This window comes from Uranotaenia lowii, chromosome 2 (genome assembly GCF_029784155.1).
Source record: "Uranotaenia lowii strain MFRU-FL chromosome 2, ASM2978415v1, whole genome shotgun sequence".
Lineage (NCBI taxonomy): Eukaryota > Metazoa > Arthropoda > Insecta > Diptera > Culicidae > Uranotaenia > Uranotaenia lowii.
In genome coordinates, this window is record NC_073692.1 from 400,131,779 (window position 1) to 400,275,957 (window position 144,179).

The window sequence follows — 144,179 nt, forward strand, 5'->3', positions numbered from 1 at the left end:
TTCTGAATCTGAATTCTGAATCTGAATTCTGAATCTGAATTCTGAATCTGAATTCTGAATCTGAATTCTGAATCTGAATATGAATTCTGAATCTGAATAATCTGAATTCTGAATCTCAATTCTGAATTGAAATTCTTAATCTGAATTCTGAATCTTAATTGAATTCTAGAATGGGAATTGAAATTCCGTATTCGGAAACTGAATCTGAGCTAAAATTTTAATTTGAATATATACTAAAAATGATTTTATTCTTCTTTTTGATCTGGTGCTTTTTTAAATTTAATTTTTGTTTAAATTTTGCATGACCTAACCTTGGAAATGAATTTTCAAATGGATTTTCCATTTTCTTGACATTTATAATAAAATTTTATTCAGTCACTGTTTTTTTATCGTTTTTAATTGAAATCCAAAAAGTAAATTTGGAATTATCGTGGGTATTTTTTCATGAAATCTGTTGCTTTAATGATCTTTTTAGGTTCCTAATTTATCAAAGATAGTGCAGTGTTCAGTAAGAAAGTAAGATTTTTAAAACATGTAATTCTTTTTTTTTTCAACAAACTCGACAGAATGAAACTAACACGGGACATTTGTGAAAAATTTCCGCGTTCCCCGCAGCGTTTATTATTGCCTGACCACAAAACGAGACTCCAATAATAATTATAACAACGTTAAGGCTAAAACTTATCAACAATAGCTAGTGGGTAGTTAGTATAAATGTATGACAATAAATAAGAGATAAAATAATTAAAACTTAAAATAAAGTCTCGCATCTGTTTTCGTCCTATCATCGGGTAAATGGTTATAAATCGTATAACTAAACATGTTTGTTTAACACTGCTGTTTTGTTCCTTTTTTATTTTTTTTTATTTAAAACAAGTCAGCACGTGTAAGGTGATTTTTTTTTTGCATTTGTGAGCTACAAATTTTTGGTCTCATCTTTGCGAATGTTGCTGTTTGCCTTCGACTTGGAACTTTTCAATGGATTTTTTTGTTTTGAATGAAATTGGTATGTTTTGTCCTAGACTTTTTTTTCAGTACCATTTTTGCTTGGTTCAGCTAAAATTTAGACTAATTGGCTTACTCCAGATGTTTTGTTTCCTCTATTTTTTCGTTATTTGCTTCCATAACTTCTAGTACAATGGAGATATTTCTATGAATTTTGATATATTTACATTCAATGAGACTAGTATCTGACATTTTGTTTTATCTTCCTTTATCGAATAAGCTTTTTCAGCTTAGATTTTGCTATCAACTATAACAATTGAAGTTTTTGATTTATGATCTTTTTCGTTTTTCGTGTTTTTTGTTTTGTTTGTTTTGCTTAAATGACACAATATATCGTAAGATATCATTTAACTTTCATGATTCAACAAAAAGTGCTTTATACAATTGCAGTTTTTATTTGCTTCTTCTACGTCTCCATTTTTTGATTGCATATTTCAACAAAATTTATTGCTTCCGATTTTATCCATTTCCAAAATGACTTTCATTTCTCATACCCTTTTTCGTTTTTGTTCTCGGCTGGATTGAAACACTTTCGGGGAAGGGGGATCCGTTACAATGTTGTTGTTGCTGATTTTACTGGCTTAGCAGAGCAATACGCTGCTCTCTGTATTAATCAGATGGGTAATTTTATGAATCAATCGATCCATTTAGAGCTCGCTTTTCCAGTAAAAAAAAACAGTTGGTCGTGTCGAAAGACTGTGTGGCAGAAGCACGAGGGAGAGGGTGGCTGAAATGGAATTCCAATTAACGGTTAATGACCAATCAAACGCCCGCACGACTTAAGATTGTAGTTGGTATTGTTCTTGTTTGTGTTAGTAACGAGATCAATTTTATTCAGCAGAAGCACAAAAACTGTTCAGAGCGGGAAATGTTGAAAAGGTTGAAGTATCAAATGGGGTATGAATATTTTTTTTTAATTTCTGAACTCAAAATTCAGTGTAAAAAATTTAAGTTTTCCCCACTTATAACCTGACGGCACTGCATTATATATACAGCAGCGCTCCTGGTGGCCGGATTTAGAAACTTTTGACAGCTGAAGTGATTAACAATTCGCGTTCTTTTATCAACATGCTGTAGTTATTCTTACGATTAATGATGTTGTTGAATATAAACAAGCACAGGATATCTATACTTATCCAATGAAAAATCCTTATTTCTTCGCACTTGGTACAAAATGTCTATAAAAGTGGTCCCAACAGAGAAGCAATCGATGGTCTTGAGAAAAGTCTGAAGCTCGTCATAATGATTAGAGATGGAACTTTTCCAAAAAAATATTGTGTGATTGATCATTATAAAATTGACTTTCTATTCCAATAAACACTTACACGCTTCTTTTTTCAAACTCAAAATTAAGTCGTTTTGGTTCAAAACAACACTTCAGTGGCAGCCTTCAACTTTGAGTTCGACTGGGCAATCGCAAAACTAAGTTCTGATAGGTATACTCAAAACGAAGTTCGGTAGCCGCACTCAAATTTATCCTTTTTATTCAGGGAATTAGAGGATGGTTAAAGAATCACAGAGCGGTGGAAAGTTTTAACACTCCCGGCCGAAACAACAAAGGAAACTTCCAGATGTAAATAACATCCATAAGTTTCCAGACATTCCAAACCGCTTACCATATGGTGACAATGACGGACAGAATTTTACGCTGACAAGGCGGACATTCCATTATGAAGTTCCTTCATAGTCTTCCGATAATTGTTCCGGAACGACAAAATTTTGCGACGTATCGTTGATTGCTGGTCCGGTTGGAAGTGAACCGCTAAGTGTTTTCAGTCCAACAAAGAGAGTTGATTCGTTAGTTCATAAGGTCGAACTCAGCTTTGCTCCCTCGCCGAAGGAAAAAGGGATCAGTTTTGAGTCAGAAGTTCGAACTCTGTTTTGAACCATCATCGCAAGGAGGAAAAAAGGAGCTTAACTTTAAGTTTATTGAATTGAACTATGTTTTGAGTTTAAAAAAAGGAGCGTGTACGAATGAGCAGACACTCAAAGATCTGCTAACGAAAGTGATAATTGAGACATTTTTTTTATATTCCTCATTATAGTCGTTTTACCATCTTCACTCGCCATTTTTTTGGTACTCAAAATTGAGTTTGACCGAAATTCAAAACATAGTTTGATTCTATGAACTTAAAGTTGAGTTCCATTTTTCCTTCTTGCGATGGTTCAAAACGGAGTTCGAACTGCGAACTCAAAGTTTAGGAATGCCACGGAAGGGCTGTTTTGAACCAAAACAACCTAATTTTGAGTTTGGCAAACGGAGCGTGTTTAAAGGGTGATACGGTCAAAATTTGGTCAATGTCAACTTGACGTATTTCTTTCAATTTTGCATTTAAAAAACCTGAACACCCCTCATTTTGAAGGTGTGTGTGTAGAATGTTGCTCCTATTTTGATTTTGGAATTCACTCTTCAGTTGTCAAAATGCCGTCCAAGGAAGAAGAGCAGCATATTCTCGCACGCAAAGCTGGCAAAATCGCTTAAAGTTGCCAAATCAACCGTTACAAATGTAATTAAAGTGTTTGAGGAATGTTTGTCGACGGCCAGGAAGTCTGGATCGGGGGGAAATCGAAAACCGGAAGCCGCTGAGACGACAAAGAGAGTTGCCGGTAGTTTCAAGAGAAACCCTAACCTCTCTCTCCGAGATGCCGCAAATAAGCTGGGTGTATCGTCTACAACCGTGCATCGAGCCAAAAAAACGAGCCAGACTATCGACTTACAAGAAGGTAGTGACTCCAAATCGCGATGAGTAACAAAATACGACGGCCAAAGCGCGATCCCGGAGGCTGTACACGACGAGGCTGACGAAGTTTGACTGCGTGGCAATGGACGACGAAACCTACGTCAAAGCCGACTACAAGCAGCTTCCGGGACAGGAGTTTTATACGGCAAAAGGAAGGGGAAAGGTAGCAGATATTTTCAAGCACATGAAACTGTCAAAGTTCGCGAAGAAATATCTGGTTTGGCAAGCCAACTGTACCTGTGGCTTGAAAAGCAGCATTTTCATAGCTTCCGGAACTGTCAACCAAGAAATTTACGTGAAAGAGTGTTTGAATAAACGTCTGCTGCCTTTCCTGAAGAAACACGGTTGTTCCGTACTGTTTTGGCCGGATTTGGCATCTTGCCATTACGGTAAAAAGGCCATGGAGTGGTACGCCGCCAATAACGTGCAGGTTGTTCCCAAGGACAAGAACCCTCCCAACACGCCAGAGCTCCGCCCAATTGAGAAATACTGGGATATTGTCAAGCGGAACCTAAAGAAGACCAAAAAAACTGTCAAGGACGAGCAGCAGTTCAAGGCAAACTGGCTTTCTGCGGCGAAGAAGGTGGACAAGGTGGCTGTACAAAATCTGATGGCAGGGGCTAAGCGTAAGGCCTGGCAATTCGGATTCGGAAAAGCGGAGGCCTAACTGAATATTTTTCCTGAATTTTATACTAACTAAACTTGAAAAAGAAATTTAATTTGATTTTTTAAATAAACGATTTCACCGATTTACACGCGTTTTCCCTTGACCAAATTTTGATCGTATCATCCTTTATGGTACTGCGGTGAAATTAATATCCGTCAAATGCCGTTTGGTTCTTAAAACGCGCCTGCAGTTTTTTGAAAAAAAAATTGAAGCTAACTATGAAGCACATGCGTATGCAGTTCGGTTTCGAAAACTCCCTCGCTATCTTCCAGCGTGTTTATGGTACTCGCGACTTTATATCAACGTTCTAGTTTGCGGACAGTTATTTTGAATTTTAATATTATTTTTAGAAATGTCGCTGATGACCTGACAGCTGAACACAGACTTCCGACAATCTAGTACTTCATCTTCCTTTGTCGAAAGTCGGAAGTCCGAACTTCCGAAGTAAAATTTAGTGCTGGCGCGATAATATTGAAAAACAGATCCGCTCCGGTACAACTGTGCTCGATGTTTACTCTTGAGTTCGAAATCGCGGAAATCGGCTCAGGAGGCAACTGACTTGCCCTATGTTGATGAATCGATGGAGCTTTAACTCTCCGATAAACACTTGGATAACTGTGAATCCAGCTTTTCTCTTCACGAAAAGGGGGATGGTTGCGAGAATGACAAGAATAATTATGTTCTGTTGAGTTATTATATCACTGGTAAGTTGAAAAAGTATCATTTTGAATTTTATATAACATGTTCCGTCAGAAATGTTATTCAAAGACCAATGCTATATCTGAGTTCAACGGAATTGAACGCGATTTCAACTGTGAGCAAAGATGCCAACTTTTTTCCAGAAAAATGTGGAATATTTTGAAAAAAATGTCTGGGAATATTTTGATGGCAACCTTTATAGTTGGTGACCTTTTGTTGGTCGTCAGGTCCCAATAGTGCAGATGCGAATTACTAATCATACTTTTTAATTACCATTGCAATTGTACTAGTATCAACAATACTACGTTCTATGCTCAATTCACTGGTTTACATCCATCACATTCTACACTTTTCAATATCCAATTCCAGTCATTCCATGCCATTATACCACAAAAATTTTGAATTTTGATTGATTTGTAACAAAAATCATGTTAAATCTCAATGGTCTGAAAATGTCTGGAAGAAATGTCAAAAGTCTGGAAACTCAAAAAAAAGTCCGACGAAAGTCCAAAAAATCTGGAAAGTTGACATCACTGTCTGAGAGTATATTTCCAGAAGCCTACATCTGTTGCTAAGGCGAGTAAACCCACTCAAAGCCGAAATAAAATCCCAAAAATTGAACCCTTCAATTATCTAACGCAAATCCCTAACAACACAACACATCTAATTGTGTGAAGGAGGGAAAGAGAGCGAGCTTTTCTAACCCATTCCACAAAACGCACGCACATGCACATACACTTGCTGCAGCACCGGAAACAGCAAACGAAGCAAAAGGACATCATCATCATCCTCGGGACCGGTAGCAGCCCTCGTGTACTACTTCCCCATGTCCCAGTGTTTAGTTTCTAAGCATCGAACAGCGCCAAACACCATTCCAAACTAATGATATGTAAACAAAGAACCACCGAGCTCGGTTCTGTCGACAACAACGGTAGCGCAGCAGAACTCGTTACGCATTTGATTTTTTTTTTGGTTTTTGTTCCAAGAAATTTCTAGAGTATAGATAATAAGGTAGAAGTAGCGATTGAGAATGTAGTTTTGAAATTGGAAAACAATTTTTCAAATTCAAAATTTCAAAATAACAACACGTTGTGACAGTAAATTCAATCAGGGAGATTGGTATTCTAACCCCATTTCAAAGATTTTTTTTTTGTATTGAAAATTGCCCTACCCTATGGTGATGGGTGAAAAGTTCCATCAATCCGGGAAACGAACGTTCATCGGATGGATCCGTTTTCTGCGTCGAGTGTAATCAATCCCCATCAACCATCATCCGGCAAGTAGGAAGTACCTAAACGCGCGTAGGAACAGCACCGTATGGATGGGTACCGCAGAGAAAAATCCTAGTCGAGACCGACTTGTTGTTTTTGTTTTGCAAAGCTTGTCCCGTCGTTGCCTTTCCCAGGACTCCCTCCCTACCAACGAGAGTGTAGGTGGGTGTTGTTATCCTTCCCAATACTTCCTCGATGACTGCGTTATCACAGACAAATGGGAATAATTTTTGCTGAATTATAACTTTTAAAGGAATTAGAATTTATTAGTATCTGAAAATGTCGTTTGGTTTCAAAAAAGCGCCCGATATGTTTCAAAGAGGGATCAAAGAGATTCCCTGTTACAGGGTGAGTAACAAAAACTGTCAGCATTTTTTTAAATGTATCAGCATTTTTTTAAACGACATATATAATAAGACATACACCGTCTGAGAGGATTCAGGCTTTGCAGGCTGAAAACACGTGTACAACTTAAGATTAACTTTAAACACCTTGTACCGAGATTGAAATCGAACCTATGCCATCAGTGGACCGGCGATTACCATCTCACGACATTAACCGCTCTGCCACCGATACGTACATTGATTAAAGACGAGTTAATTAGAGATCTTCAGCACACTTTTCGTTTACCAGATTGTATTGGACAGCTACTGTAAAAGAATACTTTTTGCAGTGAAAGTGATAACTGTCAAATGACGTTTGGTTCAAAAAACGCGCCTGCCGTTTTTCAAAGAATTTCGATTGAAGTCAATTATGAAGCGCATGCGTATGCAGTGCGATTTCTAAAACTCCCTCGGTATCTTCCAGCGTGTTATGGGAGAAATTATGAGATTCGCTCATTTTTTTTAATTCTATAACCGAATTCTAATTCGAAAATCAAATCCGTTTGTCTCCGCTTGTCCGCTGCCGCGGAAACACCCAGCAAACTTCGATTTCCAAACCAAACAGCACACATCCACCTTCCTTGCTGCCGCACATCTGCCTGTCTAGCGCCATGCCGAAATTGTCTCCGCGATGTACGCGAACCCTGTATCGCACTGAAGTGTGCTTTCTGTTGTTTTGCTCCCTTTGCTTCGTGTGATTCGACGTTTGTTGGCGATCTATATCTTCGGAAGAACGCGGGTTTGGTATGCGCATGCGAAGAACTTCTTGTCCTCCTTGTTTTCGTTCCACACGTGTCTGCCTTCATCTTTCCAATCGGTTCCGCCGAATTTCTTCGAAAACGCGAGATTCCGCGAAAAAAATATTTATTTTGCTTCGACACTCTCTTTCAGTGTCTCTTGCACCGGGGTTTGTTGTTTTTTCTTCGCTCATCCTCGGCGGCGTTTGATGGTGGTTTTCCCTTCCCGCGGAGTAGAGTCTCGCGGTTCTCCGTTAACGCGCGCCGCACGGGATGTATGGATTTCAATCGATGATATGCACTTTTGGCCTAGCTTCTTCTGTGTTCAGTGAGAGGCCACCGGAGGTAGTGTGGCTTCGCGCTTTCCCCGCGCTAGGAGTCACGGAAACCGACCAAAGAAGGGGGTGAGTGAGAGCACCCGCGATTACGATTGAAGAATTTGTTTTTCGCTCGGTATGGCGTAATTTATTGGTTATTTATTATGCAGAGATATGCAAAAGGCGCTGCTAGGCTAGGCTAGCGTTTGCTCGCGGTTTTCTGCAATCAGGTTTCTCTTGCTACTTGCTGACGATGATGAGGAGGCTGCTGGCTGGCTGTCGATGATAATCGCGCGGTTTGTCGGTGTGAGAAACTCCAGGGGGATGCGGATGTTGCCAATGGCTCGAGAAGGCCATTCCGAATGAGGCGATGAGATTTCCCGTACCCGGTACATATCGAGTTTCTCTTGTATTTGCGATTGGATCGATAATGCGCCTCCCGTGTGCACCTGTGTTGTATAGGGGGCACAGCAATTGAATTTAGCGATACATTTGTATCGCCCTGCTGCGCCATCCATTACTTATGAAGCAGTTTTAGTTGAGAACTGGGCAAAATATTTGTTTTGCAAATTAGTAATTACTTTTGCTGATGTTTAGCTTTTACTTGCGCTGCGTTTTTAGCGGCTAGTTTCATTAAAATCTTGATCGAAAGGAAGGTTTACGATCATAAATGATTCGGAATATTATTCCCAATTAAATTCATACAATTGACCATAACAACCAACATTGGGGAATAACATTTTCCTCTTCAAGCGTATCTACGCTAAAGTTTTTAATCCATCATGAAATTTAAATTTATGTTAATTTTAATATACTGTTGAATTTGTCGGCTGATTATATTTCTCCGAAGATGAGGGAAAAGTGACGATTTTTACCCTCAATCAAATTTATTATTTTATGAAAAAAAAATCTAAGTATATCTAGTTTTTTTTTCATTGATCTTGCAGAGGCTAAGAACTTCCGTTTTAATTGAAATCTTTTACATAACTCCATAGAACTAACTGCAAAACTTTGTTATGGCCTTGTAAACACTTTCTACATAAATATGAACCACATCCCTGCATTCAAATGAATGGAATAGAATGAATCAAGTGGACAGTGTAATGTGGGGGTTTCTAATATTTTCAAGGAAATATTTTCATATTGGAAAACAAAATTTACAATCTCCCGCAGATTTATACCTTAGTAAATATTTTCCTCTTTGATGATTTCAACTTAAGTTTCCTTGCTTGAAATGTTAGAAAATTGAAAAAGAAACAGTGCTGTAAAAAAATAAAGGGTGATACGGTCAAAATTTGGTCAATATCAACTTGACGTATTTCTTTAAATTTTGCATTTAAAAAACCTGAACACCCCTCATTTTGAAGGTGTGTATGTAGAATGTTGCTCCTATTTTGATTTTGGAATTCACTCTTCAGTTGTCAAAATGCCGTCCAAGGAAGAAGAGCAGCGTATCAAAATTTTGCTCGCGCATCGCGAAAATCCGAGCTACTCGCACACAAAGCTGGCAAAATCGCTAAAAGTTGCCAAATCAACCGTTACAAATGTAATTAAAGTGTTTGTGGACCGATTGTCGACAGCCAGGAAGTCTGGATCGGGGGAAATCGAAAACCAGAAGCCGCTGAGACGACAAAGAGAGTTGCCGGTAGTTTCAAGCGAAACCCTAACCTCTCTCTTCTGAGATGCCGCAAATAAGCTGGGTGTATCGTCTACAATCGCGATGATAAACAAAATACGACGGGCAAAGCGCGATCCCGGAGGCTGTACACGAAGTTTGACTGCGTGGTAATGGACGACGAAACCTACGTCAAAGCCGACTACAAGCAGCTTCCGGGACAGGAGTTTTATACGGCAAAAGGAAGGGGAAAGGTAGCAGATATTTTCAAACACATGAAATTGTCAAAGTTCGCGAAGAAATATCTGGTTTAGCAAGCCATCTGTACCTGTGGCTTAAAAAGCAGCATTTTCATAGCTTCCGGGACTGTCAACCAAGAAATTTACGTGAAAGAGTGTTTGAATAAACATCTGCTGCCTTTCCTGAAGAAACACGGTTGTTCCGTACTGTTTTGGCCGGATTTGGCATCTTGCCATTACGGTAAAAAGGCCATGGAGTGGTACGCCGCCAACAACGTGCAGGTGGTTCCCAAGGACAAGAACCCTCCCAACACGCCAGAGCTCCGCCCAATTGAGAAATACTGGACTATTGTCAAGCGGAACCTAAAGAAGACCAAAAAACTGCTAAGGACGAGCAGCAGTTCAAGGCAACCTGACTTTCTGCGGCGAAGAAGGTAGACAAGGTGGCTGTACAAAATCTGAAGGCAGGGGTTAAGCGTAAGGCCCGGTAATTCGGATATGGAAAAGCGGAAGTCTAACTGAATATTTTTCCTGAATTTGATACTAATTAAACTTGAAAAAGAAATTTAATTTGATTTTTTAAATAAACGATTTCTACCCCTTTTTTCCAACACCAGTGAACTTGTTCTTACATAATAAAATAATAAAAAAAGCTGTCATGTTTGTTCAGTTGGAGAAAATGGACAGAGTAGGCGTCGCCTGAAATTGCAACACGCGTTTTTTCGTGGCTGCAAAATTTCGATCATAAACAATCAACAAAGTAAAGTGAAAAATCGTTGTTTTGATGTCCATTAAGTGTACTATTTAATAACTTAATGTAGCAATGAATAATTTTTTTTTTTTAATTCGTGAATGTTCAACCAGTTTACACTGTGAAGAAAATGGCTTTCGAGCACCGCGCCCTCTGGATGGAAAAGATTTTCATTTCTCAATTTGCATGATGGGATTTACAGTCTCAGAGAATTTTAAACAGAGGAATGCTTTTGGGTTATTTTCCAGTTTGGTCAAAAATGTGATTAGAAAATGAGGAATTTTTGTATACTCCAGATCGTACTTCCAATGTGAGAAAAGTGTGTTTTGGATTGAAAAAGAGGTGTATTGGTTTCAGTGGTGTTATAGATACACATCCAAAAATGTTAATCAAACGGTAGATAACGATTTGGAAAAAAATGTTATTTTAACCATGAAAAATGTATTAAGTTGTCAGAAGTTTTGGGCCCAAGGGCATCGTGCCAAAAAAATCTATTTCGCTCGATTGCTACCATTGAGTGTAAATTCATTGAAGTAAACCAATGTTTATACATACATATTTGGTCAATCCTATTTGCTATGTAGAATTTTTTTTTTTGATTTGCTGGTGGGGTATTATTTCACCCACAAAGGCTAAAACCAGTTAGGTCCAACTTGCCATATGTAGGATTTCTCACTTAAACATCCCTTCCAAAACCTTAATGAAACAGCTTTATGACTCAAATGAGTTCTCTGCACCTAGAGTTTTTTTTTTGGCTGTTTCGGATAATCTCTTCTATGATTACATTGCATTATGGTACCACACTGATCTTCAAGAGCATCATTTGATGTGAATATTTATTGAATCCACCCAACAAACAAAACATCGCATTAGAAATGATAACTCAAGTCGTTAATAACGTTACTGCGAATCGCAATTCCTACAAAATAAGTAAAAGGTCGTAAAAATGGTTACTTGAAGTCGGTTTAAATCGGATATGATAAACAGGCCGCCATGATTGCAGATATTGAGACGATTTTGCTCAATTTGTTCTCACCAGTGCTGCAATTTTCTGAAAGCCCAAAATGAGAATGACTTTGAATTTCTATCAGTGTAGAAAGCTCAAGCTGACATGAATTGGGCTTGGGCCTGCTAAAAAGAATAAAGCATGCTCTTTACTCTTACACAGTTTTCCATAAGAATGACAGATAATCGGAGTGAAATTGGCGTTAAGGCTATTGCTTTCTCTGTTTAGGGGCCGTTCACTAATTACGTAAGCACATAGGGGGGGTGGGGGGGTTTCACATTTGCTTACGATCTCTTACTAGGGGGGTAGGGGGGGTTTCCGAAAATCTTACGTAAGAAATGTTACATTGATAATTCGTCACAAGCCATACGAAACCATATTACTTAGGTTTTATTTTTATTTCTCACTACCTATTTGTTGGTAATTTTTGATGTTATGTTATTAATCTTTTAATCTGTTTTAATAATTTAAAAAAGTTGCTGGTTCTAAAAAATTAATAGAGAACCAATTCAAACCAACATGTCACCAGAAACACTGAATCACATTATCGTCGCGTTCGCGTTTCTTCATAAAATATATAGAAACAAAAAGAGAAATGATGCGTTCTGACACCACGATTTGAAAACATTTTATTTCGAAAATGACTTCATCAATTAAAAGTCTTTAAAAATCGATATGGGGACTTTAAGATAATAAATTTGTAGACACTTTTTTCAGTGATACCAACCAAGTCACTAACAACTCTAAATTTTACAAACTATTTACCGATAAAAAAATCGTAAAACTTTATAGCTTATAGCTCAAGTGAATCACATCTTTTAGGTTAATTAACAACGTAATTGTCGTCAAACATTTTCGCACCGATTCTAGTAGCATAGAATAATATTTTTTAAAGGTTTTTTATGATTTTAGTTGAAAAAAAAACCTTTTTTATCGTATCTTGTGCTAGCCTGATCTCTCCCTTGTTTTTAAATCGGAATTTAGATTTTATATTGTTCATTCGATTGTGGAAATTTATTGAGGATTATCGTAACCCCGAAAATGCTATGCCCTTAAAACTTAATCTTTTCTATAATCGTTTAATACATTTCATCTGCTGTGCTTTTCAAATGCAGTTATTAAGTTTTACTTAAAAAGTGCTCTGCTTTGAAGCATGCATGACACAGTTTTAATATTTTCAAGCTGGTTTTTGAAAAACCGTGTCAATTTCTTATAGAATTAAAAACGTAAGATCTTACTAGGGGGGGAGGGGGGGTTTCGAAAAATCTTACTTTGTCTTACCAGGGGGGGAGGGAGGGTTGAAAATTTCCAAAATCGTGCTTACGTAATTAGTGAACGACCCCTTAACACACGAGAAATCGTATACCGAGATTGCGAGCGCGCCCATCGCCCATGGAGCTGAGACGTCGACAAATTCAAAAGCTTTTGATCGGCTAAGTCATTTTCATGCTTTCGTAAAGCTTTGTCGATATAGCTGTCAGTCAGTTGAAAGCTCATTCGTGAATCAGAACAAACTTGTTTCGCTCGGCTGCTACGATAGCGATTTTCGCTCTTTGTATTCGATCAGTGAATGCAGCTTTAGCATTCAATCAGTGTCAACAAAAGTTGCTGATAATTTCGGTAGACATTTGTTTTTGCCATTTTTGCAATTGGAATTTGAAATAAAAACACGATTTTTAAACCGCTATGACTAAACGATTTTTCAGGAGAGGGACGGGTGGCTTCGTAGGTTAGAAATTTCTTACTAATGTATAATTTACTAGAACTTTCTCAAGGGTAGTATTTTAGCGACAATGACTTGAATGACAAAATATATTGTCTATTTATATGACGAATTATCGGCATATAGTGTTTGTTACTAACCTTCTTTTAGTTTTTCTCAGATCATCCTTGTTATAAACAAAATGACCACCCCATGAATTAATCAAGTTTATTGCATTCGGGATATTTTACTAGCAAATTCATAAGTATTCCATTTTATTAACTTGCAACCGTAATTGGCTTTGATAAGTTTCAGGATAAAAATTTAAAAACAAAATGTTGAGAAGTTCAACAAAATTCAATATAAAAAACTGATATCGGATGCAAGTGACCGACTACTCAAATAAAAACGCAATTTTGAAAGGTTTTTTAATAATTAATTTCATCGTTTATTGTCGTGGACATAGTTTCTTCCGCAAGCCCAGCGAGTCGATTCACCCAAGCTTTGTCACCATTCGACTAAACTTAATGATATTGAAATGAAGCTTTCATCACTATCAGCATTGTTTGCCTGAAACTGAAAATGAAGATTTGCTAATCTCATGAACCTGCAAAGAGCCTGAATGTATACTAACAATCAAAGTCTCCGATTGGTGAATGAGTGTGCAGAGTGCTTTCGGGATTGAGCTTTCTGTTCATTCTCGTATGAATCCAGTTGGAATTGAACTGACTAATACACTGCAATAAATTCAATTGAATAGTGAATGCTGACACTGAAAATTTGCAGCACTGGTTCTCACGCGTGGGCTTCAAGTGAGAGAACAGAATTTTGTTCTCTCTTCTAAAAATCAGATGACGTTTAAGAAGAATTTTCCAATGAGAGAAGCAGCTGATATTGTATTTGACAACGGTTCGCATGCATTGAGAGCAAAAACTTGTGCTCTCTTGCATTTTTTCAATATGTACGAATAAGGTGTAGAATAAGGTTAATAAACAGAATAGATCTTATTCAAACTTAACACTGAGGCGTACATATTTCAAGGACATGATGGCTAACATCTTACAAATACTAAAACCTTCAGTCAAAATAAAGAGTACCTACCATATATGCCGTGACCGAGATTCGATCTCATGACCTATGGCTTAGAAGACTTGATCGCTATCCTCTAGGCCACGGTCGGCGGCAATTCGTATAGTTCAATTCGAATAGTTCTTATCTCTCTAGCCAGAACTTGAAAATATGTATTTATATTGCCTCCACTTTGGTAGGTAAACGCTGTTTTTTTTTAGTTTTATACGATCATTCTATGACGTTTTTGAAACGTATAACAAATTGATTGAGAAATATACTGCCCCTACTTTCATAACAGTCCCATATGCAAAAACAAGCAAGCGAGAAAATCAGCTTTTTCTGTTTTGGAATATATTTTTTAACTATGACCATTACATTCAGCATAAACGAAAATCGTTTGATGGAATGTGTTCTAGGTTGTCAAAATAAATCGTTCGACCTGAAATTTTAGAAATTGGGCCATCGGTAACGTCGGGAGCACCATTTTATTCGTTATGGGACTGTTATGTGAGCATATTTGAGACCTTTTTCAAATCTACTCGCATAACAGTCCCATCCAGAATATGTTTTGCTAACCAAGCTACTTTCTAAAACCTAAATTTGATCATTTTTTAACTTCTAAATGCAGTTATCAGAAAAAGAAACACACTTTTGGAAAAATATCGTGAATTCTATATTGTAAATTGAATCTTTTTACGATTTTGATTGCATCTGCATCTTTTTTGCTCAGGAAGACATTCCTTCCTTCTTACTGACCTGCCTTCGAGAACTAGTGTGCATAATTCGACATCAAGTGAGTTTAAATCTTTTTTAAATGATTCGAAGCAATAAATCAAAGACTATTTCGCCGAAAGAAGCATTGAAAAGTAACCAAATCCGTGATATTTCACATATGGGACTGTTATGCGGGTATATTTCATATGGGACAGCCACGAGTTGATATTTTTTTCAAAATTTCTAGAACAAAATCTCTTTTTTTATTGTTTTATATTGAAGCCTTATGTTCAAAATGACGAACTGTCAGGTTAGATGAAAAATGACGAAAATTCATATGGGACTGTTATGCGAGTAGGGGCAGTATACCTACAAATATATTTGCTGGGCAGATACTCATTTCGGCATCTTGATAATCAGTTGTACCTCGTGTATTAGCCGATGCAAGATGTGTGTAGTCACCCTATGATATGCTTTGTTTCTTTAGTTGGAGAAAATGTTCTAAATATTTCTAAGATTTATTCTTCTTGTCCTAGAGCCAAGAAATTATTTAATTCTTCACAAATAAATTGAAAAGAATAGAATATTTCCTTTAAAACAACTGCACCCGGAATTCACACGACATTATTATTGCACCTTCTGTACAAGTGTTCAAACAATGCATCGTTATTTTTTTTTGCTATTGAAAACGTTCGTTTCAGAATAAGTACACACATCTTAAACATGTGCTGCGCGATAGTCAGTTGATGGAGTCGTTTTGTATATATTTATTTTATTCGCTTTTTTGTCATTTGTTTCCCCCATGTGGATGTTCCATCGACATATGCTGCAAATTGGAAAACAGCAATCAATCTTTGCCGTGATCGGGTTCCAGATGGGTTTGGTAGCAAAAAAAAATCGATTGGTAATATTGTGAGAAAAAAATGAAAACCGGCAAAAGAACTGAGAGCTTCCCGTAAGTATTTGAATAATTTCTTTGGTCTACGTAAAAAGGAAATTGATCAGTTAGAAGTATTTTCGAAACTTTCTGAAAGAAGTTTAGAAGATGTTGAAATCTGTCGTTGCTTTTTTGTATCAATACATTTTTGATTTCGATGAGCTGTCCAGTTCAAAAAAGTTCAACGACTGAATTCAAATTTACATATCTCCAAATAGCATTTTCACTAGTCACTCGATGGAATAGTTAACGAGTGTCAATCATTCACTCGGATTCATGACTTGGCTATGTAAAAATATGCACGTGGTCAATTAAATTACCCACTGACACAGACAAAGCCAACAACCGGTAAAGTACCGTCCGTCTTATAAAATCAAAGGAATGAAAAATAAAAATCTTAGATACAACTAATTAAAGGAGGTCACTGGTACAGGGCTAAAGAAACCATTCGCTCACGATTCTGTCTGTATGTAAACAAGCGTGCATCGGACCCCGTTTGGATTGTTTTGCTCACCTCGTAAAGCTGTCAAGGTGACACTCATTTGCGAGAGAAAAGGAAATTTTATGGATATCATTTCGACATGGAAGTATGTAGATGGCGCCATTAATACGCATTCAAGATGAATGCAAGGTCAGTTGGCTGATAATTGGGAATATTCAAATTGCGATAGAGCTTTATTTAGAAAAAAAAATGAATACACAAGCTAAGCGTTCATTTCAATTGAGACAATTGTTTGAGCTTCAGGTGTGAAAGACTAAAACGGAAATTTAATAACTTTTTCGACCTTCGTCAAACGCTTTTTTCAAAGGAAGTCCTAAGAGAAGATCTCTTATTAAGAAAAACATTGGTGTAGAAAAAAAAAACTGCTTCAGTGTTGTTTATGAATGCCGAATTTCAAATTTAACTCTGGGAGTAACTACTTTCAATTTTCTTAACTTTTTTATTGCTGTCAATCAACTTGAAACATCAAATATTGACATTGGTTTAGCAGCTGCGGAACAACTGATCGGCATGCGACATCAAATTTGGGACCAAATATACATACATCTCACAACCATGAAACATTCTTTCGCGTTTTCCGCTCACATACATACAAATATATCTTAATCAAATTTTCTCGGCTCATTAGCTTGAGTGCCGGCAGCACATCAGCAAATGGGCAAGGTAAATTAGGGTCGTAAATTTCGCCGCTTTGCCGGACTACCCAAAAATTACTTGCCCGAGCCCTTTATTTTCATTACATTTGGAGTGCCCCTTTCTAGAACCATCATAAACCGATGTGTCGGAGTGTTTGTGTTAAAGTGTTAAACTTTTTCCTTCTAAAAAACATTGATTTAACCCCCATTTGTATCTCCTTCAGTCGAAAGCTCACTTCGAGAGTTGTCAGGGCTCGGAGTCAGCCTCTAAATGCTTATACGTGATGAAATTTTCATTCGGTACACAATTTGAAACACAGAAGAAAAAAAAATACAACTTTCAAAAAACGTCCAAAATGGCGACCGTCATCAATGTTCCGGCCGAGAGTGTAACGCAGCGAACGACCTCCACAGTCAGTCAGTCAGTCCGTCGAGAGTCGCTTGAGTAAAATAAAAGCAGGGAAAAAAACCCTGACGGAATGACGTGGTCAAATTTCTTTTACATTCGCGCGCGTATAGTTTTGTGCAGCCGAAGGAAAAAAAAAACGAAATAAACGAAGCACACACCAAAAAAAAAAACACTTCTGTGGAAGTCATTTGAAAAAGTCATGTGCTTCGTAATTCTGCTGCTGTTACTTTTTCCAGCAGCAGTAGCAGTTGGGCTGTTATTTCACTTGTTTTTCTGTATTTTTTGTTAGACAGTTCCGCACATACATATGTATGTATGTTGCTGATATGGTACTACAGCACATACATACATATTAGGTCTTTTCCACCAAACTCCTCATGCGGGCAACTGCGTTATTAATCATTGTTGCGCGGCGCAATAATGGCACCTTCGCGCGAGGCGTCTCTGCCCTACTGAGCGGTAACGACTTCCACGACACCCCCGCGAAATGCTTACGATTTGGGACCGATAACAACCCAACCTTCGAGAATAGGGTCAGTCCAAGCAGGTTTGGGAATTGGCTTCCTTACTATCTTTTGTTCTGGATAAAGGAGGATGTTCAAAAACTTCTCATGCTTATTAGGGTTGGGTCTTCTTTAAAAATTTTTTATATCGTAAACTGGATTTTTAATTATCTCAACATAACAAAACAACAAAAATAAAATCCTTATTTTGAAACTGCAACGGTTTCTGCGAACTTCTGGGAATACACAAAAAAGCGAAAGATCTCTAAAGGACAAAAACCAATCATGATCATGTTCACAATTTCAAGCCTGTTAAGAGGACAGCCTGAACATATCGATAGGAATTTCAAGCGAGTTGAGAGGACAGCTTGAAATTGAAAGGCGAATTGAGAGGACAGCCTGAAAGTATCGTTAGAAATTTCAATCGAGTTGAGAGGACAGCTTGAAATTTAAAGTGAGTCGAGAGGACAACTTGAATTTTGGAAAAAAAATCAGGTCGGGAAGACTTATTGAATATCTTATTAAATTAAAAATCAAGCGGGTTGGGAGAACAGCTTGAGAAATGATTCAACAATAAAACGTGTCGAGAGGACAACTTGAAAGGAAGAAAAATCGTATATTAACAGCACAAAGTTAATCGATGATCAAACAGAGATCTCATTTCATCGAAATGTTAAGGATGATTTCGTTCAACGGAGATTGAAAAAGAGGTGGAAATGAGATATGCATGCATCGGCCACGCATTGTAGCACATTGACTATGTAGAGGAGGTGAAGCAATCGCAGATCCTCTTCATAGTCAGCCTAGAGTGGCTTAGGTGTATTCTATACACACCTAAGCGATTGCTTCGTCTCCTCTACATAGTCAGTCAAGTCAGTGAGCCTAGCAAAAGTTTAACCGATTAGTTTTGAGCTTTCTACACAAATTGACCTCCGCTTACATTCTTCACCACCTTTTCACTTCTGAAAGTGAAGTACTAGATTGTCGAAAGTCTGTGTTTTGTTACCAGTTCACCAGCGACGTTTCAAAAAAATATTAAAATTCACAATAAAAATAGTGCAACGGAAAAAGGCAGAATAACCCAAGTAGGGAGACCAGGTGCCTGAAAAATTGAAATGGAAAATTTTTCAACTTGGAATCGAAATATATTTGTAACATTGTTACAAATAATGATAATAAAATTCCGAGGAAGATCCATAATATTTGAATTTAAATTAATTGAGCTTGTTTTAAGATCCCTCGATTCTTCTAGGCGATACTAGCGCCAAACGCTATAATAAAATTTTGGGTCCAACTATACATTAAGAGAATTAATCAATCAGGAATCGACACGTTATTACGGGAACTACGGTTAGGGAAACGTGGGCTTTTACCGCCAAATCCAATTCAGAGGTATCATTTCTAGTGGTACTTCTGAGGTGACAAGTAGTGCCGTAGAAAAGCCAAAAGCGTATCGCTAAAATTAGTGACCACTGTGCGGAGTTAATCGTAATATTGGTTGAAAAATTAGCTAACACCACATAAAGCTAATGGAATTAATTTTGAAGGAGAACTTTCTAATGAATGTTTTGGTCCGGGCATAACGCTACACGTGCCCTCTCCCCGCAGTACCGAAAGTGGATTTCCGGAACGACGGACTTCGTGCTGAACATCTGACCGGAACAAGATTGGGAAACCCTGCAGAACACACGGACAGGAAACTTCAGTGTGTACTTTTGAGAGCTCCCTTGGCCGACAGCATAACTGCATCACCCCTTTGAGGCTGGGTCATTCGGCCGAAAGTCATGAGGCCGAAAGCCATTCCGCCGAAGCTCATTTAGCCGATGGACGTTAGGCTATCTGGCCGAACAGGACACTAGGCCGAATGGGTTATTCGGCCGACGATTATCCAGCCGAATGCTTTTAGGCCGAAAGGACGCAAGGCCAAAAGAATGTTCGGCCTAATGAACACTAGGCCGAAAGGTGATAAGGCCGAATGGTCGTAAGGCCGAAAGGTCGTAAGGCCGAATGGATGCTAGGCCGAAAAGTCGTAAGGCCGAACGGTCATGTGGTCGAATGGTCGTCATGAATGGTTGCTAGGTCAATAAGAAATCTTTTACACTTGTCTGCATGCTAGGCCGAATGGTCATGAGGCCGAATGGTCGTTAGGCCGAATGGCTGTTAGGTCGAATGGACGATAGGCCGAATTTTCATAAGGCAGAATGGTCACAAGGCCGGATGGTTATTAGACTGAACGGTCGTAAAGCCGAATGGACGATAGGCCGAATGGTCGCAAAGCCGAATGGTCGAATCCGGCCTTGCATCCATTCGGCCTGATGACCATTCGGCCTGATGACTATTCGGCCCAAGTACTGACCGGCCTAACATGTAAGAAAGCGATAATATGTCTTATAGGCCTAGCATAAATTCGGCCAAATGGCCATTCAGCCTAACAACCATTCGGCCTAGTGGCTATTCGGCCTAACGACCTTCTAGTATCCATTTGGCCTTACGACCATTCGGCCTAATGACCATTCGGCCTAACGATCTTTCGGCCTAGCATCCATTTGGCCTAGCATCCATTCGATCTTACGAACACTCGGACTTACGACCTTTCGGCCTTACGACCTTTCTGCCTTACGTCCTTTAGGCCTAACGACCATTCGGCCTAATGACCATTCGGCCAAATGGCCATTCGGCCTAGTGACCATTCGGCCTAATGACCATTCGGTCTATCGTCCATTCGGCCTAATGACCGTTCGGCCAAATAACCTTCGGCCTAATGTCCCATTCGGCCTATTGTCCTATTCGGCCGAATATCCGTCGGCCTTTTAACCTATTCGGCCTGGTGACCTTCGGCCTAACATTTTTCGACCTATCGGCCTTCGGCCGAATGTCCGGCTCCCACCCCTTTATGCTGCTGGTGAAAACCGCGACGCCGACCGACTCACCTTAGTCGCCGAACATCTACGACACTCAACGTGGACACAAACCCGCAGGCGAAATACAGGTGATGTAAGAAGAAAGTTCCTTCAAGAGGAAAAACTCCGGCGTTTATTTGAAGTCTTAATCGTGATTACTTAGGACAAGATCCTTAGGACAAGAATTGGTTCGTTCAGAGATTTTTTTTTTTATCAATAAGAATTGAAAAAAATAACGTTTCGGTTTCTCGTTGGTTGGTCCTCTTTTGTGTGCCAGGATTTAAAATGACCCTAAGAGTCTCATCGGGCCTTTAAGACTTGCGACTTTGCAGCAGCTTGCTGCCTGGCACGAAAGCAAAGCCGTTGCTTTTCTCGTGCGCGTTACATATTTTTGTATACATGAAGCTCTGCAGGTTAAGCTGCTATGATGTAGTGCTGGTTTGGTTAATGTTGACAGACGGATGTTTGCTCTTATTTCAATATCAGCAGTAAGTTTGAGTCCCTCAAAAAGCTGATTAGTAAGACATATTTGGTGTCGGGTATATTTAGTGTATGCAGCATTTGAGGTTTTATGGTCTATGGTCTATAGGCGTTCTCTAAGTCACGTAATTCGTTTAAGCGAGCCATGCTATCGCCGTTGTTGATCCTTTTCCTTGCCTTTCGAAGCCGGTTACGCAGGTTACGGAGTTCAGGATTCGACCAAGGTTGACGAGATGCAGAACGAGAACTCCGTTTTTTAATTGGAATAACATCTCGGAAAATCCGTTCAATGTGTCGTAAAAAATTCCCACCACGTGATCGGTTGAGCCAACTAAAATGTTTTGCCAATTTATTGCAGCCAAGGATTCGTTGAGCGATTCAAAATTGCAACGTTAAAACTGCGGTGAATCCGTGCGCCCATGGTGGATTATCAACATACATATGTATATACAGAAGATGCGCATCAATTCGGATGTCCAACTTAGGATAAATAAAATATTTTGAAAATCAACCAATGTTTTAAATTTTCCATTTTGGTTCGAATCATAAATTAAAATTGTGACCTTCCGGAGCTCATATTGCTTTAATGTGCTGGTCTACTTATTTCCATAATGTGTGAAATTCACACACTAAAGTGTGAAATATTTGTCAGTGTAGTGGAAATATGGTTGAATTTTCACTTGGAAATCTTTGAACAGTTCCCCATGGAACTCAGGAGTCCAGGTGAAAATACATCAGTTCCAGTTCTGCTATTAAATTTGACTTATTAGTAAAGAATTACATCGAAACGGGTCCACTTGCTTGTAGGTTAAAAGCGGGCTTCTCACAGTCATGAATTTTTATCTTCGAGAAGTGCGTTTATGTGGAACTTTTCCCGAATTTCAGATGTCTTATAAAATTGCCCTTATTATTGAACTTTAAAGTACTACAGTCTGCCTCCAATTCAATAAAATGATGTAGTAGATATCCAGTTGATTATTTTTGGCTTTAGTTCCTATTTTTCATAACTTTCTGATGAAAATATTGCATAGTATTTTAACTGCTTTTCCATGAGAACTCATAGTTGTCGGAGCAGGAATTTTAATTAGCCACAACAGAAATGCACTTTCTTTGAGAAGGTCAACAAGAATGAAGTGAACTTAACTTCCAAAAGTTTTTTTTGTTAAAATGTTGAGGCAAAAAAAACAAATGGCTTTCAAATTTTCACATCATCGCATTGTTGAATTTGAAGAAAAATTAATCAAAATAAATTTTCGCTTCGATGGTTTACCGAAACCATCGAAGCAGCTTATCGTAAGGCAGATCGCGATGAAATCTCCCACTGACGAACACGTGCCGAGTAGGTAACTAGAACCTATGAGAGACGCATCAAAATCTGCTGGATGCTGCTTTCACGAAACAAACGACAGCACACACTCATCCAATTCTTCACGGCTGGCTGATTTTAATGAGACGGGTCGGTTGGGTCACCGGGTCTCTTCGACTACACTTTTCCGTGTTGTGTATGGTGGGTGACATCCAATACCGTACGGAGGAGCAGTCACCCTGACATCCACCCACACAGATTGCTCCTCTGTCCAGTTCAACGATTGAAGCTTGTATAGAATAGAACTGGTCATCGCCAAATGTTTTTTTCTCGGAAACAACCTACCAACTACAGGGAAGAAATCGGTTCGTTAAATCAATGCAACTCCGATTTCGCGAAATTTAAATTACGCCTCGCTTGTTCCGGTATGGTTGTTCAAAATTGGTCCGGAAAAGAGATCAGCCTTTTCGGAACACACCTCGTCCGGAGGACGTTGGAGGTGGGGGTTGCGTATTCTTTATTTTTAATTTAAATTTCAATTCTCTCCAACCCCCCGAAGTTGGGGGATCCGAGGGCATTATTTCAATTTTCGGGGTGGTAAAGTTTGGGAAGGTGAGAGGCGAGGCAAGCCTAAGCATTATGCGGGATGTTGTTGATTAAGCGTCGTTGTTGTTTCTTGGGATGTTGTTGCATCCTAGAGCTTGTGCAACTATCGATGTGACTGTGTTTAGAGAGTCGTCTCCTTCTCCTAACTATTCATCGTTGGAAATCGCCGGGCAAAGCTCGTGTTGGGATTCAATTCGACAGTAACATCAAATTTGAATTAATTATTCAATGTTTGATTTCGTGCGGTGGTCGTTCTATAGTTCAGGCCAAGTTTGGTGCATCATCGGATGCTGTTTCGGGACACATCTCGAGCAAAGAGGAGGCCGGCCATTCAGCGCTGTTGCTGATGATGATGATGCTGATGGTGGTTGGATTTCTGTGGTCCAGGCCTAATGTCCTTCCCAGATGAACGGTGGTGTTGCCCAGTTTTGTCCGTTAGAGCTGCTCCTGAGGGTCACCATGGCGGCCAGGAAGTGAGGTCCTTGAGGAATAAACAGAACATGTGACCGGGAGAAGAGAAAGAGGCATCCAAAAGTAACATGATGACACATCACACAGAGGAAATCTTGTTGTTGAGTTTGAGGGTTTTCCCGTGAGGTGGCTTTCAGCTTACCGATATGATGATGAGGAGGATGGGAAGCCGTCGGGCGCCATAGAATGCAACCGGAAGTGGGGAGCGTATGTAGAAATACAATTTCGATCTCTGGACCGGAACAACGACGAAAACGCAACGACGAAACGCTGCCTGGCTGCTACAGGATGTATAGCGAGCGATTTTGGAGCAATATTTACTTGCAATATATTATGTTTACCATTAAACCGCCCCGTTTTCCCGTGGTTTCCCGGTGAAAGTGCACCACCGACCGGGTTGGTATGTGCCTTCACTTTTGCGATCTCTGCTGCCCGCGTTTTGTCGAGGAACGCAATTGGAATGGGTGTACAGAAAGGCGCCACAGCACGTATAGATGATGTGCTTGAGATCAGGGGTGCCAACAAATGTTTCTCAATTGATAACTTCCGAATTCCCGGATTCTGAATCCAGAGTCTAACTTCAGAACTAGGTTATGAGTCTTCTTTCGAACCTGATATCTAGATTACTAATCTGAATATCGAATTAGAGTTCAGAATCTGACTTCTGATTTTCCAGAAATAATACTGATTCAGATCACAAACGCCACCGACCGTGACTTAGAGGATAACGTTCAAGTCTTCTATGTCAGAGGTCATGAGATCGAGTCTTAGTCACGGACTCTTTCTGTAGGCTGGTGGTGTTAGCATTAGTAAGTTGCCAACCATTATATTCTTGAAAGATGTACGCGTTAGTCTCAAGAAGAATTTAGATCTTTCCAAAGAAATTTGAAGTTTCACTGAGATTTTGTATTTGTGTGATCGCTCTACAAAAAAAAAACATGATCCCGATCCTAGATCTCAGATGCCGCTCCCATTGTAATCCTCACCCTGAGCCCAGTTTGTGTTCTCGGAACTTGAACCTGAACCTGATCCTTAACCCGGATCATAAATCTCAATTTTAGTCCTGTTCCTAGACCTTGATCCTTGAGGGTGGTCCAATTCCCAAGTTCCATTGTCAAATTCCCTTTTTTCAATTTTTACCCCATTTTAAAACTGCAAACAAATATGTTTACATAGATTTATTTACCAATATTTATTTAATATAAATACGTGAAAGTGAGTGGAAGAATATAATATTTTTAATCATTTTTATTTAAAAAAAAAAGTTATAATCCACACAATAAAATTCCGGATCTAACCTCAAGCCTGATTCTTAATGAGCAGTTTGGAAACATGTGTTTCCTTAGAGTGAGACCTCGAAAAATAGGTATTTCGATTGGAATTCTGAATTGAAATTTTAAAAATTAATCTGATGCTGAAATTTGCAAAAGTGCACAATGAAGAACAAAATCTCTCGATATTTGAAATATCGAACCACCTTCCGGGCATTCCTGTTTGATCCTCATCCCAGATACTGATACTAGTTTCTGGATCGTAAATTCTTGATTTTCAACCTTGACCTAACATTCTGCTTCCAAAACATGATACTGTGTCCAAATCCTGGATTCTAAAGTCAGTTCTTATAACTTTTTCATTGGATTTAGACCCTGATCCTGATTCTGTCTCCTGCCTGGCCCTCAACTATGATCCAAGTCCGAATACTGACACTGGATTCGGATCCTGATCTTATCTGTCTCCTTGATCCTTATTTGCAGCCTGGAAGTTGATTTCGAATTCATATTTTGGATCCTGATCTTTGTTCAGATTCTTATCCCGGATCCCGAATCCCGGTACCGGATTATGATTCTGTATCCTTATGCTGATCCTGAGCCTAATCATGATTCCAATCCTCATCTTAGTCGTCATTATGACTCTGATTTAAGTTCCTGATCCTATATTCTCCTATTGGACTCTGATCCAAGGTTGCCGAAAAAAAAACTCTGTGCTTTAACGAAAAAACTGATTTTCTGTGATTTTTCCCAAAAATTCTATGACGGGTTTCTGTGATGGAAACAGCGTTTATTTCATTAAAAAGCTATGAAAAATTGATTAATACCAATCTGATCATGTTTTTCCAAGACAAAATAATCTGAAAAAAATTTATTTTGGAAATACAGACCTTCGTTCGATTATGACAACATTAAATTTTGGCAACATCCGAGCAAAACCGTACGTTTTTGGCAAAATCCAAAAAAGGTCAATTTTTTATTTTCGATTTTCATTCCAAATTAATCAAAATTAATGTAAAACATAATATTGGCATGATTTTTTTTTTCAATTTAGCCTAATTATATTAGTTTTAATCAGTAAAAACATGATTTTTCCCTTGTTTTACTGCTTAAAACTAATATAATTAAGCCATATTATGTTTTACCTACATCAATTTTGATTAATTTGAAATAAAAATAAAAAATAAAAAAGTGACTTCAAAACCGTTCGATTTTGGCAACATTCGATTTTGGCAACATAGAATTTACGGGTGTGTTGCAAAAAAACGAACAGGGTCGTTTGTACAAAATTTAAAAAATCTGTGAATATTTCCAAAATGTTGTGTTTTAATGTGGTGTTTTTCCAGATTCTGTGAAAAAGTTTTGCTCAAAATTCTGTGAAATTTAAGATTTTTCTGTTATTTCGGCAACCTTTCTCTGATTCTGATCTTGATTCCGAGACCAAGATCAGGATCAGAGTTCCCTCAAGATCTTGATTCATGGATCTAAGATCTTGATCTCGGATTCTAGATCTCTCAATCCTGATCCAGGTACCTCGACCCTGATTTCAATCCAGATCCTTGATTAAGAATCTCGGCTTCTAATTCTAGATCCTCATCCCGGATTCTTATTGTCAGTTTGACCCTAGAATTTCTTTCTGGATTCAGATTCTCGATCCTGGTCCTGGATTCAGATGCTGGATTCTAATGATGTGTTCTTACGCTGATCTCAAATCCTCATTCTAAACCTCAACTCTAATCCTAGGCTTGATCACGGCCATGATCCCAACTCTTCTCCTATATCTGGTTTTACATCTTGTTGCTTTAACCTTCATCTCGGAGTCTGTTCCGTTCAAGACTCTGATTCTGATTTTGGTCACAGACCTTTCTAATTCGTGGATCATGATCCTGATTCGTGGATCTAGGATCTTGATTTCGGATTCTAGATCTTAAATCCTGACCCTGGTACCTGGACCCTAATTTGAATCTGATCTAAAACAGACGAGCAGGAATGCAATGAGCGGGGTAGGTAGACCGACTAGAGTGTGATCTGGCGAATGTGGGGTGTCCAAGAAATTGAACCGAGTGAATTTCAGGAATAATTTTCATCAAGTTATGTCGCGAGAGAAAATAAAAAAAATTGTACCATGATCTTGCCTCGATCCGGATCCGGATCTTTAATTTTGATCCTAGACCCTGATCCAGAATCTCGACTCCTGATCCTAGATCATGATCTTCAATCCTGATCTTATTGACCATCGAAATTGATTTCGGATTCAGATTCTCGATACTGATTCCGGATTCCGATGCTGGATCCTGATCCCAGGCCTCGGTGCCGGATTCCGATAATGTATTCTTATGCTGATCCTGAACCTGGAGCCTAATTTTCATCTTTCTGATTCGTGGATCCAGGATCTTGATTTCGGATTCTAGATCTTAAATCCTGACCCTGGTACCTGGACCCTACATAATTTGTATCTAATCTGAACCATGATGAGCAGACGAGCAGACGAGCGAGGTAGTTAGACCAAGTGGAGCGTGATCTGACGAATTTGGAATGTCCGAGAAATTGCTTGGTCCAAGTAAATTTTAGGAGTTATGTTCATCAAGTTATGTCTTGAAATGAAATACTATGAAAACAAAAAAAAATTAAACCCTGATCTTGTATCTTTGACCTCGATCCGGATTCTGATCTTTAATCCTGTTCCTGGGCCCTGATCGTCTATTCTGATTACGGTTTTCGATCCTGATCCAGAATCTCGACTCCTGATCCTAGATCATGATCTTATTAACCATAGAAATTGATTTCTGATTCAGATTCTCGATACTGATTCCGGATTCCGATGCCGGATTTTGATCATGTATTTTTATTTTGATCCTGAACCTGGAGCCTAATCTTCATCTTGATTACTGTCGGATTCTTTGATCCTCTTCGGACAACAATTTCAAAAACTTCACTTAAATTCAACCGTTGCCAATGACGATCTTAATCCTCTTCTTGACCGTGATCCTGATTCTGATTTCGGATCTTAATCTTACATTCTGACATTGAACTCTGATCCTGACCTTTGTCCTGGACGACTCTGGTCAGTTTTGAATCTTGATTTCAGGTTCCGATTTAAATCTTGATCGTGCATTTTAGATCCTGATCTCGGATAATGGATCCTGGATCATGGAGCTTGATCCTGATCCTCAATATTGATTCTAAACTCTGTCTTCAGATACTGATTTCGGATTTTGATTCGGATCAACAGCCTCGGACCTCAATGGGGAAACCTGGTGCTGATCATGGATCATTATTCTGGATTTTGAACCTAATAAGACGTATACTAATTCCGATCCCGGATTCTGCTCATTAATACCTTAAGTAACACTGATAGTTTTGTAAAACTTCTCAAGCCTTTTATGAAACCAAAACTTGATCTAGAAGCGTGTTACAAAACTTTGAATTGAGGTTGCCAGATTGCCCGGTTTTATTCCGGGTTTGCCCGGATATTTTATACATAATTTAGAAACAATTCGGCCCGGCCCGATTGCTCGGATTTTATTGAAAAATGCCTGTATTTTGCCCGGATTTATTGACTATTTTTTGGCAAATCAAACAAAAAAGAAACAAATTGTGTTGTAATTTTTTTTTTATTTATGCTTCCAAAACGAAATTTTTTTAGCCAGTTTTATAGAAATAATCATGGAAGGTTTTTTGGAAACGTTAAATAGAATTTGAAATCTGTCTATAAATTTTATTAACATTTTTTTTTTATTTTTTTTAATTTTTGTTCAGTAAAATCTGGGTTTTGATAAACCCAAACAACCAAAAGTCACATATTTACTTGAATTAAGGCATTGGAAGTTGCATATTGGCTGACAAGAGAATCAACTACCCAATTCCCATTAGTGAACTTTATGTACTCATTATTGAACTTGAAAGTTGCAAAAGTGATTAATATGTACGTTCTATGTGACCTGTTTTGCCCAATTCCCATTAGTGAACTATATGTACTCATTAATCAACTTGAAAGTTGCAAAACTGACTTATACGTACGTTGTACGAGACTTAAGTCACATAAAAGGCACAAAAGTGCTCAAAACGGGATTTGGTGAGTCACATAAAGAGCACAAAAGTGCTCAAAACGGGATTTGGTAAATCACAAAAAGTGCATTGAGGTGCTTTCAAAATCAAATCACCTCTTTGAGTTTTAGTTTCAGTTTGAACAACATCTAGGTGTGGTCTAGTGGTAGCGTGTTCGATTCTCATCACGAAGGTCGGGGTTCGATCCCCAAGCCGGGTAAGTTTTTTTTCAATAAGTAATTTGGTAATTGAGTGACCGTTCTGATGCGATAAATGTAGGAAAGGTAGGAAAGAAGTAATTGAGCAGTTTGTCGATTTTGGAATCCGGCGCGTGGCATCATGGCGGCTCCATATACAGAACATAGTAAACAATCAAAAGAAGGTTATATGAATCGATGCCAAGGGTGCAGTTGAGATAGAGAGATTTTTTGCTCATTTTACTTTTTTTTTGGAAGCTGAATTAAAAGGCCGCTGGAAGCTGAATAGAAGATCATTGAGACTTGTTTTGGAACTTGAAAGCACCAATAAGCACTTAAATATTGAGCTGCATAGAACGTACTCCATATCGATGATGGGGCTGAGTAAGCGTTTTTGTACCTGTTTCATGGGACTTTTGGTTGCTTGGGAAATTTGCCCGGCTTTTGCCCGGATTTTGATCGGATTTTGCCAGGTTTTTATATTGATTTGCCTGGATTTTCCGGCCCGGATACGTGCTGAAAAAATTTTGGCAACCTTACTTTAAATGCTTCTGGGTACAGCTTCTCATCCCTATTTCCCTGGTCCGGACCTTAGGTCTTGATTTCCGCATGATTTCTCTATGCCTGATTCAGAATTTTGATCCTTGATCCTAATGTTAATCCAGGAACCTGGATTCTTGCCCTGATTACGGATTCTGGATTCTGATGATAAAGGTTGCCAAAATTTTGTTTAAGCACGTATCCGGCCGGACAAATCTGGACTATTTTATCTCAAAACCTGGGCATTTGATTAAAAATTGTCGACCGAAAATCCGCGCCATGTTAGTGCAAATTTGGTCAAATGTCAAGAAACATAACACAAAAAAAATGTTTTTCATCAAAACTCGTCGGCAGGTTTTAAATCGTATTTTAAGCTTCCAAAAAAAACCTTTCATGATTATTTCAAAAAATTTGTTTAAAAAATTTAGTTTTGCACCAATTCGCAACACTATTTGTTTTTTTTTTCTTTTTTGATTTGGCAAATAAAGAGAATAACACCGGTAAAAATACAGGATTTTTTCAATGAAATTCGGGCAACCGGCCGGATAAAACCGGACAATCTGGGAACCTCATTCTCGATCCTTTATCTTGATTCTAGATTCTGACCCTAATACGGAAACTGGTTTCGTATCACTAACAAAATGCCAATAATAACTCAAAATTTACTAATTTTGATCAAGCCAAAATTTAAGAAAAGTTTGGCGAGTGGCACGGAAAAGCACAGTCGGTTCCATCCGTTTTCGAATTTAAATTTGTACCGTCACGTCGTCAAAAAAAAACCAAGTTGGCACCTCTGCTCGCCCGAAACCAGAGAGCCTAACGCGCTCCTCCGGTGGGAATCCGGATGTAGCAACATCATCACAAGAAGAAGGTACATCGGTGCGCTTTTCGTTATACCAAACCGTACCAACCCACTTCCTCACATCCTCGGCGTTTCCGGGGGGGTTTCAAGTTTTGATCCGAGTGAACCGTGCTGAGTGGGAGTTAGTTGCAACGATGATGATGAAGGGAAACACAAGCAAGCAAGTGCATCGTCGTCCGACGGATGCATTTCTTGCATGCGCTGGTCCTAGTGTGCCCGATTTTCGTCTGTAAATGTGTTGTGGTGGGTTGTTTCCGCGCCTCGCGCGTATTTACACATATTTAATGAAGTCTTGCGATTCCGGACGGACGTCAGCTTCCAATTTCGGTGCAACTGGCAGGGGGTCGTGCGTATGGTCCTGTTTTGCATCTCCAGGATGCACTTCTTCCCAATCGGGCAATGCTGGTGAGCTCGGCTGCAGCAACGATGAAGATGTATTCGACTAGGTGCGTTCCCCGTTTTCCGCCGGCCGTCGTTGTCTTGTGTCAAAGATAGGGTGCGTCGTCGCCGCCGTATGCGTATGCGTGTTTATCCTGTTCGAACGCAACGGTAGGTTTCGCTGGAAAGTTGGGATAGGATCGATTCGCCAACCTCCCGCGCATTTCTGATGCTGGTCCTAACCTTGGCACACTCTCAAAAGACCAGCCCCACGGAGCCCCACATGTATACTTTCGGGGGTTTCCGCTGCACTCTCACACGCAGATGGCGCTAGCGAAGGAGCTGTTCCGGTATTGCGTACCACCAGCAGCGGCAACAGAGTGGCAAGAAAATACAAACAACGACGCGGGGAAAACTTCCCAATAACAGAAACGGCAGCAGCAGCGAATTGAGATGTGTGCGAGTGTATTGCCATCGTCGTCGTTCGCCTTTTTGGCCAAATCCTGACAGTTTCGTGGCGGCGACGGCCTCCTCACAAGGGTGGGTGCGCGCGCATTTCTTTTCCGAGGGCCTTCCAACCGACAACCGGGAGAGAGCCTTCTTTTCATATTTCGGTTAAATATTTCTTAGTTTTATTACTTTCATTGCACACATAATAAAATACAACGGTTGACGGGGACGACGACTGGTGGCCTGTTGGGTAGCTGGGCGACGCTGAGCGACGGTTTCGAATTCGGGATGATGTGTGTTTCACAAAAACTTCCAAACACCATCCGGAACTTCCCCAAGATTTGGACAGGGAGAAACGGAAGAAGCCCGCGTCCCGAGAGGGGGGAGCTGTTGGAGCCCATTAAAGTCATATGACAGAAAATCAATATTTCTAGAAGAGATGGGTATTCTAAAATCTGCTGTACATGTCGTTGTCGTCAGCAGGCAGCCAGGCAAGAGTGAGATGAGTGAATAGAGAAATCATGTTCCTGGAAACGGATTTTCGGGGATCAGGCTTCATCGGGGTGGTTGTTTTTGTGCCCCCCCTCTCTTTTTCCTAAGGATGAGGGCTGTGCTGCAGCGAGGAAGGAATTAGTCCAAAGGGGGTCCAGAATTGGAGGATGCGTGCGTTTGCAATTTATCGGCAAAAGGGATGAGATCTCCATCGAACTTTACCTCTAGTTTTGCTGTCCAAAATAATGGTGTAGGGCTTTTGGAGCCTTCCTTTTGCGAATAATGTAGGTACATAGGTGCACGTAGATGTTGTCTTTGTGCGTAGATGCAGCAAGGCTTTCGCCTGCCTGGCATTTTCTATTGAATTTTATATTTTAATTGGAAATTTTCTGGTTGTCATGGTCATTGGTTTTTGGAATTTTCTTTGTAAAACTGTCGACATACGCATTCTTGTTTGAAGCCTTACGGTTAGTACTATTGCTTGATTTCGTATTTTGGGGATACTTTTCATTCGATGGAAAAAATTCCAGAAATTTAGAGTTCGGTATCCCTTTTTTTAACAAAGAAAAAACTGGAATGGATCTGAGCATTTTTGAAAGAAATTTCCTAAACCAAAATGTCTCCTACAGAAAGTATGTGTTTTAAGTTTGAGAAGATTTTCGTTATTAATTTTTTTCAACAAAAAATAGTTTCCTCAATGTTTCCTGAATGTTTTAGCTCTTCATTCCTGAATATTTTTGATAAAAACTTTAAGTTTGAGAAGCTCAAAATAAATTTTCTTCATGGTGGATCCCCATAAACATATCTCAGTATCAGAAAAGAATGAAGACAAGACAACGAATATGAAATCCTATACTTTGTCTGGGTGAAAAAAAACTGTTACTTCCGAGAAAATTGTTACCCAATCTAAAATCTTCAATTCGAAGATTTAAGTAATATTTGACAGTATTGCCCGAAATACTCAAAAAAAAATTGTCGATCTGTGTTATGTGTCTCAAAAAAAAAAATTGAATAAGCTATACTGTCTTCAGAATTGAGGATAAAAATTCAGATTTGGAATTATGATTCAAAATTCAGGTTCAGAATTCAGAATTCAGAATTTAGCATTCAGAATTCAGAATTCAGAATTCAGAATTCAGAATTCAGAATTCAGAATTCAGAATTCAGAATTCAGAATTCAGAATTCAGAATTCAGAATTCAGAATTCAGAATTCAGAATTCAGAATTCAGAATTCAGAATTCAGAATTCAGATTCAGAATTCAGATTCAGAATTCAGGTTCAGAATTAAGATTCAGATTCAGAATTTAGAATCAGAATTCCGATTCAGAATACCAATTAATAATTTAAATTCAGAATTCAGATTCAGAATTCAGATTCAATTTCAAATCCAGAATTCAGATTCAATTTCAAATCCAGAATTCAGAATCAGAAATCAGATTCAGAATTCAGATTCAGATTTCAGATTCAGAATTCAGATTCAGAATTCAGAATTCAGAATTCAGATTCAGATTCAGATTCAGAATTCAGAATTCAGAATTCAGAATTCAGAATTCAGAATTCAGATTCAGAATTCAAATTCAGAATTCAGATCCAGAATTCAGATTCAGAATTCAGATTCAGAATTCAGATTCAGAATTCAGATTCAGAATTCAGATTCAGAATTCAGAATCAGAATTCAGAATCAGAATTCAGAATCAGAATTCAGAATCAGAATTCAGATTCAGAATTGAGATTCAGAATTGAGATTCAGAATTCAGATTCAGAATTCAGACTCAGAATTCAGATTCATAATTCAGCTTCAGAATTCAGATTCAGAATTCAGATTCAGAATTCAGATTCAGAATTCAGATTCAGAATTCAGATTCAGAATTCAGATTCAGAATTCAGATTCAGAATTCAGATTCAGAATTCAGAATTTAGAATTCAGATTCAGAATTCGGATTCAGAATTCAGATTCAGAATTCAGATTCAGAATTCAGATTCAGAATTCAGATTCAGAATTCAGATTCAGAATTCAGATTCAGAATTCAGATTCAGAATTCAGATTCAGAATTCAGATTCAGAATTCAGATTCAGAATTCAGATTCAGAATTCAGATTCAGAATTCAGAATTCAGATTCAGAATTCAGATTCAGAATTCAGATTCAGAATTCAGATTCAGAATTCAGATTCAGAATTCAGATTCAGAATTCAGATTCAGAATTCAGATTCAGAATTCAGATTCAGAATTCAGATTCAGAATTCAGATTCAGAATTCAGATTCAGAATTCAGATTCAGAATTCAGATTCAGAATTCAGATTCAGAATTCAGATTCAGAATTCAGATTCAGAATTCAGATTCAGAATTCAGATTCAGAATTCAGATTCAGAATTCAGATTCAGAATTCAGATTCAGAATTCAGATTCAGAATTCAGATTCAGAATTCAGATTCAGAATTCAGATTCAGAATTCAAAATTCAGATTCAGAATTCAGATTCAGAATTAAGATTCAGAATTCAGATTCAGAATTCAGATTCAGAATTCAGATTCAGAATTCAGATTCAGAATTCAGATTCAGAATTCAGATTCAGAATTTAGAATGCAGATTTCAGAACTTAGAATGCAGATTTCAGAATTCAGATTTATAAATTCAGAATAAGAATTCATACTCAAAATTCAGATCGAGAATTCATACTCAAAATTCAGATCGAGAATTCATACTCAAAATTCAGATCGAGAATTCATATTCTAAATCCTGAGTGATAGCTACACTAAATATGACATTAGCCATTCTTTCTTGGAATTAATTTTTGTTTCGATTAGACTAAAAGCCAGGTATTTATGTCTTGGAATCAAGTGGCAGTTTGTGCTTCTTGATGAAGTAGCTGATGAATTGGATCTTTTCGATGTTTATCCAATCGGTCGGGATTCCGATTCCCTTAGATCCCCGAATCACATTTCAATCCAGCGAGAACATTCTTAAACTAGCTAGCTATTTAGACAAAGTTATTCTACTAAAATCGTTTACCTGTTTCCATTGTTTTAGGCGTAAGTTACCTAGTAGGAATTTTGGAAATGGCTAAAATCGAACCCGAACGGATTCCGCTGGGCGGCCGCTGCAGCCGCGGCCGCCGCCATCATACTATTTTGCGCCGCCAGATGGTGATGGGACTGGTGATGATGCGAAGGAACATTGTGATGACTCTGTTGCTGCTGTTGCTGCTGCTGATGCTGTTGTTGATGTTGAGAATGTTGTTGCTGTTGCTGATGTTGTTGCTGTTGGTGATGGTGATGATAACCAGAACTAGATGCCGACAAGGCCTGTTGTTGTTGTTGAGCCGACTGTTGCTGTTGCTGGATTTGTTGTTGTTGCTGCTGCTGCTGCTGTTGATGATGCATTGATGATTGATGTTGTTGATGCTGCTGCAAACTGCTTCCAAATCCTTGATATTGGGATTGCTGCAGCTGTTGCTGGTGTGATTGTTGTTGATTGCTGCTGCTATTGTTCTGCTGACTGCTTCCGGTGCTGTTATTGTTGCTTGCATTGTTGTTAGTTGCTTGTTGTTGTTGTTGGTGGTGGTGGTGGTGTTGATGGTGCTGTTGACTCTGCGGAGCTGTCTGCGATGATTGAGATCCAGCAACAGCGGGCTCTTTACGAGCCCCATATTGTCATTCTCCTGAGGCCGTTATGGTGGTCCATTGCCACGGGCTGTTGTAGGCACTAGCACCAGACGCGGCGGAACTGTTTCCTCCGGAAGTGTTGCCAGTTGCTGGCGTTGTTGCCGTCACGTTACCCGGAGTTTTCTGGGCACTGGAAAGGGGAAAGAGAGAAGATTGTTAAGTTTTTTGTTGAGAGTATATTTGAAATTTTTAATAATTTTGAACCTTTTACTGAGATACATTTTGTTAAAAAATGTCTGGGTTCCTACTACAGGAAGAACCAGAAGATGCGGAACAGGATCCCACGTTGATCGAACATTTTGAATTCTATCACCATTAGTAAAAATAAGTCTGCCAACTTGAATATAAAGAAGCCTCTACCCTAACATTGCAGCAACGGTGCATCCACTCGTAGGATGACTCCGCCACCTTATCTCACTCCAGTTTATAAATTTTAACTTTAGCATCGCACACGATGTGCATCACAACAACATCAAGAACAACCAACCATCGCCCATAGCAGCAGCAACAAGAGCACATAAAAGAGCATCCAGTTCTTGCTTGGGCCGCCGATGCAGTTTGGGTGATGCACTCGCGTTGTTGCTCGCATCACAACAACAACAACAACCGAATGCTGCGGCAACCGCCACGCCATCAATCCATCTATCCATCCATCCATGTACACAGAGAACTGCTTGCTCACTCACTTGATGACCCTAGATTTGGCTGGCTGACTGACTCATTGACGAAGGTAGGGGAGATGGAGGATGGCAAGAAGGGTAGCAATATATAGATTGCAAATAAATGTACTTTGGATAGTGGACGAAGACGTACGTTTTCTTAAGATTTTCAACAACAAAAATCTGTAAAATTTCCTTTAAATGTGCATAACTCTGGACCAGGAGCCTGATCACAAACAAAAGTCACAATAACAATTCGCCTAGAACTTCCATATTAGTTCCAAAAAATTCGTAATTAGTTCATTGAAGAACACGAAATAAACATTGGCTCTCCTAATATTGTAAGGTGCTTAAAATGCACTCGTTAAAAAGTCTAAGTCAAGAAAATACTCAAGAGAAAGAATAGAAAACGAAACATAAAACAGATAAATATATATAATATAGAAAAAAAATGAAATGAAAAAATCACCGATAAGCGAGTTGAGAGGACAGCCCGGTGATCAAGTGGGTTGAGAGGACAGCTTGATATAAATGAAAAAAAAAAATCACCAATAAGCGAGTTGAAAGAACAGCTGATCAAGCGAGTTGAAAAGACAGCTTGATATAAATGAAAAAATCACCGATAAGCGAGTTGAGAGGACAGCTTGGTGATCAATAGGTTGAGGGGACAGCTTGATGATTAAACGGGTTGTGGGTTGAGAGGACAGCTTGATATAAATTTAAAAAAAATCACCGATAAGCGAGTTGAGAGGACAGCTTGGTGATCAAGCGAATTGAGAGGACAGCTTGGTGCTGAAGCGGGTTAAGAGGACAGTTTTATACAAATGAAAAAATCTACGATAAGCGAGTTGAGAGGACAGCTTGGTGATTAAGTGGGTTAAGAGGATAGCTTATTAGAAATTAAAAAATCACCGATAAGCGAGTTGAAAGGACAGCTTTATATAAACATGAAAAAAATCACCGAAAAGCGAATTGAGAGGACATCTTGATGCTCAAGCAAGTTGAGAGGACAGCTCGATGATAAAGCGAGTTAAGGGGACAGCTTGGTTATCAAGCCAGTTGAGAGGACAGCTTGATAAGCGAGTTGAAAGGATAAGCGGGTTGAGATGACATCTTGATATAAGTTAAAAAATCATCGATAAGCGAGTTGAGAGAACAGCTTGGTGATCAAATGGGTTCAGAGGACAGCTTGGTGAATCAGCGGGTGGAGAGGACAGCTTGGTAGAAACGAAAAAAAAATCAGCGATAAACGAGCTGAGAGGACAGCTTTATGCTCAACAAGTTGAGAGGACAGCTTGATATAAATATTAAAAAATTACCGATAAGCGAGTTGAGAGGACAGCTCGGTGATAAAGCGAGTTGAGAGGACAGCTTGATATAAATTTAAAAAAATTACCGATGAGCGAGTTCAGAGGACAGCTTGGTAATCAAGCGAGTTGAGAGGACAGCTTGATAAAAATAAAAAAAATCACTCATAAGAGAATTGAGACGACAGCTTCGTGATCAAGCGGGTTGAGGGGACAGCTTTACATAAATGAAAAAATACATCGATAGGCGAGTAGAGAGGATAGCTTGGTACAAATGAAAAAAAAAAACACCGATAAGCAAGTTGGGAGGGCAGCTTCGTGATCAAGCGAGTTCAGATCTCAGCGTGATATAAATGAAAAAAAAAACATCGATAAGCGAGTTGAGAGGACATCTTGGTGATCAAGTAGATTGAGAGGACAGCTTGGTGATTAATTGGGTTGTGGGTTGAGAGGACAGCTTGAAATGAAAAAAATCACCGATAATCGAGTTGAGAGCATGGCCGTAGGAACGGGGGGGGTTTTGGGGGTTAAACCCCCCCCATGAGGGTCCAAAAAAGCATGCGAGGTATTCTACTCTATACTCAAAATTTTAAATTCATAATCAAATTATGACAATAGAGCAAAGATATTCAAGAGTAACTATCTGGACTAAAAACTAATGCAAAAACCTCAAAAATCCATCCCAAGCTTAAAATCTGCTACAGTTTTCAAAATTTTCTCACTGCTTCATAGGTTGTCAGATTTTTTTCAGTTCGTATCCGGGCCGGACAAATCCATGCTGTTTTATATTAAAACCTGGCAAATGCCGGGTATTTGATTCCAAAATCGTCGACCAAAATCCAGGCAATACCGGGCAATTTTGGTCAAAACCTAGGAATTGCTCATCAAAAATCTATAAAAAAAAACTTTAAAAAACCTTTCATGATTATTTTTTTGAAATTTGCTGCAAAAATTTTGGACGCGTAATTAAAAAAAATTACTACACAATTTGTTTTTTTTAAGTTTGATTTAAAGATGAGAATGAAAACAAACAAACCCGGGCCAAATCCGGGCTTTTTCAATGAAATCCGGGAAACGGGGCGGACCGGACTTTTCCCAAATTTTATATTAAATATCCGGGCCAATCCGGTTAAAACCAGGCAATCTGGCAATCTGATTATAGAAATTCAGTTCTGAATATTAAATTTTAAATGAAACCCATTTTGAAGGTTCTGTTTCCATATTCCCATAACAAAAATTATATTTCGACATATTTTCGTATCTCTGATTCTGTATCAAGTTTAGGATTCTTGATTTTCAGTTCGAGTAATCATAAGAAACTAAGAATGGAAAGCTGATTTGAAATCCTGGCTCAAATTCGGTTTTACATTTCATATAAAATTTGAATAATGTTTCTCGAAAATCACATGCATTTTCAATAGATTTCAAATTATAAAAAAAGAAGAATTTTGTTTTATATTCATATTCGAAATTCTTAAACTTTATTTTAGCACAAAATTTAAACATATAAAGCTTCTAGGTGGCGATCCAAAATTGAAAACTCAGATTCAATTTCATCATTTGAAATTCACATTTTTAACCAGATTCACAAAACAGATCAAAAATCAATCATTGAAATGATGAATGAAGATTAAACCAGCTCTACAGAATTTAAATAATAGATTCATGAATGAGGGCTCAAAGGCTTGGATAATAAAGTTCTAATCTAGAAGTAAGATTCCTAAATCATATTTTTTGTACATATCAAAAATCGTATAGAAATTTGGAAACAGATTCAAAGTTCAATTGAATAAGTTTTTCAATCAACATAAAATAGTTAAGAAATTCAAGAGAACATGAACTTAAAAATTTGCTTGTCAATTCAATTTTCAAATATTATATTTTTAATCAGAATTAGTTTGTACATACAATTCAACTGAAAATCACAAATCTAAAATAGAATTTGAGTAAATTTTCAAATTTATGATTCCTGCAAAATATCCCAAATTATATTAAAAAAATTATCCACATGATTTTTATCATGGAATTGATTCTTCATGAAAAATATTTCCAGTTAAAGAAACATGTACCTGATCTTCACTTAAAAAATCTGCATGAAATACTTTATTTTTTCAGTTTATTGTTAAACATTATTAAAATTGCAGTTTTTAAGGCCTAATTTCAAACTAAAATCATAAATTTAGTTCAAGCTTGCATCAAACATATTTGATCCGAAATTTTTTTTATCTCTTACTGTTTTTAATTTTGTAAAATTTTATTTATTTTCATCAAAGGTTAGAATCTTAGAATTTGCAAAAGAGTTTAGAAGATTGGGCTTGTTTGATTTGAGTATAGAATAAGTTTTTTTAAAGAAATTGAAAGCTACCCTAAAAAGAACTTATTTTATGCTCAAATCAAATAACTTTGATCTACCAGACTTTTAAACAATTTCAAAAATTTTAACCATCGATGAAAGCAAATTTCATATTTTGGCTTCATTATGAAAATTTAGCTCACCCTTTAGGCTAAGGACCACTGTATTAAAGTTACTTTTTTAAGGTTTTTTTAAATGACACTTTATCATCCTTGTGGCATTCGTGCCTTCTCTAAAGTTACGATTTCATACAAAAACTATTAATGAGTACTTCAAAATGAATAATCATCTAGTTACAAACATAATTTGTTTTATTTTTTTTATTCGTGTGTTGTTGGGCAAAAAATCATAGGTAAAAATAAGTCACCAAAACCCCCCCCATGAGTCGGTTCTTCCTACGGCCCTGGTTGAGAGGACAGCTTGGTGATCAAGCGAATTGAGAGGACAGTTCGGTGCTCAAGCGGGTTAAGAGGACAGTTTTATATTAACCTCAAGAACAATCACAGATAAACGAGTTGAGAGGACAGATTGGTGATCAAGCGGGTTAAAAGGACAGCTTTATATAAATGAAAAAAATCACCGATAAGCGAGTTGAGAGGACAGCTTTGGATCAAGAGAGTTGAGAAGACAGCTCGATATAAATTTAAAAAAAAAAATCACCGATAAGTGATCAAACAGGGGAAAGAGGACAGCATTATATACACGAAAAAATCACTGATAAGCGGTTTAAGAGGCAGATATGTAGAAATGAAAAAGAAACATCGATAAGCGAATTACGAGGACAGCTTGAAATAAATTAAAAAAAAACACTGATAAGCGAGTTGAGAGGACAGCTTGATATAAATTTAAAAAAAATTCACTGATAAGCGAGTTGAGAGGACAGCTTGATGATCAAACGGGTTAAGAGGACAGCTTGATAGGAATGAATAGTCACCGATAAGCGAGTTGAGAGGACAGCTTGATATAAATTTAAAAAGATGACCGAAAAATCAAGTTAAGAGGACGGCTTGATAATCAAGCGAGTTGAGAGGACAGCTTGGTGATCAAGGGGGTTGAGATGACATCTTGATATAAATAAAAAATCACCGATAAGCGAGTTGAGACTACAGTGTGATGTAAATGAAAAAATCACCAATAAGCGAGTTGAGAGGACAGCTTGGTGATCAAGTAGGTTGAGAGGACAGCTTGGTGACTTATCGGGTTTTTGGTTGAGAGGACAGCTTGATATAAATTTAAAAAAAAATCACCAATAAGCGAGTTGAGAGGACTGCTTCGTGATCAAGAGAGTTGAGAAAACACCTCGATATAAATTTAAAAAAAAAATCACCGATAAGCGAATTTAGAGGACAACTTAGTGATCAAACGGGTTAAGAGGACAGTTTATATACATGAAAAAATCACCGATGAACGAGTTGAGAGGACAGCTTCGTGATTAAGCGGTTTGAGAGGACAGCTCAATATATTTTTTAAAAAAATCGCCGATATGCAAGTTGAGAGGACAGCTTCGTGATCAAGCCGGTTGAGAGGACAGCTCGATATAAATTTAAAAAAAAAATCGCCAATATGCGAGTGGATATGACAGCTTGGTAATGAAGCGAATTGAGAAGACAGCTTGATAGAGATGCAAAAAATCACCGATGAGCGGGTTGAGAGGACTGTTGACATAAATAAAAAAAAATCTCCGATAAGCGAATTGAGAGGACAGCTTGATGATCAAGCGGGTTGAAAGAACAGTTCCAATCAATCGGAAAAAACACCATTAAGCGAGTTAAAAAAAACTTGGTGAGATAGAAAACTCAAGCGGGTTTTCAAGAACAGTAAGAAAAATAACATCTTAGAACGATTTGTCAGGAAAACGTGGAATTAAAAAAATTCCGTGAAGGAAGTAAGGAGGACACCTTGTAGTAAATGGGAACTCAAGAGAGTTGAAAAGACATTATGAAACAAGGTTAAAAAACATCAATTGAAAAGAGTTGAGATGACAGTTTGGAATTTCAACTGGAGTTGTTTGAGAGGACAGTTTGAAAACTCATAGGCTAAGGGTATTGATTAAAAAATATCAAGCGAGTTGAGAGACCAGTTTGAATTTTCGTAGGTCAGCCGGGACGGCAGCCTGAACGTGTTGAAATGACAGGAGATAAGCAAAAATATGAAGCACATTGGAAGAACAGATAAAACAATTTAAATGATGAATTAAGAGAATAATTTGAAGTTGTAATGTATTTTTTTCGAGAAACAATTTAATTTTTTTTTAAATTCATCAATTTTATGGTCTCAGAAATCCTTAATCCATGTGTTTTTCGATCTATAAAAATGATTAGAAATTAGGTCTAAGAGTTACCACCATTCTGGATTGATTTTTTGATAGTAAAAAAAATCCTAAGTAGGAGAGATAAACATAAACTCCATCTAGAGGCGGGGTTAGGAAAAAACAACAAATTTTCGCTTTTCATACAAATTGAAATACCTCAGTTATTTTTTGGAAAAAATTAACAAAAATCATATCAAAATATAGCTATGAGTCAGACTTAATATGTTCCAAAATTGAGGAAAAAATGGTTAGAATGTATGTAAAATACAACCAAAAAATACTGACAGTCTAGTTTTTGAAAAAAAAATGTCAAAGAATGCATAAAGTTTTTCGTAGAACAAAAGTTGTTTGTAATCATAAAACTAGGCTTCTGTGATTATTTCAGAAAAAAAATAATTAAATTCTAGAATTAAAACTAAACTGAAAAAACGTGCTTCAACTTCTTATCTAATGCAAGTGATATCTTGCCTCCCGAAATTTTTGGTAAATCGTATAAAAAAAGTATAAAAAAACGCCTATCGAAATAATCCAAACTTACGAAATTTAAGGCATTAATTTTCAATTAATATCTTTTTCAGAAAATCTATATATATAAAAATGAATGTTTGTCTGTCTGTCTGTTCCCTATAGACTCGGAAACTACTGAACCGATCATCGTCAAAATTGGCATCTGAGGGTTTTTGATGCCGGGGATGGTTTCTGTAATAGTCAAAACTCCATCCGACTTAAGGGAAGGGGGGCTTCCATACAAAATTTGTAGTTTTTCGAAACAAATTAAAGTCATGACATCCATTTTCTTGAGATTTTTTTTTCCTTTGGGCGGTTTGTTTTTCGTCTCTATGGTCGAGGCGTCGCGAGCCAAAGGAAAGTAGCCCAGGCATAGCATACTGATCAGTAGGAATATTTTGGCGCGTATTTCTCAACCAAGCATATTTTCTTTGAGGGGTTTGTTTTTCGTCTCCATGGGCGAACAAACGTCGTCGCAAGAGGATAGTAACCAAAGCACACTATTCATTGATTGCTGGAAAATTTAACAATAAGGCGCCTGTTTCTCAAACACGTGGGGGCGATATGCAACCTAGATGTGTTTTTTTCTTGCTTATTTGATTTGTACACAGCACGTGGTAATAAATGACGCCTAGATGTGACATGGATTGATATTTTATCAATCGAATCAAAACCATTTGAAAGATTTGCAAAAATACTTCAATATTTAGTTCGTGTTAATGTAGGCAGCATTCGACTTTTCATTCAAGGAACATCAGAACATGTTCAAACGTTCAACTTTTTCTGTTAAAAAAAAATTAAAAATTATGTTTTCTTCTAGAAATTGTTACTTCGGCCCAAATACACAGCTGAAACGAATCTAGAAATGAAAATGGGAGCTTTTTATTTTAAATAATTCTGAAAAAACCATCGTACTTTTTGCTTACATACCAATTTAAGTACGTACTTAACATGAAAAGTGTTTTTGTGTTACATGGCTGCATAAAAGAGACTTTTGATCCGCTTCGTTTTTGAAAAGCGAGACTTTAGTTAGAACTGATATTCAACTGGACGCAAAATTTTTAAAAGAAATTTTTAGTTTACCCTTAAAGTGTTAAAAACAATATTCCCTTCTGTCAACTTACACGGTGGGGCAAGGGCAAACGTCGAACTTTTAAGAAATTCATTTTCAAAATGATTCAATATGTTGGAAAGACCAGAAGGGGTATTCCGAATGTTGAAAGTGCAGCGGATATTGAACAGCATTCGTTAAAAGTGGAGTAACCAACATAAGTTTATATTGCAGGAATACTGCAGATCGATCAGTGAAACTTGATAGAACAAAAAACAGGAATTCGTATTAAATCCATTTTAAAGCCATTACTCTGACGCATCTTAAAATAAGCTTTGCATTGACACTTGCCCCAATATACGAGACAAATGTAAACTTAGAAATTTGTTTTTGCCAACATTTTTGAATATTTGACTTTCAAAGAGAAAATTAAAAAAACGCTGAGAACTTATTTAGTGATGCAACTGGTATTTTTTTAAATATTTATATGTTTACTGTAGTAAATTTATTTAAAAAAAAAAGAAATTTGCACTGTATTTAAAACATAACTAATTTAATATATTTTTCATTACCATGATAAGTGCTGTTTGGGTATCGAGCCGGTTAAATTTGCCTACCTTCTTCAAGCAGTGGGGGACAAAATTGAAAAAGATGGGAGAGCTCCCATGTAAATTTAAGATAAAGAGCTTTTCAAACAAGGGACCATATTTTAAAAGTTTTTTTGGGTACAGAGTACAAATTTCAGATCTTGAAAAAAGAGTTTAGAGATCAAGTTTCAATAAATAATATATACCATCTTTGAATTGCAATTCAGAACTGCAGCTGCAGCTCTCATTTCAAAGTTGTTGGTTCTGAAGTATGATGAGGTTTGATTTAAAAAAATGCTCTCTAAAATCTAAATTTGAATAAATTTTTACAAATTACATTTATTTCCGGAAGGTGTAGCAAAGCACAACGGGTCAGCTAGTGTTAAATAAAATTAACGATGTGAAACTTTTGTCTATCTAATACTTGTTTATTATACACACAAATGGAATGGCATTGCATGCGATATTTGTTGAAAACAAGTAGTTTCAGTTACCGTAATCCGGGGTAATATAGATCACTTTTTTTTCAATATTTTTCGATTATTTTTTCTGTAAAGAGGAATGTGGCATGTTTCATATTTTTAAAACCAGTACTGGACTCCTATAAATATAAAACATGGTTGCAGAAATTTATTAAACTACTTTAAATTTGATTTAAAAATCGATTATGATTTTTACCTATGATGTTTTGCCCAACAATGAAACTTTTAGAAACAAAATATGGAAATTGCTTTCAACGAAAGTTAAAATTTAATAATTTGTTTAAGAGTCTGGTAGATCGAAGTTTAAGCTAGCCTTCAATTTATTAAAAAAAACGTATTCTATGCTCAAATCATACAAGCCCAATCTTTCAAACTCTTTTGCAAATTCCAGGAATTTAACCTTTGAAGAAATTGAATAAAATTTAAAAAAAAACAGTAAGCGATAACAAGTTTTCGAATCAAATTTAGTTGATGCAAACCTGAACTAAATTTATGATTTCAGTTTGAATTCAACTTAAAAAAAACTTCAATATCAATAATGTTGATCAATACACCTAGCAGATATATATAATTTTGTGCAGATTTTTTAGGTGAAGATTAGATACCTGTTTTTTTTAACAGGCAATATTTTTCATAAAGAATTAATTCCATAATGAAAATTCTGTGAGTAATTTATAAAAATATAATTTGGGATATTTTGCATAAAACAAAACATAGAAAATTAACTCAAAATCTACTTTATATCTGTGATTTTCAGCTGAATTGTGTATAAAAACTTATTCTGATTAAGTCAAATTAAATCTGGAAATTGACAAGCAAATTTTTATGTTCATGTTCTCTTGAATTCCTTTACAATTTTATGTTGATTGAAAAAAATCCTCAATTTTAAATCTGAATTCTGAACCTGAATTCAAAAATTGAACTGTTTCCGAATTTCCATACCATTTCTGAAATGTAAAAAAAAACGATTTCCGAATCTTATTTCCAGATCAGTTTTTATGAGCCAAGTTTTAGAGCCATCATTCATTAATCTTTTATTTAAATTCTGTATTGCTGGTTTAATCTTAATTTATTTTTTTCAATTATTTATTTTTAATCTGTATTGTGAATCAGATTTTAAATGTGAATTTCAAATGATGAATCTGAGTTTTCAATTTTGTATCGCCACTAAGAAGCTTTTGTTTTAAAATAAAGTTTGAGAACTTCGAATTAAAATGTAAAACAAGATTCTTCTTTTTCATATTCAGTAAACCGTTCTACGGTATACTGAAATTGTGAATCTAGCAAGATGGCGTCATTCATTTCTATTTCATTCCACTCTCATTATGGCGTATAAGTATTTTCTGAGGTTTTACAAAATAAAATGTACGTTGCAGACTTCATTAGTGAGTCGTTGTACGTTAGAAGTGATACGTGAGGAGTGGGTCGTAGCATGTTAAAAAAGAGACGTGAAGAGAGAGACGAGAAAGTTTAAAAGTGAAACGTAAGACGTGAGAAGTAAGAAATGAGACGTAAAAGGTGGGAAGTAAGACGTAAAACATGAGAAGTGAGAAACGAGAAGTGTGGAGAGAAAAGTGAGACATGGGAAGTGAGACAGAAGACACAAGAAATGAAACGTGAGAAGTAAATCATAAGAGAGTCGTCAGATGTGAGACGTGAGAAGTAAGACGTGACGAGTGAGACATGAGAAATGAGTCGTGATAATAGAGAAGTGAGCCGTGAGACATGTGTGTACAGTGAGACGTAAGAGATGAGAAGTAACACGCGAGCTTGAGACGTAAGTAGTGAGTCTTACGAAGTGAAACGTGAGAAGTTAGTCGTGACGTGTGAAAGTGAAATGTGGGTCGTCATAAAAGTGAGGTTGCGGCATGAAACGTGAGACGTCTTATCGTAGTTTACAATTTCGTTAGAACAACTTGTGTCAAATTTCCAAATAAACTTGAGCATCAATGAGCGACCCCTTTACATTAACCAAATGAGGTGATTGGGCATGTGGCCTTCCGGCGGGAAAAGAAGGTTTTTATTTCCGAAAATATTGGTATTTTTTAGTCACCCTTCCTCCGGCGCTGAGAAGTTCCAATATGATCCCAAACCAATTCAGTCTAGTAAAGCAATGACGTCTTAGTTTACTTATTGTATTGCACATAAACAATCTCAACAACGAATTTTTTTTGATAGTTTTATGGAAGTTTTGTAGTAGTTTTAAGGGTAAATCGTAAAAAAATCAATGAACCAACTGATTCTGACCCCATCATATGGGCAACGCAACGCACCGTGCGCTTTTATAGTTCCACAAGGTACACCAAGTGTGCATGTGTGTTAGTTGAATTCGGCGTACAGCAGCTAAATGCTAAAGTAAGATACTCGAACGCGGCGAATGGCGAACAAGGTCGATACTAGGAACGATGCGACGAGAAGTTGTGCTGAATTGGGAGCACTCTTGATGCATTTGGTGAAATTTCGCTGTCTAACTATAGAGTAATTGAACACAAAATGGCGCAAACGAGACGTTCGTTTCATGGGACATCAGCCTGCAGTTTAAAGTGGGTAGGAAGGTAGGACATTCAGCTCTCGAAGATAAAAGTTGTCACCGAAGCGCGGCGCTTTTCACCGCTGGGTATGGAATGTAAATGTTTGTCCAAATGCCGCTGATGAAACTTTGTATCGTCTCGTGTGGTAGCCATTAGAGAGGACTTTCAAATATTCTTTTGGAGGAAACAAAAACAACTAGTCAGAAAATCCAAAGGTTTTTTTTTATGAAACTGTTTCTTTAGAAAATAGATTATAACATTAAATTTAGCAAAATAACAGTTTTACATAATATTAGAATTTTCAAAATATTACATCAATTCTTAGCATAAACACTCGTATCAATCGAAAGTGTTCCTCATGTGCTACCGTTTTAATTTGATTTTTCACCCGAATCAGAACTCTCAACAGCAAAAAAAAAACCGAACGACAGTGACACGATTGGAAGGGGAGAAAAAAGTAGATCAACATTAATTCAGTTAATTAGCTTGAGCCACCAGCCGCAATCGTATGGTTAATTAGCGGACGTGATGATCCCATTATGAGCATCACACGGAGCGCTTTTTTTTATTTATTTCGTTGACTCCCTCTCCCTCCTGTTGATATGTGTGATGGAGGCGCTCCCATTTGGCCTTTTCGTGTTGAATTGGGAAGCACACTGGCTGAAAATAGTTCTGGGAATCTGTAAACAAATGAAGCTGAACTGTGAATTCAAGTTCAAAGGTTTGTTTACGAAATTCAGTAGAAATTGTGCGAATTTAACTTAAATTTTCATGAGATGAGCAAGCAAACAGGATTTTTATCAGTGCCAGTTTTTTGGAATCTCTTTTGAAATAAAAAATTTTTTGTAGATACTTATTTCACCATTTTAAATAGCAGACATTTCATGAAAAAAATACAATATATTAATTTCAGATAGTTAAATGTAACTTTTTAAATAGTTACATGAATAATTAAACAGTTTCTATTAAGATGGATGCAAAATGATGTACAAGCAAGTTTTTACATAACGAAGTTATTTATTGTGCTGACTACTGAAAGCGTGCTCCCTCTTTAAAAACGGGAACAAAATTGTCCCATCAACATTAATGTAAAATACATCAAAACCCAGACAATTTTCATGTTATTTTCATCAAAATTAGCTTCAAAAGCTGATTTATTTTAGTGAAACCCGAGCAGACTTTTATGGAAATTTTTACCTAATTTTGCAATTATGTTTTGATTGTTAAATTTGGTTTCATTTTCCCAAATAAAAGTGGTACAATGCCAAAATTTGGTCTCACTTTTTATATAAGGATACTTCGATTATGCCAAGTGAAGGTTTCAATAAAACCTTAATGAAACCTTAATGAAAGCTTGTTAAGCCGAGGTTTTAAAACAAGTTTTGAGGGCATAATTATGCTATTTTTAGATATTATTTACTGCTTTTAAAAAACGGCTCGTCGTGGTATTATTATGCTTTCTTTTAAACAAAAAAATTACATGACTGTGGTGGCATTTGATTGCAAAATTGACGCCCAAAAATCCGGGCAGTATTCGGACAATTTCTGTCAAACCCGGCAATTAATCAACCAAAATGAAGGAAAGAAAACTAAAAAAAATCATTAAAATTCATCGACAGATAGTCGTGTTTAAGGCTTTCGAAAAACCTTCCATGATTATTAAAGCTTGCTCAAAAACTTTCGTTTTGAAGTCATAAATCATGAATGCTAATTCAGATTTTAGATTCTTTCTGAGGGCGAGTTTTTCGGCTATCAGTCATCAGTCTGTTATTGAAAATTCTAGTTGACGCAATAAAACTGTGTCGAATCTATAAACGTTTCACCCTTGTTCATCCATTGTTTCCCAATTGCGAAGACAAAAATAGAGAGCCGTCAAACCGGCAAAACGGAATAAGTGGGCAAGATGTCCCAATTTGCCGTTTTTTTTTCTTTCAACATATTTAATTCTGGCCGATGTCAATGACTTTTTTCCGGCTTTCATCCCCCGATTCGGTGAGGTCGTGATCGACCAAAAAAGAACGGGTAGGGGGGGTTTGACCTCATTTGTTGGCTGCTCCCCTAGCACTTCTCATCGACTGACTACCAACAAACAATTGGTAACCAACCGATGAATTTCCCCACCATCGCCAAGTGTCGATATAGATTTTTGTGGTTTTTGTTTGACACCATCAGCTGGCTGGCTGGCTGGCTGGCTGATTGTTGGGGCAAGCTCGAGCAGCTCCATGGGGTTTGTCAGTTCGCGGTGATTTTGTTGCGCCACGTAGAGTTGCATTTTGTTTGAATACTGACAACAATTCACACCATTGGGTGTTTTATTTCTACATCGGTTTTATGGTTTTTAGGGTAAGGGTTTCGAGTATGTCTCCATATAAAATTTATTTGTCTTATGTCATTACGATCTCTTCAAAAAGTTTGTCAGGAGTTAGGAGTAGTTTATTTGGGAAATGTTAGAATAAGAACACATCTTTAAATGACCGTTATTACTAGCTTTGTCAATTTAACCCTTGCTCAATCCAGTATAGCAATGGCTTCCAAATTAACGTTATAAGCAGAGGGTACTATTTTTGTAATATGCAAACTTCACACACTCGTTGTACATAAATTTCCAATAGCTAAGCGTGTGTATATTTTGGTAATTTAAAAAGGCTCTTGTTGGACCATCTGTTTGTATGTCCGTAGGAATTAATGAACAGTTTTTGACTAAAAAGATACCTGAAAAAGACAAAAAATGTGAAATCCTGTTGTTGGCTTTTGAAATTCATTTCAAATAGGTAGGGGAGAATGGAGATACTTGATCCCATTTTCTATTTTACATCATATCTTTTTGTAAAAAATTTGCAGATCGCCGTCTTTCACTTTTTCTGACAGCTTGGGATTTATATGCTCCAAAGGTTATTACGATAGATGAACCCGTAGATGAACTAGATTAAAAAATGTGATATTTTGAAAGTTCAAGGTGACTTGATCCTTTATTCAGGGTGCCTTCAGCTCAAGCCAAATCTGAAAAATCAAGCAAAATCTGAAAATGAAAGTGCCCATTGACTTTTTTGGGCCTTATTAGTTCTAATTTCACAGCTTATAAGTGTCAGACAAATAGAATTCTAAAAGTTTGACTACTACCCTATAGTCATTGCATACTTAAAGGCGCAATTTTCAAAATAAATTTTTTTTGAGATGATAAGTATGTTGTTTTGTTCTATTTGGCAAATTTTTCTAGAACATTTGATCTATGTGAGCATTTCAGTTTCAAAACGGATTTTGAAAACGAATTTTGAAAACGGACCATGAACATTCAGTAGATTGGGCAAAAAATGACTGTTTAGTTTAGATTTTTAATCGTAAATAATCACCTAAGGAAATCGAAAAAAATCGAAACTTATTGTTGACGTCAAATAACTTAAAAATACAAAAAACCTCGAAATTTTCTGTTATCTTGAAAAAAAAAATGGCCAAAATCGAAATGACTTACAAAACAAATAAATAAATAGCAAAAACTAGCAAATCAAGCATCGAGTTTAACCATTCCTTGATTCGTGCAGTACCACTTTTGTTGTCAACAAACCACAAATTTTACTTGTACCCCAGAAAAGATAGTCAATGTTATGGCAAAAATTTGACAATTGTGGTCAAAAAATTACAAAATTATGACAAAATGTGATAAATATGGTAAAAACGATAAAATTATGACAATATTTAGTATGACCAAAATCTGACAAATATGACAATAAAATGTCAGCAATCTAACAAATATGACAAAATTATGGCATAATATGACAAAAAATTAACTATAAATTGGCAAAACAAGACAAAAATCTGACAGATGAGACAAAATATGATAAAAATATTAAAAATAAAAAAAGTATGGGAGAGTGGGGAATCATGGGCCACTTTTTTTCGTTGTTCCATAACTTCTTTATTATTAAAGATAAAATGAAAATAAAAAATGGTTTGGTTTTCTACATTTTCAAGGTATCAGAAGGTTTTTTTTTTAAATTTTAATAAGTTGTGTATGTTTGTGTGTGTGTTTTTTTTTTAATAAGTTATTTTCCTCAAATTCTGACTTTTTGAAAAAAAAGCATTATATTTTGGATTTTGAAAAATGTTGGGGAATCGTGGGCCACCAAATCCAAATTGACCAAATAACATGCAAAGTTTATGAGTTGACCCGAAACTGTGATTTCCTAATTCACTTCGTTACTTTTAAGCAATTTCAGATGATGAAATAAAAAAGAGAGCTGTGTATGATTGCTTAGATTCCAAAACCTGGCTCGCGAACGTTTTGGCAAAATTTCTTATATAGGATGGACAAAATATTTTCCATAATTTTTCATTTGGCATAAGAAAACTTTACAGATAGGAAAAACGTATTTTAAGTTCTGAATGTGTATAAAAACATAAAAATATAGGTAATTCAAGATGTGTGGCCCACGATTCCCCACAAGCTATGATTTGCAAATTGGTTGCGTTTGTGTGACTTATTGATGTTTCATCAAAATTTCCTTTTCCACGTGAAAGATCATGACAAACCTAAGATCATAAGCGTATGAGCATATTTTTGTTATGCACTTTAGGTTCCCCATCCATGAAATTAGTAGTTGTTTTTTTAATTATGTAAGTAAATTTTTCTAACTTTTTTTTTAGCTTGATAAATAAAAGAAGCATATGATGCGTATTTCAGTCAACAACATATAGGAATATATGCTCACGCAAAGCGACGACGATGACAGTTGGTTTGAGATTTTTATCTCATCACACATCTGAGATATTAAAAGTGGCCCACGTTTCCCTATGGCCCACGATACCCCACTCTCCCCTACAAATTTATGACAAAAATCTGACAAAAAGTATTTAAAAATTTAGACAAAAATATGACATTAATTTTCCAATTAAATGACAAAAAATCGATAAACCCCAGTCAAAAATATGACAAATGTGATAAGAATAAGACAAAATTATGACATAAATCTGACAAATATGATAAAATTATTACAAAAAATTAACAATAAAATGACAAAATATGACAAACTTGTGACAGATGTGGTAAACATTTACAGCAATCTGGAAGATATGACATTTGTCATATTTTTATCACTTTGTCATAATTTTAGATAGTTTGACGACATTTTTGTCCCTTCAATTTGAAATTTTTGTTATATTTTAATCATAATTTTGTCATGTTTGTCTTATTTATGTCATAAATTGATTTTTTCTCAATTTTATGTCATGATATTGTCATTTTATTGTCATATATTCTTCATGAATTTTTATTTTAACATATTTTTGTTTTATTTGTCATAATTTTTTCAATTGTTTAAGACATTTGTTATATTTTTGCCAATTTTATGTCACTTTTGTCATATTTTGGTGATGATTTTGTCATATTTTATCACATTTGTCATATTTTCGACAAGGTTGTGTTAAAATTTTTTCATTGCATTTTAAAATTTTAGTTCTTTTTGTCAGTTTTTTGTTTTTTCATAATTTTTTCATACTTTGACAATATTTGTCATGTTTTGTCATTTTATTGTCAACTTTTTGTCATATTTGTGTTAAAATTCTTTAAAAATAGAAATCTTAGCAGTAATTATTCAATTTCTGCAAGTCTAGCGCGTTGAACAAGCTTTGTCGCCATTCAACTAAACTTAATGATAATAGAATGGAGCTTTTTCCACTTTCAACTTTTCCTGATACTAAAAAGGAAGATTGGATAATTCCATGAACCTGTAAAAAGCCTGAATGTATACTGACCCCCGATGCAAGGTTGCCGAAGAAAAAATTCTGTGTTTTTTGAGAAAAAAAAAAAATCTGACTTTCTGTGATTTAACCCAAGAGCTTTCTGTTCATTCCCGTATGAATCTAGTTGGAATTGAACTGACCGATACACTGCAATAAATTCAACTGATTATTTCAAACTGACACTGATAATTTTCTGCGCTGGTTGTAAGAGAGTGCGCACTGTAAAATATTCCTAGCTGCCTCCATCTGTCTCCAAATGGTCAAATACGGAGCTCGTGGAGCATTTTTGGAGGCTGGTCAAGACTAAACTAAAAAGGTAGTTTGAGATTGTACATTTGTCATATTTTCGATATAAATCGTTCGGAAACCTTCTACATCAAAACGAACGATTCAGGAAGCAATTTTCAAGAGAAACTGCCTAGAGTTTTGGAATTGTAATTAATTTCGTTTGTTTACGGATAAATTAAATGTAATTTGATTTTTAAAGTAAAGTAAAGTAATTTAGAATTCATGTTTACTGCATTACCCCGATAGTGGCAATTTTAAAAAGGTTAACCTTCACACCACGAGACAAATAAACCAACTTAGCCCACAAATCAGAGTCTACTCCAATCATGATCTTACTTGGAAGTGGAATTATCGGCATAAGATTCTATGCCGGGCCGGCGCTAACAAACTTTCTAACAGCTGGCATTGCGCAACCGCATTCCATATGTCTGAAAGAAACAAAACAAAACATATCCCATATCCCATATCCCATCACAAGACAAAGCAGGATGGAAATAACCATCCAGCAAAGATATTGTCGAATGATGTACCAAGCTCTGAGTGAGTATGAAAACCGGCATTCGAAAAAAACATATTTATTCATATCCAACCCTCGGCAAACAACCACCGACTAAGATGTCCGGCAGTAGCCAGCTGTGCATTTGAATGTAAACCGGCAATTCTTACTCCGTCCCCATCCCTTTACCATCCTATTCCCATTCCATTTCCATTCCCATTCCCATTCCCATTCCATTCCCATACCATTTCCATTCCATTCCCATTCTATTCCTATTCCATTCCCATTCCATTCCCATTCCATTCCCATTCCATTCCCATTCCATTCCCATTCCATTCCCATTCCATTCCCATTCTCATTCCCATCAAAGATAAAGGAGGATGAAAAAAATTACCACCGGGCAAACGGCACATATGGAGGTTGTGAGATTGGGCGTGGCAGAAAGTCCATAATAATACACCTTCGTATGCTAACTGACTCATTTGATACACTGGTTAAGTTATCGGACTGGCAAATCGAAATAAGAATGTTGCGATGGGTTCGATTCTCACCTATTTTTTTTTTATTTAGGAATAAATTATCCAATGGGATGAAAATCCAATTAAATTTTTTTCTTGTTTCGTTTCAATTTTCTGGTCATGCATCATTTTTCTTGGGAGCTCGAGTCTTTATGCCAGAGGTGTTTTTCCAATCATATCATTTTTGGAACAGTACACTTTTCAGCGCATTTTGGGCATAGGGTTAGCGCCGAGCGCCATTAAAATTTTGCAACCTCCTCTTCGAGACAGTAGTTATGGATCATCTAGAAATGTAAAACTATTTTAAATTAGCTCGAGAAGTTTTGATAATATATCTATAGACACGTTGTAATGTCAAGAACAAGCACAACTTGCCTACAGAAGCTGGTATTCCTCGTTTGACCATCTTCAAGGACAATGTTCAAACAGCTTTTGCCCAAGTTGAATAAGTGCGTTCGCTATTGCTAGAACTAGGACTTTATATGGAAACAGATATTCCCTACATACACAACTTCAAACTCTGTATGGACCAAAGTATCTTTAAAAAAAATATTTACAAGGAGCCAGTCATAGGCGATTCAGCCTGTGGCTGAAAACCTGTGAAATAAAGACGGAAAAAATAGTCAGATTTCGAGATAAAAAGAAATGTTTGGATAAATTGGTGGTGAAAAAGAAAACTTTTATTCATTTTCTCTGAATATCAACGAATAACGCTGAAACTGACACCAAAAAGGCACACCTTCTCAATTTCGACGGTTCCCCGCAAAGTGTCATCCAAATAATTGCCTTGGGCTGCCAAACATTCCGTCGGCAACATCCTTGGAATTGGCCCTGGCATCGTGCATATTGCCAAACATCGAGCCTTCTTCCCTAGGAAACATCCCAGAACAAGGAATGTGTAACAGAAACGACGAATAAAGTCAACAGCAGGAATCGACAAAAACCGCCACCCCGGTTTGTTTGGCACAGATATAGAAAAACGAAGGCGCTTTTTCACGCCTAAACTCTGCTCGGTAGAAGGTAGACGGTAGCATCATCAGCTGAGAACAGAGATAGAAAGGGTGTGTGCGACGACTACGACGACGACGTTGAGCCAACGATTATAATGTAGCCACGCGGAGCATCGTCGTCGTCGTCGTCATCATCAATGGAGGAGTCGTCTCGTCGTCTCGACCGTCTCGATTCACAACTCGAAGTCTAGCGAGCGAGGGGCCATTGCCAGCCAGCCAGCCAGTCCAGAACACCGGCTGATGTTGGTCTCGAGTCTTTTTTTCCTTACTCGTTCCAAAACAAGAACAGGGAACGAACCAACAAGAGAACCCCAAACCATATCTCGTTCACCAAGCTTTCGTCTGACCTTGCGTCTGTGTGTGGAAATGTATGTTGACTTATGGGTGGGAAAATTTAGGATTTCCTCAGTTCAAGAACAGTTCTAGGAAAGCAAAGACTAAGCAACGGAGAGAATGGAGATGGGGCAATTTCGAAACTGCTTCATCAACAGATTTTGCTTTGCCATACCGGAATTGCATTGCTGACATCCTTACTTTTTCTGTTTTGTTTTCATTTCTTGATCTGTATCGGAATGATGATGAACCGGATGATACGGAAAGGAAAGGAACTAAAGGAATTTTGATTTTTTTTTCAAACAATTTTCACACTGCAGATTATCATCCTTGAAAGTTGAGACAAAAAAACTGCCGTGTGCAATCTTACAGGAGATTAGTCAGGCTAAGTTTGCACGATTTCAAACAACGATCTGAGTAATTTGAATAAACAATTACCGATGGTAAAGTGTCACTTAAAAAACTGAAAAATCCGATTTTTCTGTCAGTTTTTCTATAGATTTATAGTCTCAAAAATGTTCTTGCATTAAGCTTTCTATACACAAAAATGTATTTCATTTTTTTTAAATTCCTCATAGCTAATCACTTTTTTATAAAAAAAAAACTAAGTTGTGGAGGTCAGTGCAGCGTTTGGTGAAACTTCTAGAACTTTGCTTACAATTTGGAAATATCATTGTAGAGAATGACTCTAGGATAGAGAACTAGATTTGATAATTGGTAAGGTGTAGACTGCAGATAAGCATTTGTAAGCGTGTATTATCAAAAGAAGAAATGAGAGGACGTTCGAAAGTTTTACGATAGCGTATGACTGATTTTTGAAATTTTGGAAAATATCCTATAACAGAAATGAATATCAAACTTAAAGAACTGTCTTCTAAAATATCATATTACTTTACAAGCCCAAATTTTGTATCAAGAACCTTATTTTTTATGCGGCTGCTTATGAGAATTTCACAGGGCTCTTTTGAGGCCAAAATTTCTCACCGCGCACTGTGGGGAATAACTTATAAAACCTTGGACAAAACCTCATGTTTTTTTTTTCTTTTTTTGGAGTAAAAATTTAATATTTATGTTTTTGGAAACAAGATTGAAAGCGCATCTCTAATCTATCAAAATTTCCAAAAAATTAAATGTTTCCAGTAATTTACTACGAACAAGAAGTTGGGGTAAAAAATTTGTGAAAAATGAGAATAAAAATATATTTTTGTTACTATGTCAAATACGTTTTTTTTGAAAAACACACACATGTAGGATCTCAGTGAAACTTCATGTTTCTTTGAAGAGATCGAATTTACTTAACTCTAAGGGGTACATCTTTCAAGGATAGATGGCTAGCATCTTACAAATGCTGAAACCACTGACCCGCATAAAGTGTACTATGTATGCCGTGACCGGGATTCGATCTCATGACCTCTGGCTTGGAAGACTTGAACGCTATCCTCTTGGCCACGGTCGGCGGATCAAACATTTTATTCAAGATAAACGTTAACCAAATATTTTAAATTCTTGGAATTTGGAATTTCAATTTTAATAAAATTTGAAGATTTTAAATTTCAAAATACATTGACTTAGTCAAAGCAAGAACAGTATGACATTTAAACACACAGATTTTCACCAATTTCAAACACCTCAAAGGTACAATTTTTCAGCGAAATTCCACGTCACGTTACCTATTTAAATAAAGAACAAAGTTTCAACTTTATGAAGAAATAAAAGTAGCCGCTAATACGTGCTAATAAAGAAGTTCATCAACTTTTTGTGAGGCATGTTTTGGGTGTTAATCATGAAATTCAAATAGCGCTTGAGATATAGCTCAGTTGGCAAGTCAGTTGCTTCGTGAGCCGATATCCGTGAGTTCGAGTCCGAAAGTAAACATCAATCACAGTCGTACCGGATAAGGTTTTCAATGACTGTCCGCCAACTGCTTCATTGATAAAAGCCGCAAATGACATAAATATGTTAAAACGACTATAATCAAAACAAAAAAAAAAGGAATTTGAATAATTTTTATCAGTAACTCGTTCTTGAAATGGGAGCCTACTGTTTAGTGTGAGATCTTAGTGAGTTCAAAGGTATTTTTAATTTTTTACTCCATAACTTAAGTAATAAAGTTAAATTTTTACTAATTTTTTTCGGCTAATAAAAGGTTGTAGGCTACTCGTAGCAAAATAATTTATTTGTATTAATCACAAGGTTACAAATAAGAAAAAAATAGTTTAGTTTATTCACGTAAAAGTTTAAAAAAACTGTTGACCATTTTTCAAAACAACTGAAATTTTAAAAAAGAACCACCATTTTATTGAAGAAGATACAATAAAATGCAAAAATGAATTCGGAACTATCATCACAGAACTCACAAGCGGTCCAAATATTTTGCGCACGATTTGACCATCGTATTGTGTTTATTATACCAGTGGGCAACTTCATTCCCTTCTAGAAATGAAGTCAGGACTGTTTATTGGTCAGCTAGATGAACCAGTCAGTAAAATCTATCTTTTTTTTAACACTTCCTTCATGGAAACTTTCGGATTGCGCTCGATAAAACCTCTCACATTCCTCCCACATCATCTTCACTTCACGATTTACCTTATGAACTTTGGCCTTATAGTTGATATCCAACTGTTTTTGGGTCTCCCACTGGGGCTTCCCTAATTTCTCTTGAATCTGCTCAAAAAATCGATTCAATAAGTTTCTGTATTGAACGCTATCTCAAAAACCACTTAACAGATTGTCACACGTACACATTACATTACAAGGTAGCTTCACTGAAAATTATTAATTTTCATCTATGTATTCAAAAGTTATTCCCAAAACAAAGTGATGCATTTTTTCGAATTCACTTCTTATACCCAAGTTATACAATTGAGTCTTCATCCATACCCAGGGAAGATATCCACAAAATGTTGGCAAGACATATCATTATTTTGGTCAAAATGTCACCAAATCGCAAAAATCGCGTACAAAACTAAAAAACAACAGTCGTTTTAGACACGACCTATTTCTCCCGTTGATAGAAATTGACCCTGATTCATTCAGCGCACTTCAAATCGTCGTTTTCTTCATCATCATCGTCAGCATCAGATTTTCTCCGTTCAGTTTTTTTTTCTCGCCCTGTCCGATTTTTTCCCTTTTTTCACACCGATGGCTCTACTCTAGTCTAGCCCAGTCTAGGTACAATCTACAAACTTCAGCTGGTCAAATGACCTTGGTACAATCTTGGCTGGAAGCTCACATCGAACGTAAAAACGAATCTAACCTGAGCGAGCATCGAAGCTTCGTAATATGACGTATGGGATATGGTGCTGTGTTGATGCTTATCATCCCTGCTTGAAAATCTCATCGATAGCATTCTCCCCAATAATGGAAAACAATTCATATTGGTTGGATTATTGGCATAGTTTTTGAAAAGCGCCGTCACTTTTTTGCGAAGGTTTTTCTGAGTGTCGTTTGAAGAAGTTAAATGGTTTATAAACTGCCAAATTTAAAACTTTGTACAAGAGGTTGAAAATTTTATCTACTGAACTCACGAAAAAAGAATAGATGAGTTATTTCAAATTTCTGAACTATGACTTCAAACTAGTATGACTATGGTTGATAGAAGAATTGTTGAAAAAAATTGGTTGATAGATAAAATTGTACCAAACCTAATCCATATAACAACCATTGTTGTCAGTACTTTGAAGAGATAGATAGTCTGTATACTTAACTGAATAAAAGAAAAAAAAGTTGTGCATCTAGGTCATTTGAAAGCCGCTGAAATTCCTAGGATTTTAAGAGCAGATAAAAAATTATTTATGAACAAATACTTCAACGATAAACTCATCTCGATAAGAACAGCATCACATCGAGGTTTCATCGTCAGTCCAACCAAAGCGTTCAAGATGTTCACTGAAGTTTTGATACCCATTATTTTTATTCTACTTACTAACTACAGCTCGTTTGCTCAAAATAGTACTGATCTGATGTTACAGAATTATACTAAGAATAATTCTACCATAAGCGTTACAAAACCTCAGATTCAACGAAAAGTTTTCACCAGGGAAGCAAGTCGATTTGTGCTCGTGAATCAGGATGTAGATTTTTTCACCGCTTGGCGTAGCTGTGATTCGTATGGGATGCGATTGGCTGCGATCCGGTCGTATCAGGATAGCATCGATGTGCAGGCGATATTTAGAAGAACCGGAAACAACGCGAAAATTTGGATCGCCGGAACCGATCTAGGAAGTCCCGGAAACTTTGCCTGGATAACAACCGGAAGACCGATTGGATTCTCGAATGGGTACCAGAACTTCAATGTCGGTGAACCTAATAATGCTAGAGGGAATGAGCACTGTCTGGAAGTTAGGCGAGATGGTATAACTTGGAATGATATCACGTGCGAGATACGCCAGCGATTTGTGTGTGAAAATTACAGTTGCAGTGGATGTTAAAAATAACAATAAAAAAAGCCTCTGTTTGATGAGTTAGTTGTAGTTGCCTTGTAATAAATTGGATCTTATCAAATGAACGAACACTTTTTTATTCTATTTTTCAAGGAGTTGTCAAGTAATTCCGAGTAAATATTTCCTTCGAACTTTCAATTTACAGATTGAAATTTCATACTGTAGTATTAAAAGCATACAGAAAAAACAGATAATTGAAACATTATTTTTTTCATGATAAATGCCGATTTTTCAACATCCATTTTTATGAATTCTCTATTTTTTTAAAAACCCAACTCCCTCCCCCCATCTCTCTGATATTGGCAAAGTTTAAGCATGTTTCAACTCAATCGAATATCTCCAAGGAGACCCTCAGATACGATAAAATTTGTATAAAACTTTCTTTAGAAGAAGTGTAAATATCCTTTATCCTGTCAAAATTTTAAGTTGGACAAATAACTTAGTAATTCCTCGAAACACATGCGAATAAAGTTACTATCTCTGAAGGGCGACATACAATGTCAAATATCTGCGCAAATCCATTCATCCAAACTATTTCACGTTTTCTCTTTGTTCCTCTCTTTTTGTATTTTTACTTTTGCGGCGCTAAATGTGTGTACAATGTATAGCGCCATTGACAATCGATAAAATTCGTAATTATGTCAGAGACGAACATTCGTTGTAGATAAATTTTCCTTTGGCTCAGCGTCGTCAATAATAATAGACCGCATCTATCGAAGAACGATGGCAATCGAAACGGAGAAATCTTTTCTGGACCCTCTTAAGTTTTTAGAGTTTAAGGGTCTTTAAAACTCGAAGTATTTCGGCGAAGGAATCCGAACAAAGCAAAAGCCTTTGATGTTGTTGTTGTTGTTGTTATACGTTGAGCGAGAGAGAGTTTTTGATCGAATGTTACTTGAAGATCACGGTTGTTCTTTCTAGTGTAGTGTCACGGAACGAGTAGTCGAAGGCAACTAAAGCTCTGTTTCTGAAAAAGCTTATACATTTACACTTTTTGGCATTCACTTTCATTCCATTTGTTTCACACCAGAGCAATAACCTTTCTATATCCTCTTGAAGAGTTCCGCAATCCACAATTGAGTCAATTACTCTGTAGAATTTCAGGTCATCAGCATACAGAAGCTTTGATGACTTGAGAAGGGTTGCTGATACTGTATTTGTTTTCTCCACTCGTGGAGTGTTCCACCGTACCCGATAAAAACAAACACAAATCGTCGCCAGGGTATTGCAACCTCGCTCACTCACACGCTTTCTCGCAACACTGACAAAATTTTCGGGGCAACACCGCCCGACGGCCCGACGGAACACCAGGTCAAAACCAGTGCAACACCGTCCGAATAAACAAACAGTTTGACAGCACCTAGTGGTGCACCAGTGCAACACTAGTGCAACACTCGGCATAAACAAATACAGTATGAGTCATTTACAAAAAGCACGAAGATAAGCGGGCCTAAATGACATCCTTGTGGGAGCCCAGACGGCATATCGAACACTGAGGAAGGTTTGTCCTCTATAGGTTCAGCCGTCTTAAGATCTAGAGAGCTGAAATTTGGCATGGATGCTCATCAGGACCAAGAATGGTGAAAAATGTTTTCAGATTTTTGGATGACCTCTTTTGATGGGGCATAAATACAAATATTGTTTTAGCGATACTGATTAAAACATGAGTGTTTTGAGGGACGAGCAATTAATTCCAGGTTTCAAATTAAAGGGTCATCCGTATCAACCGTTTAATGTTTTTGCGATATTGACATTATTCTACATTGGATGGAGATGAAAATTTCCGCATAGGAATTTTGAGGGATGGTCTTCTGTTTTAAGGTTTTAAATTTAGGGTGAGGGGTCGGCCCTTGTAAAATAGTAATCCGGGTCTATATGACCATAACCGGCTAATTGTCCTTTTTTAACCGTAAAGGAAGGTTAAAACGAAATGCTCTACTGGCAGAAAGAATGGAAGGACATTCCATTTCCTTTCTCTTATTTTTATTTTACGCTTAACTGAATTTTATTTTGATTAATTAATTAATTAATTTAATTAATATTGGAATCATGTTCTTTCATAAGATTACCAGATTGCCCGGTTTATCCGGGTTTGCCCAGATATTTAATATAAAATTTGGAAAAAGTCCGGTTTGGCCCGGTTGCCTGAATTTTCTTGGAAAAGCCCAGATTTTGCCTGGATTTATTCTCATTTTCATTCACAAATCAATCTTTGAAAAACAAATTGTGTTAAATTTTTTTTTATTTATGCTTCCAAAACGAAATTTTCTGAGAAAGTTTCATAAAAATAATCATGGAAGGTTTTTTGAAAGACTAAAACACGATTTAAGTTCTGTTGATAATTTTTAGCGAAAAAAAAATTTTTTTTCGACTTTTTTTCTTGGTTTTTGATGAGTAATTTCTTGGCTTTGACCAAATTTGCCCGCATTTTGCATGGATTTCGTTCGACCATTTTGAAATCACATGCTCGGATTTTGCCAGGTTTCAAGATAAAAATAGCCCGGTTTGTTCCGCCCGGATACGTGCTGAAAAAAATCTGGCAACCTTTTTCTATCATATTCTAATGTTGATTTTGAGAAATAAAAAAAAATCTCATTGTTCTTTTAATTTATTCAACTATTCAAATTCTATGGTGTTAATTTGTAATTTGAATCATTCCTTCTAACCAAATTGAGATTCTGCTCTTAAATACTAAATTTTGTTTAAGATACTGGTGTCAATTTATGCTATTATTTTAGATTTTGAATCTCTATGAGAACAAATTTTTGTTTCGTTTTCGGAATTTAAGCTTAAATTTTCTAATTCTAATTTTGAATTTTAGATGCTTAAGCCACTTGCTTTTTAAAATTTTTATTCTGAAAAAAAAAATTAGATTTGGACTCTGAATTGTACTTTTGTGGTTCACATGAAAGTTAAAATTTTAATTTTGACTTCGACTTTTTCAACTGAAACTTTAATTTTATGATTAATATTCAATCGAATTGATCTCTCGAGTTCAAATAAACTATCTGCAGTTTTATTTTGCCTTTTATTAAGCAGTAAAATAGCTTGTTTTTAGAATAAATAGTCTAATAAATTGGATTATTGGCCCTTCCGTTTTCTCATTTTGTCTATTCGCCAAAATGCTAGCACCTTTGTGAAATCCAGAATCGCTGTTCGCATTTTGACCAAATAAGTAATATTTAAGCTAATTCCGGCTTGAAAGAAGCCCCAAGTAATTTAACTCAACATTTTTGCACTTTTCAGCACATAACCATGTATAATAAATCACTATTATTAGCGTTTTTTAAGCCGAAATTGACTTGAAAACATAAGAATGCCCTTTGTCGATTCCGAAATTAGCATTTTTGCTTGCGATTTGAAGGGGAAAAAACTTTGACAGATGAAAAAAAAGAATACTTTTCGTTCGTGAGATGAAGGGTACGAAAGAGCATCGTGATTACACACTCATAAAAAAGCTATTCGCCTTATTCAAAAAATCAAACTAAACTATACTAAAATCAAAATAATAAAAAGAGGATAATTTTTTTCAGATGTGAACTGTAACTGTAACTAGTAACTGAGTATGTTTACAATTGGCACAAATGCTCTTTTCAAAAATCCATACCGATATACTTCATTTGAATATGAAGGTATGTATGTAGATTGTAGATCATTCATCAGTCTTAGTATTATTTGCGATCGATTTTCAGTATTTTATTACGTTTTCAAAGGGTAAGAGTTTTAAGAATTTTCTAATTTTGGAATCCTTAAAAAATTATAAAATCTATCCGTTCATAGTGACTTCAATCATATGTCTGTTAAAAATCTTACGCACTTCAGGCTACAATTAATCTTTGGCCGACGTTCACATGCAAAATTGTGTCAGATAGAGGAGTGGCAGAACCAACCATTTGTATGGGATTTAACGAAAACATTTTTTTTTAAACCGGTCGATTTCTTTTAAATATGATTATTTTTAAAGCTTAGATTATGACAAACACAACACGCTAAATATTCTTAAGGGTCTACTGATGATTTTTTGCGGAATTTAAAATTGAGAACTTTAACGCTAAATGGTTTAGTTTAGCAATCAAAAAGTGAATTAGTCTGTATATCGCCTTAGCATTTTAACGTACAGCGCAAACGAAAATCAAATGTTGATACATTTCAAGTTGCCTGTTTGTACGTTTTCTTTATTTCTTCCACTTACAAAAGCCGCCATTTTGAGAGAAACTCCAATCTCGCTACCAAGAGCTCCACAATTTCCCATCAATCACTTCGTTGTTCGCCCTTCTCACCATATTGAATGACAGGGTTCCGTTCCATTCACTTCCCATGTCCTACCGAAGTATGGATAGAGTGTAAGTAGGTTGAGGTGTTCCAGCCATCCCAGTCTGACGTTCATTCGTAAGAAGGTTCTTCAATTTCAAAGATGTCAAATTATGGAATGACAAACGGAAAAAGAAAAACTCGTCAAAGTCGGAGCAGCTAGGGGAAAAACTCTACCGTAGGTAGAGCTCTAGGTGAGCGAAAAGTATTTTATATAGGTACTAACAATTTTTTCTTCACCTTTTTCTAATTTTGGACTTCACTTCTGTTCAGGTGTAAGATTTGTCCAAATTTTGACACTTATGTAATGTTCAACATCTGTCCGTTTCGGATGTTGATGTTGTCTATTCTCGTCCGTCCAGATCTCTACACAGACGAATGGATGGATGGATGGAAAAAAAGTTTCTGAAATCAATCTGCCGAGCAGAGAACAAATCTGCAAACCGGCGCGCCGGTTGAAATAATGAAATATAAAAAGCAGAAACCGAAATATCATTATTTTCACTCAATCAACCGTATTATATGCAACATCGAGTAAAATCGAGAGACAGGGAGACGGTTTATTTCTGTTGATGGAAGAAAAAAAATAAACCAATGTACTTCCACCATCAGTACGTGTATTTTTGCGATGTTGAAAATGAAGAAAAAATAACAACATAAACCTTACAGCGAAAGAAGCAAATGTAAAGAAACGCTCGTCGAGAAATCATTCAAGTGTGATGACTTATTTCTGCAACCGATGCTGTTCTAAGATGCATGAACAATCTGTGAAATGTTTCCACGAGTAAAGGGGTTTCTGAGTTTGAAATCGAAAAATTGTTCTTATAATGAAAAAATCACTCGTAGTAGAAAATAAACATTAATGAGACAGAAAATTCAAAAGGTTTTACAAATTTGAATATATATTTATTAGAGTGGCAATCGATGTTAAGGGGAAAATTTAATCATAGAAACAGAACGGACAATATACATTTGGCTGTTTTGCCAAAAAAACTGACCTGTGCGAAATTTCAGCTCAATCTGACTTTATTTAGGGGTGTCTCAAAGCACTCACCACAGCTCACGAATGAGAGACCAATAGAACCTCGAAAATTAATTTTTGATTTTGATGGCATATGACTATAACGTCGGATCTAGTTTTATACCAAAAAAAAATGTACTTTACCGAAAATCCACCTCCTGGGACTCAATCGTATTAACTAGTTTGTTTATGAGGCGTCTTGAACATAATTTTTCACTTGGATGGTTAATAAATTGTTCACTGGGGGGGGTTATTAAAATTTTTGAAATAAAAAGTATACCTAATAAAAACGCACTCTTCATCACGAGATGATCTGTATTAATTTTCAAATCACACGAAATTTACAAGAGTAATAGTTATAATAAATAATAAAAGAGTAATAGTAATAAAAAAGTTAACACAGAAAGAAAGAAATAAAATTGCAAAAAAAACGAAAAAAAACATAATTTGACAAAATTAAAATAGTAAATATCAGGATGGCCAGCGAGTTTCCATTTTTAAATTTTCGGTTTTCCCGATTTAGATTTATGGTTTTCCCTGTTTCAAAATTCTCAAATAAAAATGTTTATAGGGTTTTTAACCAAAAATTAAGATATTAACCGAAACTTGTACCTTTTTCAGTTTTTCACATCATCTTCGCCTATTATAAGGGAACATGCTTTATTTTGATTATTTGCATGAGATTAACCGATCCATAAATCAACTTAATTTTCAACTTCAAGTTTGGATTCATTATTCAAATTTCCATTTTAATTTCTGACGCTAATTTTATTTTCGGAATAAGTAATCAAATTTTATTTTATAGTTTGACGACTGATTGATATTCTAATATTTTTCATCTAAAGTAAACAGATTCCGATTAGTTTTATTCCTGTTAGGCAATTTGAAATTTTATTTCATTTATCATATTGAATACTAAGTCATGTTTTTATTGTATACCTTTAATATTTATTTTAGAGTTTTAGATGCCTGAATCTAGTTATCTGAATTCTGGTGAATATATCTAAATTCTTAGAACTAACCAAATAAAAAGGTGGCCTCATATTTTTTTTTCGGAATTTTTCCCGCATGGAAAAATTTCCGATTCTAAAAAGTTAAAATAGAACTAAATTAGAAGAAAATATTTTCGAAACCAAATAAGATGAGTAAATACTTTGAGGTTATGTCGTATGCTAGAAATTTAATATTTGATTTTTGAACTTATGTTTTGATAGTTTTAGACAATTTGTAGTGTGTTAGTACATTTTTTTTTAATATTTTATCAATCAATTGAAAACTTGAAGCATGGCTATGATAATTTTTTTATTTTGATAAAGGTACCGTAAGCTTAATTGAAAATAGCTGAAAATAAGTAAAGTCACGTCAAGAAAATTTTCGTTGTTCAATTTGTTTAAAAACAGCATTTGATTATAAGATCTTTGTAAAAAATAGCTTTTAAGAAAATTTATTGACAAAGTTAGGATGAATAACTGAATTCATATATCTCTTTCAACGTTCTATTAACATTTAATTTTTTTTCACCCAATTAATTAGATATTTTGGTCAGACTCTTCAGAATAACTCCCCCAGTTTAAATGTGTTTAATAGATTTCTGCCAATTTTTTTCAAGTTTCGGTTTAGTATAACGTGTTTTTTCTGATGCAGATTCGAACATCACCAATTCTGAATTAATGTATAGTAAGTCCTTATAAAAAAGATGTTAAGCTTAAGGAAATCTAAGGTTTCGAGATGAGGATTCAATCCAAAACTGTCTGATTTCAACATATGAATTCACATCAGAACTAAAAAGTCGCAACATTTGGATTTTTTAAAAACTCCTTTCACTTTATTCTTCATTCATGTTTTCAAAGTCTTTTTATTTCCAGATATTCGTAAAGAAAGTGCACAACTGTAAAAAATCTTGAATTTATTACCACTATGAAAGTTAACTATCGAGACTTAACGTATTAAAATTTCACAGTTGTGAAAAGTTTATTTAATTAAAAACTTTTTTTACATTTACTACAGTGTACAATATGCGCGAGCTAAGAATTAGTTTATGATCGCGAATTTTTTCTACAACGATCGATAAATGTAAGCGCTTAGTCCAAAATTATATACTTTTTTAAATAAATTTCCCGACTTTTGCCGGCACTTTATTCATTTATATATCATCCTGAAATAGACGACTATGGATTGTAAAGCTTCAAAGAAAAGGTTTCAGTAAAAGGTTTTTGATAAAACTGAGGAATTTTAGGATTTGTTAGGTTTATATATGGGAAGAAATAATTCATAAATAATTTTCCCCGGTTTTGATTTAAAATTCCAGTTTATTTCTCCTGGTTTTCTTAAAGTCTTAGGTGACAATAAGAATAAAAAATACAAACAATTAAACAAGTCACATAAATTCAAAAAAAAAATCAAAAACTCTAAAAATTAAAGAAATACAACATCAACCATAACGACGGAAATGACAACTTTTGTCTTTTTTTTTAACTTTTGTTATTTCTGTACCTGACCTTTTGTAAATATGTGGTTTTGGTAATTTTTGTCATTATTTTCATAATTGTTATTTTTGACATTTTTAATCATTTGGTGAATTTTGCCGTTTTTGTCATTTCAATATTTTTGTGATTTTGACTTAGTTGTTATGTTTGTCAATCGAGACGGTTTCATTCAACTGTATGCTACGCAAGACCGTGAGAACGGGAGAGGAGGGGCTGGCTTAGGTGTTTATCCCCCCCCCCTGTAGATTTTTTTCCAAGTTAATTTTTCAGTCAAGAATTAGATTTACCGTTAAAATCTGGGTTGCCAATGTGCCTATTTTTTTGTGGATTTGACTGATTTTAAGAAGCCTAATTTGATAACCTGAAAAGCCTTCGGTTTTCTCTGATTTTTGGAAATTAGCCTGATTTTTCCTGAATTTTGTGAATAGGATGGAAAATGGGTAATACGGAATAGCATTGAAGACATTGGTGGATGTCAAAATGTGGATTAACGACCAAAAAAAAAAACTTTGCTTACTTCGACCGAAATTTCCGTTAAACCATATATCCTGATTTTTATTTCTCAAGTCCTTAAATTTTGAAAAAACAATATTGTCAACCCTGGTTGTAATGGGAAACTGCTTAATCCCATAAGGTTTTGAAAATAAGTATTTATAAACATGTTTGAAAACTGACTTGCCTCCGACAGAATTTCAGATTGCCCGATTTTACCCAGGCTTTCCTGGATATTCAGTGGAAATTTCAGAACAACTCCGGCTCGGCCCGGCCCGTATGCCCGTTTTTTGTGAAAAATTGCTTGGATATTCGCCGGTTTTTTTTTTATTTATTTGTAAAACTTAGCAAGAAACTCAAATTGAGCGATAGCAAGGTTTGATTTTTTGGGTTCAAAAACAAAATCTTTAGAATTAGTAACACATTAAGGACCGTGAAGAAATTTATGACGAAAAACGCCAATATGGCATATTTTATCTCAAAACTCGCAGGAACAAAATTTTCAAATTTAGTACATTGGAGTTATCCCACGTGTTGTGTTCAATTTTGTAGAATAGAGTTTTATCTTAAAAATTTTAACATTTGAGTTATGCTTTTAAGAGCAGCTCATTCGCGGCAAGCGAAACAACGAGATTTATAGTTTTTGGTCCGCACATTAAAATATAAAAAAAAAAAATAAGGGAAATAAAATTTAAATGAAGCTGAGGTGCTTAGTAAAAAAATTGAAATTGGTTTTGAGATTGGAAAATTTAAAATCAAATACGGCTTTCGTAAGGCTTTTCAAAAGAATTTCCCGGAATAGTCCGGTCCGGATACTTGAAAAAAAAATGTTTACTCGTCTTTATAATTCAATTATCAAATATGTACCTATTTAACACATCAACAAGCTGGTAGCGATGTGTGAGGTGTTTACATCTCACGATACCCAGCGAGTTCAGGATGCCGAAATTTTCAAATCAACCATTAAAACATAGGCATTTTAAAAATAATTGGAGTTATCATTTGAATTTTATAATAAGTTATTGAAATGGTAAGACCATTCAAATTGAAATATTTTTCTCCTAAAATGTTTGAAATCCTATTGATTTTCATCTTCATATTTTGTATTATCTTAAAGCAAAAGAAAAATAGGTAATATCTGTGCAAATCCGGTCAAAATCAAGAAATTTCCAATAGAAAGCGAAAGATAAGGTGAAAGATAAACAAACGAAAAATGATTTATTACCAAGACACGTCAGCAGCGTTCAAATCTGCTCTTACAATTCCAAAAAATGTATGCAAATTCATTTCGTTAAAACAAGTTAGAAGAAATAATAGTTATGTTATGCAAAAATCATAAATTTCGTGAACTAAATTTGAGTTTTAGGTATGGATTTAGCTTAAATTATTAAAAAAAAAAATCCGAGCAAAATCCGGTTTTTTATCGATTTATAGGCAACCGGATCAAACCGGGTAACCCAATTTTTTTCTTAGAAAATCCGAGCAAGCCCGGTCAAAACCCGACAATCTGGAATGCACAATTTGAAGGATCCAATATTTCAATGGACGGCGACAAAATATTCAGAGCTTGAAATTTTTAACTTATTTTTTGTTTGTTTCTTATTGATCATTCAAGAGACTAAATTTCTTAACCTTTATCGTGTGAGAATAAGCTTCCAATGATGAATTTAGACATGTTGTTTTATAAATATATAAAGATATGATTGTGTACTTCAAAAATGATTTTTTCTGCCTTTTATTTTGATTACTGGAAGAATTTGAGTTTGATTTTTTTTCTAACTTTGATCACTGGCACTCTTGAAACAAAATTGAATATGCTCTTTTTAATCGAATTAAAATCAATCATATCATAATTTCAATAGTCAAAGTAAAGGTTTTATTCGAAATTTTAACTTGTATTCGTTTTCTGGTGTTTAGGAAATATTGCTTTCCAAACTTGTAAACTCGAATGGTTCAAATTAATGTTCTAGCGTATTTCTAATTTAGAGTATGGAAAATCATTTTGAAGAAATTATTATTGACTTACCTAAAAAACCATTCATTTTGATTCTGATTAATTTTGAATCTAAATAGTAATTTTTTTCGGATTTGTATGATGGTCATAAGCAGGAAAATTATTGTAGAAATCCATTTTCTTAATTATTGTGCATTTTTGATAATGCTATTATTTCTAGCTGAATTTGAATTTCGAACTCCAACCCCCCTTCCGATGGAAGGGTTTCTTTCGCACGGGCCTGGTGCTTTGCCTTTTTATTATGTTTTACGCTATTTTTGGGCTTCTTTACTATTTTATAACCCCTCTAGTAAAAAATAAATGAACAATCCTAGTGAAAATCTAAACGTAAGATGCCGTTTTAACATTCAAAAGGTTAAAATCTGGTTTGGAGCATGTTTTGGTTTATTTTAGAAACTAATTCTTAAACATTCCGTTTGAATTAAGGTTGCCGTAATTTTTTCAGTACGCATCCGGGCAGTACAAATTCGGGCAAATTTTGCCAAAACCCAGAAATTACTCAACATAAATCAAGAAAAATTAATGAAAAATATTTTTTTTTGTGGAAACTCATCGACCGATTTCAAATCCTATTTAAGGCTTAAAAAAACCTTCCAAGATTGTTTCTATAAAACTTGCTCAAAGAATTTCGTTTTGGAGACTAAATAAAAAAAATTACAACACAATTTGTTTTTTTTTGTTTGATTTGCCAAATAAAGGGAATTAATCCGGGAAAAATCCGGGCATGTTTCAATGAAATACAATCGGAAACTATAGTTCAAATCCACCGAAGTTAAAAAAAACAATGTCCGAGAGTGTGGATTTGTGCTTAAAATTTTGTTTTGAACTAACACCAGATCTCGAGGTTTCCATTGAAGATTTTTATAAGTAAGGATTCGGAACTTTAAGGAACTAAGTTCGAAACCTAACCAATGGCTTACTTAAGAAGAAATGTCATAAGCTGAGAAAGGATACTTCTAAAACTACCATATAATTTTTTACCTCTATCACTCCAAAAGAGAATCATCTGGAAAAGGCATTCCCGCCTGCAAATGTTCAACAATTCGATCGGAATGCAGTTTTCAAGTGCATTCAAGGTGCAACCTAAGTCCCACCAACAGATAAGGCAAAGAAATCGATCTGGTGCCATACAAAACTGGTCCAGAAATAAAGGCAAACACACACTAGTAGCAGGTACCTTCTATCTGGTGAATGCATTTTGAATCGTTCATTTACCGTCAGTTGAAAGTTTAATACCACTTTTACCTGAACACGTACACTATACGGAGAAGAAAAACATGGCGAGCAGCGACTGTCCCACAATTGAAAAGTATAGTGCCGAGCTTTTCACCAGTCGGCCCAGGCCAGGCTGGGCAACCGACGAGTGAATGTGCATTGGGGCTCATTCATGATCCCAAAAGCCGCAGCCAACAAAAAAAAAAAAACAACAGCAACAAAATAAAATGAATAGAAAAAAGAAACGAGACAGTCGCCGGGGATTGGAGAGCACCACACTTTCTCGTGTCACGCCCATGAATTGAAACAAAAAAATCAACTGAATTCACTCAAAAAAAAGGTCCTATATACTGGAAAAAGGTTCGTGAAATATTAAGTGGATAAATTAAAATAATAGAGCGCTGTGAAGAATCGCAGCGGAATGTTACAGAAAAAAAAAACAAAACCTTTACAATGGAGCGGACTGCCTTGAATGTTCGTTTACTGTGTTTTTTTTTCTTAATAATAATAGCAGCTTTTATTCATCATTTTTTTACGATCACTATTGTTCTTGGAAGGCCTATTAAAACGAAACATTACTTGATGCCAAGATTTACTTAATTTGATATTTTTTTGACACGACTTAATGATCGAGTAATCTTTCACGCATATTTTATGTTGGACCTTTGAATAAGATAAAACAAAAGCCTAGAACGGCTTAGCAGACAGACGTCCTACTTTAAAAGGATACGTTCTAGTTCTACTTTTGACTCAAAATGTCCTAGTTTTTCGATCAATCGAAAACGTTGACTTCTCCCAATGTATTTTAATGGTTTTTGGTTAAAAATGCTAGATATAGGGTTGCTAGCGATTTTTCGTTTTGAAATTCCAAAGCTTTTCCTGGTTAAAAATGATGTTTTTTTGATAGGTTTTTTTGGGTGGTGATGGGGGTGATAACCTCAAAAGCGATCATGTCCTTGAACGGACATCAACGTTTTGTTAACTTATTTTTCCGTTTCTTATCCATACATATACGTAGGCAAGTGTGCGTAAGAACTGTCAAAAACAACTCTATAGTTGATATTATTTCCAGATGTAGCAACCGAAAATCTGATCGATCAAACTTTTCAGACATCCGGATCTGCTACCGTTAGTTTCTGCTTTCAGGAACATGCATGCCATCGAAGATGATAAGGGGTAAATATGTACATATATCTGTAACTGAACCATAAAAGCATCGAAATGTTTTCAAGTTCTACTAGCAAATCTGACCTCCAGAATGATCAGACGTTCGTATCTACTATTAAACCTATTAGTCTATGAAATAGATACCTATAGGTGCTGTTTTAAAGGCTCATCCTAAACCTTACTCAACTGTTAATGACATCACAAAGCATAACACTTTAACTAGACACTGGGTACCTCCACCACAGTTCTCGTTTCCATACTCCGAGCATTTGAAAAGTCGAAGTGCTGAAAAAGAAAAACGATACGCAAATGCAAAGCATTTGGAAACATTCAAAATGGCTTTTTACTCGAATATTGTAATAGTTTCAAAATAAATAAGACGTAGTTTTAACCATAAAACCAGTGATGCTCATTTGAGTAAGTTGTAATCATACCAACAGATTGAATTTTGACTGAAAATAAAAAAAGTACGATTTTCAAAATTATTTATGGAATTCTAATCTGATAAAAATAAACAAATGCTTATTCTATATCCCCAACTAGATGAATTAACGTAAATTAAACTTCATACCAGTGAAAAACATTTGTCTGCGTTTTGCCTAAACTCTCTTCATCTTTATCATCAATATTTTTCTGTCACAGTTTTTATTTTTCCCAATCACTCAAAAAATTTTGGCCATATTTTTTGAAAATTTATTAAATCACTTAAATCAATAATTACTTAAAAATATCTTTTTTTAAACAATTTTGCACATTTTACTTTCAACAAGAGTTTGTTGAGAATTGATTTAGTTATGCAACAAACAAAAATTGATTTGTTCCTATGATTTACACATTTTTCTTAGATTTATAAAATTACAACTTAGGTAAAATCCGTTTGCACTTGCCCCGGTGTATTTGATTTGAAATTAAGATTGAATATAAAAAAATATAAGCAGAAGAAACTTTGATAACTGTTACCCCTCTCGGTGCAAAAATCATCGTTTTAAGTTGTTGTGTTATGTTTATTTAAAAATTTTTAGAAAATATCCATACCAACATACCACATATTTTTTTCTATTCATTCAATTTTTGAAAATCTGCTTTTAATCTCCAAAAGGCTTAAAAAGGACCTTTAGCATAAAAAAAGAGAAAATTGCTGTGATTCAGTCAAATAACAAAATTTATACATTTTTATTTTTCCTTTCAAAACCATTTCTTTTTTTAATTTGCACTTTTTGCCTTAACAAATTATTATTTGCCTTATGAAAAGTCGTTAGATTTCATACCATGATAAGTTCAGTTTGGCATCACTTCAAGTTGTAATGTGTCATGACTACAAGTTTAGTATATTGCGAAAAAATAATTAACATAATTTTAACATGGGAAGGTATGCGGGTACGAGATATGTTTCTATTTACAATTTTTTTCTGCATTGTAGTGTGAAGAAGGGAGCGACAAAGGGAGTTCCATATACATTGCGTTGTATAGCTTGAAAACTTTTTAACCAATCATGGCTTCCATACAAGTTTGTTAGCATAAATCGAGAACTTAACAAGCAAAAGGAAGAGAGGTTGTTTGGGTACGATTAATTTGAGACCCTCCTTTATTTTTCAAAAAAACGATTTTATAGTTGTTCGTTAGCACTTCTTGCATTGCAAGGGGGAAAGGGCTCGAAGTTCATATTATTTAAACATATATAATGAAATAATTAGAAGTTCTATGTAGCTTATAAAACCTAAGTTAAAGTTTCAGATCTTGAAAAACAAATTTAGAGATCAATTCTAAGAAAATACTATTAAAACATCTTTGTACTGCGGTTAGAAACTTCAGTTGCTGCTCTTTTTTTAAAACATTTGCTTCTAAGTTATGTTGAGATTTGGTTTGAAACGCTTTCTAGGAAATAAAACTGAATTTCAATTATTTTAACAAATTTAATTTAATTTTGGAAGGTGTAGCAAAGCACACCGGGTTAGCTAGTTCTTCTTTATTTTTTTTTTAAATTCCCGTTTTTGCAGATTTAGGAAAAGAATAACAAAAAGAAAACTTCAATAACTTTTTAGTCAGAAGTCATAATCAAGGTTACCGCAATCACAGAAAAATCTGTAATTTAACAGAATTTTGAGCAAATTTTCATCACAGAATTTGTGTCACACAGAATTTTGAAATATTTACAGATTTCACAGAATTTTTAAATTTTGAATGAATTTCCAAAATTTTAATTTTTTTTCCGATATAAAATTTATTTTATGAAATTATTTTATCGGCTATATCGGTGAAATTTTATATTCTTTGAGAAAGAATATTTAGGAATTGGAAGATTATAGACGGATAGAAGATTAGAATAAGGTGAAATGTGTTGAAAATGAGCGGAAGGGTAATTTTAATTTGATTAACTTTTCATCACCTCGTTCCTCACTTCATTTCAAAAATATTAAATTTATGTTTCTTGCTTTTAATAAGAAAGATATGATAAGATTTCTAATGTTGATTGTTTAAAATGTTAAAAAGGCATAATTTGTCATGAATTTTGAATGAAAATAAAGGAAATAGCATCACAGAAAACCATCACAAAATTTTTGGTTAAAATCACAGAAATTCAGATTTTTTTTCTCCAAAACACAGATTTTTTTTCGGTAACCTTGGTCAAATTACTCACGGTCTTGAAGACAGTCGATCACTGAGTTAAAACATTTATTTTCAATATATTTTTAATGGACTATCGTTTTGCAAAAGAAAAGCACAAATGTATTCAATTATCAAAAGTTATCTTGAAAGCAAGAGCTTATACAAAAAACTAAATTAATATTTGGAATCAACGCCCCAAAATTAGGCATTATTAACTTGATCATTAGACTGAGTCGATTTTGGATCATTTTTGAATTTCTCAAACCCTGTGGTCTAAAAGCTTCGCTTTGGTTCAAAACTTATCCATGATTTTTTACTGAATTTTCAAGTAACGTCTACATGAGTAAATTTGAATTTTTAGGTTAGTATGGAAAAATTGAATATTTTGTACTGAAAAATATACATAATTTTTGTTTCTTCTGCAGAACCGAGCCTGCTAATAGCTTTGGGGCCAATTAATAAATTCTCTAAAGGAAGTTTTCCACTGAACAACCTTGTCGAAAACCGTAACTTGGTATCTTATTATACAAAAAAGTTATTAGCGGTTTAACAGGGGTATGTCTTTTTGCATTGATCAACAATAAATTCAATTGACATCACTGCATGTGCCACGCGAAGTATTGCATGAAAAGTAGTGATGAAATACCTTTCCAGGCACTGAGCAGTGATGTCTATTAAATTTATTGTTGATCAATGCCAAAAGCCATACCCCTGTGAAACAGCTAATAACTTTTTTGTATAATAAGATACGAATAACGGTTCTCGACAAAGTTGTTCAGCGGAAAATTTCCTTAGAAGAATTTATAAATTGGCACAGAGACTATTAGCATCAACCCCCTGGCAACTTGACGTTTCCCATACAAATCGCGTGTGCCAGTTTTTTCTGGTTCTCTGGTTCTGTCAAATCGAAAATCAAGCGACTTAACATGTCGGAAGGGCGCATATGGAAATATGTTTTCTTTTAATTGATTCAACAAATGAAAAAACGATTCGAATTTAAAAAAAGCTCAGTTATACGTAAAGTGAATCTGTTTTTAAAATTTCAGTAGAAGCAAACGGCACACAGACGTAAATCGGTATGTCCTTTATTACGTTTGAAACTTCTGGACTGATCAAAATAATTCACTGATATACGGCATTTTTGGGGACAAGAACCACTTTCACAGAAACTATTGATGACGATCGTACATAATAAATGTAAAACAAAACATTACCACAAAAATCATCGAGTGATTTTCATGAACTGAGTTACATATTATGAAAATTTTAGAATAACAAAACTTCTAAATTATAGCAGAACATTTCTCGGTTTATGGAAAACTGTTCCTACAAAATAAATAACTAGGTAGAATATTGGATGAGAAAAATAATTTCGATTGTAACTTTTTTTCATTCATTCGAATTTTAAGATTCGCACCACATTTGATGATGTGCCCTTTCCATACGCATGGCTCGAATAGTATGTAAACAAGCGGTACACATGCGACATCTGCGAATTTTAATCAGGCACACGAAACTCGCCAGAACTGTCAAGTTGCCAGGGGGTTGATTAGCATGCTCGGTTCCACAGAAGAAAACGAACGCACACATATAGGATCTCAGTGAAACCACTGACCATACTGACTGGACACTCGATTTCGTTTTCTGGATAATTTTTCCAGAAACAAAACAAAAAAAAAACATTTTTTTTCCGACAGTACGCAATGTCGATTCCAGAGTGCGCATCGATCGGTTTGAAGAAATGCTATCCCAGTTAGGAAATGCCACCCAACTTTAAAGATAAAACACGCAATTTCTACGATAAAATCGGACTAAACAGGACCATTTTTCCTACAGGGCATTTTTTGTCAAAATTTTCAGGTTCGCCACCTGCCGTCGGTATTGCGAACCTGCAAAATCTGACAACAAAAAATTAGACAGAAAATGATAGAATTTTTGTTCTAAGAGTCAAGTCAGTGTGGTCAGTGGTGAAACTTCATGTTTCTTTGAAGAGATCTAATTTTACTTAACTCTAAGGCGTACATCTTTCAAGGATATAATGGCTAGCATCTTACCAATGCTAAAACCATCAGACCGCAGAAAGAGTACTATATATGCCGTGATCGGGATTCGATCTCATGGACTCTGGCTTAGAAGACTGGAACGCTATCCTCTAGGCCACGACCGGCGATGAAACAAAAGTGATGATGATTTTTCAGCACAAAATATTCAATTTTCCCATACAAACCTAAAAGTTTAAATTTTTTCATGTAAACGATATTTAAAAATTCTGCAAAAAAATTGATGAACTTTGAACCACAACGAAACTTTTTAGACCCCAGGATTTGAGAAGAATTTCCCCAAATCGACTCAGTCTACTGACCCATGCGCACTTGTTCTATAGAAGTTCTTCGCCTATATACTATATACCAGTTCTGCGTCGTTCAAACTACTGTGCAATAATATATTCTGACCGACTATCATGGATACAAAGAAGCTCGTGAGAAAAACAACATTAGGGGAAGTGTCTTTGAAATCTCAAAAAATTATGAACCACATGAAAAATCGCTACTTAAATTTCTGAAAAATGTAATTTTTATAAAGTTCTGTAAATTGCATTTTACATGACACGAATGCTATAAAGATGGTAAAAAGATTTGATTTTTACTGATAGCAAAACTAGGCAACATTAAGGTTTCATTAAAATATTATTTGATAAAAGATTGAAGCCAAAATAAGGTGTTAACAGCATACTGATAGTGCAACATTGGGTGTTACATTTTTAGTTCGATGATAGCATAGTTTAATAGATCAGTGCGAAAATTTACTATCAAAGAAAATTATTCGATGGCAATATTAGAACATCTTTGTGCTCTCAAAACCTTTGGAAATTCACTAATTTTGTTAAATTTACTAAGCTAATTTTTGCTGTGTTCCACCTTATGTCAGGGCGGGGACCTCAGGGCGTGATATTTAAAAAAATATCATATTCCTTTTTTTACCAGAATCCTAAACCGGACAACTAGTTTTATCAACCTTAAGTGGATATATTTTCGACATTTTTTCTATGCTGAGGGTGAACTAGCCAAAATTTGCACCAAATTCCTGCTCGGAAGCCATATTTCACAAGTGGATACTTACAATTGACGTTTATTCCGAAACACCAATACTAGTTCCCGAAAACCGACAAATAAACAAACAAAAATTGAAAAATCGCCTCTCAAATTCAAAGCTAGTAGGAAGCCCAAAACTGCTGCACAAAAGATAAAATTCAAATCTATCGGTTTTTTGTTGTTGTTTTTTATCTGTTCTACTACCTTAGGCTTTTTACTGGCCGGAATGCGTAGTGGTTCAGGAAGGATGAAGAGAAGGAACGACAACGAGCGATCCAAAAACCGTCATACACATTTCACATCCAAACAAAATTACGAGGGTCATAAATCAATTGGTCCGGTTTCTAAAAATTTATATGCTTCCTGTTGTGTTTTGCGTGGGATTTTTCTTTTTTGTGGAGAGGAATCTATATTTATTTTGATATTTCGGTTTTTTGTATAGATTATGTCTTTTGTGGATTCAACACAATAAAACAATACCACTAATTCCACTAGGAATTCCGTACATGTTTTAATCTTTTGGTAAGCACAAAATTTGATAGTTTTTTTTTATCTTGAAGTGTTTAATACATTCAATGGGAATATCTAAACAATTTATTCTTTAAAAGTTAGTTTCTTGTTCTTTAAAATTCAAATACTCATGTATAAAATTTGTACATTTTTTCGTCTTTATAAGCACAGCTATAAGAAAAGGCTATCTTTTTTCATCTCAAATAGGTTCAAAATTATCTAGTACATATTATAGTTAAGAAAAACTCACCTTCCGAACAGCGGATGCCAGAGCGGGGAGCTGAGATCGGTGGTGTCCTCCAGGCTGGTGGTGCTGCCCACCTCGGAAAGTTCGTCGGTGTTCAGCAACCGGCGCTGGATGGCAGCGGGATCGAGCAGGTGCAGTCCTGGTTTCACTTTTAGTTTTCCCTGCTGTTGTTGTTGTTGCTGTTGAGATTGGTTAAGCAATTGTTGTTGCTGTTGTTGAAGCAGCTGTTGTTGCTGCTGCTGCTGTTGTTGTTGCTGTTGCAAAAACATTTGCTGCTGCAGCTGTTCGTGTTGACCGGAGGCATACAAATCCATTCCGGGAAGTGCCATCAGATTGGCTAGCTTGCTGTTGACAGTTTGTTTCTGTAGCTGCTGTTGTTTGTCCGGTTGGAGCAGATTGACCAGCGATTTGCAAGTGACCCGAGGTTTCTGCTCGTCGTGGTGGTCTTTCTGAAGTTTTCTGGCCAGCTGCTGCTGTTGTTCGTGGAATTCTTGGAAGTTCGTTGGAAGGTTGAAGAAAGCATTATTCGGGAACATGGAATTAGCGGAGGATTGTTTGGACTTGTTTTGGGCTGCTGCGGATAGCTGGGCGCTGCGTCCCTGCTGCCACATCTGGTTGTTTGCAGCGGCAGCTGCTGCGGCCGCCTTGTTCATCATATTTGGCAAATTATTGAATCCGGTTGTGTTCAGCTGCTGCTGCAGCGCGGAGGAGGGAGATTGCATCGTTGAGGTTCTGGTGTTGCTGTTGAATCGGTTATTTGGCATCGATGGAGTCATGAACTGAGGTATCGAAAGAGAATTCATCTGGTTCATCATGGAACTTGATTTCTTGTTTTGTTGGCTCTGCTGTTGGAACATGTTGGCAGCCGCAGCAATGGCAGCTACCGAGCGCTGCTGTTCCGGTGTCTTTTGTGGAATGATTGGCTTGCGATCGATTTGAGTGGCTGCGACCATCGGGGTTGGTTTCTTCTGGGTTTCCTGCTTCCGCTGGAGACTTGCGTTGTTCACTTGGCTGAGGGCGTCTTGCCACATTGCAAACTCGAGCTGTCGTTTGTAATCCATAGGATTCGAGGAGAGTCCGCAGAAGTCTTGCAACCGCGAGCCCATGAATGGCAGCATGTTGGATAGATTGGTGTTTGCATTAGGAATGTTCATCATTGCCTTCAGAAGCTCCGGTCCAAATTGACCCATCTGACCCAGATATGGAAGAAATAGCATTTGATTGAATGCGGCAGCTGTGGCGGCATCGATGTCTCCGGCCAATCCAGAGGCAAGCAGAGAACTCATCATTGGGTTCTGTTTAGCCGCTTGAGCCGTTAGGGTTTGTTTAAGGGATTCCAGTGGACTTGGAGCGCTCTTCTTGTTGCTATCATTTTTGGATTTGAGTTTCAGCATATCGTCCTGGGTTTCCAGTATCTTTTCTAGTTGGGACAAAGAAATCACCAGAATATCTGGATCCTGCAGGATGTTTGGAAAAGCGAATGCCTCAGGTAGCCGCAGTTCCGGTCGGGTGGTTAGCAGTAGAGGAATCTCCCGCGCCGGTGAGGCTAATACTGCGTTGAGACGATCCTTTGGCACAAGTAACGGGTCAGGTACCTTCCAGGCCGGGTTGCCAATAAGTAACCGCAGCTGTGTGAGTGGATCGGGATCGTTGCCAGACGTTAGCATTTCTACCAACCGAGCAGAATCGTTGAGGTTGCAATGGTTGGCCGCAGCAGCATTGTTGCCGGCTGCACTACTACTACTGTTGCTGCTGCTATTGGTGTGTCCACTTGTTCCGGCGCTACTGGCAATCACTTCAACTGAGGATGCACCAGTGTTGGAACTGCTGCTACCGCTGCCACTAGTTGTTTTGTTGCTCTCGGGATCTGTTTTTATTCGTTTCGATTTTGGCTCATCTTCGCTGGCCGATTGGCGTTTGGCTTCTTCGGAGCAGCTAACAGTGGGGCTAGCAGACTTTCGACACTTGCCTAGGTCCAGTGGTTCTTTCTGCTGGATTGCACTGCGTGGTTTAGCGCTAACGGAGGCTTGAGAAATCAGCGATTCTATGACGGAGTTTGAGACCGATTTTGGCTGCAGGAAAATATCCGGCGACGGTGGCACCGCAGGCAAGCCACTCGGTTGTGGCGACTGGATGGCATCGGAACTGTGGGATATGGGTCTGGGGGAAGGCGAGAGGGTCACAATGGAATCGGTGCTCTTTTCACTACGTTTCCGACAACTGAGATCTTTGGGTAGCTCTTCTTGGCAGGAATCGGGCGAAATCACAATCGGCGTGTCGTCAGATTCTTTGTTACTTTTCTCGGCGGCACTGTTAAAGTAAGAGTTTGCGTGCTCACTACTATCGGTAAGGTCTTTGATTGTGATGGACAACTCGTCCAGCGTGGGGTTCTGGGAGGAAAACGGATTTGGCAGGTTGTCATCCATCTGCAAGGAGTGATGCGTCGTATCGAACAGATCACCTGTAAGTCCTTCAATTTCACCAGCTTCGTTGAACGATAAACACTTGGGCGAGGTGCTGAGCGATTCACCTAGGCGCGAGATGATGTCGGCAACAGGTTCCGGTTCCAGCAGGACATCATCGTCGTCGTTATAGTCATCTGATATGGTATAAATGGTATTTTTGAGATCATCCGTACCGGAAATTTGATTGTCTTCACACCGTTGCTCCACCAATGAATCGAGCAGTTCAGCACCAGTCATTGTATTTTCACCACAGTTTGCATGAAGCAAATCTTCCGGATTGGCGGACTGTATCTCGCGGATGCCCTCAATCAGGTCACTGCAATCGTTAAACTCACTCAGATGATGACGACGCTTCGGATCATCATCCTCCAGCTCACTGTCACTACTGATTGTGATGTGCGGTTGCACTTCCGCGTTCTGGATGCAATCCGATTTCGTCTTACAATTTTCGTATACTGCTGCGCTATCCAGGCACATATTTTCATTTCGTCCTTTTGTTTGGTGCTGGTGCTGCTGTGGAGGAGCAGGATCTGACTCCAGAACACACACTTCGTCTCCATCGTCGTCGTCAATCTCGTGCACAGTCGTCGGTGCATCGGAAGTTGTTGATGTGTGCAGCAACAACGTTCCACCTTGCTGCTCCCCAGCTTCTTTTGCTGCTGCACTCACACTAGCACCGACGACGTCGAGGGCGGAAAGGGAGGTGCTCGTCCTTGCCAACGACGTCGACGTCGTCGTCGTCGGTGGGAGGAGGATTGTGGAAGTAGCAGCAGCACCACTAGTATCGGTAGAGGCTGCTGCACCAATAAAAGTGCCATGTTTGCCACTGGCAGCATCGGCGGTTATGATCGGAGAAGGGCCATGCCGAACCGAGGAGGAAGAGGATGCTGCTGCTGCCGCTGCAGCAGCCGCGGCCGCTTGCAGCGACTCGAGATGATAGGAGATTGTTTTCTCGATGCATTCGTTCGCGTGGTTTTCCTGATGATTAAACCCAAGTTCATTTAGTGCAATCAAATTATTGAGTGCCGCTGCCGCTGTTGTTGTATGTTGGCCCACAACGTTGACATGCGCACTGTTGCTGCTGCTAGTGCTGGCTCGAACTCGCTGCTGAAGTTCTTGCACCGAGATAATGGTTGATGGTATCTGTGCCTCGATGTTATCCAATTCCTCTGGCCACCCACCGCCTCCACCAACTCCCGGGGGTGCCACCAATCCACCGCCATCGGTGGTGTGGTGATGGAGCAATTCCTGGGTGTCCTCTGGTGGGATCAACTCGACGTCATTGTCACTGCCGTCGTCTTTATTGCTATATGTGTTACTAGTGGCGTTAATACTATTAGTACTGATTTCTTCTAGGCTGGTGGAGAGATTTATGCTACTATTGTTGGTATTACATTCACTATTGCTACTGATATTGTGGCTATCAACGGTTAAATTATTTTGATTACTACTATCGTCAACATTAACATACGATTGACTCAAATCCTTCAGGTTCAAACTACTAGCGTCCTGTTCCTCGGACAGGGTGATATCGATAACACCATCATCGTACTCTTCCTCCTCGACCGGGTGCTTGATGCCCTCAGCGGTCGTCGGATCGAGCTCGCTGATGTCATGCACATCTAAACAAATCGCGCTATCCTCCTGAGATGACAATTCTTTGCCCTCCTTCCGGTGTTTCTTGTCCTTTTTGTGCTTTTTCTTCTTTTTGTGTAATTTTTTGTACTTTGGTGATTCTACGTTGGGAACCAAACTCGATTGGCCGTCGGTGCCGCCTGTTTGTTGTTCCTTTTTGATTAAGATGTTCGGTTTCGGTTTCGGTAGCAGCGAGAACACGACCGACGAGCTGGTATCGGTTCTCGGGAACGACCTCCAGAGGCCGCTGGATGATTTGGTTATTCGTATACGGTTACGTTTGTCATAGTCCTCACACCGAACCTCGACGATTCGGGTGTCTTCCTGCTTGACAAAGAGGAAGATCGGATTCAGACGAGGAACTGTTGCCGTCTCCTCGGGGGAGTTTGGTTCTTTGGCTGCCTTTCGGCTGCTTCCGGCACTAGTTGACCGGGTGCCCGGGTTTTTCGGTGGCCGTCCTGGGCCCTTGTGGCATTTGGGGGAAACGGTCGAGGCGGCGGCGGCCGCTGCAGCAGCTACGGCGACCGGGTTCTTCTTTCGGGAACTGGTCGAGCGCCGAGTTTTACTCCGGCACCGTGCCTTGAAGTAGTACTCCGGAATGCACATGGTATCGATGATGCGGTCGGTGAACTGTCTCCGCCGGCTGGACTTGCGATGTGCCTCGATTGGTTCCTCGTACCGTTCCACCGGTTCCTGTTTGATTTTCCGTTTCGACGTCGCCGTTGGGATGTTGTTGTTTTCCTGCGGTTCGACTTTGACATTTCGGGCGACGACGACGGACGACATCGTAGCGGCACCATTTACCGACGCCGACTTTTTGCTGCCGGGCGATGCAGTTTTTGTTGCACTATTCGGGGCGGTCGCGGTCGATGACGTTCGGCCTTTGGTGGTGTACGTTTTCGGCGCTGCCGCTGCAACTGGCTGCGGTGTTGCGCAACTTAAAGGGGTTGTGTTGCGTCGACGAAGGATCAGTTTCGTCGATGGCTCCACGACATCGCTTTCCCCTGCAACGATATTGTAGTGCTGTCTCTTTCCGGCAACGCCGCGACGTTTTTTATCACTGCACTCGACGTCGTCGTCGTCGTCGTCAGCGATGTCGACCACTGTCGTCGACGTCGTGATGTCTTTCTTATTATTGTCGCTCTTGATGTCTTTGCCCTGCTGCTTTGGTTGTTTCTTATCGGAATTGTTTTGAGGCCAAGGAACCGCTTTCAGTCTAATGATAGGCTTCAAGTTAAACTTGCTACCATCGATAATGATGTCCGATTGTGATGCAAGCGATTTGTCAAAGTTTTTGTTGACTTTGCTGGCGCTGTTGTTATTGTTGATGTTTTGGCGAGCATTTTTCCGACCTGGTCTGATCTCGTGCTGCTCCAGGGGTGGGTCCAGCGGGATCAAATCAGGAAGTGGGTCTACGAGGCTGTGGGCCGAAGAAGGAGATCTCGAGCGAGACTCGGACGTCGTTCCGTTTAACCCGAGTGATCTCCATTTCAAGCCAACTTCTGTATTCATATCCAGGGCATTTCTTCCACACAAAATTATTTCACTTTACACTCAACAAGGGGGGAAAGAACCGAAATTAAAGCGGAAATCTTCTTCTGGAAGTGGATGTTTTATCCGCGGGCACTTGCTCCCTACGCTTCGAGCTGAGTGGATATTATTGTGTTACAACCATTTTTCTTTTGTGCTGATGATTTTTGCTGTTTCCGCGAGCCAGACAATTATTTCTTTGGCTTCTCACTGACTAAACACTTCTCACTAATACTGGCCACACACTTGGCAGCATTCCTTGGCGTAGTTGGACACACTTTGGGGTCAGCCCCAAGATATATTCACATCTCGCGTAATTTCTTGCTCTCACACAATCGTGTTGTACTCACGATTTTAATCTCCGTCGTTGGAAATAATCAATAAAACTCGCTTTTTATTTTTATTTGATCAAAAGCGGCGAGCTGTCAAAATCTTATTCGATTTTTTTTCTCTTCCTAGCTGCCCTCCCCACGTCGAATGAAAACACACATTTGGGTCGAACTCCACTGTACCACTACACACGCAAAGTAGGCGAAAATGGACCGACCTTTCGCGTCGGGGATACACAATACTTGCCTTCGCTCGCGATTCGATTCACAAGAAAAACACACCCACACTGACAAACGATCGCGATCCTCAGCAGCCCCACACTTGTGCAATCGTGCGCCACGTGTTGGTGTATGTGTGACGGAATGAAGTGCACAACATACGGGCCAAACTTGTAAACTCCACCATATAATAAAAATATAGCTAAATTATAAATTTTTCTCCATTTCGAGCACTCCCGTAATCCATTTTCTTTTTTTTGCTTGCTGCTGGAATTCTTTTTCGCGATCTGTCAGCAAAGCTGTCAAATTCAGCACAGGAATTTGGGAGAAATTTTTCACTGTTATTGCTCTGCCTTTCAGGAGATGAAAAAAAAAAGATTTTCCCGTTTTTCACACACCAAGGATTTTCTGCGCGTACACGTACGGGTGCGTACTACAGAAATTCCAGAAATCCTCTTGTTGATTAGGGATGTCGATGGCACCCCCTGAGCCCCACACACAATTTGCTACTACCCAGCCCAGCACAGATATGAGAGGTCACCGTGGTCGTCGTCGTCAATCGGGACGGTGGAAGTTCCTGCGCCTGGGGGTCAGCCAGGGTCGGTGGTTTAGTTACTGGGACTGATCTAGCGAGACGGCAGCGGCGGCGACGGCGGGGAAAGAGAGACACCACACAATCCACGGACGGCAGCCAGAACTCACAAACGATGATGGCGCTGCTGCTGATTAGGTCACACACCGACGAATATCGGAAACGACAACGGATTGGGGCACCGAGAGCGCGTACACTTTACATAACCATAAGTTAACTGTTTCATTGCCCGCACAACACTGACGAACGCGAGCGAACGTCGACGCGCCGAACATCGAAATCGAGCAGCGCGCGGGGCAGCAGCAATATAGAAAGCGAAATTTTCTCTTGCTTGCGAATGGGTCGTGTATTTTTCGAAAATGCTCCACCACCACCAATACTTGGACGGACGTCGTCGACCGACTACTGTTCGAAATTTTGTGTTGCACGTTGACGTCACGAAAACATCGCACGTGCGCTACACCCTAGCTTGCTTCGACGATGCACGTGCACCTTCGTCGACAATACTCTACTTCCGGCGTCCCTGGTGTGCGTACGGCTTTCGAGTGCGAAGATATTTTCGACGACACCACACACTATCGTCGTTTTGTTTTGGTTGCGATTCTGCTAATGGCTCCCCCCGACTTCGGCCCTCTAGTAGTAGTTGTGCGAGGTGCACAATTTATTTTCCCGTTTCTCCTTCGTTACGCCTTTCATTTCATTTCTATTCTGTGTCCCACACTGTTTCGGAATTCTCTCTTTCAGACTCCACCTTTTTTCAATCCTTGCTTCGTTGCGTTGGGACGACGATAAGGACAAATCCTCTTTTCCGCGAGGACCCCATCATCTAGCTAGCGCAATCGTGCGTTGACCTTGAAAAGGTCCTTGTGGTGCGTATCGTTTCGTTTCGTCGAAAGTTGTTCGAAAAATCGACGACGACGACGACGACGTCACAGTACGCCGCGGTGCGAATTCGAGCACCTGAAGCGCGTGCATGGACGCATCACCGCACACTTCCTTTTCGCGCCTTTTTTTTCTCTCGGGCATCTGGGAAGGCTGATGTGTTGCAAATTTGCAAACGGTCAAAAGCAAACAGAAAGATGACCCCTGGATTTTTTTTGAGGAGACGCAACATTCGGAATCGGAAAAACAAGAAGAAACAGCTCCGTGACACAAAAATACATGTTTAAGTGGTCGTTTCCGATCGGCGCGATATTTGGTTTGGTTGGAGATCCCAAAAGCACTTATACTTGCAACGTACTAACTTATGGTGGCCCCCCCATTAGTACTTGTGAAGTGCTGCTGCGTGGCGATCGATGCTCCAAGTTTTTTTTTCTTTTGTTTTTATCTTTCTAATTTTCTACTCCAGACATCATGGCCGAATGCAAAAGGAAATTGCGGAAAGTGGACAGCGATGTTCGCGTCGTTTGTCCACTAGATGGGATTCCGATAACCCCATTATTTTTGTTATTTTTGTAGTTTTTGTAATTTTTGTAATTTTTGTAATTTTTGTAATTTTTGTAATTTTTGTAATTTTTGTAATTTTGTCATTTTTGTCATTTTTGTCATTTTTGTCATTTTTGTCATTTTTGTCATTTTTGTCATTTTTGTCATTTTTGTCATTTTTGTCATTTTTGTCATTTTTGTCATTTTTGTCATTTTTGTCATTTTTGTCATTTTTGTCATTTTTGTCATTTTTGTCATTTTTATCATTTTTGTCATTTTTGTCATTTTTGTCATTTTTGTCATTTTTGTCATTTTTGTCATTTTTGTCATTTTTGTCATTTTTGTCATTTTTGTCATTTTTGTCATTTTTGTCATTTTTGTCATTTTTGTCATTTTTGTCATTTTTGTCATTTTTGTCATTTTTGTCATTTTAGTCATTTTAGTCATTTTAGTCATTTTAGTCATTTTAGTCATTTTAGTCATTTTAGTCATTTTTGTCATTTTTGTCATTTTTGTCATTTTTGTCATTTTTGTCATTTTTGTCATTTTTGTCATTTTTGTCATTTTTGTCATTTTTGTCATTTTTGTCATTTTTGTCATTTTTGTCATTTTTGTCATTTTTGTCATTTTTGTCATTTTTGTCATTTTTGTCATTTTTGTCATTTTTGTCATTTTTGTCATTTTTGTCATTTTTGTCATTTTTGTCATTTTTGTCATTTTTGTCATTTTTGTCATTTTTGTCATTTTTGTCATTTTTGTCATTTTTGTCATTTTTGTCATTTTTGTCATTTTTGTCATTTTTGTCATTTTTGTCATTTTTGTCATTTTTGTCATTTTTGTCATTTTTGTCATTTTTGTCATTTTTGTCATTTTTGTCATTTTTGTCATTTTTGTCATTTTTGTCATTTTTGTCATTTTTGTCATTTTTGTCATTTTTGTCATTTTTGTCATTTTTGTCATTTTTGTCATTTTTGTCATTTTTGTCATTTTTGTCATTTTTGTCATTTTTGTCATTTTTGTCATTTTTGTCATTTTTGTCATTTTTGTCATTTTTGTCATTTTTGTCATTTTTGTCATTTTTGTCATTTTTGTCATTTTTGTCATTTTTGTCATTTTTGTCATTTTTGTCATTTTTGTCATTTTTGTCATTTTTGTCATTTTTGTCATTTTTGTCATTTTTGTCATTTTTGTCATTTTTGTCATTTTTGTCATTTTTGTCATTTTTGTCATTTTTGTCATTTTTGTCATTTTTGTCATTTTTGTCATTTTTGTCATTTTTGTCATTTTTGTCATTTTTGTCATTTTTGTCATTTTTGTCATTTTTGTCATTTTTGTCATTTTTGTCATTTTTGTCATTTTTGTCATTTTTGTCATTTTTGTCATTTTTGTCATTTTTTGTCATTTTTTGTCATTTTTTGTCATTTTTTGTCATTTTTTGTGTTTTTTGTCATTTTTGTCATTTTTGTCATTTTTGTCATTTTTGTCATTTTTGTCATTTTTGTCATTTTTGTCATTTTTGTCATTTTTGTCATTTTTGTCATTTTTGTCATTTTTGTCATTTTTGTCATTTTTGTCATTTTTGTCATTTTTGTCATTTTTGTCATTTTTGTCATTTTTGTCATTTTTGTCATTTTTGTCATTTTTGTCATTTTTGTCATTTTTGTCATTTTTGTCATTTTTGTCATTTTTGTCATTTTTGTCATTTTTGTCATTTTTGTCATTTTTGTCATTTTTGTCATTTTTGTCATTTTTGTCATTTTTGTCATTTTTTGTCATTTTTGTCATTTTTGTCATTTTTGTCATTTTTGTCATTTTTGTCATTTTTGTCATTTTTGTCATTTTTGTCATTTTTGTCATTTTTTGTCATTTTTGTGACCGATTTTGTAATTTTTAAAATGCAAATTAGAGGTTTAAAATTCTTTTCCAAGCATCGGATAATCAAAAGTGTAAAGTTTCCTCACTTGCACAAGGTTCACAAGAACCATTACTCAAAGGTCAAATTTGAATTAAGTCGGAAATGTCACCTTTATACCTCTATCGGCAATATTATATACCTACTCACATCCACTCTTCATCGCCATTATAATCATTGAAAAGCACCATCGCCGGAATCGTCATTATCATCACCACCATCATCATCGTCATCGTTGCAGACAAAAGCTGCTGGATCATATTCCATTTTGAGCTTTGTGCTTCAAGTACATAGATACATATATTTAGTTGTATGTGTGTAGTTGTGTTCATATTTATTCCCAGCCCAAGGTCTCCGGTATACGATCTCTACATGCATTGTATACGGGTTCCTCTCATTTCCTCTGATTTTTTTCGCCTTCCACATATCCGGTCAGTAATTTTCTAATGGACCAATATCCAAAGTCGAGAATCGGATGTTCGGAATTATTATTTGCGAATTCAAAGTCTGACTGTCTTGCTTAATTTGAGACCTTAAACTAGAATTGAAATTTTATAGATAAAAGTAGAAAATCATTTGTAAAGAAAAAAAGAAAAATAATAAATTAAGACCCTCAAGATAAATGCCATTGGCTCAAACCCCGGGTATATAATGTGGAATTTCGATCCTAAAAGAGCACATGCCAAAACGAAATAAAGCCCCTCGAACGACAAGCTGGGGCAGCAGAGGCCTTTAGAGTAGACGAACAGAGACATGAAAGTGCCATTCATTTGCCTTCACAGTGGTTGCGCGGATGAGAAAACCAATTTAAAAGATTAACACTTCATTCATTCTTCACTCATTTCGCCGCTTTAGTTTCATTTCCAATTTTTAATGTTCTACTTTTTGTGATGCATACCACAGCTCTCATTTCTCATTTCTCATTTCTCATTTTTGTCATTTTTCTCATTTCTCATTTCTCATTTCTCATTTCTCATTTCTCATTTCTCATTTCTCATTTCTCATTTCTCATTTCTCATTTCTCATTTCTCATTTCTCATTTCTCATTTCTCATTTCTCGTTTCTCATTTCTCATTTCTCATTTCTCATTTCTCGTTTCTCATTTCTCATTCCTCGTTTCTCATTTCTCATTTCTCATTTCTCATTTCTCATTTCTCATTTCTCATTTCTCATTTCTCATTTCTCATTTCTCATTTCTCATTTCTCATTTCTCATTTCTCATTTCTCATTTCTCATTTCTCATTTCTCATTTCTCATTTCTCATTTCTCATTTCTCATTTCTCATTTCTCATTTCTCATTTCTCATTTCTCATTTCTCATTTCTCATTTCTCATTTCTCATTTCTCATTTCTCATTTCTGATTTCTCATTTCTCATTTCTCATTTCAAATTTTTCATTTCTCATTTCTCATTTCTCATTTCTCATCTCTCATTTCTCATTTCTCATCTCTCATTTCTCATTTTTCATTTTTCATTTCTCATTTCTTATAATATTTTTTGTTTGAAGCCGTTTTTTCTAATTCTTCAAAAGGAAGGAAATTGGATTAAATTCCTACAAGATGCAACGAAATATTCGTAAGCGTTCAAGAAATTTGCCCTATTTTTTCAGATAGCTCATTGTGATAACTTGGATCTTAACGATTCAGGCCATTCGAATCACGATATAGTTTGGTGCACTTCACTCGCTTATATACTTTCTCTGTGGAGTGTTTGAACATATTGCTTCTGTTTTCCAATCGATTCCAGATAAAATATAAATAAAAATGATAATTTGAACTGGAAATCTAAAATAAGCTTTTGAAATTATAATCGAGGAAGACAAATGACCTAAAATTGTTCGAATGAATTCCAAATCTGAGTTCCCAAGTTGATTTTTGAATCAGATTCTTGTTTCTAATTGTCATTGTTGATAAATTCATTCAAACTTTTTACTACTTTTGCGTCAAAACCGTTTCGACTTCCTAATGACTTCCTAATGGATTCGGACGCCTCCAAATTGTTATGATGTTGAATGGAACTGTCCACGTATTTACTGTATAAAACTTATCGTTTCAAGCAATTGTTGTTATTTTCTAGCGCCAGTCAGCCACCTCGTCTCACCGATCCCCTCCACCACCACCACCGCCATTTGAACTCATTTCTCATTCCCACTGGCCTTCTACATTTGCTGGCCTCGGGGTCGTCGAACTTCCGCCCATTTCTGACCGTGAATGTGTTATTTTTCCGCATTCACCAGCCAACCATATTCTGGGGCCTTTCGAAACAGTTTTTTTTTCTACTACCGTCTTCTTCCGCCTCACTCGATCCCGATATGGTGTTGTCGTTGATAACGATGATGAATCAATTCTTTTCCCTACCCAGTCCCATCGTACATTTTCGAAGCAATAGGAAATATGGTCTAAAAGAATCACATTGCTGTTGTTTTTTAGAAAAATATTTCATTCCTCAGAAATTTGGCTCCAACAGCAGAAAGGAAATGTGCCTGACACCTCGTGACACGAAAACACGCCGTTTTCCGGGAGCACACAACCAACCGGGAGAAGATAATAAAGAAAAAGTTTCCAATTTCCCAATCGCAATCGATCGATTGCACAAACAACACGTTTTCGTAGATAGATACTAACATAAATATAGCTAAGTATCCCATAAACAGTGCGCTATCGGCAATACACATAAATGGTTTATCCGGCTTCAAAATTGATTTTGGGAAGTTTAGTAGTTCCAACAAAAGGGATGAGCCGAAAATTACTCATCTACATTTTAACAAAATAATAATAAAATCAAATTTTGCTGGTTTTTGTTCCACTGGTTTTCCAGCAAAATTTTCAGCAATAAATATTGCTGGAAAGACCAGCAAACTCAATTGATGGAAAAACAGCAGTCTTCAAACAGATTTTCTAGAAACCTACAAATGTTCTGTTCATATTCATTTCTTTTTAAAATATTGCTTTTTATTCATATTTCCCAAAGTAAAATTTTTTCCCATGATTCGGTATTAATAATTGGATTTATTAATGGATATAAAAAATATTAATTTGCACAAAAAATTATCCATATCGCCTGTTTTTTTTTCTAAATTCGACTATCCGACCGGAATTTAAAAATTGAATCAGTCTGTAAAATAAAAAAACACAATGTCAGCTCTCTTGTCAAATTCTTGCTAAACAATCTACTTACCGAATGATTCGCTTTAAGAGTTTTTCTATTAGACAACATAAAACAGTGATCAAACTTCGTTCTTTTTCTTTTTCAATCACCTAAAGTTAACTCTGAAACAACAAAGTTCCGAATCAGGCAGATCTATTGCTGATTTTCAATTGCTGGAAATTTTCCAGCAAAAAAGAACAAGTGCTGAAAAAGTCAGCAAAACGAATCGTGTTAGCTGGTTTCCAGCAAAAATTTGGATTGCTGGACGTTTCCAACAATCTTTTTTTGCTGGAAATCGAGGCAAAAATTTACTGTGTATTTATTGATCAGAATTTTTGCTAAATTGGGGAAATAAACATAAGAGCAGTAAGTAAAAACTTGAGACTTGAAATGATATACAGTTGTAGAAATTCCCATAAGTTCACACGCATTATTGAGGTTCATTCTCATCAGAAATTGAATATCACCAAAAAATTATACCATTTGATAGATCCTGCAAAATTTCACTTTTTTAGTTATTAGAATACAAGACAATTGAACCGTTATTAGCTGAGTAAATTGAAAAATACAAATTTTAGGGAAGGGAATTCCTATAGACGAAGACAAGATTAGAAAAATAGAAATATTTGTATTTAAAGAATCACTCATTGAAATTCGCATTTCAACTAAATGAGAATGTTTTTATGATGAACATAATTTGAGAATGAACGATTAATTGGAAGATGATATGCTGAATTCAGAATATTTACTTCAGCAGAGGACCAGTATGAAATAAAAGTACATAAGAATCAATATTTTAGAACTTTGGTTCTATCAGCTGGAATAGTTTGAATTCGAATTTCAAATCTTATACTGGAATTGGAATAGAAATTCAATAGAGAAACTCAGTATTGCCAAGTGGTGAAATTTAAGCAACTACAGCGGTTTTTTTTAACATTCTTGTTGTTTTTCTCAAAATTGATTGTCGGAAAAAGGGAGCATACATTAATTTTGCATTATTTAAATTTGTCTTATGCTTTTAAAATTTTTAACGAATTGTTACCGTTGATTATTATGTTTATGCTAGTTTAATGGCATTGCGATGAACTTTTTACGACGAAAATTCTTGATAGAAGAATTAAAGATTGAAATTAAATGACGGATAGATAAAGCAGATGCTTAGAAGAAGAAAATTTATAGAAGTTGAAATTGAGCCAAGAGCATATTTTATGGAAAGCTTCATCTATCCGTCATTTAATTTCAATCTTCAATTCTTCCATCAAGAATTTTCGTCGTAAAAAGTTCACCGCAATGCCATTAAACTAGCATAAACATTATGCTTTTAAAGTAAGCATTCTATATAGGGAATTTTTATTTATTTTTTTTCACGCTAAGCTTTAAAATTTTTTCATAATTTCAAATGATTTTTGTTGTCTTTTTACATTTTCTTCGATTTTTTTTATTTCAATGAAATCTGTTTTTTACCCGGATATTTTCCGGTTAAAATTAGGAAGTGTTTATTGAAAAAGACTTTCATTAATTTAAGTAATTTATTTTTTTTAACACGCCAGGTTTTCATAGTTAAGTGGACAAGTAAAGCAATCAACGGTTGCCAGAGTATTGTTAAAAAATGTCCGTATTCACAGTAAAAAGAAACAGAAAACCTCAATTCATCTCAGTTTTTTTTTAACTAGGAGTCGGTACCCAAGCTTTATCTAAACAATTGTTTTTTTTTAAGTTAAATTTTATTTCTAAATTCTGGCTTCTCGCTGTTAAGCCTTTCTTTGCCAAGTGGAGTTTTTTTTAACATTCAATTCTTTACTTAAATATCTATTTCACTACTTATAAAAAATTGGCAAACACTTTTATATAATACAATGTTTTGGTTTTTCAGAATCTTTACAATGTCCGGTGGCACGTTGCGTTTTCTCAATTCCATCCATAGCTTTATCCTTTCGTTTGTCTCGTAGCTAGCACATTCAAAAAGTATATGATTTGGAGTCGCCTCAGCAGCTCCACAGGGGCATGCCGAGGACTGTATGATGTTGTTTCTGTGTAGGTGTGCGGGTAATCTTGAGTGGTTAGCCATTAGTTTTGATAGTCAGGGTTCAACAAAACGCACTCTTTTAGACGCGCGCGGCACACGCAAACCATTCCTCTCGAGCAAAACACTTCATCGTTTGCGTTCTGGCCGTTGACGCGCTCTCGCTCGAAACAAAAACACGCTCGCTCAATCTTTTCACCTCGTTCTCGTCGACGAGATGCACTATCCGAAATCTGCGCGAGCGGCCGAGTCAAACAGGCACGGCTAGCTCTCGCGCGTCCTAATTGAGCGGCGGGTGAGGCCTCTCTTTTGGCTCAAAGAACAGGACGCAGCGGCTCACAATGCAGCGCGCGGCGGCTCTCCTAATGGTCCGAGGCGGCCCTCTTTTCGTCACCGGGCGGCGCGCACGGGCTCGAGTGAGGGCCTTGTGTTTCGTTCGTGTTTCTGTTTGCAGTGCCGATTGAGAAATCTGTGTGTATGATTTTATCAACAGGATAGTTAAAATATATGTAAGCGCGCAATGGGATTTGGCGGAGGGTTATAAGAATTAATTTAGGAGGTTAACGTTACCCATTAGTAACAGGTACCAGCACTAGTAACTATGAAAAATTTACCATGCAATAGTAAAATTTCACAAAAAATGCCTAATGAAAGAGGATTTCACAAGGATTCTTAAAATGAATGTTGAAAATATTCTAGCCGCTAGTAATAGTTACCAGCACTAGTAACTATGAAAAATTTACCATGCAATAGTGAAATTTCGCAAAAAACGCCAAATCAAAGAGCTTCACACAAGGATTGTTAAAATGAATGTTAAAAATGTTCTAGCCACTAGTGATAGTTACCAGCACTAGTAACTATGAAAAATTTACCATGCAATAGTAAAATTTCGCAAAAAATGCCTAATGAAGGAGCTTTTCACAAGGATTGTTAAAATGAATGTTGAAAATATTCTAACCGCTAGTAATAGTTACCAGCACTAGTAACTATGAAAAATTTACCATGAACTATTAAAATTTCGCGAAAAACGCCAAATCAAAGAGCTTTACATCTGCATTGTTAAAATGAATGTTAAAAATATTCTAGCCACTAGTAATAGTTACCAGCACTAGTAACTATGAAAAATTTACCATGCAATAGTAAAATTTCGCGAAAAACGCCAAATCAAAGAGCTTCACACAATGTTGTGATTGTTAAAATGAATGTTAAAAATGTTCTAGCCACTAGTAATAGTTACCAGCACTAGTAACTATGAAAAATTTACCATGCAATAGTAAAATTTCGCGAAAAACGCCAAATCAAAGAGCTTCACACAAGGATTGTTAAAATGAATGTAAAAATTTTTCTAGCCACTAGTAATAGTTACCAGCACTAGTAACTATGAAAAATTTACCATGAACTATTAAAATTTCGCGAAAAACGCCAAATCAAAGAGCTTTACATCAGCATTGTTAAAATGAATGTTAAAAATATTCTAGCCACTACCCGCATACTAAAAAACTATATTTCAAACAGTCTAAACGATACATCTACGGCTTCAGAAATAGTGATTGTCTCTGTAAACGCATCTGTTCTATTAAACGTTACTTCGACAACGATAAGAACGATACATGAACGTTTATGTAAAAGAGTGATGGTATGAACGTTTTCATTCAAATTTTCTTTAATCGTAAAAATGATCTCGAGCCGTTTCCCATACCGTTCATTTTTTCTGTCAACATAAACGTCAAAAATGAACGAAAAGCCGGTCAGAGATGCCATATAGTTTTCACAAAAATCAGTACACATTGATGAAAATATTTTTCAAATTTTTCAATTCATACGACTCTAGATGGTTTCTGTAGTGACCGGACGTTTCTTCGTCGGAGACAGTTTCTTTTTCCTTCCTCACAACTAACATTTTATCTACGCGTCTGTCCTCATGAAATCTCTTCACTTAACTGCCAGATTTTTCAAGCGTTGTCAGTTCGAAATCACAAACACGTTCACAGCATGAATGCTTTTATCTATATGCTATAGACCATTGATGAATTCATTTGTGCACACTCACACACTTGTATTCATCAAAGGCTAACGGATATCTTGTTTCACATATATGGTAACATGTACACGTTCATCAAATTTCAATCACCTTTAGCATTTCTTTCAATCAATTATCCTAGTCACTCCTATTCCCTACAGTTTCAATGACAATAATTTAGCTCGAAAGCAACATGATATTAAACGAGGTTTAGCTATGTTTTGCGCGATGCGTTTTAAAACGCTCTAAGTGACATTATGCAAGGTGACTATGAACGTTTCTTTGCGAATACTTCTAGACTTAATTACAATTAATAACTGATAAATATTTTCATACCATTCTTGAGTAGAAACGCATTACCATCTAAAATATCTGAAAAAAATTACATTGAAATTTCGTATCTCAATATCTGAACAAATTTTGATAAAACTTAGAACCTGGCACCACTGAAGCAAACGGTCCTTCCCATTTGTTTTGCTGTCCCGGGTGGAACTTTTTTTTGTTATCGAAAAGTGCGGAAATTCCAATCTATATATACTTCTTGCTGAAGCAGGTGCAATTAGAACGACGGGCCATTCTCATTTTCGTCGGTTCGTCGGAAACCATCACGGATTCACCTAAATATCAACCGTAGGTATTTACCTAAACGGTGTGTGGTGGAAAAAACAACAAAACAAATTATGGATTTGTTTGTTAAGGAGCCAGCCCCCAGCAGTCGGCGAGCTACCGGAAGATCCCGTAAGTTTCAATCTTATAATCTATAGCCCTTATTATTGACTGTAAAATTTTGAATTTCAGTTCCCCGCACAATCGAGATCCGAAGGTCAAAAACGCTGGATCATCGATAGCACTTTTTTGCTATGGCCGAATGAGACCGCAGTGCCAGGCTGGTGAATTTAAAGGTCGAACCACATCCATCGCCCAAATGACGGAGGGAAGGAAAGCAAAGCTCCCGCTAACACAGGAACAACGGTAGCATCCTTTCGCTGCACCTATGGCCGGATGGGACCTTTGTTGTCGATCCTTTGTTGCCAGCACCTAACAATTCTGGCCGGTTGAATTTGTAGCTGATTGATACCCAATTGGATGGACATGTAAATGTAAGTCTACAATAAATGAATTTAAAAAATTAAAACTAAAATGGTTTCATAAAAAGATCCGAAAACCCTTTATGAAAATTTGCACATGTGTGCGTGCCCTGTCCCCGTATGTATGATTCCAATAAACGTATGCATACCTTCGGAAGAAACATTTTGTCGAATCGTTTTATACCTTTACTGAAAATGTTCGGTTACAAGATAACTTTAAGAATAACTGTAAAGGAAACAGTTTGATGACCAGAATACGTTTTCCAAGAGTGGTTTTTGGACGTTATCTCAACTGTTTGCAGAACAGTTCTTCCATACAAGTGGTTTAACAGTTCTAAACAGTAACATAACTTAACGCCATATTCAACAGACCGTCGTTTTGGAATTCACAATTAGTGGAATGTTTTTTACGATGTCAGTTATCGTTTTCTAAAAGTTTTTTTACGCTGTCCTGAATGATTGTGTAACTATTATAGTAACTGTTTGGTAACAATATTTTTCTATTCGGGTAGTAATAGTTACCAGCACTAGTAACTATGAAAAATTTACCATGCAATAGTGAAATTTCGCAAAAAAGCCAAATCAAAGAGCTTCACACAAGGATTGTTAAAATGAATGTTAAAAATATTCTAGCCGCAAAAAATAGTTACCAGCACTAGTAACTATGAAAAATTTACCATGCAATAGTAAAATTTCGCAAAAAAGCCAAATCAAAGAGCTTCACACAAGGATTGTTAAAGTGAATGTTGAAAATATTCTAGCCGCTAGTAATAGTTACCAGCACTAGTAACTATGAAAAATTTACCGTGCAATAGTAAAATTTCGCGAAAAACGCCAAATCAAAGAGCTTCACAAAAGGATTGTTAAAATGAATGTTAAAAATGTTCTAGCCACTAGTAATAGTTACCAGCACTAGTAACTATGAAAAACTTACCATGCAATAGTAAAATTTCGCAAAAAATGCCTAATGAAAGAGGATTTCACAAGGATTGTTAAAATGAATGTTGAAAATATTCTAGCCGCTAGTAATAGTTACCAGCACTAGTAACTATGAAAAATTTACCATGCAATAGTAAAATTTCGCGAAAAATGCCAAATCAAAGAGCCTCACGCGTAGAATGTCGAAATGAATGTTGGAATACCCTAGCAACTAGTTAAAGTTATCAGCACTAATAACTATGAAAATTGCTAAGTAAAATTTCGCAAAAAACGCGAAATTTTAATATTGCATGGTGAATTTTTCGTAGTTACTAGTGCTGGTAACTATTACTAGTGGCTAGTATATATTCAACATTCGTTTTGACAATCCTTGTGTAAGGCTCTTTCATTTGGCGCTTTTTGCGAAATTTTACTTTTGCATGGTATTTTTTCATAGTTACTAGTGCTGGTAACTATTACCTGTGGCTAGAATATTTTTAACATGCATTTAAACAATCCTTATGTTCAGCTTTTTGATTTGGCGAATTTTGCGATATTTTACTATTGTATGGTAAATTTTTCATAGTTACTAGTGCTGGTAATTATTACTAGTGGCTAGATTATTTTTAACATGCATTTTAACAATTCTTATTTAAGGCTGTTTGATTTGGCGAATTTCGCGGAATTTTTCTATTGCATGGTAAATTGTTCATAGTTACTAGTGCTGGTAACTATTTCTTGTGGCTAGAATATTTTTAACATGCATTTTACAATCATTATGTTAGGCTGTTTGATTTGGCGAATTTTGCGAAATTTTATTATGGCATGGTAAATTTTTCATAGTTACTAGTGCTGGTAACTATTACTAGTGGCAAGAATATTTTCAACATTCATTTTAACAATCCTTGTGTAAGGCTTTTTGATTTGGCGTTTTTCGTGAAATTTTACTATTTCATGGTAAATTTTTCATAGTTACTAGTGCTGGTAACTATTTTTTGCGGCTAAAATATTTTTAACATTCATTTTAACAATCCTTGTGTAAAGCTCTTTTATTTGGCGTTTTTCGCGAAATTTTACTATTTCATGGTAAATTTTTCATAGTTACTAGTGCTGGTAACTATTTTTTGCGGCTAGAATATTTTTAACATTCATTTTAACAATCCTTGTGTAAAGCTCTTTTATTTGGCGTTTTTCGCGAAATTTTACTATTTCATGGTAAATTTTTCATAGTTACTAGTGCTGGTAACTATTTTTTGCGGCTAGAATATTTTTAACATTCATTTTAACAATCCTTGTGTAAAGCTCTTTTATTTGGCGTTTTTCGCGAAATTTTACTATTTCATGGTAAATTTTTCATAGTTACTAGTGCGGGTAACTATTACTAGTGGCGAGAATATTTTTAACATTCATTTTAACAATCCTTGTGTAAGGCTTTTTGATTTGGCGTTTTTCGTGAAATTTTACTATTTCATGGTAAATTTTTCATAGTTACTAGTGCTAGTTACTATTACTAGTATGTATTTTAAAACTTCTAACATGGATAGTTATAACCCTCCTCCCAAGGCTATTGCTTGCTTCTATCTGTTTTACCATATCTATTGATTTAATTATTCGCACAGATTATTCCGTCGGCCCTTAATAACGAAAACACGGCGAACACACCGTGTGCTAAAGAGAGCCGCGCGCGCCGTCCGGTGAGCCGCCGTGTCCTCTCGGTAGATGCTCGGTGTTCCTACACGCACGCGGCAGAAAAACGCAAACGCAGTTTCCGAACCGCTCGCGCTCTCGAATAGGCGCGCGCGAATTCGCTCTGCTCAAAAATTTTCAATCTGCGTTTTGGTCGCAAATTTCTCGAGAGAATTTCGAGCAATCAAATGTGCCCGTGAACCGAGAACGAAAGAGCTGCGTTTTATTTGCTCTTTCTCATTGGACGCACTCCTGCGTGTTGAACCCTGTTGATAGTATCACAATTTCTCTGCGACTCAGGTTACAATGGTTAAACCAAGGTGTTTGTTGAACCCTCGACACAATGTTGAAACAGAACCTTCCTTTCACCCCGTTTTTCCACAAGTCCTGCCACTGGCTCATATTCCTAGCATTACTCGGTAAGTGTATGTCCAAGCTCGTCAATCCTCCAGACTCATCTAAACCACAATCAGCTGCTAGCTTGGCTGTTCTATCCGCCATTTCATTGATGACCAGACCCTTGTGTGCCGGTACCCACAAGAGCACAATATGATAACCAGAGATAGTCAGTTCCGATATACGTTGTCGAATTCGGTAAGAAAGTTCGCCTCAACGACTACCGACAGCATTATTTCCCAAGTGCATCAAACTACTCATACTATCCGACATGATGATAAATGAGTTGCTTTGTCTAGATGATATTATGTCAACTGCACATTTTATAGCAAACATTTCTGCACTAAACACTGAAGCGCTGTGAGGTAGTTTTCGTAGTACTGGATCCTGTGAATCGTAAGTAACGACTGCTGATCCCACTTTGTCGCCACACTTTGAGCCATCAGTAGCCAGTTGGATTGCTCCTTCGTATTTCGAGATCATAAACTCTTCAAGTAGTTGATTCCAACTACCACTTTCCGGATGTTTCTTAGTAAGTGTTAAATCAACAAGAGGTGTGCAGTTTTTTATTCCTCCTCTGTCGTAGCGGTAGCATGGTAGTTGCTCGATGAGAGTTTCATTTGGGACAATAATACTTAGTCGCAGGATGCTTCGTTGAATCTCCGTTCTTGGGACCCCACCGTGAAGAAGAGGTTCAGCGTACTTCTCGTACCAGGTTTTCATGGAAAACCGTTTGTTGACAAATTTTTCGGCTGCTTTTTGTCTTCGTAGTTTCAACGGAGTGACCCCTGTAAGTACTTCGAGTGATGCGGTGTGTGTGGTTCTTGTGGAACCAATACATACTCGTATACATCTCCATTGTATTCGATCAAGCTGTATTGACAGCCAATCTGGACAGTCGGCGAGAAAAAGACTACCGTACTCCAGAATCGACCTTATGTTTGCCTTGTAGATTTTGAGAAGAGCAGTTGGATGAGCTCCCCATTTCTGACCTGCCACACTACGAAGAAAGTTGATATATGGTGACACTCGTTTCTTCAGATATCGCACATGAGGGCTCCAGGCAAGTGTTGGTGTGAGATACAAGCCCAAAAACTTCACACAAATATCGTATTGAATTGCATGACCGTTTATGTTGATCACTGGGCGATCTTCTGGCTGACGCGTAGCAAACACCATAGCATTACATTTGTTTTGAGAGACTTCTAGTCCCAACCCACTCAATTTTTCTGACAAGTGATCAATAGCTCGTTGCATAACCTCACTCAGTAGATTTAAATTCTCCCCACTTGTAATTAACGATATGTCATCAGCGAAATCGACAACGATAATTCGCGGAATTTCACAAGTTGTTCGAACTGCGTGGTTAATGAACACATTGAAGCATGTAGGACTCAAGGAGGAGCCTTGAGGTAGTCCCATCCACGTTGTTCTGCGTACCGCGGTAGTTGAATCGATAGCTACCACTAGATTCCTCTCCCGGAACAAACGATACACAGCTTTAACGACTGATGTTGGTATTTCCCATCGGAGCATCTCGTCAACCAATTTATTGATGTTAACGCAGTCGTAGGCGCTTCTTATATCCAACATACAGAAGAGCGAACGTTGGCTAGATGATATAGCTTGTTTTGCATTATGTACTACCACTTGAAGAGCATCCTGGGTGCCTTTGCCTTTTCTAAAACCGTACATACTATCAGAGAAAAGCAAGTTGGATTCCATATACCACTCATTTCTGTTTTTAAGCATAATCTCGTACACTTTTCTAAAGCATGAGGCTAGAGCTATTGGTCTGTACGATTTCGGGTCCGCCGGATGCTTATCGGGTTTGAGGATCATAACAAGTCTGAAGATGATCCACTCTTCTGGAATGACATCTGATGTTAAGATGTGATTGTAGATGCGAAGAAGTATTTGTTTTGCAGCGTGTGGTAGTTTGCGAAGGGCTATGTATGGAATAGTGTCATAGCCCGGGGCTGAATTTTTGGTTTCGTTGAGCGTATTCGCGAGCTCACTCAGCGAAAACATATCTTGAGTTGGTGTAGGTGTTATTGTTATTGGGTGTACGGGCTCAGGAGTGGATGATGGGGCTAATCTATCAATAATTCCCTCGATAACCTTCAGATCTCGCAGTTCATTTTTCGCTCCGCTATTCCCCTTGAACCTTTTGGCCATCCGCCAGAGGTTCGAAAGTGCTGTGTCACCTGATAAACCGTCGCAGTATTTCTCCCACGAAGATCGTTTCTTTTCTTTAATTAATCGTTTGAACTCACTTTCTTCTTTTCGGTAACTGTCATACATTGCAGATGTGTATCCACATGACTTCCATCTTCGACATTTCACTCTCACTTTTTTCACTTTACTCTCCAGCGCCGAATCCCACCAGGGTTGTGAGCGCCTTCCACCATTTGTTGGTGTTGATGTCACGGCCGCCGTTGCCATGGCTTCAGCGACCACATTTCTAAAGTTGTTGTAGCCCATTTCATCATAACCATACACTTTTTCGTCCACAACATTCGAGTATGAAGTCCAGTCTATATTATTACTCATAGGAACACTATTATTTATTACTTGCACATTGTCCGTTTTGAACACTATAGGAATGTAGTCGCTGCCATACAATGCGTCGAGTGTATCCCAGTTGAACAGTAGGCTGATGTCCGCTGAAACCATCGTAATATCGATGGCACTAGGTAGGTGCGACCGATCAAATCGTGTGTATTTTCCGTTGTTGATCACTACTAGGCCTAGATCCTCCATGACGTCGGTGATTATCTCTCCTCTCCGATTGTTTTCCCTATTCCCCCACAGAGTGTGCCGCGCATTAAAGTCCCCACCAATAATACAGGGTTTGGGTATGGAAGATAGCAAATCATGCATTTGGTTGTAATTTACCACAGTTTGTGGATGGATGTAGACAGAGGCTATGTAGATCTTTCCATTTGGTGTGTTTATTGAACAAGCAACGACTTTTAACGTATTGTGGCAGTTTAAATCATGGGCTATCGGTTGTAAGTTTTTACGAACAGCGACCAATACTCCCATAGAATTCCTAGTGTGATCGGCTCGGAACAGAACATGATCTTTTAAACTGAAGCGGCAGGTAAGCTGTAAGTGAGTTTCTTGAAGAAGAAGTACGTTTGTATTGTGAGTGTTAATAAGATTTACAAGTGTTGACGATTTTTTCAATACTCCTCTGCAGTTCCACTGCAAGCAGCGGAGCGGCGTAGAATGCACCTGAGTGCCCAGTGTGATTCTTATAATCTTTCGGGGATAGTTTCACCTCCGGGGCTTTCGTCAGCATTGTTCTCATTTACGTACATGCCTTGTTCTGCTGTAGTGGTCGGCTTTCCTTTCTGTAGAAGGTATTCGTAGTCAGAAAGTGCTTCGACATCTTCTTCCATCTCCCCATAGTTGCTGGGAGCATTAGTCTCCTGTGCAACGCCGACTGTTTCGCATCTATCAGAGTGGACACTGATAGTTTCATCATCTTCTTCTAGCGTACGAATTTTTATTGGGGGAAAATCGCTTTCATTGTCACTAATATCTTCTCTGCCTCGTCTTTTAATTGTTGTTTCTAGGACCACTTCTTCTGAAATCTGTGGAGGAATTAGGGCAAGAGCAGCGAACCAATCAGTTTTCCCTGCGAAAAACTATTTTGCCGCTTCTTGTCTTCTTCCTTTTTTTGTAAAAACATAGGACATAGGTTCCGATCATTTGCTCTGTGTGTACCAGAGCAGTTGACACAGATCGGGTCACCATTGCATGCGTGATGATCATCTACATCTAACTCCAAGCATGATTTGCATCTTGGTCTACTTTTACACTGCTTAGCCAGATGGCCGAAACGCCAGCATCCTTGACACTGCCTAACTGCGTAGTTGTATTTCCTCACAGGGTAGAGGACATTGTCTAGTTCGACATGCGAGGGCAGTTCCAGACTACCAAACGTGAAAACAATAAGAGGGAGCTTCTGGAACTCCGAGCCGATCTTCTTCATACGCCGCGTTTCAAGGATTAAGGGATTGTTAAACTGCATACTTTTGGACTTTTCGAAAACTTTAACACTTGGCAAGTCTTCGTTTGAAACTCCTTCCATATAAACGACTCCCAGACATTCCACAAGTCTTTGCGGAATATTGAAAGACACTTTGGGATATGTTTTCTTCACCAAATCGTTGGCATCTTTAGCAGATGCCATAAGTATTTTCATTTTCTTCCGCGACATGCATATCCCTTTCACATACGAACTCGCGAAATCACGTATTATCTTTTTCGACAGTTTAGATGGATCTAAAAAGTCTTCACCCGTTTCCGCGATAACTATGAAGGGCCCAGTATTACATGGGCCGTATTGTCTAATTCGACGCGGTCTGTCTTTTTCCGGATTGGCCATTTTGCCAAATTTAACCGAGAGAGTAACTTTGATACTGCACAAGCCGAGATAGGTGTGAACGCTAGTAGGGTTCTCTATCGAATGCTAAACAATTGTTTTTGGGAGTTTGAAAAATAATACGTGTTCGATGAAATATGAAAACCCAAGGTGTTTTTCTTACTTTCTTCTTCGAATAATCACTGGATTGGATTGGATGGAAAAAATCTGCAATGTTTATTCTAGGGTGCCCACTTAACTTATATTACAGTGGAACTATTCGAGATATTATGTTCTAATTCCAATTTTCTAGTTTTGTTTTCCTTGATTTCTAGAACTTTAAGTAGTATGATTGAAGTAATGTTATCTTTTTTACCTTCGGGGGTCCCCATTGCCCTCCCCCTAAATCCAGCGTTGTACCATACCCTTATTTCTTTATATTAATTTTTAATCGGCCTATGTACGTAAAGATATTTTGATACCAATTAATGATGAGCTACTTAAGAGAAAACGTGGTTTTTTAAATATGTTTTTCGGAACAGTGTTGTTATCGATCCAACAAAAAAATATGAATATAAAAAATTGAAAATTTCACCAAATACGGTTTAACACGTTCGTCGCCAACAGTGGGTGACATAAAATACGTCTTAATTTAAAAAGTCATTACACAAATTTGGAGATATATTTTTTATTCAAAAATCAAGTATTATAACCATATCCTCCTCTGTTCTCTTGCTGAAATTTGGAGTCGTAATGATAATTCCTGTTGCTTTTTCGGCTTTTCAAAGTTAGACAATTTTTGAATGGGTGACGCTTGGCGACGAACGTGTTAAAATATGGTGAATTGTTGGCATCAATAATTAAAAAATTATCATTTTTGCATTTGAATCCCTTTGCCTCTGAGGGCTTCATAGGGGAATCGATATGAGATATAATTCAGAAAACTTCATTATCAATGTCAACCAAACTGTTAAACAAAAATAAAAATAAAAAAAACCTAAATATAAACATTTATTATGGACCAAAATCTAAGCTCAGCGAAAAAAAACATTTGATTGCAAGAATAAAAATTTAATGCAAATTTCAAGTTTCATTTATAATCATTTATCTGTATAGTTTTTTTTTTGAATTTTTAAGTAAAGAATCTAAGAAGATGTTCCTAGATCTGGACGCACTGTTTATTATACCATAGCGCTCCCAGTTGTCGGATCTGGAATGTTTTGACAGTACTTTGTTTGGAAATGTTTCCTCTATAAGTGCTGAAAATTTCATTACGATTCGTTTTGTTTCAATAAAGTTACACGTGATGAAAGCCACGAGACGATAATTAATTTTGGACACCCACGTTAAAAACCCGACGTGGTCGGGTTCAAAAATCGCGAAATCTGTAAAGATTTCGTCAAATCGACCGTGTGCAGCGTTCTCAAACGCTTCTGTGTGATGCATACTATCGATCGGCACATTCATACCAAGCGTTATAGTGAACCTAAGGATCGGAAACTGCATTTGAAGGTGTTGAGAACGATCAAGGTAGGCGGACTATGACATCGCCAAGAAATCCAAAGATGTACTACAGTGGTATCGGGGTTTTGTCGAAAAGGACATCAAGCCACACAACTGCCTTCAATTCCGTCCTATCGAAAAATTTTGGGCAATTGTTAAGCGGAAGATCAAGAAGAATGGTTGGACGACTCGGGATGCAACAGAGATGAAGAGAAAGTGGAACGAAATGGCCGCAGAGGTCAGCGAATAGGGTGTCCAAACTATGATGAATGGTACTCGACGCAAAGTTAAAAATTTCATCAAAACAACATCTTAATATTTTTTTTAATTTTTTTTCCTTTGAAGTGCAATAAAAACCCTACATTTCGGTACAAAACATTTTTTTTTCGTTGACATAGCTTCGAGATAGACCTTTTTTAATGCGTCCAGATTTAAGATGATCCATGGCTTAGCAGCATTGTAAAAAATGTCAAACTTTTTTAATGCCTCAAAAAATCCATCAGGAATCATAGAGCCTAAAAAAATATTCCGAAAACTTTTTTTTCTCAATTCAAAAAATTTAAAATATTGAAAAAAAATCGTTTTTGGCATAAATTTCTTAGCCACCGGTAAAAAAAAGTTATTTAAGAATGTATTAACCAGTTCCGAAAAAATGTTTAAGTCTAAATTTTTTATTTATTGGGTTCGGGAACTCCCGGGATTTTTCAGCGTTCACCGGGATTTGGGAATTTTGCTTTTTTTTTGTTCCCGGGATTTTCCGACTCTAATGGCTTTTTTTATAAAATGAAAGACCACTGCCAGATGGAAAGGTAGGTAAGTCGAATGGTTTTTCGAAATCAACGAACACCAGCAGAATTCGTTAATTTGTTCCAGTATTATTCGTAGTGTTGTGATAGGGACCACACTACATGATCGTCCGGATCGGAATCCAGCTTGTTGCCGTCAGAATGAAGCTTCAAGCTTCTCCTGGACCCTGTTTAGGATCACTTCGCAGAGTACTTTGAGAGTAGTACAGATCAACGTTATGCCTCGCCAGTTACCGCACTCTGTCAAGTCTTCTTTCTTCGAAACCTTTACGAGGATACCCTGCATCCAGTCGGCCGGGAATGTTGCAGTATCCCAGATGTCAGCGAAAAGACGATGCAACATTCGTGCTGATGAGGCAGGGTCGGTGTTAAGCATTTCAGCAGGAATGCAATCGATCCCAGGCGCTTTGTTGAATCATGCAAGCGAGGGCTCTCCAAGTTGACGCCATTTATGCAACTTACTGTTGCCGTTTCGACCTGCGGGTTCTTTTGGCCATCGCTATTTGTGATTCGGAAGAGTTGTTCAAAATTCTCAGTCCAACGTTTGAGCTGATCTGTTCGATCGGTTTACAGCTGACCGGCTCGGTCTTTCAGCGGCATTCTAGCATTAGTCCTTGTGCCTTAGGCGGCGAGAGATGTCATACAGTAATCGGATATCTCCAATGGCGGCAGCTCATTCTCTTCTTCGGCTATCGAGTATGTCCAGGCTTCCTTGTCTCATCTACAAGCTCGTTTAACTGCCTTTTCCAGCTCCGCATATCGTAAGCGGGCGGCTGCTTTGGCTGACCCGGTACATGCCTGCTCAATTCCGAATTTCGCCTTTCTCCGATCATCGACCATACTCCAGGTTTCACTCGACATCTATTTTCTTCTACCACAAACTTTACCGAGAGTAATATGACTCGTCGTGTCGTGATAAAGTCATTCTTGATTCCACACTACTGTTCTCCGACTGTTTCGTCTGTCGACAGTTCCGAGGCATGAGATACAAACTGTTCAACGTATGCCCTTTTCACCTCTGGATTTTCCAGCCGGCGGACGTCGTATTGACATCCGATTTTCTCCTCTCACCGTCGTATCTCACCGATGACGAGATGGTGATGGTTAGATGCAATGTCTGCGCTTCGTTTGTTGCGGACATCAAGAAGGCTCCTCCATTTTCGGCTGATGCAGATGTGGTCAATTTGATTTTCTGTTCGACCATCTCGGGATACCCAAATGACCTTATGTGCTGGTTGATGGGGGAAGAACGATCCATCGATCCACATGTTGTTGTTGCCACAAAATTCTACGAACAGCTCCCCGTTTTCGCTCATCTGTCCTAGGCCATGGCGCCCCATGATGCGCTCAAGGTCCTGATTGTCGGAGCCAATCTTTTCGTTGAAGTCGCCCAAATGGGTTTGAATGTCACCCTTCGGAATTTTCTCAACGACTCTGTTCAGTTGACTCTATATTGGCACAATTCATTTTCGGATTAGGATTTTTGATTGACGGATGAATGGATGGAAATGAGGATAGATGCGGTCATATCCTAACGCCTTTTGGCGATTTACGGTCTTGGGCAGAGTTAGCATTTAGATAGAACTTTAAAAGCTGATTTTAGCGCAACAGTGAGGCTGTAAGGAAGTCACATGAAAGTCACTTTTTGTATAGTAGTTTCAATAAAAAGTGTGAATTTTTTGCTCCAGCCACCAAATTTTGCATTGTTGTTATTGAACAAAAGGCCCAGCGTCTCACATTTATAAGAGTGATTTGAGGCGTTTGAGAAAAACAAACTTCCAATGGATTGTTTGTTTTATCGTTAGCATAAATATTATCAAATCGTTTTAGTTGTAAGGAATTGGAGTTTATAGGGGATCTGCTAGTATTTCATAATATTTCACATAATGTGTGGAGGTCAAAATGAAATATTCGCTAAAAAAAAATTTTTGTGCTGTTATAACCTAAGAGAACATTCGAAATCAAATCATGGACAGAGATGTTAAAATCGCGAGTCTACATACTCGCACTTTGCCCTTCTTTGCAGAACGATTTTATTTCGTTAAACTCAATCTGCAATGATGCTATCTAAAGTTCAACTCGGAAAGCATCAGGAAGTAAGCTTCGGGTAAACTCGGCAGGAGTAAACAGCAATCGGGGGAGAAACATCAGCGAAGCAAACGAACAGTTCAGCGAATTAAAGAAAAAATCGTTTTCGTTCGGCAGCCGAACACATCAATCGGACAACGCATGGGGGGCGTGGCTAAAAGTGATAGATACAAGGGAACGGGAAACGAGCGAGAGAAGGGTGCGAGGAATGTTAACTCGGTCCGTCGGGCAACGATCGCTCGTGAGCATTCGTGTACGGTAAGCTTCGTTCTGTTGTTTCATTGGTGTGATTTTATTCCTGCGAGGAGGGGAAAACATCAACTCGGAACTGTTCTCTTCGTTTTGTGTGCAATCACGTCATGATTGGAACGAAGATAAAATCAATCTGCACACAACAAGTTAAACTCGGAAAAAATCAGTCGAATGATTCTTTCCGAGGCGAGTTTAAACACCGCTGATCATGGAGCCCTCAAAGATTCATGCTCTCAATTTTTCGCAAACCCAAGGTCGCTCGCGGTATTGGAATCGCGGATTGATGCAATCCATCGAAGCACAACGACGCGAGAGAAAAAAAAATCGCACAAATAACTAATGGTGTGTGAATCAGTTTTTGCGTACATCGATCGCTAAAATTAGACATCTGTTTATAGCGCGGCTCGATCGCGCATCGGAAATGATTAGGCCGCAGAACAAAATCGCACACACCATTATTTGATTTTTTTCCAAATTTTTTGATGTTTTTGTAAGGAATTAATCTTCTAGACAGCCGAAACTGTTATTTCCAGTAACTATCTTTCTCGACACAGACAGTTGCTACAAATGCAACGAAATCTCGGCACAAGGCCATGAGCTTTTCGTGTTTCCAACTTAAAACTGAACGGTACTTTACTCCACGGACGCGATACCGCCGCCATTTTGGATCTGGTGTTCAGTTCCCAGCATTTTTCGTTCGTTCACGGGTGATTAATGTTCCAGAACGTGACACAACTGTTGTTGTTGGGCTTGGGCAAATGTCTGTTGCTGCTGCTGTCGTTTTGTGCTTGCGCCAGCTGCTGGAGAAAATAAATCTCCGCCGGATGAATGTCAGTTTTGAAAAATATACTTTGAATATTGAAACGATGAAATGGTATTTTCAGTAATGGGAATAAACCATTTCCAATGTTATATTATTCTTGAACCAGAACATTGGCAACGAAATATGAACATACAACAGCCACTGCCTAGAGTTGTGTTAAGTATTTCTAAGCGCACATACACACCCAAATGAACGAGATGAATACGTAATTAAAAGTTAATTTATGCAACGAAGCAAAGTGCACTTCTTTTATGAGCTTTGTGTTTCGGTTGATACGCAAAAACGTAAACCTACCAGGGGAAATAAATCTCGGTCAAAGAGTGTCGTAATTTACCTTGGTGGTTGAAATAAAAATGCATTAACATTTAAATAAGATTATCTTGTAAGATTTTCTATCTTTTCATGATATCTACAGAAGTTTTGTATAAAATCTATTTTTGAAAAAAAAACCTTTTGGATTTTTCCCCTAGAAACGTACCAGAATGCGTAGGGGAGATAAGGGCATCATGGCCACCTTAAAAAGAACGCTTATTTAACCATAGAAAATTACTATAATTTTGATTTACGTCATTGTTTCGTGTTTAGACACTGGCTGAAACTTGAAATAGTAAACAAAAAAAATGTTTAAAAAGTCATTTTAAAAATTTTCAGAAAGCTGAAAATCAGTCACTGTTGGGGAATAACGAGAACCCCCCTGGAGCAGTATAAGCACCATTAATCGGGGCACGATGAGCGTTTTCTGCCGTATAATCTAACAGCGAATTCAACTGGATAAAACCAACTAAATTATAGAGCTACAGCTTGACTTGTTTCATCTGACAATTTATAATTTAGTCTATTGGCAAGGTGAAGGAGAGATAATCAGATAATTCGAGTTCGATTCCTGGTCTTGGCATTTTTTTTTCATTTACCATTCATGATCGATGCATTTTGCACTAAACGGTAAGTCGTTGATTCATCAAACAAAGCCGTATAATGCAACAATCAAAATAATAATCATGAATGGTAAATGAAAAAAAAATCGCCTCGATTGTATTGCAGATTTTTCAAGAACCATATTTCAAACTAAAATCTTTAACTTGGATCGAGTGTGCATACCTAGTTCCGTTTTGAACCGCAAAATTTCGATCTTTTACTTTTGAAAATTAGATTTATTTTAAGATTTTTTTTCAAAATTGAAGGCTTTCTTAAAAAAAATTATATGTAGTAAGTTGAAATTAAATAAGAAATATTCAGCTGGCCAGATTATCCGATTTCACCCAGACTTGCCCGGATATTTAGTAAACAAAAATGGGAAAGGTTTGAAACGGCCCGGTAGCCCAAGTATTGTTGAAAAATATCCTGATTTGATCAAACGAAAAATTCATATTGCGTCATTATAATTTTGAAATTTGACGTCTTAAAATGAAATTTTTCAAGCAGAATTTGTTAAAATAAATATAAAAGATTGTTTTGGGAACATGAAATACTCAAAATCTGGTAATGTTTTTCGATGGAAGAATATTGATTCAAATGTATTTTTCTTGATTTTCGTTGGATATATAGTATAAAAATTTGGAAATATAATGCCCGAATTTCTCCACGGTTTAAACAAAATAGTCCGGAAACTTGTGGGAGAACATCTGGCAATCTTTAACTAAGTTCACCAGATTTTATTGCAAATTTAATGATTTCTACAATCGATGAAAGTGAATTTCCTATTTTGCTACCCAAGGATTCTTTATAAAAATATTAATCATCTTTTGAAAGATTTTAGGATGTATTTTCAAAAGTTTCTATTCAGCACAGTAAAGTATTTATGTAAAAGAACTCAAAAATGTATAATCAAAGAGTATTTTAAAATAATATTTATAATTTTTTTTTATTATTTGAGCCAAAATGACTTAGAAAAAAATATATCATCAAACAATCCCCCCAACCCCCCTCCTTCCCATGAGTCAGTTCTTCCTACGGTCCTGCCTTAGCTATCGAAGTTTCAACACATATTAGTAAAAATAAAACTTAAGAACAGACAAAAACAATAATTAAAAAGATATTTTATTTCAAGTTTATATCAATTTTCTGGATGAATTCAAATATCCAAACAAAATTTCATACACAATTAAAATTAACTCAGGAATCAAGCTAATCATCTCATATATTCTACACTGATGCTTATTGAGTGAAAATGTATCGAAAAACATATGGAACTTATTGAAGCCATATCTAAATTTTAGCAGCGGTCTAATGAACATGTTTCTCATGATCTTTTTTCAAGATAATGTTAAACTGTGATTTTAAGAATAACAATTAAAATATTTCAATCTGATACAACACTTAGCCACACTCAAAACTAGAGGGTTAACGGCACACCAGTTCACTACTGTATTGAGGTATTGTTGTACTTCGTGACAATCATTAAGGCTGTTTATGATCAAAAATATATTCAGATCATCCGCATACAGCAGTATTCCACATCCAACAAGAAGCATGTTTACACCATTGCAGCGTAAACAGTAATGGGCCCAAATTACTGCCTTGTGGTACCCCTGAAGTTGGAATGAAGTCGATTGATGAAGCTTTTTTTATTCATTTATTTGAAACGGCTCAATCCAGTGGGTTTGAGGAGCCAAGATTGAATTTCCATGCTGATTTTGAGAAAAAAATCCAAGCTGATTTTAGAAATCCAATTCAGGCAGCTATCGACGTGACACCTCGATAATTACGCACATCCTGCTCGTCACCGTTTTCGAAGACAGACCTAATGAATGATCTCTTCCAGGTGGCAGGAATTTTTTGTTGTTCGAAGGACTGGTCATCACCTCGTCCTTGGCGAGATACGACTGAGAGTTGCACGTGTCCAACGGCGCGAGGAGAAAGTCGGGTGTCGATACGACGTCCGCCGGTTGGAGAATCCAGAGGTGAAAAGGGCATACGTTGAACAGCTAGAATCCCAAGCCTCGGAGCTGCCGACAGACGGAACAGTCGAAGAACAGTGGTGTGGAATCAAGAATGCCTTTATCACGACGAGCCATGGTACTCTCGGTAAAGTTTGTGAAAGAAGAAGTGAATGGATGTCGGATGAAACTTGGAGGATGGTCGATAATCGGAGAAAGGCGAAAGTCGGAATTGAGCAGGCATGTACCGGGTCAGCCGAAGCAGCCGCCCGCTTACGATATGCGGAGCTGGAAAAGGCAGTTAAACGAGCTTGTAGAAGAGACAAGAGAGCCTGGACAAACTCCCTAGCCGAAGAGGGGGAAAGAGCCGCCGCCAATGGAAATATCCGATTACTTTATGACATTTCTCGCCGCCTCAGTGGTGCAAGGACTAATGCAAGAATGCCGCTGAAAGACCGAGCAGGTCAGTTATTGACCGATCGAACAGATCAGCTCAAACGATGGACTGAGCACTTCGAACAACTCTTCCGAGTCACGAATAGCGATGGCCAACAGAACCCGCAGCTTGAAGCGCCAACAGTAAGTGGCATAAATGGCGTCAACTCGGAAGCGCCTTCGCTGGCTGAAATAGAAGCGGCAATCAAAAACATGAAATCCAACAAAGCACCTGGGATCGATTGCATCTCTGCTGAAATGCTGAAAGCCGACCCTGCCCTGTCAGCACAAATGTTGCACCGTCTTTTCGCTGACATCTGGGATACTGCAACATTCCCGGCCGACTGGATGCAGGGTATCCTCGTAAAGGTCCCGAAGAAAGGAGACCTGACAGAGTGCGGTAACTGGCGAGGCATAACGTTGATCTGTACAACCCTCAAAGTACTCTGCAAAGTGATCCTGAACAGGATCCAGGAGAAAATCGACGCTACACTCCGACGGCAACAAGCTGGATTCCGATCCGGACGATCATGTGTGGACCACATCACAACGCTACGAATCATACTGGAACAAATCAACGAATTCCAGGACTCTCTTCTGCTGGTGTTCGTTGATTTCGAAAAAGCATTCGACCGACTCAACCATGAAAACATCTGGGCGGCTCTAAGGCGACGAGGGGTCCCAAAGAAACTAGTCCATCTCATCGAAGCACAATACGAGGCATTTTCGTGCAAGGTTTTGCACGATGGTGTCTTGTCCGAACCAATCCCGGTAACTGCTGGAGTGAGACAAGGATGTATCTTATCACCGCTACTTTTCCTCATTACGATGCATCGTAATGCATGAGATCCTGACTGGATCGATTGACTGTGCACCGAACCGAGGACTGCCGTGGAATCCTTTAACAATGGAGCAACTAAACGACCTTGACCTGGCAGACGATATTGTTTTGCTCGCCCAAACACAACCGGACATGCAGAGCAAACTCGACGACCTCACCGAAAGTTCCAAGGCAGCAGGTCTCAAAGTCAATGTCGGAAAGACCAAGTCAATGGAGATCAACACAGGAAATCCCTCCAGTTTCATGGTAGCTGGGCAACAAGTTGAGAAAGTGGAGTGCTTCCAGTATCTTGGTAGCCAGATAACGCCTGATGGTGGTACCAGGAAAGACATCGAGACCCGGATCAGAAAGGCCCGATTTGCGTTTGCGAGTCTCCGAAACATCTGGCGGTCACGCCAGATCTCTCTACGAACAAAAATCCGAATCTTCAACTCAAACGTCAAATCCGTATTGCTGTACGGGTGCGAAACTTGGTGCACATATGCGGTGACGACGCGAAAACTGCAAGTATTTGTAAACCGCTGCCTGCGGAATATCATCCGCGCTTGGTGGCCTGGCAACTGGATCTCGAATGAGGAACTACATCGCCGGTGTCATCAAAGGGCGCTAGAAATCGAGATTCGGGAACGTAAGTGGAGATGGATTGGGCACACGCTGCGAAAAGATGAAAACGAGATTTGCAGAGAGGCGCTAGACTGAAATCCAGAAGGACATCGAAGAAGAGGCAGACCCAGAAACTCGTGGCGGCGAAGCCTAGCCGCTGAAATCCGAACTGTCGACGAGAATCTTGACTGGGACCAAGTGGAGACGCTGGCTCCGGATCGCCAACAGTTGAGGTCTTTTACCACGGCCCTATGCACCGGAGGAACGGCGCGTAAGTAAAGTAAGTAAGTAAGAAGGACTGGGTGATTATGCGAGTGAATGGCTTAACCAATACGGCGCTAGACCATTTCAAAACGAACAAAGGTATTCCATCTTTTGCGGTTGAGGTAGAAAACTTCAAAAATCTTAATCAGTTGAGAGATATTTCGGCAATTCCAAAATGGTATTACATAGATTATCGACTGAGCAGTTTTAATGATATTGCCTAAAGCGAGTCATTATGACTCTAACCGGCTTATTGCAACTAATGACCCCGTTCGATTTAGGCAACATTCGATTTTGGCAAATTCGTGCTGAACCGTTCGTTTTTGGTATGGCATGGCTTTCAGCATGGCTTTATGAAAAAGCCATCAACGGTAACGAACTTAGCAGAATTCGTCTCTCGAACTTCAGAATAGATGATGCAGGGATTACAAGTCGATGCTATATATATCGACATGACGTGATTAACATAAATGCTCTCCTATCAGTGCTGTGTTAAATTGGGATCACAGGAATTTGTCTTCAGTGCATTCGTTCGAACCTGAAAGAAAGCGTCCAATTTGTGAAGATAGGGAATGCGAGATTCAGGATATTGTCGATCAACAGCGGCGTACCACAAGGGAGTCACTTGAGATCCCTTCTTTTCATCACTGTTATGAACGAGTTTCCCGGAATGCTGCGTTTCGTGTTTGTGATAATATACGCAGATGATCTAAAACTTTTTTTTCTTGTGCGGTACCCAGAGGATTGTTGTGAGCCTACAGAATTCGCTTTATAGATTTTATGAGTGTTGCAGCAGTTTTGGATTGAAAATAAATATCTAAAAATGTAATGTGATTGCCTTTTCTTTAAGAGTTAATAATATTGTTTCGAGAACAGCTGTACCATAGCTAGAATGGGTTAAAAAAAGATTTATGAGAAACGCCTTAAGGGGCCGTTCACTAATTACGTAAGCACGATTTTGGAAATTTTCAACCCTCCCTCCCCCCCTGGTCAGACAAAGTAAGATTTTTCGAAACCCCCCCTACCCCCTTAGTAAGATCTTACGTTTTTTGTTCTTTGAGAAATTGACACTTTTTTAGGTTTTATTTTTGACACTTTACCAGCATTATGGCATTCGTGTCAGAGAAATCGACACCTGTGTCGACACGTTTTTTCATAAATAGTTTGAAAATATTAAAAATGTGACATATGTACTTGAAGTATGTACATATGTCACATTTTTAATATTTTCAAAGCAAAGCACTTTTTAAGTAAAATTAAAAAACTATATTTGAAAAGCACAATCTATATAAAACAACAGATGAAACGTCATAAACGATTAAAGAAAACATTATTCAAGACATGTTTGGGGTAACAATAATTTCCAATAAATTTCCACAATCGAATAAACGATATGAAATCTAAATTCCGATTTCAAAAAGAGAGATCAGGTTAGCACAATGTACCATAAAAAATTGTTATGTTTTTTACCTGAAAATCATAAAAATCCTTTAAAAAATATCATTCTACACAGAAAAAATTATTTTCTGTAAAATTACAGTAAATGTCATGTAACAAAAAGGAGCAGGACATTTACCGTAATATTACAGGTCGAGGACATGCAATTCACAGGCAAGTTTAAAATTACAGGCTTGTAATTGCAGACGACCTGTAATTGCAAGCAAACTGTAATTACAAGCGACCTGTAATTTCAGCGACCTTCAAAATAATCTGCACGTAATTTTATTGTTTTGATTTATTTTAATACAGTGAAATATCATCATTGAATAAAACAAATTGTATTCGTATACACATTATTTATTAATTACAATAACAATAATACATCACAGAATAATTTTCGAATGATGTTTTAATGGTTTTTTTTACCTTAGCCGTAAAAGGCACAATTGACACAGATTGTTCGGTGCGTTTTCTGCGACATAAAGTTGTGAAAATCAGGGGGAAAACCCCGGAGAATCATCCGAAACGACCTTATCGTTGTCGTTGCCAATCGGATCATCCCCATCGTTGCCGCTACTGTCGTCGATCATTTGCGTCTTTATCCGATTTCTCAATTTAATCCTAATCTTACACGGACACATCCGGCTAATGTCTAGCTGTAACTGGTCTGGTTTGTTTTCCTTGAATTGGTTATGCTATTTTATTAGCAGATGACTGATTTCTGGAAAAGAAAACAAATCTGTAGTAGAAGCTTTATTTAATTTTACAATTAATTCAAAACTAACCTGTATGCATAGAGACAATATGACTTGGTGTACATTTCAGAATGTTTTCCTAGTCTATTTAATCCATCGGAACCTTTCGATTTTCATTCGGGCTTAGTAGATGGCTTCTCAAAGGGAAATCTACCGTCGCAGTACCTTTTAAAAAGAAACAATGTTCGAAATGCAATAAAATTCTCGTGCATTAATTTGTTGATAGGTTGATCAAAAAGTACAAACACAAAAATAAAATAATGATCCTATCAAGAATATACACACACAATTTCTGAGGCCGGAATTTAGCAAAATTTTGCTCAAATTTGACTAGCTAAGAACTTAGAAATAAATTTAGCAATTTTTTGTACTAAAATTTTAGCAAAATACTAGAAAGTGTCCTGACTAAAAGTTAACTAATTGTACAGCAAAAAAAAAATTTGTTTGCTAAAGTGTTAGCAACTTTTTTTCCCGAAATATACTAGAATTTTAGTAAATTGAATATTTTGGATAATCCGTTAATGGTTTCTTGTGATGTTTCAATTCGAAAATGAAAAAATATAACTCACCAATATATCATATTCATTTTTTAATTTATAATTCCTCGGATTACTTCTTAATTGTATAAACTTTGTGTACCAGCTTGCGTGAGATTGAGGAGTGTGAGGGGATAGCTTAGAGTCGAAACTGCATAGCTGCCACTATTGTTGCCGAGACAGTCTAAGATAATGTTCGCTGAATACCGTAGAATCAACGCCTGACGGTACCCTGAAAATTGAAACATAAATAAATATGTAATAATCTTTCTCATATTAAATCCCATTTTAGACTTCTCACTTTTGAAATATCATTTCCTATTAGTGTTCAGTTATCCACCGTTTAACACCGCACCACCTGAACTTTTCCTTTCGCTTTTCATTATTCCAGAACCAACCAACGCACAGGATCAGTGCTTCATTTTTGAATGATTACTGAAAAAATAAAGATTAATTATTGTTTTTTAAATTTTAATGAAAGATTAAATATTGTTTTGTAAATTTATTTGTGTGTTGCTGATTTCCGATCAGTTTGATTCTGGTTAACATTACGGGAATTTCAAACTGTGCTTCAAATTTTAGATTTGAAAACCAAATAAGATATTTTAGTTTTAGACAAAAAAATCTCTTTTCAGACGACATTTCTGTTTAAAATTTTAGATTCTCGAAATCACCAAAATCTCTATTCAAAAAATCTCATGGTTAGATCTATTGTAGTATCAAATGAAGAGAAATAATAGTAATATGAAAATAATGGGTAGGTATTCAATTTCATTCGAAACATGTAGGCATTGAAAGTTTTCAACTTACCTTACAATCAGTCCAATAAAACTATCTGGAAACCTTTTCTATAGAAATTGAAAAACCTGAAAACATTTAAGAATATTTTCTTTCACATTCATTTTTATTTGTTGTTCTTTCAAAAGTACTTACAAGTTTCGAACGCTGTCCGGTTTTGAAGCGGACTATATCTGAACGTGTCCTAATTCTACTGCTGGCTGCTGCTGAGATGGTCCTAGCAATATGAGCCCTCGGTAGAGATACTACCGATCTGTAGAAGTTCCTGTAAACGAGGTAAACATCAAAACAAGCAAAAAAATATGGGAGACCTGAAATCTTCATTTATGTACTTGAATTCTTTTCTACATCGAGCAATCCCGTAAACCCGACCGGGTCGAATGAATTTTTCACACGAATCAGATACTTTCAATTTTTTATCCAAACCAAAAAAAATGAAATAAAAAATAAGTGAAACCTGATAAACTCGTCAGAGGGAAAATTCAAATAAATTTTGTTTTAGGAAATATACAGATTAAAGGGCGTTCTGCGCGTTTCAGTGGTAAGTTTTGAGATTTTTTGTTCCAGGAATTTACCTAAGTTTTGAGCTACTCACGTCGAGATGATTTGTTTTCACTTTTCTGGATCCATCAGTGCATCGGCTGCATTCGAAATTTAATCCCTCACGCTGGCCTATCATACGGAACACTATCCTAATCCAAAAAGATGATAATCCCAGGCGAAGGAAAGGTGCTCAATTTGAACCTGAATCCATTAGCCACCGCTATTTCGGGTCCGGATTTTTCCTGCGAATAGCAACCCCAAACGACAAGACAGTCGTTTTCCAGAAACAGGCAGTCCGTTCGGAACTTTTTTTTCACATCCGGTGCAAATAGTAAAACCTGAAAAAAACGAATAAATTAGGTTTCCAACTCGAAAAGAAAAAGCAAATATTTGGTGGAACGATTGTTATTCTATTACCATTTTTCTCACCTCCGGACACAAGTTTTTGACAGCAGGAACTCCATAACCTCATCCTTCTTGCTTGCTCGGGCTCCCGCCCACACACTTCTTGGCAAAAGTGGAATTGTCTGTTGTCAGCTGATTTCTGTGCGTTACCTCAGGCAGACTTCACGGTTGAATTGGCCGGAACACACCGAAAGACTTCAAATTTGCTTTTTTTTCTAAACAGGAAACAGAATCACCTCCACACCGGAACACAAATAGTATTACGTGTTACTGACTGACGAATCCTTGAACAATCAATGGGGTTTAAAGCGAAATACGCATCGAATAAATAAACAAAAACTTTCTTTTTTCTCGCTTCAAAAACCGGCGCGCGACGACCGAAACGAAAAACATGTCCGAAAACAAGAAAATGTCAGGCGAAAGATTCGAGTACAGACTAAAAGTTCGAGTCCTTGCTGCTAGAAATGCTAAAACTAGGAGCAAATGAGTTATTTTCACTCAAATTAAGAAAATTGCAAGAAAAAATAAAGAAGTGCTAACTCAACAGTAAACTTTTTTTTGCTAACGGAAACTTTCCGTCGGAAAGTAACAGCCTGTAAATAATGTTCTCACTTAAAAATAATGCTTCCACCTGTAAAGCTACAGTACATGTCCTGCTCCTTTTTGTTACAGGACATTTGCTGTAATATCAAACGATTTATCATCAAATTTTCAACCAATCAATTCAAAATTACGTGATTTCGAAATTACAGGTTGAATTATTTTAAAGGTTACCATTTTCAATGACACGTCATTGTCCATATTTTTTTCTGTGTACAATCTTCGTTTTCAAGGTAAGATATTTTTAAATCGTAGTCCAATTTTATCTAATCTGTAGGGCCTTACTACACGAAACGGTTCTTCAACTTCATATTTACCTTTCTCATATTTAGGTAAATATAACATTCTGCAACATTAACCACGGCAATAGATAAAAATGGAATTCTATAGTGAGCATGGTACAGGAAACTGCTAAAATGATAGTCTTGTGAAATAACTTATCCAGGATGGTAGTTTGATTTTGGACCATAAGAAGTAAAGCTTTAACCACTGCCCAGGAAAATCATTAATGCGGGGCGGGATACCTATGGAAGCGATGTCGACTGGATAAGTGGTGGTGCTGATCTTACACTGTTTCAATATACCAAATTGATCACAGTCACAATTTTCGAATTTTCTAATATACTGATAAAAAGTTACCTGATTCTGGATTTCCTATAGCTTCTTCGATATATTTTCGCTACGGCTAATTTGTGGCAAGATTTCAGGGAATCAATTCACACAATTCACATGATTTTCATTCACTCTCAACAAAGGTGCCTGAAAAGGTATATTCGGCACAAAGACGCACAAATTCTTCAGCCCGAACTTTAAATGACTGGACTCGATGACAAACGGAAACGCCTGCTGTAAATAATGCTCTCACTTAAAAATAATGCTTCGACCTGTAAAACTACAGTACATGTCCTGCTCCTTTTTGTTACAGGACATTTGCTGTAATATCAAATGTTTTAACATTTAATTTTCAACCAATCAATTGAAAATTACGTGATTTCTGAATTACAGGTTGAATTATTTCAAAGGTAACCATTTTCAATGACACGTAATATTCCATATTTTTTTCTGTGTATACTACTAGAATTGGGGCAAAAATGTTTAACGACAATCACGTTGTCAACTAACCTTAAAGCTCAGACTCATTCAGCGGTAAGCGATAAAGTTTTAGGATTTTTTTGGTAAATCTTTTGTAAAATCTAGAGTTGGTAGTGTCTATCACTGAAAAAACTGTCTAGAAATTCATTATTTAAAGCGGCTTATATTGATTTTTAAAGATTTTTTCTGAATGAAGTCATTTTCGAAATACAGTGAGCGAAATAAGAATAGCACCACTATGTGTTTTGCTTGTTAAAATATGAATAATTGAAAATTACAAAAAATTTCTTCCACAGTTTGTTCTGAATTGCTTAACGGATAAATCAAGCATAAGTTTACTTTTTTTGGACGTAGCAATTGGCGTTGAGGACCAAAAATGTGAAAAAAGGGTACGAAATAAGAATAGAACCACTTGAGTTTTTCAACAAAAACATAATTATTTTTAAAAATTTACTGTGTAAAAGTGAATAATAATGCTTCTACGAATTATTTGAATAGATAACGGCATTTCAAGGAGTTTTCCAGAGTTCCAATGATTTTCAAAGGTATTAAAAGGGGGATTTAAGAGATGCTCCTCTAGCGTTAAGGAATTTCAGAATTGAGCTATAAAACTTAATTAAACTGCTTAATTTCTTCATTAACATTCATAAGTTTGATGTGAAATGATGAAACATAGATTTGAGGCAGAGTTTGAATCCAAAAAGCAGGTTGGAATTCTAAAATACTTATGTTTTTTAATAGTCAAACACTATTTCTCTAGTTTTAGTCATAGATGGCAGCACTATCTTGCCATTTATCCAAATTCATACCCATTTTCGAATATCTAGGATTAAATAGGGAGTTCTGGATGATTTTGGTCAAGAAATAAATACATGTACCGTGTGAACGCTTTGAAAATTCTAAGATCACTAAAAACAAAAAAAATTGAATTGCATCAAGGTCACTAAAAGTGAATTTTTTGGACCGATTATTAGAATAAAGTTATACTTTGCGATGGAGCTTGATAGACCAGACGGCTAGCAGTATTATTGGTATGATTTGTAGTTGAATCGGAAGTTGAGATGAGCAGGAATTTTGACGGTTGTACATTTTTGTTCTGGTGATTCTTTTGGAATTCCGGAAAAGCTTTCTGCAGCGTGAACTTCCACAAAACTGTGATGGGAAAATACCTCAAAATGATGAATATGGGCCTAAATTAACCTGGAGAATCAATCTTGAGACTAAATTTGGTTTTAACTGCAAGATAGTGCTGCCATCTACGACTTGAAACTGGAAAAAAGTGTGGTTTACTGAACAAAATAAAAGTTTTTGATTTCCAACCGATTTTTTCTGATTCAAACTTAATCCCGAATGTTTGTTTCATCATTCCACGTCATTTTAATGAAGAAAGTAAGAAGTTTGGTAAAGAACTACAGCTCAAATATGAAATTCTTTAACTCTAAAGGAGCATCCCTTAAAACCCCCTTTTAATACCTTTGAAATCATTGGAACTCTGGAAAACTCCTTGAAATGCCGTTATCTATTCAAATAATTCGTAGAAGCATTATTATTCGCTTTTACACAGTAAATTTTTAAAAATAAACTAGTTTTTGTTGAAAAACTGAAGTGGTGCTATTCTTATTTCGTACCCTTTTTTCACATTTTTGGTCCTCAACGCCAATCGCTACGTCCAAAAAAAGTAAACTTATGCTTGATTTATCCGTTAAGCAATTCAGAACAAACTGTGGAAGAAAATTTTCGTAATTTTCAATCATTCATATTTTAACAAGCAAAACACATAGTGGTGCTATTCTTATTTCGCTCACTGTATGATGGATTCAAATCGTGGTGTCACAACGGGCCATTTTCCTCGTTGTTTCTATACATTTTTCAATTGAAAAGATTGTTATGATGAAAAGCGAACTGCGAAGATCTTTTTTAACAATGTGATTTAGAGTTTTTGGTTTGAATTGATTCTTTGTAAATTTTATAGAACCTGTAATTTTGTGTTATTAATTCAAAGACTTTAGAGGATAAATAACTTAACATCAAAATTGACCAACAAATAGGTAGTGAGTAATATAAAACCTGAGTAATATGGTTTCCTATGGCTGTGGCTGTGATTTTTTTTTTTTTTTAGGTTTATTTATGACACGTGGCTGTGATGAATTTTTAATGTAATATTTCTTACGTAAGATTTTTGGAAAACCCCCCCAACCCCCCTAATAAGAGATCGTAAGAAAATGTAAATCCCCCCCACCCCCCCCTATGTGCTTACGTAATTAGTGAACAGCCCCTAAGGAACCTTTGGTGGCAAGAAGAAATGTCGGAATATTGATCCCTGGTATGTTGGTAGGACGGGAGTCACTCGAAACTCGGAGGAAATCAACAGGTGCGCAGTTTTTGACCAGTGGAAAGTATTTTTTGTCGTATTTAGTATCACACATTTCTCCAAACAAAGAACGGAGAAGTTTGCGCAACGTGAGACCGTTTCAGCTACTAAATCAAATACAGAACTACGCTCGTAAGAAACCATTCTATAGAATGATGGCACATAGACTGATGTAATCAAACTAAAAATGTCCAGAGAACGAATAAAAAGTAGTCTTAAGATGTTTTTATCCTGAATATATTGTTACTAGTTAGAATCAAAGGCTGAAGTCTAGAATTTAATAAATAAATATAAATATATAAATATGAAGTTAATATCATTTTCCAACGATTGACATATTGAGATGGAAACATTTGAAAATGATGAAATTTTTGAGTAACTTTTCGATCCATTTTTCAACCAAGGTTAAATCACTTAAAACAACATACTTTCAATTTTTTTTATGATACCCGCATTGTTGTTTTTCTGCATTTGTCACATTTTTTTTGAACATTATACCTTAGTAAAAGTTTTGGGTTACAAGATATGGCTGAGTTAACTGTTTAAACCTTATAAAAAAAGTATGTATCATGAAATCAAGTCTTCGAGGGCTAAATTTATCCATAGGCATAGGCCCCCATATTTCAGTTTATTCGGTCAACTCTAAGGAGTCGTTTAATACGAAACATGTTTGTGTGCAATTTATTTGAAAAAATGCTCAAAATTCTATTTTTCTCTCTCTCGAATGGATGTGTATATCAATAAATTATTCTGAAAATTTGGGTTTATGAAACAAGAAGTAGTCGTAAACATGTCCTCTCAAGACCGCAATGTCGTGATTTCACGACTCTTATGAACCTCAATTCAGAGATTCACTCAGGCACGTTTGGTGCTCAAAAGCATAGATCATTTATACTTTGAAGTTTCTTTTCCAGTGTTTCCACAGTTTTTTTTGTTATTTTCGTACTTTTAATTTTTAATATTTTGTTCATTCTTCATCTCATCTCTACATCTTACATAATATAAATTAAGATAAAAATGTTCTTAAAAGTTACAATAGATTCAAAATCGAAAAACCTTCAAGAAAACGAAATGGCTAAGCACCGTTACTGAGATGCGTTAAGGCTACGGCCTTTGTGTTTGGTGGAGAAAACTGTAATCTCGAAAAAGCCACGGACGTGCTCTTTCATAATGATGCCTTCGGGTAGTAAATTTGCACTTTTAAAAGCCAAACGGCACCGGGTAGTACCTAGGAGAAGGACTGCAAAATGCCGTTCAATCTCTGACATATTGAATCCATGGAGGCAAAAAAAAATATATATAAGAAAGAGAGAACGTCTGGCCACCATCCAGTCACATTTGACTGCCATTTTTATTAGGTTTTACTTTAGGATAACCATAACCAGGCACGATAAATTTCCAGCGCTAAAGTAGGTATTAATCGTGGTAAAAATACACAGCGTTCACAATTATCGGCTAAGATTTGCAGCTTTGGCTGAGGTCTGAAGTTATGTTGAACGTTGATGCTCAACCTCATCAGAGCTGTAGGTACCTACAACAGAGAACTGAGAATTGTTTCGGTTGGGCGTTTGCCATTTACATAGATTATGGTTTCGTTTTATTCTTACGAAATTTGAGTTGGCTTACTGGTGTCGGCACAATTTCGGACGAACCGCAAATTGGAATCGATACTCTCTGATCAAGATGATATCCCGATTTCACGGAGAATGTTTAAAAATAGCAATATGGTTCAACCACCAGAATTGTCTGGCATCCTCATTGTCATTTTTGTCATTTTTATAATTTTTATGATTTTTGTCATTTTTGTAATTTTTGTAATTTTTGTCATTTTTGTCATTTTTGTCATTTTTGTCATTTTTGTCATTTTTGTCATTTTTGTCATTTTTGTCATTTTTGTCATTTTTGTCATTTTTGTCATTTTTGTCATTTTTGTCATTTTTGTCATTTTTGTCATTTTTGTCATTTTTGTCATTTTTGTCATTTTTGTCATTTTTGTCATTTTTGTCATTTTTGTCATTTTTGTCATTTTTGTCATTTTTGTCATTTTTGTCATTTTTGTCATTTTTGTCATTTTTGTCATTTTTGTCATTTTTGTCATTTTTGTCATTTTTGTCATTTTTGTCATTTTTGTCATTTTTGTCATTTTTGTCATTTTTGTCATTTTTGTCATTTTTGTCATTTTTGTCATTTTTGTCATTTTTGTCATTTTTGTCATTTTTGTCATTTTTGTCATTTTTGTCATTTTTGTCATTTTTGTCATTTTTGTCATTTTTGTCATTTTTGTCATTTTTGTCATTTTTGTCATTTTTGTCATTTTTGTCATTTTTGTCATTTTTGTCATTTTTGTCATTTTTGTCATTTTTGTCATTTTTGTCATTTTTGTCATTTTTGTCATTTTTGTCATTTTTGTCATTTTTGTCATTTTTGTCATTTTTGTCATTTTTGTCATTTTTGTCATTTTTGTCATTTTTGTCATTTTTGTCATTTTTGTCATTTTTGTCATTTTTGTCATTTTTGTCATTTTTGTCATTTTTGTCATTTTTGTCATTTTTGTCATTTTTGTCATTTTTGTCATTTTTGTCATTTTTGTCATTTTTGTCATTTTTGTCATTTTTGTCATTTTTGTCATTTTAATCATTTTTGTCATTTTAATCATTTTTGTCATTTTTGTCATTTTTGTCATTTTTGTCATTTTTGTCATTTTTGTCATTTTTGTCATTTTTGTCATTTTTGTCATTTTTGTCATTTTTGTCATTTTTGTCATTTTTGTCATTTTTGTCATTTTTGTCATTTTTGTCATTTTTGTCATTTTTGTCATTTTTGTCATTTTTGTCATTTTTGTCATTTTTGTCATTTTTGTCATTTTTGTCATTTTTGTCATTTTTGTCATTTTTGTCATTTTTGTCATTTTTGTCATTTTTGTCATTTTTGTCATTTTTGTCATTTTTGTCATTTTTGTCATTTTTGTCATTTTTGTCATTTTTGTCATTTTTGTCATTTTTGTCATTTTTGTCATTTTTGTCATTTTTGTCATTTTTGTCATTTTTGTCATTTTTGTCATTTTTGTCATTTTTGTCATTTTTGTCATTTTTGTCATTTTTGTCATTTTTGTCATTTTTGTCATTTTTGTCATTTTTGTCATTTTTGTCATTTTTGTCATTTTTGTCATTTTTGTCATTTTTGTCATTTTTGTCATTTTTGTCATTTTTGTCATTTTTGTCATTTTTGTCATTTTTGTCATTTTTGTCATTTTTGTCATTTTTGTCATTTTTGTCATTTTTGTCATTTTTGTCATTTTTGTCATTTTTGTCATTTTTGTCATTTTTGTCATTTTTGTCATTTTTGTCATTTTTGTCATTTTTGTCATTTTTGTCATTTTTGTCATTTTTGTCATTTTTGTCATTTTTGTCATTTTTGTCATTTTTGTCATTTTTGTCATTTTGTCATTTTTGTCATTTTTGTCATTTTTGTCATTTTTGTCATTTTTGTCATTTTTGTCATTTTTGTCATTTTTGTCATTTTTGTCATTTTTGTCATTTTTGTCATTTTTGTCATTTTTGTCATTTTTGTCATTTTTGTCATTTTTGTCATTTTTGTCATTTTTGTCATTTTTGTCATTTTTGTCATTTTTGTCATTTTTGTCATTTTTGTCATTTTTGTCATTTTTGTCATTTTTGTCATTTTTGTCATTTTTGTCATTTTTGTCATTTTTGTCATTTTTGTCATTTTTGTCATTTTTGTCATTTTTGTCATTTTTGTCATTTTTGTCATTTTTGTCATTTTGTCATTTTTGTCATTTTTGTCATTTTTGTCATTTTTGTCATTTTTGTCATTTTTGTCATTTTTGTCATTTTTGTCATTTTTGTCATTTTTGTCATTTTTGTCATTTTTGTCATTTTTGTCATTTTTGTCATTTTTGTCATTTTTGTCATTTTTGTCATTTTTGTCATTTTTGTCATTTTTGTCATTTTTGTCATTTTTGTCATTTTTGTCATTTTTGTCATTTTTGTCATTTTTGTCATTTTTGTCATTTTTGTCATTTTTGTCATTTTTGTCATTTTTGTCATTTTTGTCATTTTTGTCATTTTTGTCATTTTTGTCATTTTTGTCATTTTTGTCATTTTTGTCATTTTTGTCATTTTGTCATTTTTGTCATTTTTGTCATTTTTGTCATTTTTGTCATTTTTGTCATTTTTGTCATTTTTGTCATTTTTGTCATTTTTGTCATTTTTGTCATTTTTGTCATTTTTGTCATTTTTGTCATTTTTGTCATTTTTGTCATTTTTGTCATTTTTGTCATTTTTGTCATTTTTGTCATTTTTGTCATTTTTGTCATTTTTGTCATTTTTGTCATTTTTGTCATTTTTGTCATTTTTGTCATTTTTGTCATTTTTGTCATTTTTGTCATTTTTGTCATTTTTGTCATTTTTGTCATTTTTGTCATTTTTGTCATTTTTGTCATTTTTGTCATTTTTGTCATTTTTGTCATTTTTGTCATTTTTGTCATTTTTGTCATTTTTGTCATTTTTGTCATTTTTGTCATTTTGTCATTTTTGTCATTTTTGTCATTTTTGTCATTTTTGTCATTTTTGTCATTTTTGTCATTTTTGTCATTTTTGTCATTTTTGTCATTTTTGTCATTTTTGTCATTTTTGTCATTTTTGTCATTTTGTCATTTTTGTCATTTTTGTCATTTTTGTCATTTTTGTCATTTTTGTCATTTTTGTCATTTTTGTCATTTTTGTCATTTTTGTCATTTTTGTCATTTTTGTCATTTTTGTCATTTTTGTCATTTTTGTCATTTTTGTCATTTTTGTCATTTTTGTCATTTTTGTCATTTTTGTCATTTTTGTCATTTTTGTCATTTTTGTCATTTTTGTCATTTTTGTCATTTTTGTCATTTTTGTCATTTTTGTCATTTTTGTCATTTTTGTCATTTTTGTCATTTTTGTCATTTTTGTCATTTTTGTCATTTTTGTAATTTTTGTAATTTTTGTAATTTTTGTAATTTTTGTAATTTTTGTAATTTTTGTAATTTTTGTAATTTTTGTAATTTTGTAATTTTTGTAATTTTTGTAATTTTTGTAATTTTTGTCATTTTTGTCATTTTTGTCATTTTTGTCATTTTTGTCATTTTTGTCATTTTTGTCATTTTTGTCATTTTTGTCATTTTTGTCATTTTGTCATTTTTGTCATTTTTGTCATTTTTGTCATTTTTGTCATTTTTGTCATTTTTGTCATTTTTGTCATTTTTGTCATTTTTGTCATTTTTGTCATTTTTGTCATTTTTGTCATTTTTGTCATTTTTGTCATTTTTGTCATTTTTGTCATTTTTGTCATTTTTGTCATTTTTGTCATTTTTGTCATTTTTGTCATTTTTGTCATTTTTGTCATTTTTGTCATTTTTGTCATTTTTGTCATTTTTGTCATTTTTGTCATTTTTGTCATTTTTGTCATTTTTGTCATTTTTGTCATTTTTATCATTTTTATCATTTTTGTCATTTTTGTCATTTTTGTCATTTTTGTCATTTTTGTCATTTTTGTCATTTTTGTCATTTTTGTCATTTTTGTCATTTTTGTCATTTTTGTCATTTTTGTCATTTTTACATTTTTGTCATTTTTGTCATTTTTGTCATTTTTGTCATTTTTGTCATTTTTGTCATTTTTGTCATTTTTGTCATTTTTGTCATTTTTGTCATTTTTGTCATTTTTGTCATTTTTGTCATTTTTGTCATTTTTGTCATTTTTGTCATTTTTGTCATTTTTGTCATTTTTGTCATTTTTGTCATTTTTGTCATTTTTGTCATTTTTGTCATTTTTGTCATTTTTGTCATTTTTGTCATTTTTGTCATTTTTGTCATTTCTGTCATTTTTGTCATTTTTGTCATTTTTGTCATTTTTGTCATTTTTGTCATTTTTGTCATTTTTGTCATTTTTGTCATTTTTGTCATTTTTGTCATTTTTGTCATTTTTGTCATTTTTGTCATTTTTGTCATTTTTGTCATTTTTGTCATTTTTGTCATTTTTGTCATTTTTGTCATTTTTGTCATTTTTGTCATTTTTGTCATTTTTGTCATTTTTGTCATTTTTGTCATTTTTGTCATTTTTGTCATTTTTGTCATTTTTGTCATTTTTGTCATTTTTGTCATTTTTGTCATTTTTGTCATTTTTGTCATTTTTGTCATTTTTGTCATTTTTGTCATTTTTGTCATTTTTGTCATTTTTGTCATTTTTGTCATTTTTGTCATTTTTGTCATTTTTGTCATTTTTGTCATTTTTGTCATTTTTGTCATTTTTGTCATTTTTGTCATTTTTGTCATTTTTGTCATTTTTGTCATTTTTGTCATTTTTGTCATTTTTGTCATTTTTGTCATTTTTGTCATTTTGTCATTTTTGTCATTTTGTCATTTTGTCATTTTTGTCATTTTTGTCATTTTTGTCATTTTTGTCATTTTTGTCATTTTTGTCATTTTTGTCATTTTTGTCATTTTTGTCATTTTTGTCATTTTTGTCATTTTTGTCATTTTTGTCATTTTTGTCATTTTTGTCATTTTTGTCATTTTTGTCATTTTTGTCATTTTTGTCATTTTGTCATTTTTGTCATTTTTGTCATTTTTGTCATTTTGTCATTTTTGTCATTTTTGTCATTTTTGTCATTTTTGTCATTTTTGTCATTTTTGTCATTTTTGTCATTTTTGTCATTTTTGTCATTTTTGTCATTTTTGTCATTTTTGTCATTTTTGTCATTTTTGTCATTTTTGTCATTTTTGTCATTTTTGTCATTTTTGTCATTTTTGTCATTTTTGTCATTTTTGTCATTTTTGTCATTTTTGTCATTTTTGTCATTTTTGTCATTTTTGTCATTTTTGTCATTTTTGTCATTTTTGTCATTTTTGTCATTTTTGTCATTTTTGTCATTTTTGTCATTTTTGTCATTTTTGTCATTTTTGTCATTTTTGTCATTTTTGTCATTTTTGTCATTTTTGTCATTTTTGTCATTTTTGTCATTTTTGTCATTTTTGTCATTTTTGTCATTTTTGTCATTTTTGTCATTTTTGTCATTTTTGTCATTTTTGTCATTTTTGTCATTTTTGTCATTTTTGTCATTTTTGTCATTTTTGTCATTTTTGTCATTTTTGTCATTTTTGTCATTTTTGTCATTTTTGTCATTTTTGTCATTTTTGTCATTTTTGTCATTTTGGTCATTTTTGCCATTTTTGTCATTTTTGTCATTTTTGTCATTTTTGTCATTTTTGTCATTTTTGTCATTTTTGTCATTTTTGTCATTTTTGTCATTTTTGTCATTTTTGTCATTTTTGTCATTTTTGTCATTTTTGTCATTTTTGTCATTTTAGTCATTTTTGTCATTTTTGTCATTTTTGTCATTTTTATCATTTTGTCCTTATTATTTGAGCTGTCTCAAATTTGACGCTTTTTTCAAGTGTTTCCCATAGGATTGAGATTATTTAATAATGTTTTGATTCCGGTCACCATCTGAAAATATATTATTGAAGCGTTACCTTCCTATAACAAAATATTTGCCCTGGTGTTAGTAATTGGACGTAGAAGCCTTTTTCAATCATTGAGCCTTGAGGGAGGGAAAACTGACAACCAAATCCCAAAACAGACATCTGCCGGTGAAAAACAAGACCACTTTATACATAAACCATCCCTTGGGGGCTCTACCTTTACCTTTTCGCACCTGCAAGATTTCACATACTGATACACATAAACGATGGAGAGTATTCTTAGCCTCAAGGACATTTCAAGAAAAGCTCAAAATATTACCTACAGGTTTATCAAAATTAAACAACAAGATCTAAGCCCTAATTTTGCACATTTCGTTGGCAGCAAATTTCTGGACTCAGCCCTTGAAAAAAAGCGTAGAAATAAATAAAACATTCCGATGGTTTGGAAATAAAATATCACTGGATGGAATATAAAAAAAATCAGCAAATGTCATCACCATAAGCAGCGTGACGGGCGACGAACGCAAGAGAACATGATATGAAAATGTGAATTTATGTACATGTATCACGGTGCAAAAATTTGCCCATAACGTTCCTTCCATAATGCCGGAAAGCGCGTGCTTTCTCGATTGTAAAAGTGAGCTGGCAGTGCAGAGGGAAAATATGAGAGGCTGTGCGGTGGGGACAGTTATGTACTTTCACGCAGAAACACCATTTTCCCATTCCTCATCTTCAGAGAGATTCGAACAGTGGGTGAAAAGCAATCTTTCAGTGGATTTTGAACGGAAATACTATAATATTTGTAAGAGGAAATTGTCCCGGCGGTCTAAAAATTTATTTTAGGGAGGATTTTTTTTGGTTTTCATATTTCATGCTGTGTCTTCTAAATTTCATTTAAATGTTTCACTGTGCTTAGGGAGCTTTTTCCCAACGAAACATGGTTTACCACCGGTGTACATTGCTTCTCCCCAATCTTCTTCAACCTCCTCAAAGACCACGACCGGCTGTTATGGTTTCTCTGCTGCTGTCCCCTCGAAGCTCATCCATCAAATAAATTATTTTTTTCTTCTGTGTGTAAAGACCTACCCATTTCGGAGCATGAAAGCTCCGGGCCAGGCATACACTTTCAAGGTGGAAATTACAAATTGAGATTGAGTGTGCAATCGAATCGAGGGCATAAATCCAATTATGACACCTTCTCCTGTGATGGTGTTTCGGTGCTTTGAGTGATGGGAATAACTTTGAAATTTTTGAAGGAATTCATAAGAAATGGAATTCCATTATTAGATAAATTGGGAAAACGGAAAATATGGAATGTCCTACTTAGAAAGTTTTAAAACATTTTCAACAGAAACATAGTTATTCGAATGTAAAGAACCACACATCATTCTGAATAGTAATCGTCAAGAATAAAAGATAAACTTTAGAAGCAACACACAATCTCAAATCTTCTTCCATCATTACAGTTTTATAGAGGAACCCCAACAACCTTTAAAAAGCTTTAAAATACCCTATCCATCACATTTCTTTTTGTTGCAGCGAAGAGCAGAACTCTAAAATACTGTAAAATATTCTGAAAACTAATTTTGGTCTACTTCTTTTTGTAATATGACGTCAAAATTTGTTGAGTGATGGTTTCGTATATTTTAGCTTTTGTGTATCACGAAAGGTTGCAGATATAACAGTAAAAATATTTAATTTAACATAATTGGCATGAAGGCATGAAGCATGGATCACCCAAAATCTGGACGCATTAAAAAGGGTCTATCTCGGAGGTTTGTAAACGAAATAAAAATGTTTTGTACTCAAAATGTAGAGTTTTTATTGCAAAAATATTACGATGTTGTTGTGATGAAATTTCGAACTTTTCGTCGAGTACCACTCATCATAGTTTGGACACCCTATTCGCTGACCTCAGCGGCCATTTTGTTCCACAATCTCTTCAACTCTGTTGCATCCCGTGTCGTCCTACCATTCTTCTTCATCTTCTGCTTGACAACTGCACAATTTTTCTGGATAGGGCGGAAATGAGGGCAGTTGGGTGAATTGATGTCCTTTCCGACAAATTTCACCCGTTGTCCCGATACCACTTTAGTACCTCTTTGCTGTAGTGGCAGCTTACCAAATCTGGCAAAAACTTTACTGGTCCTTTGTGAGATCTAATGTACGGAAAAAATGTTTTTCAGGCACTTCTCCATGTACATTTCGGAGTCCGTGGTCATGTTTTTCACAAAAACCAGGGTTTTTCGTCCGCAGCTGCAAATATCTTGCCAGATCAAACACTTTTCTGCAAAGTTATTGGCAAAAACGAATTTGAACTTGATGGGGACATCACTCCAACCAGTGGCTTTGTAAAATTTTTGGTCAGGAAGCCTCCTCAAATCAGATTTTGCGATTTTTGAACCAGACCACATCGGGATTTTGAACGTGAGTGTCCAAAATTAATTTTCGTCTCCCGGCTTCTATCACGTGTAACTTTTTTGGAACAAAACGAATCGAAATGAAATTTTCAGCACTGATAGAGGAAACATTTCCGAACAAAAAAACTGTCAAAAAAATTCCAGATCCGAAAACTAGGAGCGCTATGGTATAATAAACAGTGCGTCCAGATTTCTGATGATCCATGCTTTATGCAAACATTTCCCATTTCTTTGAGAAACCCCCTCCCCCATTTCAGCTAGAGGGAGGGGTCTCAAACTATAGTAGGAACCTTCTCCAGTAGACTGCCCCAAATTTGTATGGGAAATTCAAAACCTGTGAAATGATATGCGCTGCAGGTTAGAATTGATCCTAGTCCTAGTATAAGATCTCATGCCAAATTTGGGCCAGATCGGATCACGGCATAGGGTCGCTCAACGAGCCTGAAGTTTGTATGAGATTTTGAGACATTTTGTTCGAGAGAAACATGCAAAACCAGTTTTTCATCAATAACTTTGGTTCCCGTCGCTCGATTTCTTTCAAAAATGGGTTTTCTCAAAGCCTAATTTATGAAAAATATTTCATCCGAAGACTGCATTTCGATAAGATTTAAGATGAAAAAGTTATAAGGCTTCAAAAATGTGCTAACTTTTTTAAGGATGGTATTCATCACTGTTAATCAAATGAGGCGTCAATATGTTTGACCGCCCCGATTCATTAACAGTGATGAATACAATCCTTAAAAAAGTTAGCCCATTTTGAAGCTTTATAACTTTTTTATCTTAACTATTATCGAAGTCTTCAGATGAAATATTTTTCATAATCTAGGCTTTAAGAAAAACCGTTTTTGAAAGAAATCGGCCGACGGGAACCAAAGTTAATAATGAAAAACTGGTTTTTCAAGTTTCTCCCGAACAAAATGTCTTAAAATCACATACAAACTTCAGGCTCGTTGAGCGACTCCTTCCCGTGATCCGATCTGGCCGAAATTTGGCCTGAGATCTTGGATTAGGCCTAATATCAATTTATCCTGCAGTGCAGCGCATAACTTTTTCAAAAGTCGGGTCATTTGGGGTACTCTATTCTCCAGCCTCAGAAGCACCCACCTGCCAAGTTTGAAAGAAATCGGTTCAGTAGTTTCTGAGTCTATAGGGAACAGACAGACAGACAGACAGAAATCCATTTTTATAGATATAGATTTTTCTTCCGATCGTACACAGGGAAGCAAATCCAACTGATCTGATACTGATAACTGATTTATCCCTTGTGTTACACTTAGCGATAAATATGAGAAAGCGATTGCTTCTCATCTGTTTCCATTGACGATAAGGATAACTCGCTACACGTTATTTTGTCTCCGACGGTCCACCAACAGATGAAAAAATTTCAAAATGCTCACACTGAAGCAAACCGACTGAATCGATTATAACATCAGCAGAAAAGGCTAACTGAAATACTTAAATAGATATGTGGTAAATTTTGAAATTCTCGGGCGTAACGTCTAAAGAAGGCGCTCGTCGCGGTGATTAATCAATGTTTGAGGGTTCTGGTAACTAGTAATAGTTAAAACAAATTAGTGATGATTAACGGCACAAGTACCGCGAGAAATGAGTTTAGCTCCGATTAAGACTTGCGACCCCTCTAGTGAAAGGGTTTGACTTGTAGGTGACGAAAAAAAGTGTCGCGAGTTCGCTAGTACAAGCTACTAGTGTTAGTACCGCGAGAAATCAGTTTAGCTCCGATTTCAACTTTCGACCGGTCAAATGAAAAGGTTTGACTTGAAGGTGACGAAAAAAAGTGTCGCGAGATCGCTAGTACAAGCTACTAGTGTTAGTACCGCGAGAAATCAGTTTAGCTCCGATTTCAACTTTCGACCGGTCAAATGAAAGGGTTTGACTTGTAGGTGACGAAAAAAAGTGTCGCGAGATCGCTAGTACAAGCTACTAGTGTTAGTACCGCGAGAAATCAGTTTAGCTCCTATTTCAACTTTCGACCGGTCAAATGAAAGGGTTTGACTTGTAGGTGACGAAAAAAAGTGTCGCGAGATCGCTAGTACAAGCTACTAGTGTTAGTACCGTGAGAAATTAGATTAGCTCCGATTTCAACTTGCGACCCCTCTAGTGAAAGGGTTTGACTTGTAGGTGACGAAAAATAGTGTCGCTAGATCGCTAGTACAAGCTACTAGTGTTAGTACCGCGAGAAATCAGTTTAGCTCCGATTTCAACTTTCGACCGGTCAAGTGAAAGGGTTTGACTTGTAGATGACGAAAAAAAGTGTCGCGAGATCGCTAGTACAAGCTACTAGAGTTAATACCGCGAGAAATTAGTTCAGCTCCGATTTCAATTTTCGACCGGTCAAGTGGAAGGGTTTGACTTGTAAATGACGAGAAATAGTTCTGCAAGTTCACTAGTACACGCTACTAGTGTTAGTACCGCGAGAAGTTTCTCGTTGTAATCGGAGTTAGTTTAAACTAGTTAGTTTAGCTTCAATTTCAACTATCAACCGGTCAAGTGAAAGTGAAACGTGAGTTCGCTTGACCAAGTTACTAGTGTCATTACTGGTAGAAATAATCTACTAGTACTTAGTTATATAAGCTTGTATCAAGAAACTGCTTAAATAAATTCTCATCAATTTCTTCCCTTTTAATAATCGGGTCGCAAAGTTGAAATCGAGCTAACCTATTTTCTGTCGATTTTAACTCTAGTAGCTTGTACTAGTGGATTCACGACACTAGTTGTCTTCCCTACAAGTCAAATCCTTTCACGAGAGAGGTCGCAAGTTGAAATCGGAGCTAAACTGATTTCTCGTGGTGCTAATAAAAGTAGCTTGTAATAGCGAATTTGCGAGTCTTGTTTTTGTCACCTACAAGTAAAACCCTTTCACTAGATGGGTCGCAAGTTGAATTCGGAGCCTATCTGATTGATCGCGGTACTGACACTAGTAGCTTGTACTAGCGATCTCGCGACACTTTTTTTCGTCACCTGCAAGTCAAACTCTTTCACTTGACCGGTCGCAAGTTGAAATCGAAGCTAAACTAATTTCTCGCGGTACTAACACTAGTAGCTTGTACTAGCGATTTCGCGACACTTTTTTTCATCACCTACAAGTCAAACCCTTTCACTAGAGGGGTCGCAAGTTGAACTCGGAGCTTAACTGATTTCTCGCGGTACTAACACTAGTAGCTTGTACTAGCGATATGCGACACTATTTTTCGTCATCTACTAGTCAAACCCTTTCACTTGACCGGTCGCAAGTTGAAATCGGAGTTAAACTTATTTCTCGCGGTACTCATACTAGTAGCTTGTACTAGCGATCTCGCGACACTTTTTTTCATCGCCTATAAGTCAAACCCTTTCACTTGACCGGTCGAAAGTTGAAATCGGAGCTGAACTGATTTCTCGCGGTACTTACACTAGTAGCTTGTACTAGCGATATGCGACACTTTTTTTCGTCATCTACTAGTCAAACCCTTTCACTTGACCGGTCGAAAGTTGAAATCGGAGTAAAACTTATTTCTCGCGGTACTCATACTAGTAGCTGGTACTAGCGATCTCGCGATACTATTTTTCATCACCTACAAGTCAAACCCTTTCACTAGAGGGGTCGCAAGTTGAAATCGGAGCTAAACTAATATCTCGCGGTACTAACACTAGTAGCTTGTACTAGCGATCTCGCGACACTTTTTTTCATCGCCTACAAGTCAAACCCTTTCACTTGACCGGTCGAAAGTTGAAATCGGAGTTAAACTGATTTCTCGCGGTACTCACACTAGTAGCTTGTACTAGCGATCTCGCGATACTATTTTTCATCACCTACAAGTCAAACCCTTTCACTAGAGGGGTCGCAAGTTGAAATCGGAGCTAAACTAATATCTCGCGGTACTAACACTAGTAGCTTGTACTAGCGATCTCGCGACACTTTTTTTCATCGCCTACAAGTCAAACCCTTTCACTTGACCGGTCGAAAGTTGAAATCGGAGTTAAACTGATTTCTCGCGGTACTAACACTAGTAGCTTCTACTAGCGATCTCGCGATACTATTTTTCATCACCTACAAGTCAAACCCTTTCACTAGAGGGGTCGCAAGTTGAAATCGGAGCTAAACTAATATCTCGCGGTACTAACACTAGTAGCTTGTACTAGCGATCTCGCGACACTTTTTTTCATCGCCTACAAGTCAAACCCTTTCACTTGACCGGTCGAAAGTTGAAATCGGAGTTAAACTGATTTCTCGCGGTACTTACACTAGTAGCTTGTACTAACGATCTCGCGATACTATTTTTCATCACCTACAAGTCAAACCCTTTCACTAGAGGGGTCGCAAGTTGAAATCGGAGCTAAACTGATTTCTCGCGGTACTAACACTAGTAGCTTGTACTAGCGATCTCGCGACACTATTTTTCGTTACCTCCAAGTCAAACCCTTTCACTAGACGGGTCGCAAATTACAATCGGAGGTTCAATAAACGAAACTATCTATTGAATTAAACAAATAAATCTGAATGCAAAAAATGATCAATCTTTTCTTGTTACTACTTGCGAGGAAGGGAGAACTTATCCTTAACGTTACACTTACCGATAAGTTTGAATCGGAATGCAAAACTAATCGAGAGCAAATTTGTTAATGATGAGTATGAGTACACTGGTGGATGAAAATCTCCTTCACGGGCGTTTTCATCGGCAAGTTCTAACGAAAGATAACGATTTTTTTATTCCCTGAACGTACATATGATAAAGAGAACATTCCAGCAGGATTCGTCCTTAATAATTTTAATTTCATTTATTTGCAATTTTATCTTTTATTTTTCAGAGATACCCCAACAACCTTTGAATAGCTTTGAAAATTCCCTATTCATCACACTTCTTCCTTTGCAGCGAAGAGCAGAACTCTCAAATACTGTTCAATAATCTGAAAACTAATTTTTGTAACCTTTTTTTGAAATATGACGTCAAAGTTTGTTGAGTGTGCGTGTTGGTCTTTTTTTAATTCCGTTACATTCATACATCTCGGTGTATTCGCGATTTCAAGAAAAAAAAATCGAGATCTCAGAAAATTTTCACATTACAGAAGAAACTCTCATCTTTCTAACGCACATCTTCGAAAAACATCTATCTAACTAAGGGCCTAGAACAAGTATTTATTTTAAAAATTTGCGAACAAAATATAAGAGTATATTATTCTATTTCAACTAACAAAAATTTCCAATACACCAAGCATTACAATTTTTCAAACTTAAATCTTATGAGAAATTTACAACTAAAAAAGTATTCAATAGCTTCAAATTTTTTGTTCAAATGGGGTTTTACAATTTTTTTTGGCAAAAATATTTAAATTGCTCGAATTGATCCAAAACGATCTAAATTAAGATGATTAATCTGAACTTTATGCAGTTTCAAACAGTTTGACAGTCATGAGGTTAATATTTTTATCACTGGATCTGAATTTGCAGTTCAAATCTGACATGAATTAACATGAATTTCAACACAAAGTAACATTCACATTTTTACAAAGTGCCAGGACTTACTTTTTTTCTATTAAATGTCTTTTTTTTCAATTCATTGAAAAAGTTTGGAAAATAAGTAAAAACAGGCAACTAGCATTTTTTGTGTATATGTTCTTATAACTGATTTTGTCGTAATATTTTGTCTAACACCTCTTGTTTTGGTGAAATGGCGCGGGAAATTTTGAAATTGGTCAGTTTTAAGTAAAATCGATTTTTGATTACCGATAATCTTATAAACTGAATCTTTTTATCAACCTTCATCAGGCCCGTGCGGAGGACCTGTCCAATGGAGAAGGGGGATTTCAAAATTCATATTTAGCTAAAAATAATAACAATACCAAAAATACACAATAAAAATGAATTTGATTTCTTACACTATTTTCTTACTCATGATTATTACGCACATTTAAAAAATTGAAAATTCTACTGATAAAATAAATGAAAAAAATCAAAACAAATCATAGTGAAAGTTTCGAATCAATGCTATTTCCGGTAAGTCAGTGATAATTTTTTTAAAAAGATGTTTCTTATTCTGAACTATAAATTTGCTTCAAAGAATTCTAAGCAGTCTAGTTTTCAAATTTGGAATAAATACTTCCGAAACACAGGGTTCAAAATCTGATTTCCAAATAAAAAATGTCAAAGGTCAGGTCAAAGGTCAAAGATTTAACATGTTTAAAATTTTCAATTGGAGGGTTGATTGCGAAATTCCACGGTAGTATTTTGGATTTGAAAAAAAATTGATCACGATTTGAAATGTGTTGATGATGATGTTGGTGATGATTAAATATATTACTGAATGTTTAATATTACTTCAAGAGTGTCAGTGATCAAAGTGAGTGATAAAACCTTTTTCTACAATAAAGTGCTTACAGTTATCAAAATAAAAGTAAAAAAAGTTCAATTTTGATGTTCAAAATGATAACTTTATGTATTTAAAATACATCATGTTCAATTATACTGACAAAGTATGTATCGTATCATGTCATTCAAAAATTAGGAATTCCAAGTTCCTTTGTAAATATTGAAAGCACAAAGCAAATGCAAATTTAGTAACTTTGCGCATTAAAATTCAGCTCAAAAGTTGCTGCTGCGAATCATTTTCCTAACTTTTAAAGATTAATTGAAAAATCATTATAAATGAAAAGTTTATAAATTTTCAAAGGCAGGTTTAGAACTTTTTTTTTAAAAATTCGGTCAATGAGGAAAAGTAAAGAAATTGAAAACTTCTATGAATTTTATTATGTTTTTGTTTAAATTTTTTTTAAAGAAAAGTGCAAGAATTTCTTAAATAATTTTTTGTCTTTTTTCAAATGTTATTTCAATAACAAATGCTTATAAAAAAAATTAATATTTAGATTCAGGCACCTAAATTACTAAAAATTTACTTTTCATTGTTTGCACCTCGGAAGAATGAGGCATTTTGTAATTTATAAAAAACTTTTTTGAATGTGTTGTTGAGCATTTAAAAAAAGATGAAACACAAAATAAATTTTAGTCTTAAATTGTTTTTTTTTTGAAGAATATTTCATATCAGCATAATATTTGTAATGACATAAACGATTTTATGTTAATAAAAAGTATTAGTAATAAAGTAAAAGATTCTAGGTTTTACTAAACTCAAGGTGGATACATACATACTAGAGATGTACCGGATATTCGGTCGGCCGAATATTCGGCGCCGAATATCGCCGAAAAACCGTTAAGCTGAATATCCGGCTCACCGAATAATTGAGCTAAGTATTCGGCCGAATAGGCCGAATATCTACTACAAACTTGTAAATTTTCAAAAAACTTTGGATAATTAATAAAATATCCAAAAGTTATGTTGTAAAAGCTTCATAATCATTAAAAACTTATGGTTTCAGCAAAACTTTAAGGTGTATCCGCGTATCTTTCATTGTATATAGATTGTACAGGAGAATGCTGAACGGTTTCGCTTTTTACTTTGATTATAGTTTATTCCATATTTTCTAGATATATTCAGGCTTGCCCATAAATCCAGTACAGAATCCAAATAAGTCAAATCTGGCTGGGATGTCCAGATATTGTTTAACATTCCCGAGATTTGCTCCGGTTTATTCAAGCTATTTGCAAAATCAAATAAAAAACTGAAATTCCTCCTTAATTTTTTTTAGATTTTGTGTTAAATTTTTCAAAATTTTTAAAATATACATAAACTTTGCCCTCTTTTAAATTTATTTTTTCAAAAATCATTCTGAATGCCCGACCGACTGGATACGTGTGGTTGAAAGTATGGTATGCTTAAGGTTAAAGATCATCTATCTTTTCAACAACTATTTTAAAGATATCTTGCTCAAATTCAATCTTCATCTAATTCAATATCAGAGAAGCAATTTCCGTTGGCCGAATACCACTATTCGGTACATCTCTAATACATACAGTAGAAGATACTAGGATTTAGATTTTTTTTGGGTATTTCTGATGACCATCGTTAGTGTTAAATACCTGTAACATGGACTCCAACTTGTTGATGTATAAATTTAGTATTCGATGAATTCATTTTCATAAATTGGTTATTTTCAAACTCTTGTTTAGTTACAATTCTGAATAAAAATCCGTTATAAAGTCATGGAAGTGTTTTTGTATGGCAAGTTTAGAGTTTCAATGCAAAAGGTTGTTTGAATAGCAAATTGAAATTTGCAATTAAAAATTAGTTTCAATTCGTTAACTTTATATAGTGTCGTGAAATGGAATGTTTCAAGCTTAGGATAATTTTAGACAAAATTCCGCCGGAGATGAGCCAAACACCCCCCCCCCCCTCACCAACAAGGATTCAGGTTCGCCTGAGTCACAGATATTCAACGCTAAAAAAAATTAACATTCATCAATATTCAGTGATTATCAGCGCTTATCATTAAAAATAATCACAAAAAGGGGGTGTTGCGAAAATGTACACTTTTCTATGGACGAGCCTTCCAAAATTGCCAATAAAATACACTAAATGCTTTCTATAGGGCTTCGGCAACTTCTAAACCCATCGTAATGTATGAGACAATTGTAGATCGTGGCTTGTTACAACTGTGTTTTAAAGGCAGCGAACCATTTTATTAAATCTACAACGTGTCAGGTTAAAAAAACTGTTTTTTCAAGAGATTATTTTTTCTTTGACTGTAACTCCTGAGAGTGATGTGATAGGACTTTGACATATTGAACATAATTATTTTTTTTGATCAGATAAACAACTTTGTCGTAGACATCAAAGCCCTAATTCGAAAATCAAAAAAGTTAGCATTTTTATCTCGCTATCGGTGGACCCCTTGGCAATAATTTTGATACTAGAATATGCTCCATGCAAAACTGAACAATGTTGCTGAAGACATCAAATGTCTATCTATTCATCCCCGGGTGCTATTAATTTCGTACAGCTAGATTGATGTTCTGCACCACTGTGCATTGAAAGCTTAAAGATACCTCGTATAAACTGCAGTTAAAAATTATTTTGGAATGCACAATGATATCACTTTTTGGTTCCAACGGCATCCATAGTTTGATATCGTTATGCCCAAAACTTTTCTTTTAAGCGGATAGCAAAAAGAGGTGTCATTAAGCTTCCATTTAATCCCAAACTTGGGTTCGCTTTGCTATACGCGTATGGTAATGATAGCAAAATTTTGGAATTTTATTACCTTTATTCAGGTTAAATGATTCCTAATTTTACCTCCAGGGCATGGTAACAAAATTTTCTGGTAACAACTAAATTGTATGTTTGTTTCCAATTCACTTAAACTGTTTACACTTTGATAAACTAATCTTTTTATAGTAGAAAATAAAACACCAAATCATGATGCCTGGTTTTGCTATCTTGAAAATGAAATGGAAACGCAATAGTGTTCAAACTTTAGTGTAAATGATTCATCCAGGTGTTAGTTTGCCATCACCTTTCGACACATCAATGACACCTAATTTTGCAAACGGTAGAAATTGGACACCAAACTATGCTATCATTTTGGAACTGATAACTCATTTTGGTTTTTGTTTGCTATCGATTCAGGCATCAAAGTCAGCTCGGGTACAACTTTTTCGGACTTCATTCAAAAATGTTTTTGAAAATTTGATATTGGAGATTTTAACTCATTGAACAACTTTGTTGAAGGCTGCAAAACAATTTAACTTTTGTTTTGAGAAATATCAAAGATTCTATTTACTTAAAATCTTTTCCGTCAAAAATAAATAATATCTAAAACTCAGTGAATATCCTTCAAATCCGTGTTTGGATACTCTCGGATATAAACAGGTTGCTTCTGCAGCTGCTTTCAGTGTTTGTAGGCTTCCAGTGATCGAAGATTCCCGCTGGTTCACGTAGGTCGGTTTGCCGGACAAATCGTAGGTACTCTTTCATGATTGGGAAAAATTGACAAAAACAAAAACTGATTTTAAATCGTGCTTTAGGCTTCGAAAAATCCTTCCATGATTATGTTTGTAAAAGTCGCTCAAAAATATCGTTTTGGACGTATAAATAAAAAAAAATATAACAAAATTTTCAACTTACTATAGAATTTTTTTGTGGAAAGTAATTGTTCGTCAAATATGTGACAAAGAAAACCATTTGAAGCGGGAACATCATATAAGGCATTACCTAAGATGGTGACCCTCGCCCTTTCTTGGAAGTTACACCACAGAATAAGATGTTTCAACATACG

General features: G+C 36.3%; 2 protein-coding genes across 2 annotated transcripts; both read right to left on the reverse strand.

Annotated features, from left to right (window-relative positions):
- Positions 1 to 261: 261 nt before the first annotated feature.
- LOC129744190 (nuclear control of ATPase protein 2-like) lies at positions 262 to 35,542 on the reverse strand. Its single transcript, XM_055736602.1, has 2 exons — positions 34,911 to 35,542; positions 262 to 1,732 (listed from the first exon to the last, which is right to left on the reverse strand). The coding sequence occupies exon 1, from the start codon at positions 35,279 to 35,281 to the stop codon at positions 34,940 to 34,942; it is 342 nt and encodes a 113-aa protein (XP_055592577.1). The 5' UTR covers positions 35,282 to 35,542; the 3' UTR covers positions 262 to 1,732; positions 34,911 to 34,939.
- Positions 35,542 to 86,332, reverse strand: LOC129744189 (serine-rich adhesin for platelets). The gene is made up of 2 exons (XM_055736601.1): positions 79,340 to 86,332; positions 35,542 to 35,693 (listed from the first exon to the last, which is right to left on the reverse strand). The coding sequence occupies exons 1-2, from the start codon at positions 84,946 to 84,948 to the stop codon at positions 35,552 to 35,554; spliced, it is 5,751 nt and encodes a 1,916-aa protein (XP_055592576.1). The 5' UTR covers positions 84,949 to 86,332; the 3' UTR covers positions 35,542 to 35,551.
- Between the last annotated feature and the right edge of the window lie 57,847 nt (positions 86,333 to 144,179).

Bases quoted from the DNA above. Each gene is read 5' to 3' on its own strand.
- LOC129744190 (XM_055736602.1), bottom strand. From the start codon at position 35,281: ATGCATCATCAACAGCAGCAGCAGCAGCAACAACAACAAATCCAGCAA.
- LOC129744189 (XM_055736601.1), bottom strand. From the start codon at position 84,948: ATGAATACAGAAGTTGGCTTGAAATGGAGATCACTCGGGTTAAACGGA. The intron at 35,694-79,339 runs GTGAGTTTTTCT...TCCCCTTTCCAG, and splicing joins TGGCATCCGCTGTTCGGAAG to TGCCCAGAAAACTCCGGGTA.